Source organism: Eptesicus fuscus, chromosome 15 (assembly GCF_027574615.1).
Source record: "Eptesicus fuscus isolate TK198812 chromosome 15, DD_ASM_mEF_20220401, whole genome shotgun sequence".
NCBI lineage: Eukaryota > Metazoa > Chordata > Mammalia > Chiroptera > Vespertilionidae > Eptesicus > Eptesicus fuscus.
In genome coordinates this window covers 16580741-16714280 of record NC_072487.1, presented here as the reverse complement: position 1 = coordinate 16714280, position 133540 = coordinate 16580741, and the positions used below count along the sequence as shown (strand labels likewise).

The window sequence follows — 133540 nt, the reverse complement described above, 5'->3', positions numbered from 1 at the left end:
CAGACCTAGGCAGTCCGCACCGGGCGCCCCACGAAGCCCGGGGGGAGGGAGCCCTGGCTGCTGCCACCTGCCCCGCCCGGAGTCCGCCCTGCCCCCCACCCCGCGCTCTGGGAACCGTAAGGGCGCTCGCGGATGGAGCGAGTTTCCTTCTTCTGATGGACAACCTCGTTTGTATAGAATGCTCGGTTCCTTTCGAGGACACTGCCCGAGGCGAACCAGGGTGTTCACTGTCGTTTGATCTCGAGAAGCCCACAGGTTGAGGGGAGGAGGGAGAGTTTGTTCTAAGAGGGTCGCCTCGGGTTGTGCAGATGGTGCAGATGATCCTCGCCCGGCTCCGCTCGGGCAAAGAGGAAGGAGCCTTTTCTCATTAAAAGAGAAAGCAGCAAAACGTTCATTTTGGAGTCCGCCTGCTGCATGCCAGCCTGTCCCCCTTCCCCAAGTACACACGTGTAAAACGGGTGTGTGTGTGTGTGTGTGTGTGTGTGCGCGCGCGCGCGTGTGTGTGCGCGCGCGCGTGTGTGTGGGTGTCCCCGCATTTGTGCTTGTCCCAATGAGTTCTATTTAACAGGGATGCTGGAGATTTCAGTCTAGCCGGCAGATGGGAAAGTGGGGAGGGAGTTATTGGGCTGATCAACTCCATTTTAAGTAAATTCCTCCCAGACGAGAAAATGTCCTCAGGGCTCTATGGGAAGAGCTGCACAGTGACTCAGAGAGCAAGTTCACACGTTGTGCTTGTCTGGCTCCTCTCCACCCCCCTACACTTCTCCTTAAAGTTTTCCTAGCCAGAACACGGAGGGCTAAGAGTGGTCCCTGCTTCATAGGGCTGTTGTGAGTTTTAAGTGAATTAATGTACATATAGAACAGTACCACACATCCTAAGCTAATAGCTCTTAGCCTCCTCCTCCTCCTTTCTCTCTCTCTCTCTCTCTCTCTCTCTCTCTCTTCTCTCTCTCTTCTCTCTCTCTCTCTCTCTCTCTCTCTCTCTCTCTCTCTCTCTCTCTCTCTCTCTCTCTCTCTCTCTCTTCCCTAACCCCCCTCGCATCAGCAATGGGGCAGACTTTTATTTAAAAGGCTAGTGGTTCAAATACTATTGCTCAAATAGCTCGGGTAGATAGAAATGCAGTAATATCTCAGGGTTGTATACATAAGCACAGGAGCTGAAGGCCAGCTCACATAGGGATATTTAATCCTCTGCTGCTGGAGTAACCTCATGGGCATGTCTGACCATACAAACAGAAGACCTGGATAGAAAACTGTCTTTTCACACAATTTCACAAAATTGTGGCGTGATTAGTTATTCTCTCTAGAACTTTACCCCAGCTAAGAAAAAAAAAAAATCTCCCTCAAAAAATTCAAGAACCTGGGCTACTAAAAATAAAAAGGAAATTTTAAAATAGTAAACAAGTTTAGTAAACACCATGTGTATTTTTTTGGTTAATGAAGACATGGTACATTCAGAAAAGTATGCATTTTTAAAATACAAAACAACAACAACAACCCAATAAAATTTCTAGAAAGAGGCTTGACAAGAACAAAACACATCAGCCCAAGTTCTATCCCTCTCAATTCACAACTGGCTCTTAGCACAAATCAGCAACACTCCTCCAACACACAAACACACTGCTTATTTGCCTGGCAACAGAACATGAAACATATGCTTAAGTTACTGAACTGGAGCAAAATCACTGCAGAGCACATCTGGATGGGCTTCTTCACTATCTACCTGGCCCAGTTTAAAAGATCTGTTTGTAGATCCAGTTTGTACACATTTCACAGGTATTTTGAACAATAAACCATCTATTGTCCCATTATATTTTAAATGGCAAACAAGGCATTAAGATTATAAAGACCTCTCTTGAAAGATATCCTCAGATGAAGATACATTAAGGAGTAATCCTGAAAGTTAAGCAAACCTAGTTCTTTTTTACTAAAACATTGGGATCAAGTAGAATGTCTATTGTGAAGAATAGTTTCATTTGTTTCCCCATGAGAAAAGGCCAACTTTTTCTGGACTCATATAATTTTAAAACTAAGATGATAAAAAGTAAAATATACACCTTAAGATACTATAAAACTTGAAATAATGTCAAGTTAAACTCCCCCCCCACACACACATACTTATGGAATGGAATAGTTCTCATCCCCCCCCCAAAGGACACTGTAACAGGGTCTAAGGGAAAAATAAACCAGAACTCTGAATATTCATAGCACCACACAGACTTGTTAGCACAGAATAGCACACAAGAGTGAGTCACACATCAGAAATATCGTGAGAGCAACTAGCTGGGGACTTATACTTCCAGCAACTGAGCTCCTAGGTAAAAAAATATGTTAAAAGCTTGTAATATCAACAAGGACCCCCTTACCTCAAATAAGAGTAAAGACTGCATGCATGGGTCTATTACAGACATGATATTCAGCAGCACAAAAATAATACCCTCCACAGAGTCCCTCAATTGGGGCGAAACCTATTTTTCACTGCTAAACCTGAGAAAGATTAAGAGAGTGAAACAAACTCACCTGTAACTATGGCATCTCCTACATTTGAATGACAAGTATGCCCAATCTGATGCTATATGTTAAAACATTGAGAATATATATGAGTAAAGGAAAATGGAAACAAAAGGCAAAATTATGATCCTTAAAACATGAAAAAAAAAACAACCAACACATGATTTAAAGGCAAGATTGAGCACACACAATCACAAGTAGGTGTGATTCTGATTATTATTATTATATATGGCATAATCCACAGAGAGAAAGGCCAAGAAAAGCATCTTCATTTTGTTCGGTGCCAAGGCTTGATGTTGTTCTAAGTAAAAGCGATAATTCAATGAAGGTGTCACACATGCAACTAAAAGAGCTGGGTTGTTTAGTAGGCCCTTATGGTTTCAAATGATGAACTTAAACAACAATCGTCCTCGACTAATTTTTGTCCTGTGTCAAACAAACCTATGTACAGGACCAGTTTAAATCCCTCCTCCCTTTCAAACACTGGATATGAACATGCAGGAACTTGTACAATGCAGAGTGCCTTAAGAAAGGGAAGGATTCTGTAGTGCCACTGACATAACTGATCTGAGGAGGCTGGGATGCAATTAACGCTGATGGGAGCCAGGCAATGGTGGTTTGTTTCTCCTCAAGTGTTTCCTCCGTCAACCGCATGATCAATCCATGGAGGGGTTTGCAGAAAATCAAACACGTGGTGGCAGGAGATGGCACTATCAGAGTGCACAAAGCCCCCATCTGTATCCAGGAGCTGCACATTGGCAGACTTTGGCAGGGAAACCTTGAGGAGTTGGTTAACCTGGGCATTTTTATTATTTATTTATTTATTTATTTATTTATTTATTTATGCCTCAAAACAGTTGGGCTTCTCACCTGGAAGTAACAAACCCAATATAATGATTTTGGCCTGTAGCTGCCTTGTGTTGGTAAGTTGTATGATTCCAATTGCTACTTCTGCCATATTTTCATGGTTCCTACCCAGACAACAAAGACCAGGTTTAATATTCTCCAGTTCTCCATTCTTTAGCCTTCACAAAACATGTCTCGTTGTATCTCCTCCAATACCAAAATTCAGTGCCTGGAGTGGGGGAAGAAGCTCTCGCCTTAGGTCATATCGCTGCATTAACTGCACCATGGAGTCCTCCACAACCAGCACATCAGGCTCTTTGTCTCTACAGTCCAGGACAAATCTGTTGTGCTGAGTCATCCATCTCTCATCTCCTGCTTAATTATCTTCTGCTGCATGTGGAATGGCTGCTGGGTTTGAGTCTCCTTGGCTCATTCTACACTCAGGCAGAGGGTCCGTGCAGGCACAGCTGGGGGTGGTGCATCTGTTACGCTCCCCCAGTCCAGGGAGCCCCACTCTGGGGCCCAGCGCCATACCTTTTAACTCTTAACATCCATTTTGAGGATTCTCTTGCAATCTCATGAAGCACAGAGAAGAAAATGCTTTGAATAGAACTATCAATATTATATGAGAGGGCAGGTCAAGTAGATCTTAATTACTGGAAAGATGGTGGACACCCTCCACCTCCACCCTCATGTTTAATGAAAAATTAAACAGAAGTAAGAGTATAACAAGCAAAAGAAAATCCAACAAAGTCTAGTTTTTCCTGTGGTTATAACTTTTACGCTCTAGATATATATGTATTTTTTAAAAAATGGATTGCCTACTAGATAACCCAGCTCTATTTATTATGTTTCAATCTCCTGTTGACTTCTCTTGCAGACCCAGAATATCTGACTATACTTTCAATCAACTGCTGTTAACTCAGGCAAAACAGGAAGTTTTAAAATTATGCCAACAGACGGTGGTGGCTGGGGAGGGTTTATGATGACAGATGATGTCTTGGATAATTTCTTTACAAGTGCAGAAAGCCTTTCAAAAGTGAAGACGTGACACAAACTATGGTTCAGAGAAGGCAGTTCTACAGATGATTTACACAAAAATGATTCAAGTAATCAGCTTTCTGAAGATGCATTGTGATTTGAGAAGAAAACTTAGTGGTAGTTCTCAAAGCTCAGACCACAGATCGTGCAGAATCACCAAGGAGTGCTGGTTAAACCCACACATTCTCCAGGTCTACAGAGTAAGGATCTCTGGGGGATGCACCTGGAAGCTGCAGCTTTAAAAGTTTCCCAGGAAAATTTTAAACACATTGGAGCCCTAGAGCAGTGGTTTTTAGACCAATTTTTTTTAAGGTCACAGGCTCTTAATCTTGGGGCAGGGGCACATTGCCTTTAAGAAACTGTTGAAAGTTGTAGACCCTCTCCTCAAAAAACAAAGCATGCAGTAATTTAAAATTTTTATTTTTTTATTGAATTTACTGGGGGTAACATTGGTTAATAAAACTATATAGGTTTCAGGGGTACAATTCTATAATACATCATCTAAGTATGCAATCATTTTTTTATGCAATCATTTTTTAAAGTGTGTCTTTGTGCACATATATTTCTGAACATAAATTTTAGGGAATTCAGAAATTCCTCTAACACTTAGGTGTGGATTCCTACATCAAGAACTCTTTAAGCTGTTGTGCAATATATTGGACTGTAGCTCAAGGAAATGAGATGCAACCATATAAAAACATCCCTTAGCTGCATTACATACAAACATGGAGGATCCCACTGATGGTTATGCCAGCCTCAGACTCCTCACGTGTAAAATGGAATCATAATTTATGTCATGGATTGATAAAATAAGATTATGTATGTCAAAGAGCTTCTTAAATTCCAAAGTGTGTTGGTTATTACTATCCCTGAGCCTTATTTAGGTTTGCGCTGCCTTGACAGTTTTGAAAAAGTATACTATGAAATTTAAACCTATCTCTGTTCTGATCAGTCTTTTAAGAAAAAAGACTAACACTTGTTCATTCATTCAAAAAGCTCGGAGGCTAAGTGTAGAGCATGGGGGGAGGGATACGTTTGGGGAAGATGTTAAATGCATGGGCTATGGAGTTGGACTACCTAGGTTCAAAACAGAACTTTTTAAAAAGTAGGTATATTGGGGTGACCTTGATTAATAAAATTATATAGGTTTCAAGTGAACAATTCTATGATACTTTATCTGTATATTGCATTGTGTGTTTACCAACCAAAGCCAAACCTTCCATCACCATATATTTGACCCACTTTACCCTTAACTACCTCCTACCCCCTTTTCCCTGTGATAACCCAATACTGTTGTCTGTGTCTATGACTTTTTCAAACATAGACTTTTTAGTTAGTCGCTTTATAACTTGGAACAAAGTTACTTAATGTATCTGGGCTTCAGTTTTCTCATCTGTCTTTCAGTATTATTGGTTATAATAATAGTACTTGCCTCAAATGTCAATGTAGGGATTAAATGAAGCATTACATGCATAGAAGAGCCAAGGGAAACAGATTGACAGGAGAAAATGAAAACTCATTCTGGTGGCTTAGGTACAGGCTAGGTGGATGCCTAAAGCTGGCCCCACTCTTGAAGAAAGGTGTAGGAGTATAAAGATGTAAAAGAAGATGTTCCAGGCAGAGGTGAGAGCATGAGCAAAGGTATGGGAGTCTGGGGATGCTGAAAGGAATTCAGTAGGATGGATGTTTGGTGAGAAGCTGGAAAAATAAACTTCTGGAAGGAGTCTGCAAAGGAGCCTCAAAGGACTGCTCAGATGGTCAGAAGGAAAACCAAGAGTGAGTTAGATGGCAAGGACATTGTGCAGACAACTCTTTCAGAGCTTAACTGTGATAGTTCAAGGTGATGTGTGGTGAAGGGGGGCATAGGGAAGGTGGAAGAGACCTGAGCACACACAATACCCTGAAGGGAAAATGCCAGGTGAAGAAGAGAACAGCTAGAAGAGGAGAAAAGAAATTCAGGTCACAGGCAAGATAGGGTATTTCCGAGGACCTGAGGTCCCTACAATTTCAGGAAGAAATTGAATACAAGGCACAGGGAATGGTCATAAATTTGGCTTGAGGAGACAAAGCTAGATTTGAGAAGGGACAGGTCGGGCAGGGAGGAAGTTGAAGTCCATGAACAAAGAGGCTGGCTTGCTTGCAGTGAGGATAAGATGGTGGGTTAGGAAGTGAGAGTGAGAGGTGATGGTTTAGAGGAGACAAAGCTAGATTTGAGAAGGGAGAGAAGGTCAGAGTGAGAGGTGACGGTTTAGAGGAGACAAAGCTAGATTTGAGAAGGGAGAGAAGGTCGGGCAGGGAGGAAGTTGAAGCACTTCCTTCCATGAACGAAGAGGCTGGCTGGCTTGCAGTGAGGATAAGATGGTGGGTTAGGAAGTGAGAGTGAGTGATGACGGTTGAGAACATCTGTTATAATGAAAGAGGGACTGGTGAGCAGGACTTAGGGTAGCTCTTCCATCAGCCTGCAGAATCCAGCTGAGCGTGGAAATCATGATGCTACTGGAGCACCTGAACATTTTATTTAAATGAAAGAAAACCTTGCAATGGCGCTACTCCAGAAAGCCTACAAATCAAAGAATAGAAATTCTAGGTGTGAATATCAATTCAAAACATCATCAGAAAGATATTTGAGAAGGTAGTATTCTGAAATTAGATTCTGGTTCTGACAAAGCATGGCGAAATTGGCAAGGAATGATATGCAGGGTATGCAAACATATTATATGATAAGCAACATTTTATTGGGGAAATAAAAGGTGTTGGAGAAATAGCTCTGTACTGGGACCAAATGACAGCCCTGATGTACCTAATTAACTGCTTTTAGACTGTGAAGTCTCTTGAGCCTATTTTAAGCTTCTCTTTAAAATGAGATCTCTGTCTTGCTCTATCCTTTATGCCTGAAGAAGTTAGTATAAGTGAGACACACACAAAAACTATTTTTAAATCATACCTCTTTTTACCCTCTTCAATATTAGTATTGTTATTAAACAATGTATAGTTAAACAGAATAAAGTTGAAATAAAATATAAATAGAACATCTCTGGAAAGATACAGAAAAGTCTATAAATGTGGGGGGAGGAAATGAGGAATTGGGATGGGCCTGAGACTTTCTTTGCATTTCTGCTACTGGTATTGTTTAAATTTTGTATTATGTACATTTATTAACTATTCTAATTAAGTAAACATCATCAATGTATTAGACAAGTCAGAGTTGCTTTTCTGAAAACCATCCTTCATATCTTTATTTGACAAACAGTAACTGAGCACATACTCTATGTCAGGCACTTGGCTTTAAGTTGTGGATTAAAAAAAAAAAAAGAATGGTCCTTAATCAAGAGGGTGTATTGCTAACAACTGTCAACATATTTGCTTCTCAGGAGTAGGAAGGTGGCCTTGAATTGGGAAGAGCTCTTGAGGGGAGTCTGCATTAATAGTCTAGGAGAAGGAAGATGCACTTCAGAACTGTGTTACCAGAAAAAAAACCAACACAAGTTGTATTTCAGGGTTTGGAGAGGATCCTATAATTAAGGAAAGCTCCTTAGGAAATAGCTTATCAGAGCCCTGTAATGGATTTTCTAGACGTAGCAAGGCTAAGCCTGAATAGATGGACTCTGGGATAGAATGCTGGGCACAGGAGAGGATTATTTGAAGACTAAGGCAAAGAAAGAATAATTTCATGCCCCCTTTTAATTTAGGAAGAGTTAATAAAGGAAAAGATGACCCCAAGCCAAGCTCCACCACCTACTTTAGCTCCTTGACCAAAAGATGCTTTATTCTGGCTTCAATATCCCCATCTACAAAGTGGGCATAGTAATAATTGTGCCTCAGAGATTGTTGTTCAGCCAAGAGAAGTACATCTTGAAGTGTTCTGGGTAAGAATTCTAAGGGTCCTCAGGGTCCAATATGAGTATTTTTAAAGGGAAAGAAAGCCAGGTATCCCTTTAATTATTTTTCCACCAGGAGAAAAGGTAGCTTTAGCATGAAAGGGAGACCTCTGAGAAAACAGAACAGACCTCCCCACAGGTTTGTAAGAAAAGGGAATGTGTCCCTAGGATGAGATCTATGAACAATTCAAGGTGGGGGATGCTTCCTTCTCCCTTTTACTATTCTCTAGTTAAATTAAACATAGCACAATTAATGAGTGTCTGCTATGAATAAGGCACTCTTTTTGGGACTCTCTGACATCTCTGTTCACTCAGAATTATTGGAAAATTTCTCTTCCTGCTCCAACAGGACTTTGGTAAGGAGCAAAAAAAACCTCAAAATGCCTTCACTTATTTATAAACCTGAATCATAATTATAGGTAAGTCCAAATTTTTCAATCTTTGTCTCCAAAGTATTAACTGGGTATAGACTCTGCAGTACCTATCATCATCTTCCAAGATCAATTTAAGGATGACAGAAGTAATTTCTAAGTTGTGTGCAAAGCATGCATAATTTTGAATCTATGTAAGGAGTTTACTATTAAAAGTATCTCTAGAGTGGACTCTTATGAAACGAGTAATCTGTGCAGCTCACAAAAACAATCACTTCCTAACCATTATTTTGTAGCTATCTGCTTTTGTAATTGAGAAATTTCTTATGGTGAAGTTACTTATATCTATTTGTAGCTATTTGGCCAGTAGAGAAAACTAAAAATTTGCACAGTATGTGTGCATGTATTCATATAACTCTATATACATCTATGTCTATGGTATGTATTTGTATATATAATTTGTTCACATGCACAGATATTGAGGATCAGCCTCATCCTGAGGAACACAATAAGCAATAGGGTATATAATTAGAGGAGAGACAGACAAACAGAAATAGAGACCATAGGAAATGTATTCTAAGTTGCCAAGAAAATTGTAATGGCTACCATTTACTGAAACCCAACTTCGTGAGAAGCATGAAGCAGTTTTATATATCATTTCTCATCCCCCAACTGTCCTGTGGGATAGAGATATCATCCTTCCTTCCTATATCAGAAATAAGAAGCCCAGAGTACATAAGAGACAATGCACAAGGAGGCGGAATTTAAAAGCAGGGTTCCTAGCTCTTCCCACTGTTTTCCTGTGGATTGATTTGTCCAGTACATGATGGCAACTCAACAATCCTTACCTTTCTTTGAACATTGTGCCTTCAAGCAGGTTGCAAATCCTAGACCAAGGTGAACATTTTCTTCACTTTTGGGAATGTAATAGAAAGTTGGATCTTGAACTCCCCTCAAAGTCACTTAACCCAGTCCCATAACTTTAAAATGATTTTTTCCTGATTTTGTATTCATATGTAAAAAATGTAAGAAATTAGCTGCATAGGAAACTAAAAATTGCACTACACAGAAGCAATAACTATTAAGATTTTGAAATATTTCCTGTTTATTTCTTGTTCAGTTCTTGTGGATATAATACAATTTTGAAAGCTTTTCCTTTCATTTATCATTAGAACATTTCCCCAACTTCTCCATACACTACTTTTAACAGCTACAACACATTCCACTAAAAATATGTTATAGTTTACTTAAATATGTCCCTGTTGTCCAATATTTAAGATGTTTCTAATTGCTACAATAAACAGTATTGCAATTTTTCAAAGAGTATAAGGCTCTTGACACATATTTGCAAAACTGATTTTCAAAAACCTCCCCGCCTTGAGTTACAGATAAGAACATGAAGGGGTGGTACACTGTCATAGTTACCCAGTAAATAAATGTTTGGGGCATATCTTGAACTCAGTCCTCTCCCCATATTTTTCCTCAGGTCACAGCTGCTTACTCTAGCTGGAAAGGATGTGGTTGATGAGAGATGTTACCTATCCTTAATAATAATCTTGGAGGAGACACCATGCAGCATGGACAATGCGACAATCCCAGGCTTTATGCTCAGATAGATCTGATCCCCATTTACCATCTCTGCAGCCTTGAATAAATAATGACAACTTTCTGAGCCTTGAGAATAGATAGGATGTTTACTACCATGTTATTCAATTAGGCCATCAAAGTCAATTTCCTCTTGAATATTTTTTTGTTCAGTTCTGTACATTCTGGCAGGTATCTGTGGTTTGAACAAGCCAACTCCCTTCCAAAAGATGTGGTTAATTCTGTCTTCTGAATTCTAACCCCCTGAAAACAGAGCTTCTTTGTAATAAAGTTGGCTGTTATAATGAAAGTACATCCACCAAAACCTTCATTAAATCATGGTTCATGACAATGGAGTGGTTCCGTGTTCCCCCTGCATTTCCTGCCACCCACCACCACTCCTTGGTGTGCAGTTCAAGTAGGAGGCACAATAGGGGAAACCATAGCCAAACTGAGGAATTGTAAACTTTCCCTTCTCTAAACCCTATTCCCATATTCCTCTTTTCCTCCTTAATGGGATTGATTTTCTCCTTTCAAACACGTGTTGCCCTCTTAACTGCCAATCATGAGCACATGGAGTATTCCATTTTGCTTATGCTGCTGATACGTGTGTGCTATTAGAATGCAAATATACTGTTGGAACATACAAATAATATTGTACTCACTTTTCACTCTTGGTGGTAGGAGTTCAGTGTTCATGGTTGACTGGGTTTAACAATGGCTGAGGGCACTCTAATTCAGGCGAATCTATATTGAAGCTTTGCTCTTCAAATGGAGACCTTATCAGCTCCTCCCCACAACTACCCTTTAACATAGCTTGCCTTCTTGGGGCTCTATCGTCTTACTGTTATGTTCCTTTTTTTCTTTCTTTCTTTTTGCCTTTCCTGGACTTCTGAGAGTTCTGAAGACCAGCTCTCCTCTGATATTGTAAAAGATCATACAAAATGTCCTTGTGTTGGAACACTCTCCTTCAAGTCAAATTCTTCACCTAATATGGGATTAAACTCCTCTGGAAGAAATCAACTTCTTGATGATATATATCAACCCTGAATGAATTTTAAAAATGCTTCCTATTCATGTTTTAGCATCTTCCATTTACAGATTTAACATTTCCACTCAATACTTTCCTTTGAGTCTCTGGGTTGAGGGTATAGTTTTATATTTTTCTTTCTTATAGTTAAGCTTATAACTTACAGCCTTCATTTTTTAAAAGGCAATATTAGCAGAATATACTTTGTGTTTACTCTCTAAGTCAATTTTGCCTCAAGGAAGCATATTTAATATTTTGTCTCCTTGGTATCCCACTAAATGTGAATATTAATAGCTGAAGGTCACCTTAAATTTTTTAATTTAATATCTCTTTATTGTAAAAGTGCTTAAAACAAATGTATCATGAATTATTGTAAGATCTAACCACCCCCCAGTTAAAGAAAATACCATTATGGAAATGGTGCTTTTGCTTTTCTTATAGTTTTAACACCTCTGTCCAATTCTAAACACTACTTTTAAAATTTTCCTGCCTCTTTTTCTCCTTTGTCTTTTCATTCTATTAATCTACAGATTCTTCCTCAATCTCCCTTTTTCCTTGCCACTAATTTGTTGAAGAAACCAGCTTTTGACCTTTTGAATTCCTAAGTCTGGATTTTGCTGATTGAATCCTTGTGGTGAGGCTCACATGCTCATTTGTCCTATTTCTCCTCAATTGGTACTTGGCTCCTTGATGCCCACTATGGCACCTGCTGGCCACCTGTATCTATTGAGCACTGTACTATGCCTCATCCAAATTGAGTTTTGCTCTAAGTGTAAAATGCCCACTTATTTTAAAGACTTATTGCAGAGAATAATATGAAATATTTCATTAATGGTTTTTATATGGTTGTGTATTGGAATGATAATATCTTTGATATATTGGGTTAAATTAAATCTATTTTAAAATAATTTCCACCTACTTCTTTTTAGTTTTTGTAATGTAGATACTAGGAAACTTAAATACATCTGTGGTTTGCATTTGAAGGTCACCTTTTAGGATAGACATTTTTATTAAAAATTATTTAATTAAAATAAGTTTACATGTTGACACTTATGCCATAACTAGGATGATCTGTCAAAATTTTAATTGTGCTAAGGATCAAGCAGATATAATAGCAAAAGTTCCCTCAAAACACTGGGTCCTAGGTTCCAGGGTAAGACCTCTCAAAATTAAAATTCCATTAAGACAGACATTTTGAAGGTTTTGAGGATCACCTTAATGTTTCTTCCCCTCTTTCCTTCACACACACACACACACACACACACACACACACACACACTTTATACTAAATTCTTTTTAGAAAATTCTACACTAAGACTATTTATTCAGATACTCATACTGCAGCAACCATTATGAAGGAATTAAGAGTCTATTACCTCAGTGTTCCCTCCAGAAATGATTATTAACAGTATGAATGCTAGAAGAGTTTAGAGTCACCTTGTAAAGGCCATCCTATGGGGCTTCTGTACAGGTAGGGGTTAAATAGTAAGCAAATTTACACTGACACATTAGAATGTTTCAGGGATTGAATAAATAAATATATTTTTATTATGATATGTATATATTTTTAAAATATATTTTATTGATTTTTTTACAGAGAGGAAGGGAGAGAGATAGAGAGTTAGAAATATCAATCAGCTGCCTCCTGCACACCACCTACTGGGGACCCTTCAGTCCGCAGGCCTACGCTCTATCCACTGAGCCAAACCGGCTAGGGCATATATGTATATTCTTTAAAATGGAATTCAGGAATTTCTAGTTACTCTGAATAATTAAACCTACTTAAGTAGGCATTTACTGTAAAAGTAAACTAATGTATTTTTAAGGGCATAGTTTATTTAGGTACTTTGATAATAACTGACAAATGTATGCCAATTGAACATTTACAATGTATTTTTATATGTAGTATTTGACCTAGTTCTTATTAGGTGAGTAGTATAGAGTACATCTCAGGCTTATAGATGAGAAAATGAAAGAGTACTTAGTCCAAATACCACACATCTAGTAAGTAAAGGAAATGGACTCTAATTATATGTCATATATTCTAAGAAAGTAACTTTCTACTTCATCCTTCAAGTGATTCCTGTGCCGGTGCATAGATTTTCCATTAATTGCTCTTAAATCAAAGTGATTTATATTGTAAGTATTTTATATTACATTTACAAGAAAGTTTTGAATTAGTTTCATTCTGGGCAAGAAATAAATTTCTGAAAAAATTAATCCCCTTGTTTTATTATGAGTTTCAGTGACTTTTAGAATTCACAAGGGCTTCAGTTATTATTTATTATATTGCCTTATTTTTCAGAACTTTTTCATTTCACTCAATCAATATATGTTTACTGGGACATATGTGGCTAATGCTGAGAAAAACCGAAATCCAAAAGAGTTAAGCAACATACAAAGAGATGTGGTCTCTGGAGAGGTAGTTGAGAGGCAGTTGTGAAGTAGGAAGTGGAGGCATTTGGGGTAAGAAGCACAGAGACCGTGCAACAAGTTATTTGAGCCTCAGTCTCCAGTCTATGACATGATGAACAAAATCCCTAAAACATAATGCTAATGTGACCATAAAATGAGATAATGTAAGTTGATGTGCTCTATTACTGTTAAGCTCCTTTTAATAATCATTTTGAAGGATAAAGAGAAAGGAAACTTGACCATATACTTTTGAAAGTTTCAATAAGCTTCTTTTAAAAACCATATATTACATAAAATATATTAAACTCCAACTATTCAGCATGTAAATTGACTGGAGTAAAATTCAAAGGGTTCCATTGTGTATACACATTTAACAATTATTTTAAAATTTAAAATATACTACTTTTTCTATGGGGTGGAAAAGATTTGCAATCCGGGGAGTCCTTGTTCTTTCGATAGCTACTGTTTCTTTAAATTGGGTGAAAGAATCGCACGTTGCTGAGTCAGATGCTCTGGCAGCCTGAGTCAAGTAGAAGGAAAAAAATGGCACTCAACAAAAGAAACCAAAACATAGGCTTTTAACCTCAGTACATCAGCAAAGCAATCGGTGCAACATTAAACAAACTGTATTTAAAAGCAGAATAATTATGATTATAATTTTGAAGGCATAATATTTTAGTTTTTGCAAATTACTTTTTAGCTTACATTAGTCATATATATATATTTCCCCTCTCGTCAATGTGTTTTTACAGAGGTCTCTGGTCATACCTGGCACTTCTGAGTCCGCGAGGACCCATCATTTTGTCCATAAATACTTTATTCTGTTATAACTATGTTGTACTGCAATTTTGCCTTGACCTTAACTATAATTTAAACCTGTGAAATACTTCTATGTTTTGTTTTTCCTCACTTACATAATTTTAGGTAGCCATGTTTAACCAGCATGATTTCAGGTTTGGATAATAAAATGAAATAAAAGAAACCACTATTACTCTACCTTTCTACCTAGAACGCACTAAACAGGGGTAAATGTATATATAGTGTTTCAAAAAGATTAGATATCATGAATGTCTTATGTGGAAATTTTCTGTCTGATGCTGCAAGCTTTACCACACAAGTATATCCTGTTACACCCTTCCCCCCAAATATGTTCTGATTGTAAAACCCTGTGCCCTTCCACTCCACGTGGCAACTGGAGTGTTGAGAGGCCTCATCCTTTTTGTTTCTCTGTCTGGGTTGCAAGATGGTGTAGAGAATGGTCCTTAGTATTAAAAAAGATAGTCTTTTGCAATTCAGATGAAAGATCCCATAATAATAAAGGCTCTCCTTCATTTGGTAAAAGAGCTCCTCCCGCTGACTCAGATTCAGTGTCCTGGGGATTCAAAGTGCGATCGACTGATTCTGAAATTTTAAATCTTACTTAAAAACCTGGATCTTGATTTTAAAATAAGTAAGCAAACATAAAGTTAAAAGTACATTGGCTATGTTTGTCAATGGTGTCCCAGTAAGCCACCTGTAACAGAATCTCCCTCAAGTGCACCTAAAGCAAATCTGCTGAGTCCAATTTCCGGGGAGCAAACCCAGAAATATGGATCTTAAACAGCAGCCCAGGTAATGCTGCTGCTGATACTCTTTGCTGCCTTCTTTGATTTCTCACTCCTCTCATGCTTAAACTAACAAAGTAAAGGCATATTTATCCTACACAATTTTATTAGCTTCAGTTTGCTTGAGAGGTTATATATCTTTGCTCACATACTCTGAACCTTTACAAAACTTTTCTTCTCTTAAAAAATTCCTATTGGCTTTGCAACCATTTAAATTAATTCTGAGATTTTTTTTTAAGATAAAGGGGAAAACTGAAAGCTAGTACTGAAGGATTAAAAGGTCATTTGTGATAAAATGTTTATATTTTTATGAACAAAGCCATTATGTTATTTTCAATATAAAAAATAAAAATCAACTTACTCTTTTTCAAAGGACATCTGAGGTACTGGAATTTTAAATTTTGTGCTGATGGTTTTAATTTCCCCCCTCCCCCAATTTATTAGTTCTTCCTGATTATGTAGTTCCGCCCAAATGCAACAATCATTCTAGGGCTCACGGGACAAACAACTTCAATACCCCCTTCTTAAAAAAAAAAATGCTATTGCCGAAACCGGTTTGGCTCAGTGGATAGAGCGTCGGCCTGCAGACTGAAAGGTCCCGGGTTCCATTCCGGTCAAAGGCATGTACCTTGGTTGCGGGCACATCCCCAGTAGGGGGTGTGCAGGAGGCCGCTGATTGATGTTTCTCTCTCATCGGTGTTTCTAACTCTCTATCCCTCTCCCTTCCTCTCTGTAAAAAATCAATAAAATATTTTTAAAAAATGCTATTAACAGCAAATTCAACAATTTTCAATACACGTGGGATTGGTGAATAACACAGAAACACCATGAATTAGGATATGGGGAATGGGTGGAGGTCCCAGATTGGTAGGCATTTTCTAAAATGGAGCAGAGCCTTAAAAGGACCTTCATTTCCCTACTGAACAGTCTTTACTCCCACGATTTTCTTATAGAAGTTGATCTTGTTATTAGACTTACGGACTTTTTTTCATTCTAATAAATGATTTCATTTAAAATGATTAAACTGAGGGGGGGGATTTCTAACACGAGGAAAGCTTCACTATAAGAAGAAAACAGCTGAGAGGCATCTCTGGAAAAATACTAGGGGCCACACTCGGAAAACCATCTTGTAACCCGACAGAGCAACAGAGGGTGTGGCCATTCAACACGCCAGTCGCCCACGAAGTGGGAGGGCCCGAAATGGCCATAAGTCTTGGAACTGCACTTCCCCCAGGATTTCTGGGTCTCTAGAATGTACCTACCCCCACTTCAACCCCTCCCCTCCGGGAAGAAAATAAAGAGGCGTCTCTGGTCATACCTGGCACTTCTGAGTCCACAAGGCCCGTTCAGACTCTGCCCTGCCCCCACACCCTTCTCCACCCAGTGACCGCCTTCCCCCCCGCCCCCACCCCCAGTCTGGCTTTACATATAACCCTTGGTCTGCAGTTAGTTATTCTGATCAAATTTTATCTGTGGAAATAGTTGGGGTGAGGGGCGAGGCCCAGGGGAGACTGAAAGTAGAAGGAATGCATTTGTGGAGTGGGGCCCTAACTAGGCCAGCGGCTAACCTGCTGGAGGGCCTTACCCCAGCTGCCAATTTAAACTTCGAGGACGCGCGTCTTCTCCAGGAATTGAGTCCAGGAGGTGCCCTGAGGTGTGGGAGATGGGGAGGTGAGGGGGAGACGAAGTCCCAGGGGAGCAGCTCACTTCCTATTGTGTGCTCTCTTTGGGGTCCAGGGATCCTACGTTAGGACCCTGATTTAGCTCTGAGAAGCGGGGGAGTCCCAACCTGAAGTCAATGGAGAAGAGGGCAAGTGCGGAGACCAGAGGCCTAACCCCCAGGCCCCTTGTAAATAGGTATAGCAACACATTTGTCCTATATTTACCGTTACTTAAAAAACGAACTACGTAGTGAATAGGTGCAGCCAGCGTTAGAGGGGCTGAGATTGTTACACTTCTCAAAAAGGACTAAAGCTTTTAAAGGAGTAAAATCACTGGGCCAGATGTTCAGCCTTCTGTTAAGAAAAAAAAGAAAAAAAAAAAGAAAGTATTTTTGAGATGATGTGGATCAATTTACTAACAAAAGTTATTCACATGTTGGGAAAATTGTTTAGCTTAATTTTATCATGATAGTAGTGATGAACTAACATGTAATTAGCAGACCTGTAAAATATTCTGGACATAGGTAGCAATAGGCTACATCATTGTTATCTGAAAAGACAATGGAATTTTTAAAATTCAAGGATCCTCAAAGAAGTAAATTAATATTAAGTCTTGATTCCTGAAAGGATTATTGTTCTTAGAACTAATGCAAGGGGGTGGGGGAGGATCATGTACACATTGGAAATGATGTTTTATGCTAACTATACAGTGATTACCTTGAGAAAACACTAAAACTCTTAAGAGTTCCCAAGTGGTAGTCAACAAATAGATATTTAGTCTCATAAAAATATTATTTTGTAAACACACCAACGCAGAAGTAACAAATCAATTAATGTAATTCACCAGGCATGTGTGATAACAAACTAGTAATGTGGGATTTTATTTTATACATTTCCAGTCATAAAAATAAAAAGTCATAGTAAACAGATTTGCAGAAACTAAAAATATGTTAAAATAACACCTTACATATTTGCATTAATATTAAATAATTCATACAAGTTATTTTTTGGCAATGTGGCTCTCAAAGATTGTATAAATTCCAACATAATTATCCAATATATAATTACTTATAATTTATAATTAATAATTCCGGGTGTTTATTTATGTGTATAATTTCACATATGAAGTTGGAGAATTGCACACATTTTCAAGACATTCTATTCTACCAAAGTCATGTGTTCTGTTTTCAGATATTTGCTGAAAATTGGGCTTTTCATGTGGTCAATGCATTTTAAAATAACCTTGCACATCATTCCTGAAAATTGAATTATACCTAAATAAAAATAAATAAACTGCTTCTTTGAATGAATGTGTCATTTTTGTTTTTAACATTTTATAAAACATACTACAAAATATTTTCTATAACTTAGTCATCACAATATTATATTGTGTATTCCTAAACTAGAAAACACATAATTACAATATTTACATAGATTAAAATTTTCTACTTTGTTACTATATATTTCTTGTACAAAATAATTTAAGTAAAATAGCTTTATATAGAGAGTAATATAAAGTAATTAACAACTCTGATACTAAAAAACATATAGTGGCTAAACATTTGCTGCTAAGAATAAAGCACCATTAAAAAACCGAACAGGATCGCCCTATGAAATTCTTTATAAACTCCTGCTACGATTCTTTAAAAATTGAATTTTCATAATAATGTGAAAAAGAAAATGTGATTTACCTTATAAATTGTTTGTAAACTTTTGCCAGTAGAAATGGAAACATCTAATTAAACATCGATAGTTTTAACAATTTATATTTGCATGTCAAAAAGCCAATTAACGTTACAATAAAAACTAATTACCCCTCTGCAGGCCTTTGCATTTTTCAAAACACACATTCCAAAGGAAATGATGCAACAAAGATGGTCACAAAAATGAAACTTCATTAAATTGTCTGTTGATGTATTACCCACGTATTAATAGGTTTCTGCCTATTGTAACTACATATATATTTTCCATTATTCTGGCCATAGGAAATTACACCGACGGTATCAGGATTTATCTGATATGAAGATAAACTACCTAGGAGTGAGTCTGTGTTTTTTTCAAGAAGTAGGCCTCAATTTTTAAAAAAAAGTGTTCACTGTGGCTTGAGAAGGTTAAAATAAGATTGGTTTTGACTCCCTGGATTTACCACTGTCTTCTACACACGCGGCCATTGTCCCGAGACGTTGGAATGCGTTCCACGGAATAAACCGGCCACTTACTAGAAAGCCCATGTCGACTGCAAAAATCTCCACTTAGCAGTGGCTGATCCTCAGATCACTGTCACTGCTTCAGGAAGTCAGAGTGCTGGCGGGTGCTGCCAGGAGGGGAGGTTGACCCAGCAGGAAGGTCTGGGGAGAAAAAGGCGGCCTCCCCCAAACTGAGACCGTTACTAACACCTCACTCCAGGAGCGCACAGAGTCACCGAGTGCCCTGGAAACACACCTGGTGCAATCCCCCGTGGGGTGTGTGTGTGTGTGTGTGTGCGTGCGCGCGCGTGTGCACCGACTGTGCCACCCAGGGAACCCAGCGCTACTTCTGAGGTGGGCTTAGAACCCCCTCCCGCCGCCACCCCACCCCCCCGAGTTTCACGGGACTCAGGAGGAGTTCGAAAGGGTTCCGGGCTCCATAGCTCCAAATACTGAAAGAACCTCACCTCTCAGTGAGTGTAACACGTGTGCAGAGAGAGATCGCACTGAGCCTCCACCCCCGGGAGGCGAGGGCTACCTGCCTTCAAGCCCACGCGGCGGGGGACTCCCCCGGCCGGTGGTGCGGGGACTTGGAGAGGCCTTTCCTACCTGGTCTTCTAGGATGCGGCTGCCGGGCTCGGCGCTGGTTCCGCACCAGCGTCAGCACGAGGGCCACGGCGGCCCGCCACTCCGGCGCTGCCCACTCGCCCGCGGGCCGCAGGATTTCTATCACGAACACTCTCTCGCGCGGGGCGCCGCACGCGCGCCGAAACCGCACCGTGACCAGATAGGTGCGCACCATCTTCTGGTCGCTGCCGAGCTGCGCCGGCGCTGCGCCGCGCCGCGCCGCCTTTTGGGATCGGAGCGAAGCCGCTCGGCGCCCGTCCCCCTACTTAAAACGGAGACCCACGCGCCGCCGAGGGGCCCATCACCGCCCCTTAGGCGCGCGCCCGCGTCCCCGGCCGCGCGTCGGCTCGGCCCGGATCTCTCCCCGCGAGCTCGGGACCGCTCGCCCCCAGCGGGCGCGGGGAAGGCGGGCCGAGAGCGGTGCGCGCCCACGACAAGAGCCCGACGTCCCTCTCCCTTCCCCCACTGCCTCTTTCCCGCCCATCTGCGCCCCCTCCCACCCCCCTGCCCCCCCTCCGGCCTCGGCGCCCCATAGGTGACAGCTCCAGGTCCTGAAGATTGACGCTGCTCCGGGCAGCCCCCCCCCCCCCCCTCCACGTCCGTCACCTGACAGGCCACCAGGAACCGACTGGCGCTTCCGCGGCCGCTCGTGCCGGCTCCCGGGTTTCTCTGGCTGTGTTCCTTGCGCCCCTCGCCGAGGGTCTTCCATTTCTCCAAACCGGATTATTTAAAAAGAGAGAAAAAGAAAGAGAGGAAAACAAAGCAAGATCACGTCATTGCCCGCCCCACCATTCAGGAGGCCAGATGTCAGTTTTGAAAGAAATGGCGCTATAACCTATTTCGAGATTCGGGAAAGGAAACCGCTGCTTGCAGCCATCGCGACACCGCAACACTGCGTGGTGCTGGCGGTGCCGGAGCGGCAGGCCGGGCTCCGGACCAGGTAGGCAGAGCGGGGTCCCTGCTGGGGGGAGGGAGGGGGGGCGCCCTTTCCCTCCGCTCCCCGCTTTGGCGGTCATTTCAACCCGGCAGTTTTTTTTATTTTTTTTATTTTCGGTTTTAACCTTTAAGCATCTTCCTCTTTCCGCGGCCTCGGCGCTCCCCTCCCCCGCCCGCTGCTCCCGCGCCTCTCCCGCCTCTCCCGCGGCCCCCACCTTCTACCACGTTCCGGGTCTCGGGCCCCCAGCCCCGCGCAGCCTCCTCCCGCCCGGCGCTCTGCACCGCCCGCCGCCCGGCCCCGCCGCACGCTCCCGCCGCCTCCGCTCCCCTCCCTCGTCTTTCCTCTCTCCAACACCAACGCACCGGCCCCGCGGACACCCGCTCCCCGGCCCCGGCCGGGGCCCACGGCTCCTGCAGGAAAAGTGGGGGCAGGAAAGGAAGAAGCAGCGTCAAGGAGGGTGAGTCCAGGACCCGGAGGAGGCCCGAGGACTTGAATGAGCCCGGCTCCAGATCGCCGATCCCGGCTCTCGGGGTGAATGCAGCTCGATGGCGAGCTCGCCGGCTCCGGGGGACGGGAAGTCCAGCCCCGGGGACTCGCTTTCAGGATGGCGATGCTGACCTCCGGGTCTCAAGTTGGTCTTCCTCCGCCCAGAACCTCGCGGGCCGGAGGCGAGGCCTGGTCGGTCGCCCGGGAAAGTGAGAGGATGTGGGACTCCCCGCTCCCGCCCGCGCCTCTCAGTGGCTTCTTCTGCTGGTGCGGGAGGTGGCCTACCTGCAGGAGTGGATCCAGGGCTTCCGAGCGGGCGGATGTGGCAGCAGGCTTCCTCCGCTCTATCCCTCACCTCATCTCCAGACCTAATTGCATGAAGTCAGTTAGGGACCAGTCTTAAATAGCCACTCTAAATGTCTTTCTAGACTCTTACAAATGCACCCCTCTGCTGCGCTCCCCTCTAGGACTCACTTAGGGTCCCAGAACGCCGTGCTTGGTGCGGAGGCGACTGGCCGCTCCCACGTACAGAATGCTTTTCCTCTTCCAGATGCCATCCCATCACCGTGTTTTGTTTGCTTGTTTCTTTTTTTTTGTATTGTTCTTAGCACACAGAAATTATCTTTTTTAAAAAAATTTTTTTATTGATTATGGTATCACATAATTGTCCTCAATCCCCCAGAAATTATCTTATGTACTTGTTTGTCTCGCACAGTAGTATGCAAACCCCATGGGAGCCGGAACCTGTTTTGTCTTGCACCACATCGTTGCACTGCCCGCCCCCGCCCCACCCCCCAAGAAAACCTCATACGAGAGATGGACTATTAAAGAGAGTTATAAGGAGGGTATTTCGTTTTTGTGGCCAACAGATGAGGGGCAATTTAGGGAGTACGTAGTTCAGAAAAAGCGTCCAGTTGCAGTTTTGAATCAGCCTGGCGACAGAATTCCTCTTCCTTGGAGATCCTCTTTTCATTTAAGGCCTTCACCTGATTGGATGAGGCCCATGCACATTATGGAGGACAGTTTGCTTTATTCAGAGCCTATGGATTTAAATGTTAATTATATCTTTAAAAAACAACAACAACCCATAAAACAACTTCACTGAAACTTCTAGATCCGTGTTTAACCAAACAATTGGATACCATAGCCTACCCAAGTTGACAGATAAAATTAGATCATCACATTACCCCATTATGCCTGAGGGGTCTGTTGAGCCTCAGTTTCCCAGTTAAGTTTAAATTCAGGGATGTCTATGTTGATTGGGCTTGTATAGCTTAATCTATAGCCATTTCCTCTTTACCTAAATTTGTTTTGGGGATAAGGTGAGTTGCCCACTTGAGAGGAATGCCATTTGAGTGAGAGGATTGAGTGAGATTGTTATACAGTAAGCTCTGTGTTCAATGAATATAGATTTTAAAATTTAAACTTAAATTCCATCTTGGTTTTCCCCTGCTGCCCAACACCTGTGTTTTGTTAGTTGTGGTATGCAGGGGAATTCTATCTAATTTTAATATTAGACTCAGCAAAATACAATTATGAAGATGAATCTGAGCAAAACAATGAATTTGTGGCATTCCAAAGATTTTTGGCTATGTGCTATGCAAAAATTGTATGATCAAGGACTGAGCAGTATTATGCATATGCACTTTCACATGTATTTTATCCTCACAGTGGTCTTTTGAATTTGGAAGTACTACCCCTATTTTACAGGTGAGAAAACCGAAGCCCAGAGGGGGCTCAAATCTTGACCACTTTATGGCCAGCAAGTGCCAGGACTGGAATCATCCGTCTTTTAACTATACAAGACTTGTGGTCTTTCTGTTGTACTGAAGGCCAGAGGGAGTGAGCTATCCATGGGTCATTTTTCCAGACAGAGAATCACTGATGTTGGGGCTTTTCTTTGCTCTCTTCCTTTGGCCTAAAATAAACCTGAGTGTAGATTTCTCTGAGTTTTTGAATTGAGAAAAATTATTATCTATTTTGGATCAGCAAATGCATCTCATAGGCAAAGACAAGAGGGCATTTTACTTATCATAGTTTGCCTTGTTTCCTCACCTACCCCTGAACACGAGTTTTCCCTTAGGTATCTCTCTCTTTTCCTTTTTTTGGTTTTACATATACACTGAGTGGCCAGATTATTATGATCTCTGAACGCATAATAATCTGACCACTCAGTATGTATCCTATATAATCCTATATAATAAAAGGCTAATATGCAAATTGTCTCCTCAACCAGGAGTTTGACCAGAAGGCAGGCTGGCCAACCGCCCATGTCCCCTCCCCTTGGCCAGGCTGGCCGGCCCCCACCCATGCACGAATTCATGCACCAGACCTCTAATATATATATACACACTGAGTGGCCAGATTATTATGCATTCAGAGATCATAATAATCTGGCCACTCAGTGTATTATTCTTTCCTTTGCTTGCTTTTTTCTTTCTTAATTTTTAATTTATTACTTTTTAATTTAAAAAATTTTAAACTTTATTGTTGAAAGTATATATGTCCCACTTTTCCCTCCATTAACTCCTTCTAGCCCACCCCACCCTCCATCCTAGGCCTTCACCATCCTATTGTTTGTGTCCATGGGTTATGCATATATGCATACAAGTTCTTTGGTTGATCTCTTCTTTCCCTCCCCACCTCCCCTCCCCTTTGCCCCCTTCTACCCACCCTGGCCTCCCCCATTTTTGACCTTCATCAAACTATTATCCGTGCCCATAGGGTATGCATATGTTATATAGCTAATCCCTTCACATTCTTTATTCAGTCACTCCCCTCTGGCACCAGCCAGTCTGTTCCATGTATTCGTGTTTCTGGTTTCACTGTTTGTCAGTTTATTTTATCCATTAGAATCCACATATAACTGAGATCACGTGGTATTTGTCTTTCTCTGGCTGGCTTATTTTGCTTAGCGTAATACTCTCCAGGTCCTGTTGAAAAGGGTAAAAGTTCCTTCTTTTATGCAGCCTAGTAATATTCCATTGTGTAAATGTACCATAGCTTTTTAATCCACTCATCTGCAGATGGGCACTTGGGCTGTTTACAGATCTTATCTGTATATATAGAAGCCTAAGTGACCGTTATGACCAAATGACCAGAACAACTGGTTGACCAGTCGCTATGACACCACTGACCACCAGGGGGCAGATGCTTAATGCAGGAGCTGCCCCCTGATGGTCAGTGCACTCCCACAGCAACTTCCCACGGCCGTCCAACCTCCCCTGGTCCCTCCCCGCAGCAGGCCAACCTCCCTCCCCTGAGCAGCCAACCTCCCACGGCCCCTCCCCAGTGGCCAGCCTGTCAACCTACTGCATTTCCTCCCCCTGGCTGGCCAACCTACCACGGTTCCTCCCTCCATTCTTTCCCCCGGCCGGCAGGCCCTGATTGGTCTGGCCCTGATCAGCCCAGCTCCAATCAGGACTGGGCGAGATGGCCCTGATGGCCCTGATCACCAGCCAGGCCTAGGGACCTCACCTGTGCACGAATTTCGTGCACTGGGCCTCTAGTTTATCCTATCTAATAAAAGAGTAATATGCAAATTGACTGTCATTCCAACACACAAGATGGCTGCCCCATGTGGTCAAGATGGCTGCCCCATGTGGACACAAAATGGCCACCACAAGATGGCCAGCAGAGGAGGGTAGTTTGGAGGGACCAGGCCTGCAAGGGAGGGCAGTTGTGGGCGATCAAACCTGCAGGGAAGAGCAGTTAGGGGTGACCAGGCCGGCAGATGAGGGAAATTGGGGGCGACCGGGCCTGCAGGGAAGGGCAGTTGTGGGGACCCAGGCCTGCAGGGGAGGACAGTTGAGGGGGACCAGGCCTGCAGGGGAGGGCAGTTGGGGGGGACCCAGGCCTGCAGGGGAGGACAGTTGAGGGGGACCAGGCCTGCAGGGGAGGGCAGTTGGGGGGGGGGACCAGGCCTACAGGGGAGGGCAGTTAGGGGCAAACAGGCTGGTAGGGGAGCAGTTAGGCATCAATCAGGTTGGCAGGGGAGTGGTTAGGGGGTGATCAGGCTGGCATGCAGAAATGGTTAGGGGCAATCAGGAAGGCAGGCAGGCGAACAGTTGGGAGCCAGCAGTCCTGAATTGTGAGAGGGGTTCCAGATTGGAGAGGGTGCAGGCTGGGCTGAGGGACACCCCCCACCCCCCGTGCACAAATTTTGTGCACCGGGCCTCTAGTTATAAATAATGCAGCTATAAACATAGGGATGCATATATTCTTTCTGATTGGTGTTTCAGAATTCTTAGGATATATTCCCAAAGTGGGATTGCTGGGTCAAAAGGCAGTTCCCATTTTAATTTTTTGAGGAAACTCCATACTGTTGTCCACAGTGGCTGCACTAGTCTGCACTCCCACTTAGGTATCTCTTGATTATCAAAATTACGTGAAAAACTTCCCTAATATTACACATGCTCAAACTAAAAACCCCAAAGGTATAAGGTAAAAGACACCATAAGATTTAAGAACTATTTTTGAATATATGACAAAATATTAACTTCTAGAATATATAAGTAAATACATAAATAAGAAAAAAGATAACCCAGTAAAAAATGAGCAAACAATATAATGGGAAGTTTATAGTAGAGGATATAGAAATAGTCAAGTGCTCAAAATATAAGAAAATATATTTAATTTTATTTATTAGTAAAGCAATTTATTAGAAACAATGACATACCTATAGGTGTGACAAAAATATAAAAGAGTGGTAATATTAGCAAAGTTGTCAGGAAACAGTTACTCCTATACATTATTGTAACTTGTTGCAATTATTTGGAAGGCAACTTTACGGTATTTATTAAAATTGTATGTGCATTTACTGGTATGTACCCATTGTTTCAGCAATTCTACTCCTATAACTCATAAGTATGCAAAGATATATATATATATATGTTATGGAAATATATATGTAGTGTACATATTAGTATATGGGAAAATTTTATATGTATATATATATATGTGTGTGTGTGAATATATACATATATAAAGATATATATACCCTTTGACCAGCAATTCCACTCCTGTAACTCATAAAATTATGAAAAGTATATATCCTATATAATAAAATCCTAATATGCAAATTGTCCCCTCTACTGAGAGTCCTGCTGGGAGTTTGACCACTTGCTATGATGTGTGCTGACCACCAGGGGGCAGCATGAAACATGGCAGGCGTTGGCTACGTGGTGCTGGCAGCAGGTGGCAGTAGAGGCACTGCAGGCCCCAATGGGCCCCAACAAGAGTGGGACTGGGGTGGGACGGTGGAGCAGGTGAGTGGGTGGCGCCAGGCTAAGGTAGGTGTGAGCCACTGGTCACCTGGTGGGGGCTGATCGCCCCACTGATCCAATCGCCCCACTGTCACCAGGCTCCCAGGCGCTGAGGGAGCCGGGCAGGGGCCCAATGCCCTGCTGATCCGATTGCAGGGCGACCAGCAGTGGCGGTGGGGTGCGGGGCTGCTGCCCTGTTCTCTCAGTGCCTGGGAGCTGGACAGTGGTGGGGTGATTGGCAGGGTTATTGGGCCCCCACAGGCGGTAGTCAGTGGCAGCGGCAGGGGACAGGTGGCCAGGGGAAGGGAGGGAGTACCCGGCTGATAGCCGGCAGCCGCTAAGGACCCTACCAGTGCACTAATTTCGTGCACTGGGCCTCTAGTCAGTATATAAGTATACAGGGATGGACAAAAGTAGGTTTACAGTTGTGAGTACTCAAAACATGGAGTTTAATATATTATTATAATTGTAACCCATTTTTCCATGAACAATTGTAAAACTACTTTTGCCCTCCCCTGTATATATACACATTTGTAAGCAAATATTGAAGATATAGATACATTTACATATAGTATATACAGATTCATATGTATGGAAGGCATTTACACACAGACACACATAGTAGAGACTTACTCTGTGTGTGTGTGTGTGTGTGTGTGTGTGTGTGTGTGAGTGAGAGAGAGAGAGAGAGAGAGAGAGAGAGAGAGAGAGGTACTGCTAGCCTCAGCAATTTCACTCCTACAAATCGCTACATGCAGCTCATATAAGGATGCAAAAAGATTCTTTAGAGCATCATATCTTGAAGCAAAAAGAAAATGAAAAAAAGAAAGGGAAACAATTTATATGTTTGTAGAAAGGAGACTGGTTTTTAAAAATTTGGGTTCATTCATAAAATACAAAACTATGCAGCCATAAACAAGTGAAAATGTGGCTCTGGCTGGTGTAGCTCAGTTGATTAGAGTGTCATCCGATAAAATGAAAGGTGATGGGTTTGATTCCAGTCAGGGCACATACTCAGGTTGCGGAGTTTGATCCCTGCCTCTATGGGAGGCAACCGATAGATATTCTCTCTCTCTCTCTCTCTTTTCCCCTTCCTCTCTCTAAAATCAATTTATAATTTTTTTTAAAAAAATGAAGTGTATTTATATGTCCTAATAATGGAAGTTGTCAAACATCTATTACTAATCAAAAAAGCAAGTTGCAGAATAGTGTGATCCTACTTACATTTTCTAAATGTTGGGAGAGGAGTGTTTACAATTATATGTACCTATATTTCTGGAAGGTTAATTAAAACTTTGGAAAATTGTGGTTACCCCTGGGAAGTGAGACTGGGGAGTAGGGAGGTTTCAGGAGGTTGATTTTTTACTTAATTCTGTTTATTTTCTCTACTACTTGGAAGTTTTCCATGAACAAGAATGTTAAAGTTACAATCACAGAAATTTGGGGCCCCAAACATAGATATTCCAATTCTGAAGACCTGAAGTTGGTCAGCAAATATGTATTTAGAATATCTCCAGGGGTGATTCTGATATGGAGTCAGGGTTGAGAACCATTCCCCTGTATATTGGCCTGAAATGACTGGTGGGGATAGCACCATCATTGCACAAATATACATACCTGGGGACGAATGTACGATTAAATGTTAATTTTTTTTCCTAGAAAGGGGATACCATTAAATTATTTGTTCATGGTAGTATTTAAAGGCTCCTGAAATCCCGGAATAGATCCATATGCAATTATTCTAAATATTAAAGGCAGTTTAGAGATTGGAGAGTAGCAGAGGATGTAAAAATATTTTAGGCAAGGTTATAGTTTGTAACTCTAGGTGGCATGTTGGGAGGAGATACAGGATACTGTAAAGGGTACTGCTGTGCCCTTGAAAAGGTGGTAGAGCTCAGCCTTCAGAAGACAACTCCATGTGTTGTCATTATTTGTTGAGCTATCTGTGGGTTTGTGAACAGAATACCGTATTTTTCCAGGTATAAGATGCCCCATGTATAAGACGCCCCCCTCTTTTCCAACCCAAAATTAAGAAATCAATATTTTAAACATTTTGCTGGTTTTCCTTTTAAGGCCTTCTTTTTTGGCATCTTAAGGAGTTGTTCTTCCTGTATTCTCCACTGTCTGATCATGCACTCAGTGGGAGGAGGTCCACATTGTCTCTCTGCAGCTCTATTTCCATGCTCTTTTGCATAGCTGATTACATTCAGTTTGAATTTTGCAGAGTAAGACAATCGCTTACCGGTATTTATCCTTTTATTTTTTGACATCTTTATGGGCTCAGAACGCTTCGGTCCCTGTTGCATCTACGCATGCTCCACCTCCACCTCCAATTACAGCATCAGCTGACGTCAGTAACAATAAGGCTCATGATTAGAAGAAGCCTGTTCAACAAGGTATGGGCAGCTAAGCATCCACACCCACGTGGCTCCATCCTCGGCTGACTTCCGAGTATAAGACACCCCTCGATTTTCAGTCTAACGATTTTAGAAAAAAAAAATAGTGTCTTATACATGGAAAAATATGGTACATTGCTTACTGTTTTATGTATAGATTAGAGGCTCGGTGCATGAATTTGTGCACCAGTGGGGTCCCTCGGCCTGGCCTGCGGGATCGGGCCAAAACAGGCTCTCTGACACCCCTCGAGGGGTCCTGGATTGTGAGAGGGCACAGGCCAGGCCGAGGGACCCCACCAGTGCATGATCGGGGCCAGGGAGAGATGTGGGAGGTTGGCCAGCTGGGGAGGATCGTGGGAGGGCTCCAGGGCATGTCTTACTCAGTCCCGATCGGCTGGACCCCAGCAGCAAGCTCACCTACTGGTCGGAGTGTCTTCCCCCTGGTGGTCCATGCACATCATAGCAACTGGTCGACCAGTCAACTGTCTGCTCCCTGGTGGTCAGTGCACGTCATAGCAAGCGGTTGAGCAGCCTTAGCATATCATTAGTATATTACGCTTTGATTGGTTGAATGGCAGACTGGTCGACTGGACACTTAGCATATTACGCTTTTATTATATAGGATGTTATGTCTTATAGACATTATAAAATATGTAATAACATACTGAAATTATAGCTTAATCTTATAAATAAAATGCAAATATTTCACTAAGAGATTAGTGAAACCTGAAGAATAATGGCTAACCCTTACATATTTGGTTTGGGACTATTGAAAGCCATCCAAACAGCGTACACTCATTAATAGTCCTGAGTCCCACTCTGTTGTTCACAGTCCAGCACCTAGTATCTGGTGCAGAAAAAAGTGGAATTCTCAGGAAGACCCATTTTTAGCTAAGGCAAGGAGATGGAGGAATTTGTGAAGGGATAAGAAGATAGAGGGAAGTTTGTTTAAAATTAAAAGGAAATCCAGAGGTCAAATATGAAAGGATTCAAAGGAAGTAGTACCAACCCTATCATAATGTAGAGTATTCAAATAAGAGGACAGTGAAATAGAACATTATGCATTTTGGGAGGAGGCCAAATATGAAAGGGAAATGAAGCATAGCTTAATTACTGTAATTGGTCTTAAAGTTTTGTTTAACTCTGTTGTAAAATATTTTCTGTGCCAGCACTGACTGTATCTACTGGGGGTCTAAGCCAGGGGAATGGATTAATAAGTGTTTGAGGTTCCTTTGTAAACTTTCAGCATAATATAGATGGCTGTGAGATAGCATATCATCTTCATACATCTCTCATAGTTATTTTTTTGTACCAGCAAAATCTATGGTTTATATTTATTTAAAACTTCAAATTACTAAATCAGAGTTGGGTGCTCAATTTTGATGTACATGTTGATTTATATTCCTGTGCTTAATATGTAATCCATGCCAATGATATCTTCATTAGCACTGGCTTCAAAGCAAATTTTCCTTAGTACATATTAATAAAGGGATGATGTATAAAAATTACCATTTCTATAAAGTAGTTTTTCCTTATGCAAGGAATAATATTAAAGTCTTCTGAGTGGGGGATTCAAGAGGCAAGAAAGGAGTCACCCCATTTCTAATAGCTGAATTCGAGAAAAGTTTTATAGAAAATCAAGAGAGTAGGGAATGAGATTTCCATTATTTTAGGTCTGGAAATATTTCACAGATTTCATCAGCATGTGGACCATATATAGTTTGTTTGGTTTGGTTTGACTCATTCTATTGAACTATTGACCCATTTTTCACAAAACACTACTATGCTCTTCTTCCTTCTATTCCTTTTGTTGCTGTCTGTTCACCTCATTTTCTCCTTCCTGAAATGGCTGACATGGACAAATTTAGGTGACACAGAGCTCTTCCCCAATCAGCCGGTTCCTATTATCACCCAGGCAAAATTTAAGGACCTAAAGTTTCAAGGAACCCAATGGAAACAGACCAGAAACTACAGTACACTTTTAAATAGGTGACAAGAGAGTTACTCATCTTCTAATGACTTCATCTACATATTTTAGCACTTTCTTGCCTTTGTACTTTCTCTTCTTTCTAGTATCCCCAACTTTTTTTTTTTTTGTTAACTCCCACACAAACCCAACTTAGATCAGAATCCCTTGTTATAGTACACTCACTTAAAGACCCACTTTTTTAGAGCATTTATATTAGCTTGTAAATACCTATCTCAGCTTTATTTTATAAGTCTATTGGGTCTTCTTGCTTATCTCACTTTAAGAAACTAATTCTTCCTTGGCCAGTGTGGCTTAGTGGTTGAGCATCAACCCATGAACCAGGAGGTCATGGTTTGATTCCCAGTCAGGGCACATGCCCAGGTTGCAGGCCTGGATCCCTGGTGGGGGTAGGGAGGGGTACTGGAGGCAGCCAATCCATGATTATCTTTCATCATCAATGTTTCTATCTCTCTCCCCCTCTCCCTTCCTCTCTGAAATCAATAAAAACATATTTAAAAAATAACCTAATTCTTCTAGTGGCTGTGAGTGGCATGAGAGAAATATAAAAAGCATCAAGAAAAATCAGAGGTAAGAGGAGAGGAGAAAGACCTTAAAATTAAATTAAGTACTTACTTTGCAAAGTATCTTTTCTGTCTCACTTTCCATAAACTTGTCTGTTATTTTCCGATTAACTGGTGGAGGTGGTGCTTATAAAGATTTTTAAAGTATGTCTTTCCTTTCCATTCTTCTATATATTTTTCCTTGCTTCTCATACCATGGCAGAATCATTACTCATAAATATCAGTCCTTACAGTCACATGTGCAACAAACTCATAAGTGATAAAATTTTAGTGATGGTAGGGAACTTAGAAGTAATATAGTCCAACTCCTACCTTTTATAGATGAGAAAAATTGAGGTTAATCAAAGTTACATCATTTAGTAAGTCATGTATTTAATTAAAGAACCAGTAGTGGGACCCAAGTCTTCTATCTTCCAATCAAGTCTTAATTTCTCTTTCCTCCATCTGCTCTTTTTTGCCTGGGGTTTATATATATTCATAAAACAAAAAACAACAGAATATGTTACTGTGATCCACAACCACATTTTCTTATTTTAGTTACCCTTAATATCAAGTTATCAGATTCCACAATTTCCTTAAATTAGGAGTGTAATCACATTTCTCATTAATATCAAGGGATTATTTTTTATTACTCAGCCTCATGCAACTAGCCAATTTGAATGTCTTGGAACTTAAGAAATAGAGGACAAAATAAGGATTTCATAAATCAAATGGATAATTTTTAAATTATCAATTGACTTTTTTCATAAAGAATGCTTCTTAGTAATTGTACAACAATATAAACTTGAAAAATACTATTCTTGTAGTGAGTTATGACTGGGTGCTTACGTGATAATTACAATTGTATTTTCTGTCCTTATGGCTTAATTTGAAAATGGCGATTTCATTATTTTTGTTCCCAAAGTGATTTTTAGGTCACTCTTTTGGGGGCTATTCACGTTGTTGACATTTTAAGATAGATTTAAAAACAATCTGTTCAGATTTATTAGATACTATAGGAAGAAAAAGTATCCTAGGAACTTATAAGGGAGATCCCATACAAGGCAGAAAAACTTTCTGTTTCAAAAAAATTTTAGTTGACTTTATATTTATCATTAATCATTTTGGAGAACAGGACGGTGCAGTGGGAAAACCCCACAAATCAAACCATAGCTTTAGAGCCAGATAGACTTACTTTGCACAACCGTGGAATGAATATCTTGGATCTTTGATAAGCTGCTTGATATTCTCTCATTTCCCTCGTATGGGAAATAATACCTATCTCCCAAGTTTATTTTAAGTGTTAAATGAACAAATGTATGTAAAGCATGCCTGGCACAAGTTATATGTCAATAAATGTTTACATATTTTTCCCCAAAAAAGATATACTCTGATTCTCAATTAAGCTTCCCCAGTAATATATTTATTTGGGGAATAAAGACTTGAGGGAGAGGTAAAATTTTTAAAATTTAGCTCAAAAGCACCTCTTGTTATAAATCTGAAATTAATTTTTCTGTTCCCTCTTCTCACACCCACACTCTACATGTATAAATCTTTCAATGTATGTGGAACCAGTTTGTGTAAATTTTTGTTGGTATCACTTAGCAATTACTACAAACAGTGAGAGATGTGAACCCCTTTGAGTCTTCACCATTTCTCAGGAGTTAGTGGTAGGTAAATCCAGGAACATACATTTTAAAGCCAATTTACCCACATCTTGGAGTCCAATCTCTGTTGTTTTTTCTTTATTAAAGCAGTGAAGTATCGGTTGTTTCAATACTGTAATGAATCAAGCAACACTGGAAATTAAGTCCCAAAGCAGTGCATCTTTAGCAGATATTAAGACATCCCACGAGTCATAATCATATGTTTTCAACAATTTTATATTCAATCTACTTCTTCAGCAACCACTTGGGAACTATCTGGAGATAATTTACTGGCTAAGTGCATGGATCTTGTAAAAGACAATTGGAGCATTTCACAGTTTGGCCCCCTGAGACAGTCTAGTCAAGGACAGAGAAAATGTAACAAATAAATAGGTTAAGCTTGAAAGTAATCTAGGCGTTGGCACTAAGAGCTGTAGTTCTTCCTTATCTCTTTACCGAGCGCCCCCGAATTACTCTGTTGTTTAAAGTCTGCTCATTAAGATTGTTACTGAAGAACAACTCAAAGTACAAACTATGAGAACTTTCCAAGTGGCGACTTACAGGGGTGTGTCTGTATCCTATCCCTATCGTATACACCAGTAGATGAAGCAAACCATTAGTTCACCCTACAGTTTTGTCTCCTAAAATGCCCCTCCCAACCCCCTCCCGCCCCCTCCCCGCCCTCGCCCCTGCCCCCGCCCCCGCAGCATCTTGTTCGCTGATGGTTGATGTCTGGAACGCGCAGGAAGCTCTCCTTGGACTGAATAACAAACAGCAAGTGCCGGCCCCTTCCTGAGCGCCGTCTTGCACCCACTGGACCCCGGGACTTTAGGATGTAAAGGCACATTCAAGGTGGTTCCCATCTTCTCCTCCAGTCGCTATCCGGCGGCGCTGGCTCCAGGACGTCCAGTGAGTACGTGTTTGCAGGTGACTAGCTGTGTCTCGCACCAGAAGTAAAGCGCAGAGAGCCTACTGACACCCACAGCAGCCGCCACCATCCTCCTCCGGCCCTCGGCCCTCGGGTTTTCCCCGTGAGCCTGCAGTGCCTAAAGCCCCAAGTGAGGGCTGACGAGGGGCTCCGTCAAGGTCAGTGCGGCTACCCCCTCACCTGCCTCCCAGCGGAGGCCAATCCCGCTGCCTCCTCCTCTGCCCCGCATCTCCAGGGGCCTTCAAGGACGTCATGGTCGCACACCACTCTTCCTCCAGGAAACGACAGCTGGGAACGAAAACCTTCCGCTCCAAAATCTCGCCGAAAACCTCTGGCCCCACCTCTCTGCCTTTGGCTACAGTTGAGGGTCAAGGGTGGGATCCAGAAAAGAAAAAGAAAAAAAAAGGGAGAATTTATTTCCGGCCTGCCCCGCTGTTCCCTGGAGGAATCCGGTGCCCAGGAAGGCTTTCCGCTGCTCTACGTGGCAGCCTTCGTCGAACTAAGTTGGGGATTGGGGAGTTGGGGAGAAGAGAAAAGTCGTTGTGGGCAGCGGGGTGCGCCCGCCATCAGTCCCCCGCGGTGGCGCACAGGTACCCGACGAGGTCCCGGTGGCCGCGCTCCTCAGCCAGGTCCGCGGGCAGGCGGCCCCAGGCATCGCGCACGTCCAGCCGCGCCCCGGCTCGGTGCAGCGCCACCAGCGTGTCCAGGAAGCCCTCCCGGGCGGCGTCGTGCACGGGCCGCGTGAGGGTGGCGGGGTCCGCGCAGTTGGGGTCCGCGCCGTGGGTCAGCAGCAGCTCGGCCACGCGGGTGCAGCCCATCATCATGACCTGCGGGGGAGAGCGGAGTGGTCAGGGCGAGGGAAAAGCGAGATGCAGGCCTGGGCAGGGACAGGTAGAGCCATTTCAAACACAGGAAGAATCTGCTTAATGCAGAGGTGCTCACCGGCCCCAGGAATCTGGTTAAGCTTCATTTGCGGACGCAATCTTTCCCCCTTCCCCGTCCCCCCACACCCGCTCCAGGTATACTCTTTACTGAGGCTCAGTTTATTTTCCAAATATGCAAGAAAGGGCTGATGATAATGTGCTTGTCTCCACTGTGAGAAAGAAGAAAAAGCTGACTTCCATTTGAATATGGGGATATATTTTGTTAAATGACTTATAGGTGGAGTTAAGTTTAAAGGCTTTTAAAATCTTAAATTATTTCTCTTGCTCTGCCCTCTCTCCCCAGACATAATCCGTGTCTAAAAATCGTTATTAGGCAGTCAGCTGATGCTATATCTTGGAAGTTAGAGTAATGCTTTAGGGGAGAAAATGAGCAACAACTAAATTTAAAATAAAGCTTACTTTATTTAGTTCTCACAGTAAATCCCCGGTGGAAGGCCTTTGCTTTTCAGTCACATACGTCTGTGCTTATAAATGTAATATATAGTCCTACAATCTGAGCCAAAATTGGAGGCATAGGGGAAAAAGTAAAGAGAGACACACATTGTTTATAAAATAATGAAAACCAATTATTGGTTGTTAATAAATGGTTCACCATTTTAAATATTTAACTTAATGTTATAGAGAAGGCCCAAAGTTTAGAGGGTGGTAGATTTAATGTAACATGTAATATTAATACTATATTTACATTGTATAGGATTTTATAATATGCTAGGATTTTATAATATTAAATAGTAAATGTTTTGCTATGTGAAAAGAACTTGGATGTCAGTAGTTGAATCAGAACAATGCATCACTTAGAAAAAGGATGTTTGGAGCAGTAACCCTACAGCACCCATTTGTATGAATATACATTATGCAAACATTTACTTCTTTAACAATAAAACAATTTTTGACAACTAAATATCCAAAGTGGAATTATTTGTTCTTGTGACTTTGTGTTTTAAAATGTACTATGTAACTGAAAGATAGTATACTAATTTTTTTGTTTTGTTTCATGAATATTAGAAGCATCCAATTCCTTGCTTAAAAACCAAGATAGGTTATCGTTCTTACTAGTGATATAAAGGCTGTTTCACATATAGAGAGGAGGGGGGTGGAAAGTGGTTCTTAATATCCCAGAAAATGGTGAATTAAAACTATAAAACCTATTTATACAATTATTAGTATAATTTGAAGTCTTTAACAACTACTGTGCCATATTTTTTGCTGCTTTAAATCATCCCTCATTTCTTGTAACACTTTTCTATGAATTCTAAAGGAATGAACATATATTTTCTTCAAAATCTACACTATTAGCAAGATTCATTAATAAAATGATTGGTTCTGGAAGGTACTAATTAAAGCGGGAATAATAAAATGTTGAATAAATGTATTTCAACAATGAAGAGGCTAATTATTTATGAAGACTTTTTATTTAAAAAGTACCTAACAGTTGCTGCGGGGAATGCTTTTGTAATCCAAGCATTCAGTATGGTAATTAAGCAGTAAAAAATCCATAGAATCATTTTTTCTTACGTAATGCTCAAGAGATAATGCTAACATAAAAAAAGGAGTACGTATTGTGATTTAGGAACCCTGTCTTGTTCCTTTGTTTAGAAAAAGAATGCAAAGAATTTCATATTGAAGCTTGAAACTTCACAGGTTTTTTTCATGTACTATGATTTTGTGTGATTCTTTAAATCCAGCACAGAATGTGTAAGTTGTAATTTATCTCTGATCCCGAGACGGGAGAGGATATACTGCTGTTTTCCCCCTCATTAAAAAGAACAAAGTGATGCAGTGGGGTTTTTATTCCTTTTTTTTTTTTTTAAGGATTTTTGGTGGGTGAACACCTGCTTTACATCTGGGCTCCACACCTCGAGCACGAGAGAAACAGTGGAGACCCAGGTCCCAGAGGCGCCCCAGGGAGGCCGCGCCCCCGCGTTCGCGCGCCCCCTGCCGACGAGGCCCCTGGGCCCCAGGTACCTGGATCGGGCGCCTCCCGAAGCCGTTGACTCCGTTGGGATCGGCGCCGGCCTGCAGGAGCTGCCGCACAGTCTCCACTTGCCCCCGCGCCGCGGCGCTGGCCAGACCCGCATCGCTGCCGCTACCTCCGAGCTTGACCTTCTCTTCTTCCCACATTCCGCAGACGCCAGACAAAATCGGGATGCTCCGCCGCTGGCCCTGAGCTTCACGGCACTCCTCGCTCCGTCCCCGCGTCGCCCGGGAGCGCTCTCTCCTCCTCGGGAGAGCCCCGCCGGCTCGTCCCCTTTCGCCGCCCTTTTGTGACTTGGCGGCTCGTGCAAAGGCCAAACCTCCTGTCGTTGAGTCGGGCTTTTCTGGGCGAACGCGAAGGAGCGGACGCGCCCAGCTCGCTCCCAGGAAAGGCGCCCGGTGCAAGGGCTCCGGCTGCAAGGGCAGGAGGGAGCGTCGCAGATCCCAGGCGCCCAGCGGAGTTTCTCGCCGAGTGCTTTGCCGGCTGGGAGTGGAGCGGTTTGGTCCAGCGGGGCGGTGCGTCGGCTCTCCCCACCCCCTTCGGCTCCGCCCCTAGCCCGCCGGCCGGATCGGCTACTGCGGCTCCCGGGCCGCGAGGCGGGGCCAGCAGAGCTGCCGGGGACGAGGTAGGGGCGGGGATGGGGGCGTGGAGCTAGCCCAGATGGTGCTAGGACGCATGCGCCAGACGCCGGGCGCTCGGAGGCCCAGGCCTGGCTCGCCCAGAGTCTTGGCCAAAGTTTTGGCCATCGAATCACTGTACTCAGCCCCTCCCTCCACCAGGCGGAGCAGAGTATTTCTATTCCTTCGGCCCTAGGCCCGCTGGTTTCACGCTGGAGACGTTAGTTGCTCCCTGTAGAATCAATGACAGAAAGACATTTGAAATAACTCTGTATTAAGATGTCTGAAAGTGACAGCTCTGCACCGGTCTTGCAGGTTATATTCACCCCCAGGCAGTACTTGAACTTCACTAGCTTCACATCTTGCATCAACCCTAGCAACTTTCTTTTGGGTGTGTCTTCCTATTTGAATCAGTATCAGAGAAAACCCCCGAGAATCCTGTTTTGAATGTACTATTTATTATTTTCATCTTTGAATTATGGTTACACTCCTTTTTTTAAAAAAAAAAGTATTTTATTGATTTTTTACAGAGAGGAAGGGAGAGGGATAGAGAGTTAGAAACATCGATGAGAGAGAAATATGGATCAGCTGCCTCTTGCACACCCCCTACTGGGGATGTGCCCGCAACCAAGGTACATGCCCTTGACCAGAATCCAACCTGGGACCCTTGAGTCTGCAGGCCGACTCTCTATCCACTGAGCCAAACCGGTTTGGGCTGGTTACACTCCTTTAAAAGCAAAACAAAGCACGACTTTTAGATTGAGAGTGACAACATGTCAGGCACCTAAAAATATAAATATATATTTTAAGAATCTGAGATCCCACTTTCATGATATTTGAACAGTTTATTTTTGTTTGCACTCTTACCTATTAAAACCCACCTCAGCAAGTATTTAATTTTTACTTTTCATGAGTAATAAAGGAAATTTATGCAGTAATAATGAAACACAATAAAACAGGGGTGTGGTGCTGGCCTGTCCTTAAACAGGTTGAACCTGTCATTAAATCCTCTTCTGAAGATTTAAAGGCCAAGTGCTTTTCTTCTTAATCTTCCTAGGTGAGTTTGCATTAATGCATTGCTTTAAAGATTTAAAAAGTTATAGCTGATGCTTGATTGATATAGGAAGAGAACCACAAGTTGTGTGTCTGTTGCCTAAAAACATTGGCGAGGAACTACAGGAAAGTGGGTCTCTCCTAACACTGAATCGTTTTTATTTACATCATTTTTGGTTCAGAGTGCCAAGGAGGAAGACTCTTAAAGGGAGGGCAATTGTTTGCTTACTTACAAATGAGACTCCATATGTTTCTTCTGGCAGGCCTTAGCTTGGACTCCCCTCCCCTCAAGCCACTGTAGAATGAGGAAGAGCTCTTTAAAGAAAGGAAGGCCTATGGAAGTGATAGTTAGGGCTGAAGATATACTGACTTTCAAGAGAGTGGAAATTCACCTGGATGGGGAAGAGAAAGAGGCAGTATTAATAACAATTATTTCCCTCTCACCCTACCCACATTTTTTAGGTTTCAGTTTCTTAGTTCCTCTACTTTTTCATCTTATTTGAGCCTCTACTCTTATCTGGAAAAAGAAATTGTCCCTTTTGTTTGTTGTTTAGATGGCTCTATTCCTTCATCTGGCCAGAGCAATACCTTTGGGTGAAACAACCTAGTGAGTTGTTTTTGTTTAGTCTTTGGGGCCAGTATCTATGCAGTGTATTGGGAATTACAGGTATGTAAGTGGAATTGGAGGAAGAGGAGGAAAGATGGACGGCGAGAAGCCAGAGTCTTTGAAAGGAATGACATTAGTTCTTTGCTAGTCACTCTCAGGGGCTGAGTCACTAGACCAGTGGTCGGCAAACTCATTAGTCAACAGAGCCAAATATCAACAGTACAACGATTGAAATTTCTTTTGAGAGCCAAAATTTTTAAACTTAAACTTCTTCTAATGCCACTTCTTCAAAATAGACTCGCCCAGGCTCATGTGGCCCGTGAGCCGCAGTTTGCCGACCATGGCACTAGACTGATATAGGTGGATGTGATGGCAAATGAATTCAGTCCAGAATATCTTTATCAGAACAGCCTAGTTACTCTAAAATTTAGTGCACAGCCAAATGTCGCAAGGCAGGCGGTCTTTTATTTATTTATTTTATTTTTAAAATATATTTTTTATTGATTTCAGGGAGGAAGGGAGAGAGACAGACACATCAATGATGAGAATCATTGATCGGCTGCCTCCTGCACGCCCCCTACTGGGAATCGAGCCCGCAACCCCAGCATTTGCCCTGACTGGGAATTGAACCTGTGATCTCCTGGTTCATAGGTCAATGATCAGCCACTGAGCCACACCAGCCAGGTGGCAGGTTGCCTTTTAAAGGCGTGTTGTTAGGGGAGGCAGAGGAGGGTGGAAGTGGGCAAAGCAGTGGCAGGGCAATGGGGACTCCTGCAATAATGTCAACATTAAAACATTTTAAATGAAATAAAAATAAAGACGTGTTGTTGGGAACTTCCCTCTAATGGATCCAGTAATTAAATTTAGTTCAACAAAACTTAGTTCAGCATGTCCAGGAATTCACAGTTGAGTAAGATTTAGGTCCTAGCTTTTAATTAACTTCCCCAATGGCACGAAGAACTAATAAATAGAGAGTTTCAATTTAATATGATAACTTTACTGAGACTTGTGTTTACAGGGTATTTGGGGAATAAGGAAGAAGGGAACTTAACTCAAGATGGAGGTGCAGCTGAAGAGAGTCTTTAAAGAATGCGTTGGAAATTAACTGTTTCCTGTCTTCTCACCTTGGATTTCTTTGAAACTTAACAAAAAGGTTAGGAAAAGATAGCCTGAGCCATTTTTTCTTGTTTTTTAATCCTCACCCGATGATATTTTTTCTATTGTTTTTTTTTTCCCCCTCATCGTTTTATTTTTTAATACATATTTTTATTGTTGGTAGTATTACAGATATCTTCCATCTCCTCTCTTTTCCCCCCACTCCTCCCAGCACCTTCCCCTCCCCCTTCCCCCTATAGCCTGAGTCTATGGGCTATGCATATAAGTATATAAGTTCTTTGGTTTATCTCTTCTTGTCCCCCCAACCCCACATTGAGGTATGGAACCAACTGGCATACCTCAATTGATTTTTAGAGAGAGTGGAAGTTAGGGAGGAAGTGGGGGGGGGGAGAGAGAGAAACATTGATGTGAAAGAGACACACCGATTGGTTGCCTCCTGCACGGGCCCTGACCTGAGCTGGGGATTGAACCTGCAACCCAGGTACACGCCCTTGACCAGGAATTGAGTCTGTGACACTTCAGTGCATGGGCTGATGCTCTAACCACTTAAAAACACCAGCCAGGGCACTTGAGCCAATTTTTGAGCCACCAAGTGGTAGGCATTGTCAGTGTCTGAAAAATAAAAACTATTTTGGGGTGATAAGGAGATGAAAGATACTTTATTTTTTTTTGTTTGGTTGGTTGAAGGGGACATAGATAAAAACTGGCAAGACAGGTGAAAAGCCAGTGGGTAGAATGACTGAGACTACCATGAGACAGATATGTGATCTTCGCTAAGCAAGTTCACTGGCAAAGAACTTTGGGCAGGCGAGGTTTTGCCAGGGGTATGCGCGATTACCAGCACCACGGACAGCGCTTTCCTACGAAGATTGTCTGGGTGGTCCTAATACACTCCAGCCTGAGGATTCCTGAGGAAACTTAAAACTTGATTTTCCAAAGCCCTTTCTCCCCTGAAATTAAAAGAGAATCACATGGAAGCCAAAGTGCTCACTCAACATGGTGTCCAAATATTATTGGATTACCCAATATTCTATATGGCAAGAATATTAAATATCCTCTATATTTAAAAGAAGAGAGGAGACATTATACTAATTGTCTACTCTGTTCCAAGTGCTTTACAAATATTATTTCATTTAATCCTCATAAAACCCTTATGCGACATACAGTAGTATCTCAATTTTACAGACAAGACAAAAGTATCAGAGAAGCTAAGTAACTTGCATACTAGCTAATAATAGTTGGAGGTAGCATTTAATCTGTGTGGCTTCAGAGCATCTACCCTTTTCATTATATTGTTTTAGCAGCTGTCATGGTAGGCTTAACTGGAAAAAAAGTGCAATAAACTGACTTGTAATTATTTCCCATTCTATACTGTATTTTCCAGATGGCTTACCTCACAGCATACCCTTCATCTACTTCAAAGATGACATTTTACATGCAATACAATAGCACATTTGTCTTGGGCAATAGAGTAAGATAATGAAGCATTTTACCTCTTCCTGAAACCCAGCTGTCTCTAGGATGAAATACAACCTGTTAACACTTTGAACATATTTAAGGGATGGAATGGATGGGAACACAGTGGGCAGTTGAAACTTAGAATTGTCACAACTATGCCTTTTCATAGGGTGGATAATTTATAAGTGAGAAGAGATAGAAAGTAAATTAGTATCAAATTTTGGATGTAAATGGAAGGGAATGAGTAGAGTTAGTTACAGTATTATAAGTAATGCAGTTACCTAGTGATAATGTTTATATTCTAGTTGGTGAAACTACATATGAACTCACTGTAAAAGTGTGAATAGAATCAGTTGAGTGACCAAGAGAAGTAGTGACATAACTTGAACATGCTTGGATCCCACTCAGAAAGGAGTGCATATTCCTCAGATTAATTTATACTAACATGTAAAAATGAAATTTTCTGGCACAAATTTTAACATAGAACATTATTTTTCAGAAAAAATAGTATAGACTGTAGTGTTTAATCCTAGGAATTAATGCCAAAACTTTTCCAGCAAAAAACTTTTGATAATATGTGTTGATACTACCTCTTTAGTCTCTTTAGTCATTCTGAAAACATTGTTGCATATTTTTTACATTGTTAATGCTTTTTTAAAAAAATTATAGGCTCAACATTGTATTTGATTACTTATATATAAGGAACAGTTCCTAAGACATAAATACAATTCACATTCAAACTTAGACTAATTAGATGAAAAAAAAATCCAGCAAGGACTTCCTGGTCAAGATGGCAGTGTAGATACATGTGGTACTCAAATCCTCCCACAACCACAAACAAATTACAACTAACCTACAGAACAACATCATTCAGAACCAGCTGACATCTAGTTGAATGGAAGTCCTACAACTAGGAATTTAAAGAAGATGCCACATCAAGACTGGTAGGAGGGGCAGAGACTCAGAAGGGGCTGGTCCTATAACAAGACCTTTTAAAATCTGGAGGGATATCTTGGTTGCAGATGTTTCCCATGAGGAGCAAGGGGTCCCAGTCCCACACCAGGCCCCTCAGCTCAGGGTTCCAGTGTCAGGAAGAGAAGTCCCCATAACTTCTGGCTGTAAAAACCAGTGGGGGTGGAGGCTAAGGGAGATGGAGGCTTCTGGAGTCCCAGGCAGTTCCTTGTAAAGGGCCTTCCATGGTATTCCCTGGACTCCCTCCCTCTGAGCTCCAGTGCTGGGGCAGCAGCTTGAAAGGAATCGGGGATATACGGGGAGGAATTGAATTGTTTGGCATCAGGGCAAGAGCTGGGTGGCAGTTTTCTGCCAGACAAAAGTGCTGGCAGAGATCAATATTTTTTTTTTCCTGAGGTCCCCCCCCCCCCACACCCACAGATATGACAGGCAGGTGCCATATCTGAGTCTCCACCAACTGGGCTCATACTGTTTGCCCCACCCTGGTGATTCCCTGTGACCTGTCCCCACCCAACTTGTGGCCTCAGTTATGCCATTTTCAGTGTTTTCCCATACAACTGGCCTCTCTTTCCTCAAGCAAGCAGCATGTGGCCTATGAATAGCCTGCACCTCTTGCTAAGCGACCCCAGGCCTGGCACTAGTGGCAGCCACCTTGATTTGCAGCTTGGCCTCTCCTGGGCACCTCTAAGCCCAGCGTGAGGATCAGCCACCTGCAGATTGCTCTGTAGCTCATGCCAGGTGGCCCCAGGCAGGATGCACGTGGTGGCTGACCTTGTACCTCTTGGGAGGCCCCAGAGCTAGAGCAACTAGTGGAGAGCTTCAGTCTATGCCAAATTACAACCCTACAACCTCCATACTCAAGGGGCGGACTTAGTGAGCACTGAAGCAAGTCCTGCTCCATAGGATTGACTCCTGCACAGCAGATCCTCCCCTATAGTTGCAGCCAGTCCTCACAGCCAATTGGCTATTGACCCAAACAGCAATCAAAGCTCAACTACAACAGGCCAGTGCACCTGGAGTGCCCAGCTTGGTTGACTGGGGAGACTGTGCCACTGAACCCTATATGACACGTACTACACAAGCTTACTCTACCAAGTCTGGGAGATTTAGTAGCTCTACCTAATATATAGAAACAACCATAGAAAAGCAGCCAAAATGCAGAGACAAAGAAACAGGTTCCAAAGGAAAGAATAGGAGAAATATCTATAAAAAGAACTATATGAAATTGAGGCAAGCAAACTACCAGATACAGAGTTCAAAACAATGGTTATAAGAATGCTCAAGGAACTTAGTGAGAATTTCAACAGCCTGAAAAATGACATAAAAACCATAAAAAAGAAACAATCTGAAATGAAGAATAATTTACAGGGATTCAAATAAGTGATCTGGAATGTAAGGAAGCAAAAAACACCTAAACTGAATAGCAAAAAGAAAAAAGAATCTAAAAAAAAAATAAAAATTAAGATACTATAAGGAGCCTCTGGGAAAACTTCAAGTGTATCAACATTCACATCTTCAACAAAGATTTATTGAGTGCTTATTATGTTCCAGGCACACTCTTTTAGGCCTTTAAAATAATCAATGACAAAATAGTAAAAGATCCCTGTCCTCATGACTTTTATATTTTATTAGAGGCAGCAATTTCTGTTATAAATTAAAAGAGGTTATTTCTTATTAAATACTAGAAGCCCAATGCATGAAGATTTGTGCTAGAATGGGCTTTTCTTTCCCTGGCTGCCAGCACCACCTTTCCACTCTGACCCAGCCCCTTTCCAGTCAGGCCCTGGAGCCACCTCTTTCCGCTCTGGGAGATGCCTCTTTCTGCTTCGGCCCCGCATTCCCATGCTGCCCAGAGGCCCTGAGAGACCTGGGGTGGGGCAGAACGTCTGCATCATTGCCATGGCGACGATGCAAGTGTACCATCCCTGTCACTGGCGCCTGTGTATGCAAATTAACCGCCATCTTTGTTGGGTTAATTTGCATATCACTCCTGATTGGTTGGTGGCATAGCGGAGGTATGGTCAATTTACATGTTTGTCTATTATTAGGTAAGATGCTTTATGTTTTATGTTACATCATCAAACATATAAGGCTTGCCTTATAAAAATCATATAAAACTTTACAAATAATTTTTGTTATATAAATCAATAATACAACTTTTCTCAATAATCATAAATTGAATGGAAAGTGATTGTTCATCTCAGAAAAACTGTGGTAAAGTTAAAATTGAAGTTTTAAGCTTTTTTCTGTTGCGAGTTGCCAAGAGTTGGTTCATGAGTCTCTGAGACCCGAGAATTGAGAGCTTCTTCGCTCCCGGGGGACTGCATCTGGCTGCCCGGCGGCCATCACCATGCCATAGAACGAGTACCTGGTAGCTGAGAGGAATTAGGAAAGGACCATTCCAAGTGAGCCTATCTGTATAAAACCTTGAAAATAATCTGAAACTAGCCCTTGATAAATGGGGGCCATTGGGGTATGTGAAGGGATAGAGTCAGTGACATGGGATGTCTATATATGGACAAATATGAATCACAGATTTCTCACGATAAGCAAGAAAAATGTAATAACATCACTCCTAAACACACATACACAAACACACATGTAAATCAGTCACACTATAAACACTTGTATTATTTTTTTAAATTTTTAAAAAAATATATTTTATTGATTTTTCACAGAGAGGAAGGGAGAGGGATAGAGAGCTAGAAACATCGATGAGAGAGAAACATCAACCAGCTGCCTCCTGCACACCCCCTACTGGGGATGTGCCCACAACCAATGTACATGTCCTTGACTGGAATCAAACCCGGGACCCCCCAGTCAGCAGACCGACGCTCTATCCACTGAGCCAAACCGGCTTCGGCTATAAACACTTTTAACAAGTACTAGCAAGTCAGATGGCAGACTCTTCCTGAAACCTGTCTCTCCAATAAAAACCTTGTAATTAACAAGACTGTCCATAAATCATAACATATACAGTAATAACAATTATATGCAACTGGTACAAGACTTAATTAGAAAGCTAAAAGTGAGTTTTCTCAGATGAAATGTATTTTCCTCTACCGTATGCAGACAGCAGGTTATCATCTGTACTTGAACCATGAAATGACACTTAGTCCAACCATTAACATCTCCTGACTTTTGTCTAAGAGGGGACTGAGGTGATGCAGCTCACTTGTCTTGTAAGAACAGTGCTAGTGTTTGCCATCTTTTGAGAAAGTTCCTACTATGTGCTGGATGCTTTGTTAGGCACTGACTATTGCTATCTCAGTTCACCTTTTTGACATTTAGGTAACAATTAACTATATTTTACATATTTAAAAAGACTTAAAGTGGATTACTGACTTTCCTAAGTTTTCACAAGTACTAAGTGACTAAAGAAGGATTTGAACCCAAGTCTGCTTGATTTCCCCAAAGGCTCTCTTCCCATCAAAGGTGTAGTCTTGATAAGGGACATGAAATTGATGAATATAGGGAAGCTGGTGAGTAAGATAAACTGTGGCCTTAAACCAGATCTTGTTGAATGTGTGGTAGATTGGATAAAAGAAGCCTTTTCTCTGTTGCTACCTCTTTAACTTTAAGCAAGTCACTCAGTTTTGCTGGGCTCCTTTTTTTAAAAAAAATAAAAATTAAATAAAATGAATAATCTCAATTGGTTATTATCTAATGTTATTAGATCTCAATTGGTTATTATCTAATGTTATCTAATCTCAATTGGTTATTATCTAATGTTATTATCTAATTTTCCATATGAAAATTCTTTTATTCTAGTCTATAATGTCCTCCACTCAGGCTTGCATTGCTCTCACAAACCTAAACAGTAGGCCCTGAGATTTGGCATGTCCTTCTTTGAGAGTCTGCTGTGGCAGGTGGCAGGGCCTGAAAATGGAAGTTCCACAAAGCTATAGCACCATGTTTTCATTGTGTTCCTCCCTCCCTTTCTCTCGTGGGTGCCTAACTTGGTGACATGTCCTGTGAGAACTGGAGGTGAGGAGAAGCTGGAGGTAGAACTTGGAAGGAGATGAAAGAAGTAGTCAATGAAATTCAGATTCTTGTTTTCTGATACACACATATTCTTCCCCAACTGAATTTTTAAGGAGTTGGAGAAAGCTCTTGCATAGACAGAATGTCTTAGGGTAGCTGTTAACAACAACAACATGATTGCAGCGAACACCCCCATTTATCAGAATTTTCTGAAAGTATTTATTTCACTCAAACTTTAAAAAATTCTTAATGGCATACTGCAGAGCAGAGGTTGGCAAACTTTTCCTCTAAAGGGCCAAGATTGTAAATTGTTTCATTTTTGTGGGCCATATGGTTTCTGTCACAACTGCTCGACTCTGCTACTGTGGCACCAGAGCAGCCACAGATACATGAATGATCTGTGCCCCAGTGCAACTTTACAAAAACAGGCAGCTCTCTTTACAAACAGGGGCAGATTGGACAAAATGGTTGTAGTTTTCTGACTTCTGGTGTAGTGGAGAGAGTTTATTTGGAACTTGACGGTGGCTCTTTAACTCTAGCTGGGTATTTTGGGCAAAGGTATTTAATTTATATTTGATGTAGTTTCTTTATGTGTAAAATGGGGACAATCAAACCTACCTCACAAGACTGTGATGGAGATTAGGCTATATAGCTTCATATAGCAAATTGGCAGCTAATAGGTGCTTGATAAATGGTAACCATAATGATCTTCATCACAGTATTATTATTTTAATTCCTCTTAGTTCATTTCTTTGGTTGTCAGCAATCTAACTAAGGTATTTACAGTAAACCAATAAGTTCTGTTGAGGGTGACTGGTTTCATGGTTCATCATTGAAGATTCTTCTACAGGAATTAGGAAGTTGCTTTGGTTTCATGGTTCATCATTGAAGATTCTTCTACAGGAATTAGGAAGTTGCTTCAGAGAGTGTTGGAGCTTATCTCATACTTATTGAGCTAATACCACTCTTTCTTGGTTCTAGTTTCTCTTACTTCAAGTCCTTTCAAAAGATTGGTATAGATATAGGTACATGTGTTTACTTTACTTTTTTCTTTTCCCTGTTGGGTAATCAAGCATATGTTGATTGGCATTGAACATAACTTTCACCAAACCCATGGCAACAAACTTTCTATTGACTTGAATTCAGACCAGCTCTGGTGGAACAGCCTGCGTGTGTTTAGCTTTGGCTGTGGCATCAGGAGGGGGTGGATGCACGTGTTCTACTTGTGTAATGACTGTTCTCTGTGTATTTGCCTTTGTCTTCTTCACGGAAAGCTGTGTTGAGCCCCACTTCCTGTGCAAGCTACATGGGCTTCCTTTCTGTTGCATGCTGCCTCATTTCTAGAGGTGAGTTAGCTTATAAAAACGTGAGACTGGCTTCTTATGTTTATGAATTTCCAAGAAGGAGAGAAGGTTATGATCACATTTGAGGTTCCTTTTCTTGAACCTCTTTCCCTCTTCTCTTTTTCTTTCTCCTTTCTTATAAAGATTAAAGATAACTGATAACAGATCTGTTTTGGACTGATATGGAGGCAGGGTATCCACTTAGTAATAGAAGTTGAGTCAGCGTTCACTTTTCCCTTTGTGAATTGAAATTATAGTGTGCATGGGTTAACTAGATTGAAAGCTTTACACGTGAAGCTAAAGCTTATGAAAGTGGCTACAGAGAAAGGGTCTAGTAATATATGGAGACAATATCAAAAATCTTTGCACACTGTACTTCAAGACAATACCTGAAGACAAAATATCTTTTGGTAGGTAATATAATTAATTCAAATATCAAAAGCATTTAATAAAAATTTTACTTTAAATCATTGTAATTCTGGAGGTGTTAACATAATAGTGATAAGTAAAGAGTGCATCATATTTCATACTTTATTTGCATATTTGTATCATTTCCAGCTTCTGCTTAACCTTTAGAAAAAATATTTAAGTTGCATCAAGTAATAGGCCTAGTTTATAGCCTGAATTGTTTCCTCCTGGCTGTTTCCTTTCACTTCTGTACATATGGAAATGTTTCTATACCAGAGCTACCTCATTCTTTAAAATTATTGTAGGAAATATTCTATAATTTATTTGCCCTTCCACATTAATGACTATTTAGCTTACTTAGAAAGGTTTATAGTTGCTCATGACAAAATTAGGAATCATAAGTTAATTTAATAGATGGTGTTTTCTTCCATAACCTCTCTGGCTTCTTGCATATATTTGAGAATGGTCTTTTAAAACAAGCCCCACATGCCTTTGGAAAGGTATTATAGGAGTTTATATCTACCTCAGGCCTCCTTCTATGATTTAGCTGCATCAGAGAACCAGTAGTATAGGTTTAATTTAAAAATCTAGCAAAAACTAACATCATAGTTGGATTCTGGTCAAACGAGTAGCTAATAACCGGGCTATGGGATAGGATTTAAAGGTGACTCTTTCACACATTACTGCCAACAAAACAATTTGGCCTGAGCTTCTTTCTTTCTCCCCTTTTTTGATTACTCTCATATGGTTATTTGCGTGCGTGTCTGACTTCCTCGATCTTCTGAGGGTAGGGACTATGCCTTATTCATCTTTGTATTATTCAAAGATTCTACCACAGTGGTCATGCCCACAGTGGTTATTCAAGAAATATGTGTTAGAGAAATAATTATATGTGAGCTAGAAATTCTCATTCTGATTCCTTTATTTAAACAACTGGCTTTCAGCATGTTGGGTGGCATAAGAAAGAAATATGGGGTTTTGGTACTACAATAAGTTCATGTAGAATTTAAGAGTTGCCATACTCAGTTCATAATCCTCTGTGGTTTTCCATATGAACCTCACTTCTATCCCTAGCCATGTTGCAATGTGAGGGAGGTGACTCTCATCCTGGCATGTTCTGGCAGGAAAGAACTCGTCACCTGGCTTGCCTAATCTACATTGGCTTCTAGTTTCAACAAGAATTGTTTACACGCATTTAATGTTAGCTCTTGGGCTGTAACATGTCATTGTTCTTTTGGCTCATCCCCTCCCCTTGCTCTTGGAAACAGGACAGGCATCTTGCATTCTTGCTGGTCCTGTTCCTTGTGTTTTTAGATGGAATTTAGCTTTGCCCCTCAGCTTTCATGGCATTCCAAGATGGTTTCCAGTCATATTTCCTGTAGAAGGGAAGTGGAGATTGAGGAGCACTGTTTAAGTTACTTAAGGAATTAATGTTCTGGTTTGAAAGAAAGTTAAAAGTAAGGCATTGGATTGATTTATTGTATTTGATTGTTCTTCTATATTCAATTTACAGGATAATGCATTCAGCTCTCATTCAATTTTACCTGTTGCTGTCACAGTGAATCTGTAGGAAAAAGTAGATTTGAGCCTTAGTTAAAAAAATTCATGGTTAGTAGAATTCTTTTTATTTCTTTCCATATGTAGGGGGAAATGTATACTCTAGAAAAATGATAATGAACTTTGGCAAAACATGTTTTCCTAAGAGTAGGCCATGAAAATGGAAAGTACTCAAAGCAGTATTGCACAAGGGCTTTGTAAAGCCTCTTGCACAATTCTGTTTCTTTATAGTACTTACACAATTGTGTTTCTTAATGATTTTCTAGAAACTTGTTTTGATAAAAAGCTTAAAGATATAAAAATAAAGAGATAACTTTGGGAGAAAATACATTTCTGGTTGCTTCTATACTGTGACAGGCATAAAATTATGAAAATTTTAAGGACAATTTTCATGTCAGTTGTAGAGGAGATAGAAAACGCAATACACTAGGAGGTATCGGTTCGCCACCTAGAGGAGATGTGAAATTTAGTATTTCTCTAAACTTCTATAGAATTCAGTTATTATTTATTCATTAAAAATAATTAAGTACCTGCTACTTTTAATCATAGTGCCAGTACAGAGCTCAAAGAAACCACAATATCTTACTTTCTAACAAATTTTAAATCCTCACCCAAGGGTATGCTTGTTGATTTCAGAGAAAGGGGAAAGGAGAGAGAGAGATAGAGAGAGAGAGAGAGAGAGAGAGAGAGAGAGAGAGAGAGAGAGAGAGAGATTGAACCTGCAACCCAGGTATGTGCTCTGACCAGGAATTGAACCCACAACCTTTTGATATATGGGACCATGCTCCAACCAATTGAGCCATACTGGCCAGGGCAAGTGTATCTTATTTTAATTGCACAGTTACTTCTCTTTAAAATCCTTTATTTTTAAGAGACTATAAATTAAATATCTGGACAATTCTAAATATCCACATTTAGGTTGCATATTACTTTTACCTCTTGGGCTATATATAATAAAGCTTCATCCCTTTACAGTGTAGATATTAGGCCTTCTTTATATAAATGAGAAAATGGAACTTCAGAGAAATTAAATAACAAGTTCAAGGTGTCCAGCTAGCCTATCTATTAAAAGAGAAATATGCATATTGACCATCACTCCAAGACACAAGATGGCCTCCCCCATATGGACACAAGATGGTTGCCACAAGATGGCCTGCAGGGGAGGGCAGTTGTGGGCAATTAGGTGTGACCAGGCCAGCAGAGGAGGGCAGTTGGGGGGACCAGGCCAGCAGAGGAGGGCAATTAGGGGAGATCAGGCCAGCAAGGGAGGGCAGTTGGAGGGAACCCAGGCCTGCAGGGGAGGGCAGATGTGGGGGACCAGGCCTGCAGGAGTGGGCAGTTGGGGGGGACCAGGCCAGCAGGGGAGGGCAGTTGTGGGGAATCAGGCAAGCAGGGAGGGCAGTTAGGGGTGACAGGGCCAGCAGAGGAGGGCAGTTGGGGGGTGGTACCAGGCCAGCAGGGGAGGGTAGTTGGGGGGGACCAGGCCTGCAAGGGAGGGCAGTTGGGGGGACCAGGCCTGCAGGGGAGGGAAGTTAGGGGTGACTGAGCTGGCAGAGGAGAGCAGTTGGGGGGGGACCCAGGCCTGCAGGGGAGGACAGTTTGGGGGGGGGGGACCCAGGCCTGCAGGGGAGGGAAGTTGGGGGGGACCAGGCTTGCAGGGGAGGGCAGTTGTGGGGACCAGGCCTGTAGGGAGGGCAGTTAGGAGTGACTGAGCCAGCAGAAGAGGGCAGTTAGGGGTTACCAGGCCAGCAGAGGAGGGCAGTTAGGGGTGACCAGGACAGCAGGGGAGGGCAGTTGGGGGCAACCAGGCCTGCTTGGGAGGACAGTTAGGGGCAACCAGACTGGCAGGGGAAGGCAGTTAGGGGTGACCAAGACGGCAGGGGAGGGCAATTAGGGACAATCGGGCTGGCCGGGGAGCAGTTAGGCGTTGAGCAGGCTGGCAGGGGAGTGGTTAGGGGGTAATCAGGCTGGCAGGCAGAAGCGGTTAGGGGCAATCAGGCAGAGGCAGGCAAGCGTTTGGGAGCCAGCAGTCCTGGATTGTGAGAGGGATGTCCGACCGCCTGTTTAGACCCGATCCTACTAGGATCGGGTCTAAACGGGAGGTTGAACATCCCTCAAGGGGTCCTTCAAGGGGTCCTAGATTGGCTGAGGACCCCCCACGCACACGAATTTTGTGCACCAGGCCTCTAGTTCCATTATAATGTGTGTTTAAACAAAAGCCAGTCTGACTCCAGAGTGATATCACCCCACTCAATTCTAGTTTAATCCAGATGCTGGTAGATTGCAGCTGGGGATGTGGGTGCTGTTTGCCAGTTGAAAAGATCATGGCTAGCATTGGACTGTCAATAAAGCAGGCTGGGAGAAGCTTTAATGCAGGGGTCCTCAAACCTTTTAAACAGGGGGCCAGTTCACTGTCCCTCAGACCGTTGGAGGGCCGGACTATAGTTTAAAAAAAAGACTATGAACAAATTCCTATGCACACTGCACATATCTTATTTTGAAGTAAAAAAACAAAACAGCAAAAACACCCGCATGTGGCCCACGGGCCATAGTTTGAGGACGCCTGCTTTAATGAAACAAAAAACTAGATAGAATACAAAGATGGTAGGATTGTTCATATGTATGGATTTCTTGTACCTTGAGGAATGAACTCCTAAATATCCCTGAGAGGCAAGAGTGGATAGAAGGCTGGGGACAGTGGTGTGCACAGGTATCTCCTTTGCAGCTGGTGACCGACATTATAGACAACCACATCTCACATGATACAGAGATACACACTTTACAAATTAATGCGACAAAAAACTCTCCTGCAGCCTGATTAGATTTTGTCATTTCTGTATTAGCATGCTAATTATGTAGATGAGGAAACTGACACACTCAAGATATTCCTTGAATTTTAAGGCCACATGGTAAAGCTTGGTGCCAGAACCAATCCCCCAGGTTTTTAAATTTCAATCTGGTATTCTTTCTATAATGTCTCACTGCCAATAGAATCAGCTTTGCTTTCTCTAATTTTGCTTAGTCACTCCTGTGGCTCCACTAAATAACTCTCTGCCAAGGCAGAAATTCCCATGAAACAAATGTGCCAGAGAGGTTGATGAAATGAGATAAAAATAGAGAAAAGGAGAAGGCATGTTGCAAAGTGGTGTCCATCAATGCAAGAGGAAAGGGACATACTGGGAGGAAAGAAAAAGAGAAATTAAATCCAATGAGTCAGTTCTGAGATGGTGAGCAGAACAAATGTCGCATGTGTACCTGAATCTCTCCTATAGGTGTGATTCCCGAGGAGATGTATATAAGGTGAACAAAAGTGTAATGCATTGTGGAAACTGTCTAGCTCAGTGGTCAGCAAACTGCAGCTCGCGAGCCACATGCGGCTCTTTGGCCCCTTGAGTTTTTAGCAAAGGCCAGCTTAGGAGTACCCTAATTAAGTTAATAACAACGTACCTACCTATATAGTTTAAGTTTAAAAAATTTGGCTCTCAAAAGAAATTTCAATCGTTGTACTGTTGTTATTTGGCTCTGTTGACTAATGAGTTTGCCGACCACTGGTCTAGCTGTTGGAATCCTACTGTGAACCATTTCTCAAAGTGAAGAAAACTCTGATCAATCTCTACTTTGTTTATGGAGAGGACTTTGCCCAGCTGTACCCAGAAAGCTTGAGAATACCACCCACACAAGTATAACCCTGAGACAATTTTTGTTTACCAAAAATTTGGAAAATTTGCTTACAAGGAACCTTAAAAGCTGTTTAGTTTCGCTACATGAACATGTGACAATGTGCATGGTTACCTTCTATTGTAAATTTGAAAAAAAAAACACACTTTACTGCATCTATTTCTGAGGGATGAAGAATATTTTCTTTGGCTTTGAACTACTTTAGTTGAAATCTGATGGTAAAAGGCAGCATTTTATTTATTTTGTACTTTTTTCCTGTACCTAACATAAATTTTTTTGATGATTAATAACAGGTGCAGTATTCTATTTAGATATCAGAGTTCATTATTAAGTAATTTTAAATTATTTCAGTAAAGACAAGTGCAGACAATTTACATTAAAAAATTGAATCAATTTGACTTATATTTCCCTCTAATTGAAAAGAAAACTCATAGACTCCAAAGCAACTGTTTTCTTTTGGAAAAAAAAAAATTCAAAAATCACCCAGAGACAATAGGGAGTGTCCCAGATGCTTGTGATTTTATTTATATGTGATTAAAGTTCAAATTGCTCAACATACTGTAATCTCAGTGTAACTGGCTAAATTCCATGGTGGATAATTAGATCTAGTTTACCAGGGCAGATTTGGCTGGAGAGGGCAATCACAATGTACTTGTGGGAATCTATTAGGCAAGTTTGTTGTGTTTGACATGAGTGGTCGGCCTCACCTTACTTGCTGACTGCACTAGCCCAGCAGGTTCTACTGGGGTGAGATCACTGCGTGGCTCTCATTTCCACACACAGTAGATAGAAGAAGCCACCAAATAAATGGCCTGCCTTTGGGCCTCAGAAGTTCTCTTTCTCAGAAGTTCCATTTGCTTTCCCAAAACGCTTCTTCCAAGAACTCTATGTTATACATTTATAATCCCCTCATTTATTCATTCAATAAATATTGGCTAAATACCTATAATGTGTCAGGCACTGACCCAGGATCTAGAAATGTAATAGTGAACCGGACATTTCCTGCCTTCAAAGTCCTAGAAGTGCAAAACTAAAATAGTCAGTGAAAAAGGCTACCATTCTCAGGGCTCAGTAATTCAAGTCTTTATTATTTCTGTCCTTAACATGCAGAAAGTGTACAACTGTTCTTTGGAAAGGTACGGCATAGAAACATGCTTAGGAGTTTCAACATATGAAATTAACGAATGCGTGAAGACTGTTTTTCCTGTTTTGCTGTGGGTGGAGCGGAAGCCCCGCCCGCCCTGGCTCCACCTTGCCCAACAGCCACCAGCCCCGGGCTGCTGGGAGCACCACTCTCCAGGGTCTCAAGCCACTGACTTTGAGTGTCTTAAGGATGTTGTCTCACAAGTACTCAGACCCAGTAGTAAACAAAAAAAAAAAATATTTTTTGAACCTAATATTAGCCTTGGCTTTCTCATGTAAAATAAAGTAAACCTAACATTGAACTTCCCAAAAAAGCCATGTTCAACAATTGTCTCTGGGTCAAACAATCATATAAGAATGACTATGCTTAAAAGCTCCTAAATTAAATCCGTAATATATAATTAGTAATATATTGCCTCGCATATGAAATGTACACATGCTTTGAATGTCTATTTGCAATAGAGTTTTATGACATTCCTATTAATAGGCTGTCAATGTAATAATTTTATAAAACTATTGATACAGGCATTGTAATTCCACCTGTTTCTTTTAATTTTTAGCTTCTCCCACCACCCTCCCTAAATTGTAAGGGGCTAAACGGGTCTAAATATGATCATGAAGCTTTAGATTATTTGTGGGTATAATATCAACATTGATTATTCAACCAAAAATTAGTGACTACTGCATGTGCTTGGACTTTTCCAATGTTGTGAAGGGTGATTGGCTAGTAATTTGAGAGGTTTCTTAATTCATGCATTAAACTCTAGTAAAAATGGTCTAAAACTTATAGGTATTTCATTATAGTAATAAATTATTGGCATTGAACAAAATAAGGTATGAAATAGTTTAAAGCTCTTCCATGTTCACAGCCTTTATAAGATCCCCCCTCCCTATCAAGTACTTTCTGAATAAGGGAAGTGTTCTGATTGGAGACCTTTACACATAGACCCACAGACACTCATACACACACACACACACACACACACACACACACACACACACACACACACAATGGTTCTATACTCTTCAAATCTATGCAGCATTCAGTTGTTGAGCACATCTTAATATGCTGACCTAGATGAAGACTAAGTTTTTCCTGCAGGAATTTATAATCTAGTAGGTGAGAGACTTGCCCCTTTCAGAATGTGACACTACTTCCCCACCCCTTAGATTGTGAAAGCAGTACTTTATGCTTTATTTGTTTCCCACCTTCAATGTCCATGGACCATCTTCATGACTTTTGACATATTTACATACTATTGTGCTTCTGTAAATACACTACTATTTTTTTTAAACTTAATTAAATTTTTTTAATAAAAGTATCTGGTAAGTCACTTTAATATAAATATTATGATTACTAAATTAAATATTTTTTCTTCTGTATGCATTCCCAGATCTTCTCAAGTGCTCTCAGAACTACACAGAGCATTATACTTGGGGAAGCTTTACATGTAAGAGCCACCTTTGAGAGTGGGGAATGGCAGAAAAAAAAATAAAATGTATAAGTAATGGTAGTTTTCATAGCAATGGTAAGAAGAGCTATTATTTATTGAAGGCTTTACATGTGTCATTTATTTTATTTAATTTTCACAACGTTCACAGCCATGAATATCACACAAATGTGAGGCAAAAAGACAGGGAAGAGGGAACAGCTTAGGGCAACTGTAACTAACACATGTTATTATGTTTTTAGTATTTATTCTTTTCTTTAATTGAGATTTCACACCTGATTATTTTATGAAAAATTGAGTGTGATGGTGACAGATTAAAAAGAAAAGCTTTTAATCAAATATATTTGCTGTTGGTCAAAGAATGCTAGTGTCAATCACACCCATGCTAGGAATGCTGGATTGAGCAAGAGAAATCAGATTAAAACTTTTTTTGTTTTAGCTAATGGTCTCTGCTTCCTCAGTTGCTAATCAGTGAGAATATCCTTGTCACTGAGCATTTGATCAAAAGCTTATGTATTCTCTGGCATAAGTACCTAACTTATTAAAGGCGAAAATCTTCTAGCTCTCTGCTAAGAAAATATTGAAATAAATTGGGGTGGAGGAAGGCTAGAAGGGGCCAATGGGGGGAAAAGGGACATATGTAATACTTTCAACAATAAAGATTTAAAAAATTTTTAAATAAAATATTATCACAAAATGTTAGATTTTGAAGAGAGCTAAGGGACCTAAGACAACTTGCACACTTTACAGAGAAAAGAAGTTAAACCAGCAATAATTAGTATGGTATGTCCAACATGAAATTTATGACACATAATTGTTTTAAATTATGTACCTGAAGTTTGCTTTCAATATATGGTGAATTCCAAGTAAAAACCATGCCTTATTTGTTTCTCATTCTATGTTTTTAGCACACTGCTTGTACTTAGTTGGTGCTGAATAATCTTTTTTTTGCTAATTAAGTGGTATGATGCACCCCATAAACCTTCCTTTTAATTTTCCTTTGATATGGACTTTCTAGATACTTAATTCTCACTCTATTATTTATCTTCCTAGACAAGTGTTAAAGGCAGTGTATTTCAGAGATACTTTGGTGATAGCTGGAGCAGTGGGCTGCCCATTGTGGTGTTTATGTATTCTGGGAATTGTCAAAACAAGAAAGATGAAAAATCTAAGGATGTATGAACTATGTTGATTAAATATTTTCATTGAATAATTACAAAAATGGCGGAAACCATAAGAAATAATGAATCTATCTTTAGCACTATTATTATGGAACAAATTATCTAAAGATTATAAGATGCTTAGAAAAAAAGTTAAAATAAGCTAGTTATTTTATATAATTATCAAACAACTACTCTTATTATTTTTCCTTAGCTCTGTTGAAATATAAGTGATATATAAAAAAACTGCACATAATTAATGTACACAATTTGATGAGTTTGGGCATATGTATTCATTTGTGTATCCATACTCTGATTATTTCTGACAGTAGTCTAATTAAAGTACAATGTTGGGTCTGTTGGTATATTTTGACATGAATGTTTTACTTGGGTTGACATGATTTTTTTTTGTCATCCTATAGGTAATTAACTTATATAGTACAGTAATTTAGTAAAAATCTGTTTTGGTTCTTAACACTCTTTGGTGTAAAGTGTACTTTAAGATGTGTCCAAGGCCTTGCTTTTACCTGTGAAGGTCAATGCATTCTTCTTTTCCCCCCTCAGGATTATTTCATTTTTTATAACTTGATGGAATAGGATATGCTCTCCTACCTCTGCCTTTTCTTCACCAGTTTTTTTAAATTTTAATTCCTCTTGGCATCTGGATTTCTTTTTCTGCCAAATGAGTCAGTCAGAGTGGAAAGGTTTAACCTGAAGTTTTCATCTTGGCTGGGAAAAAAGGTGCCTGAATAGGTTTCATGAGGGTCCTCACACAGCCTCCTGACCCTCTCCTGAAAACACTTCTCTGTATTGAAGTAAGAACGTGCCAAATGATCCTCCACTGCACACTCATTGCACAAGATCAGTACTCATTTTAGAAAATTTTTCTTTGAAGAAAGACATGAAAAAATATTTTTTATTCATTGTATTTTCTCTTAATATCAAATCTCCCTCTACAAAGAATTTGAGGAGATTGTACAAACACAAATAATACAGTAGGATTAAGAATGAAAAGGAAAAATTTGTAGATTTTTAAAAAAGGCATGAAGGGAAATATAAGTAGAATAACAAGATGAAAATGAATTGTTTGTATTCCAGCATAGAATAGCTACTATATGGTGAGTATTTATTATACATTGAACACTTAACATGATCTAATCAAAATATCTATTCTAATTTAATGAAATAGTCACTATCTTGAATTTGTTTTGATTTTGTAGATGCAGAAATTGAGACTTAGAGAAGTTAATTCATTTGACTCCACACTGCTTATTAGTGGTGGAAGTGGGATTCGAACCCTCTGGCAGTCTCATCAGAGTCACCACTATACCCTCTATGACTTGCTTTTTGGCATAGGTATCCTATATAATAAAAGACTAATATGCTAAGTGTCTGGTCATCCGGTCGGCCATTCAACCAATCAAAGCGTAATATGCTAATGATATGCTAAGGCTGCTCAACCACTCGCTATAATGTGCACTTACCACCAGGGGGCAGATGCTCCAACTGGTAGGTTAGCTTGCTGCTGGGGTCTAGCAGATCGGGACTGAGCTAGACAGGCTGGACATGCCCTGAGCCCTCCTGCATCCTTCCCTGGCCCTGATTGTGCACCGGTGGAGTCCCTTGGCCTGGCCTGTGCCCTCTCACAATCCGGGCTGAGGGACTCCCCTCCCCTGAGTGCACGAATTTTGTGCACCGGGCCTCTAGTTTACTATAAATGGCAAGTCACAGTACTATCTCAGCAAATGTGCAAATAACTTAGCTTCATTAAATTAGTCATTCTCCCCCACCCATTAATTTTTAAGAAGTGGACTAGGTCATGGAAATAGTAATAGGTTGAGTGTGTGAGGTGGTTGTGGTTTTGATGGAGAAAGTAGGAAAATACACAGGCTATTCCTGTTCTTTGCTACAAGATGGTCAAAAAGTAGATCATTTGAAGTCTAGAGTTATCCTTGGAGGTTTTTTTAAAAAAAAATATATTTTATCGATTTTTTACAGAGAGGAAGGGAGAGGGAGAGAGAGTTAGAAACATCAATGAGAGAGAACATCAATCAGCTGCCTCCTTCACACCTCCTACTGGGGATGTGCCCGCAACCAAGGTACATGCCCTTGACCAGAATCGAACCTGGGACCCTTGAGTCCACAGGCCTATGCTCTATCCACTGAGCCAAACTGGTTAGGGCTCCTTGGAGGTTTTTTATTTTTCACCAGATCTTACTGTTAATGAAGACTTAGCAATAAGCTATAAAAGTGAAAATGCAACACTATGAAATTCTACCATGATGTAAATTTCTCAAAATTGTGGTCCAAGCTCTTTCAAATCCCCATAAACCACCATGCACATCCATTAACCAATATTATATGTACTAGTATATATACAATAATACAATACCACACTGCAGTGTCACAAAGTGGACTTAAAATGAGTTCATTGGCTATCTTAAATACTAAATATTTAAGAAGCTGAAACTATTTGCACTAGACCTAGAATACAGGAAAAAATTTTGGGACCTGAATAGTTCAGGTCTCTTGAGAAAACTCTCAGCTTTTTTGATCGGCTTCTTTTCCTCCAGATCTCTTTCCCTGTAGCAAATGGAAGCCATCAGAACAATCCCCTAGACCTTAAATCTACCTCAAAGTACTGTGACAGTGTATTGAGCTAGACCTGAGCAATAATTCAAGAAACATATTCTGCTTCTCATTATGTCTTAGGCACCATGCTAGGAACTTTATGCATATTATTTTCTTTTATTTTAGTAACAACTCCATGAGATATTTTTATCCCCCTTTTTAGAGACTGAGAAACCACACAAAGATCAGAGAAGTAAAATAATTTGCTCTTCCAAGGCCACATCAAGGATGAAGGTTGAATTTGAATCCAGATAAGTTACAAAGCCCATGTCCTTAACCACTGGACTGTCTGCCTGCCCTCTCAAGGAACTGCTAAGGTTGCCACAGAGACTTGACTCTGTATAGACTGTTGCTTCATGAGAGGAAAAAGGCCGGAGGATCAGGTGCATAGGTTTAAACTTGGCATCTGTGCTAACATTAAAAGGTGGAGCAACTAGATTCTATTTATTGAGTAGAGGTATGCCACATTCAATGCATTTCTCCACCACAAACAGTTCAAGGTGATAAAGGGATCTATGAATGGGGATTAGGAAATATCTATATTAATAAAAGGGTAATATGCAGGCTGCGTGGGGTGACCAGGCCAGCAGGGGGGTTAGTGAGGGACGACCAAACAACTGAACAGCAGGTTGCGTGGTGCGACCAGGCCAGCAAAGGGGGCAGTGAGGGGTGACCAGGTCAGCAGGGGGGGCAGTTGGCAGCAACCAGGCCAGCAGTGGGGGCAGTGAGGGGTGACCAGGCTGGCAGAGGGGGGCAGTTAGGGGTGATCAGGCAGGCAGGTGAGCAGTTAGGAGCCAGTGGTCCTGGATTGTGAGAGGGATGTCCGACTGCTGGTTTAGGCCTAAACTGGCAGTCAGACCTCCCCTGACGGGTCCCGAATTGGAGAGGTGCAGGCTGGACTGAGGGGACCTCTCACTCCCATGCACGAATTTTGTGCACTGGGCCTCTAGTATTCTATATTTGGGTCATGGCCAAATCATAGGATTAACATCTGCCTTTCATTTGGTCTCTCTTTTGATGAGAATAAACCTCACTCTGTCTCAATGGTAGAGATCAGTGAAAATATTTCTGTCTTCTTGCCACCAGATATATGTGATTCAAACTTGGAGAACTGAAAGCACAAATCAAAGAAGAGTTCGTTCTCTTGGCAAGATAGGTAATGAGATAGAGTGGAAGAGAATGGCTATTTTTAAAAAGTCACGGAGACCTAGGTTCAAATCTGGGGTTGCCTCTTTTTAGTAGCATATTCTCTTTCACTTCTTTAAGTCCCACTTTCATTTTCTGAAAAATTAGGATTATCCAAATTACCTCCAGAGTTATAATAAGTATATAATGCATGGAATGCAGACAAACTCTTGATGCGAATAGAGAAAAGTCTTTTCATCTCCTGTCTGCCTAGGCGCTCCTCTCCCCTTTTCCTCATATCTTTCCTTCTTTCCCCTGCCCCCCTTTTTTTCTGTACCCAACAGTTCTTCACAAGCCCCAGAGTTATGTATTTGTATGTTGCTGAAGCAACTATGTATAAAGGAGACACTGACTATGCATCCACTGATGTGCTGACAGAAGTATTTTATCTTCACAAGTTGCAGAGGGACAGTCTGGGTGCTGGTGAACTGGTGAGAAAGCAGTTATTTCTGAGATTTAACTTAGATGAGGGCACTGAAGAGACCCTGCCCACCACTGCAGCAGCTGCTTGCTTCTAGAAACTGTGGAGCTGAAGAACTTACCGCTTGTGATAGATTAATCAAGCAAAGAGGAGCCCTAGCTGGTTTGGCTCAGTGATCAGAGCATAGACCCTAGGACCAAAGGGTCTTAGGTTTGATTCCTGGTCAAGGGCACATATATATCTCAGTTACAGGTTTGATCCCTGGCCTTGGTAGTTCAGGGCTGGTGCAGGAAGCAACCAATCGATGTTTCTCTCTTTCTCTCTATCCCCCACAACTCCTTCCCTTCCACTCTTGTCTGAAAATTAATGGAAAAAATATCCTTGGATAAGGATTTAAAACACACACACACACAAAAACCAGCAAAGAGTACAAAATGAACAGAGCCATTTATAATACTACTAGTGGCCAGGTGCACGAAATTCATGCACATTAAAAGGGGCACCCAGAGTCAAGTCCCCGCTCGCCCACATGCGCCTCAAAATCACATGAGACCCAGACCTGGCCGCCCCCGCCATTGGGCTAGATCTAGACCTGGCCAGTCCCACCCTTGTCAAGCCCCGCCGGGCAGGGGGCGTAGCCTCAGGTCCCCTGGCCCAGCGCCATGACAGGGGGTGTGGCCTGAGGTTCCCCAGATGGGGCGGGGGGCATGCCTTGAGGTCCCTCGTCAAGCCCGCCAGGTGGGGGACATGACCTGAGATCCCCTGTCAAGCCCCGCCAGGTGGGGGGGCACAGCCTCAGGTCCCCCGGCCCAGCACTGGGAGGGGGGCACAGCCTCAGGTCCCCCGTCAAGCCCCGCTGGGCGGGGGGGCGCGGCCTGAGTTCCCCTGACCCAGCACTGGGGGTGCACCTTGAGGTCCCCCATCAAGCCCCACTGGGTGGGGAGCATGGCCTGAGGTCCCCTGTCAAGCCCCGCCAGGCAGGGGGGCGCAACCTCAGGTCCACTGGCCCGGTGCTGGGGCGGGGGGCGTGGCCTGAAGTCCCCTGTCAAGCCCCACATGGTGGGGGGCGCAGTCTGAGGTCCCCTGGCCTGGCGCTGGGGCGGGGGGAGCAGCCTGAGGTCCCCTATCAAGCCCCGCTGGCCTGGTGCCAAGGCAGGAGGCGCGGCCTGAGGTCCCCCAGCCTGACGCCAGGGCGAGGGGCACGGCCTGAGGTCCCCTGTCAAGCCCTGCCAGGTGGGGGGCATGGCCTGAGGTCCCCTGTCAAGCCCTGCCAGGTGGGGGGCGTGGCCTGATGTCCCCTGCCAAGCCCCACAGGGGCAGGGGAGGGCGTAGCCTCAGGTCCCTGCTGATTGCTCATTAAGGTTCCTTAAGGGAACTTGGCCTCAGCTGTGAGTGCAGCCATCTTTGTGAGGGAGTGATGGTCAATTAGCATATTCCCTCTTTATTAGATAGGATATGTCATTATAAATTGTAAAATGTATTATGATAATCATTTATTATTCTTATTGCTCAACTTTATATTGTACACAATTCCTTACACTATCATTTTATGATTCACACATTATTAAAGAATACATATTGCAAAACATGGCTAATTAGTAACAAAAAATAGGAACAAGGGCCTACTACTCCCTCCTAAACATTTTCCCTTTTAGGAGATTTTAAAATCTTGCTTTTCTGTGGTTAGATACTGGATGAGAAAACATTAAGTTGGAAACCCTTAGGATGATGTGAGTAATTGGGTATATTTTCGAGCTGGATTTTGTCAACAGCTACCTTGTCACTGTCATCCTGTAAATATTTCATTGTTCCAGGAAGTCCTGTGCCTCTAAGGTTGGTGCTGATATGAAATCTCTCAGCTGGGCAGGCTCTGGGAGGGAGAGAGCCGGCCAGAGGCGCATACCAAGCAAAAACTTCTCATCCCGTGTTTCTCAACAGAAGTTCTCTCTCCTCTTTTGCATAACCCTAGTGGAATAATTGCCATTGAATTGCATGAAAGAGTGTTTATGGGGTTAGTCTGGCAGTTAGAGTTGTCTCTTGGATTATTAGGTTTCATAATTAATTTCATAATTTGAATTTACCCTTTTTTTGGAGCCATAGTTCATTCTCATGTCCTTTTAAGTTAATTGTCTTTAATGGCCTCTTTTAAAGTTTTACTGTTGTTTTTCTTCTGGATAATTTCATGGGATATACTGGGTCAACAGTTCATGTTAGGGGAGGAGTAGAACAAATGAATGGATCTTTTAACCACCATGGATGATGGAATACGATATGTGAGAGAACACTGGGAAAGTGGGGAGGTGGGCTATGTGAAAATGTCCCGTTACTCTTGCCTCAACTCTGCCTTCCTTTGTCATTTTGGTGGCCATTTTGACAGTGAGAAATACTGATGACAAACCTAGTCTTCTTATTTAAAAATGGGAATCACAGAGCTTACCTTATAGGGATTTGGCAAGATTCAAATGAAATAATTTGTGTAAGAAGTGTAGCACACTATGCTTTCCATTCTGTAAGGACTCAACAAATATCAGCCATTTAGCTCTTATTATAACTTTTGCTTCTAAAATGCTGTGTTAAACCTTTCCAAATTGGTGTTTCTAAATAACTTCTAATAAGTAGGCGAATATGCTCTGTGGTTCTTCTAGGCTTCAAGCATTGTGGTGAAGCATATTAGAAACATTTCCTGAGTCAGTACTGCTTTCTAGGACAAAACCGGGATAGCTATTTGGGATAATTTTAACTCCAAAAAAACCATCTGAGGAAACAACCTTTAAGATATTAATCCTAATGGAATCAAATTCCTGAACAGCTCACTGCACCTCTGAAGGATAGGTTTTGTCTAAATGGATTAGCTAGAGAATATAGGAAATCTCCTTCCTGTTCTATCTAGACACAAGCCTCAGTGGCATTTACCCCAGCAAGGCAGCCCTTCAGAACCGAGTGTAAGTCTAAGAGGTGCTCTATCAGGAAGCCTCATCACTTTCTCTTCTCTCACCCCACGCCCTCTGCCATCCTCCAGTAACACAGGGTCCACAGGGACGGGCCCTCAGACCAGCCAGAGCACAGGGGCCAACTTTAAAAAAAAAAAAAAAAAATATAAATATATATATATATATATATATATATATTATTGATTTTTTACAGAGAGGAAGGGAGAGGGATAGAGAGTCAGAAACATCTATGATGAGAGAGAAACATTGATCAGCTGCCTCCTGCACACCTCCCACTAGGGATGTGCCTGCAACCAAGGTACATGCCCCTGACCGGAACCGAACCTGGGACCCTTCAGTCCTCAGGCCGACGCTCTATCCACCAAGCCAAACCGGCTAGGGCTGGGGGCCAACTTTTAACAGCAAAGCAAAATGCCAAAGCCTCAAAGAGAGGCAACAGAAAAGCAGTTTCCTTCACAGAGTTTGAATGGCTCTGATTAAGTTCAGGGGCCCTGAAGTCAGACAGACACAAGTTTGAATATCAGTTCAAACAATATGTTCACAAACGTAGGCCTAATGTATAATGTTATTAAATAATACACACTTCACAGGATTGTAATGAACAGTAAGTGAAATAATAGCTGTAGAGTGCTTCATAGATTGACCAGCATATAGTAAACATTTACTAATCAGTAGCTAATATTTTTTCCTCAAAATATTTGTCTGTGGCCTCCCAGCACTCATGAAAGGCAGTCTGTGTAGTTGCCATCACAAAAAAAAAACGGTCTTTTCCCCTAAAACTATGGGAGGAATTTTTGTTCTAAAATGCCCACAGCTTACCCATATCACTTAATTTACTAGGTGCTTGTCAAATCTATACCTCACTTTTATGCAACTGAAAAACATTTTAAAAAGTTATACGTTTACATAAACACACACACATATGCACTCTTAAGTATGTACATATGACACTTTGCTCATCTCTTCTCTCCTGTGACTGTAACCCTGTGAGGTACGTTTTCTATGATCCTATTTCATGATTAAAGGAAAAGGGAACACAGAAAAGCAATTGGGCCCAAGGCCTTGCAGCTATAGGGATGGGGGTAGGGTATCCTGACCCTCCCAGTTTTCCTTGCTTTGTGCTGCTCCGATGACCACGGACGTGAAGTGCAGCAGAACTTGGCTGCCAAGGAGTCCCAGCTGAGAGGTAAGCAAAGGAAACAGCATGGCTGAAATCCAGTTAAAAAGCTAAAACCCCACTGGGTAATTCCTCCTTAATTGACATCAGGGATGTGGTCGCTGCCCCGGCTAGCCACTCCGCAGACAGCAGGGACGTTAGCTGAGCGCGCAGGGTGAACCTGAACGCGCCCTCGGGGAGCCTGACTGTTTTGGCTGGATTCTGCTGTGGCAGCTTTCTGGCAATGGAGAGACGGTAGCCAGACAGTCGGGGGCGGTAACCATCTTCTAATAACCACCCCGGGCTTTTGGCACCTAATTCTCTGGCACTGTCTAGGGAAGCTCTTTTTGCTGCTTCATGCATGTGTCAAGCCAGGCTGCTCGTCTCCTTTTGCTGGGAGATCTAACGCTGCCCATCGCCGCCCACCTCAGCAGGATTCGGTGTGTGCCGAGAAATGCTGGGAGAGGTTTCTGATCATCTCTGACGAGCAAACAGCAGAGACAGGTTTCTAAAAACGGTCCCAGTTTGCACAGCTTTTTTCATCCGTGGTTCCAAGACGCATGAAATCAGGTTGTGGTCCCGAGTGAATGACTCAGGAAACATTCGGATGTTTGTATTGCCCCATCGGTGTTCTTGAACCTCTCACATGGACTGGCTCCATCCTGTCCCGGAGTCCATAGCACTGCCTGCGTCTTGCCCTCCACTTCCTGCGCAGGCCTTCCTCTGGTTTGCGGGCTGAGCGCTCCATCTCGTTCCTTCCAGGCACAGAGAGCTGCTGGTCACACAGAGCTTATGTGGGTGACTTGTGCTTCCTGTTTCTCATCCCAGGCTCAGGTTTTCTTCCTCTGTTTTCTAAACCTGCAGTAGCTCCTTTTTCCCTCTTCCCGAATTTGTTTAGACTTTTCCTCTTTCAACTCTCCCTCCACTTTTCGTAGTGCTTAAGCGGGAGCTATGCTTCCTTCCCAAACCTGGACTCCCTAATGCCTTTATTCAATCCTCAAGAGTTAACGTTTACAAGACTAACTTAAATATGCTCAACTGGGTATCAACTTGATGACTTGGTAAACTCCAGCTTCCTTGCCGGTTATTTGTGAAAGAGCTTGCTTAAAATCTCTGCTAATCTACCCGAATTTCCGTCTAAAGGCAGTTACAGGTGATGCCTCTTAACACTAATTCTCGATATTTGCAGTTTGGCAGCCTCCTGCTGGGCTTCTGCAGGGTAAATAAGTCAGGGAGATTAGGTCTTCATCTGGGAAGTCTGAAAGCTCTAAGGTAGGCAAATACTAGGAAAGCAGACTCTAAATTCCAGGGAAGGCCGGGGATCTTTGTGGAGACCCATAAAGCGCTGGCTGTATGTCAGTTTTCACAGGGAGCTTTCTCCCTCTGGTTCAATTTATATTCACATCGAATCACCCAGAGACTTTGTTTTTTGCCTGCACACTTCACACACATTTCTGATCTGGGTAGATAAACCAGCCTTCTAAGTGTAAAGAAGATTGTAAAGGCTCTTTTCCCAGCAGGGGAGTGTTCCTTGAGTGAGTCAAGAACTATGAAACGTAGTCCTTGCATTTCACAAGCGGTAGTCTGTAATATAATCTACATTAGCCTCGCGTTAAGTGATGACTATGGTCCTCTCACACCATTGTGGGGCACCTTGGTGGCCAGATAAAGAGAGACCCCTTACTCTTGTCTTATACTTACTAGAGGGGCTTATGGCCTTTTCCACTAAAAAAAAAAAAATTGCAAATTTTAATACTCTCCTTTAGTCAAAAATAAAATTACAAGATTGCATTACTTGTCCAGTATCATTGACATTGTCAAGGCTGGCCCGGGGGCTTCTGAGGGCAGAGTCTGTGTCTGACTCAGTCACTGTTTTATCCACAGAACCCAACATGGGGCCTGGGAGCATATAGAAGACACTCAACGAATAAAATGAATGAATAAATAGAAAGATAGAGCCAAAGTCACATTGTAATGGCCTAATTATATCTTTTCAGGGCAATGCAGTATTTAAAAAGGGACAGTGATAACACATTTTTAAAAATTATATTCATTGTTGAAAGTATTACATATGTCCCCCCTTTTTTTCCAATTGATCCCCTCTACCCAGGCCCCGCCCCCACCTAGCCCCTCACCACACTATTATCTGTGTTCATGGGTTATGCATATATGCATACAAGTTCTTTGGTTAAACTCTCCCCACTCACTCACCCACCCTAGCCTTCCCTCTGAGATTTGTCAGTCTGTTCCATGCTTCTATGTCTTTGGATCTATTTTGTTCATCAGTTTATTTTGTTCATTAGATTCCATTAGATCACGTGATACTGTTTTTCTCTGACTGCTTATTTCACTTAGCATGATATTCTCCAGGTCTCTCCATGCTGTCTCAAAGAGTAAGAGATCCTTCTTTTTTACTGCAGCATAGTATTCCATGGTGTAAATGTACTGCAGTTTTTTAATCCACTCATTTACTGATGGGCACTTGGGCTGTTTCCAGATCTTAGCTATTGTAAATTGTGCTGCTATGAACATAGGGGTGCATATATTCTTTCTAATTGGTGTTTCAGGTTTCTTAGAATATATTCCTAGCAGTGGGATCACTGGGTCAAATGGCAGGTCCATATTTAATTTTTTGAGGAAACTCCATACTGTTTTCCATAGTGCCTGCACCAGTCTGCATTCCCACAAGCAGTGTACTAGGATTCTCTTTTCTCCACATCCTCTCTAGCACTTGTCATTTGTTGATTTGCTAATGGTAGCCATTCTGACAGGTGTGAGGTAATGCTCATTTTCATTTTAATTTGCATCTCTCTGATGATTAGTGACTTTGAACATTTTTTCATATGTCTCTTACACATCTGTATGTCCACTTTGGAGAAGTGTCTATTTAAGCTACAATGGCATATTTCACAGATCTAGAACAAATAACTCCAAATAATTTATATGGAACCCAAAAAGACCCCCAATAGCCACAGCAATCTTGAGAAGAACAAAGTTGGAGGAATTGCAATACCAGATATCAAGTTATACTACAAAGTTATACTGTCATTAAAACAGCCTGGTACTGGCACAAGAACAGGCATATAGATCAATGGAACAGAACAATGGAGAGACCCCAGAAATTGACCCAAGCCATTACTCTCAATTAATATTTGACAAAGGATGCAAGAGCATGAAATGGAGTGAAGACAATCTCTTCAATAAAAGATGTTGTGATATTGGACAGCTACATGCAAAAAAACGAAACCACCAACTTACACCATACATAAGAATACACTCAAAATTGATAAAAGGCTTAAATGTCAGTCGTGATACAATAAAAATCCTAGAAGAAACCATAGGCAGCAACATCTCAGACATCTCTTGTAGCAATATATTTGAGGATACATCTCCTAGGGCAAGGTAAACAAAGGAGAAAATAAACAATGGGACTACATCAAAATAAAAAGCTTCTGTACAGCAAAAGAAACCATCAACAAAATTAAAAGGGAGCCCACTGCATGGGAGAACATATTTGCCAATGATACATCTGATAACATGTTTAAAAGGAGATGAATGGCATATTTAACACTTCCTAAGAAGAAGGGATTCAGCTTCTATCACTTAATCTAGGCTTTTAATTACAGAAGCATTGAGAATTCCCTGTGGCTGAATATGGATGAATCTTTAAGGCAAGTTGAAGTGTCAGGCTGACCTTGTGGACACTGATACTCCCATGGAGCATTTTTTATGAAGAAAAGTGTGGGCTTACTGCCTTTTCATCAAAACTCCTGGAATTTGGCTGACTGCCTGGTTTATCCCAGGACATTAGTCAGCCCACAAATACCACATTTGTTTATTCAGTCCAGAGCAAGTGAACACTGCCATTCTCCCATCTCCTTTGTTGGCAAATGCTTTGTTAACCTGAATTGAGTTCTGCAACACAAAATGAAGTGACTAATCTTTGGGGGGGGTTCCTCCTTCCAGGTTCTCGTATGAGTAACTAAATCTATAGACCACAAAGCCTCACACTGTCGTTTTTCCTCACGCTGCTCTTTCATGCGGATGGTTCCACATTGTACTTAAGGAAACCAATACCTTCCAGAGTGTGGTTGAACTGGCGCCACCATTAAGAAAAGGAGGTTACTAGGCTTTTGAGTATTGTGAGAAAATGTTGGCGACAAAGGGAGGTTAGGTTGATTATTTATACTTCTGTAGTGAATTGTTGGGCATTTGCAATAGTCATCACCTTGCACTCTCAAAAAGTTACCTAGTTCTGATTACATGGGTCTGAAAGTGCAGGAAGTAGGAATCAATACCAAAACACACACAAAAAAACACCAAAAACACTTCGGATGATCATACAGTGAATATATGGCAGGTCTGGAATATGAAACTAAAAAGAATGTATATCCTCAATCACTAGGCTATTTATCTATTTACAAATATCTGTAAAGGCCTAAACTTCTTAGCAAAAATTCGAGGATCTAATTTTCTGAACTCCCATTGACTATGAAAGAGTGATTTGTTTCAGTAGACAACTGTGATACAACACAGTGCAAAACAGAGGAGGGGATAAAGCAATTCATAAAGACGAACATTCTTACCATAAGCCCCAGCTGTTTTTATAGCATGTTGCACAGAGCAGCTTGACAAATAATTCTCGTTAATCATTAGGCCTGTAGAAATTCTATTTGGTTCAATCATGTTTTGACTCTGACTCTAACCTGTTTTTCTCTCTTCTTTCTACAATTTTTAGCCACAATTACCTGCCAAATAACTTCTTTCTACCACACTCCTCCTCCCCAGTGTAAGAGAATGCAGGCACATGGTAACATTGGGAGCAAGAACATTGAAGAACTATTGCCTGACTTCTAACCGAGGCTTGGACTGGTGCAGTCCTTTTAGCTTTCCAGCGTGAAGTTCAGGGATCACAAAGGTTGTTTCATCTATGGGACTTTTGCAACTTGTTATTTTCATACCTGACATCTGGGGAAAGATGACTCTAAAAGGTTTTTATAAAATAGCCATTAGCCCAGGATATATTCAGGAAAATGTAGGAATAATTCCTGGGCTTCGGTACAGATGATGCACATGCTGGCAAACAGAAACCTCAAGTGATGAAAGAGATTGTCTCTTGTAGATACTTTTCTAGACTTGAGTTCTATATCTTTGCATTTGACTCAGTGAAATCTTTATTGAGCACCTAGTGCATGCCAAAAACTCTGCTACATTAGGAGGGGTTGGGGGCCCAACTGGCAAATATGAAGGATGAAGAGAGAATACATGTAATTAAAGCACAAAGTAGAATAGAATATAGTATACAATGGGTTATAGGGCATTATGGAGGAAGAGAGCATGTCTTATGAGTGGGGTCAGGAAATGCATTACGAAGGTGATGGCATTCTTGTGGGGTCATGAAGGATAGATAGGATTTTGGCAGGTGAGGAGGCACTGCAAGAGAATAATAAGAGCGAAAGCACAGTAGTCCGTGAAGGGTAGAGGCAGGGAAATAAAGAATGGCCGTGTTTATCTTGTGAACACTGAGCTACAAGTACAGTTGACCGCGTCCTCTTCCTTGAACCACTGTTTACCCCAGAGTCACCACACCCTCCTGGCTCTTTGCCAGTCTTACCGGCCACTGCTTCTCAGTCACTTTTCCTGCTTACTCTTCCTCAGTCTCACTTCTATATGTTGAAAGGCTTCATCACCGGTCTTTTAGCGCCTCCCAAGTTGCTATCATTTAAATAAAATATAAAATATTTAACATCTACATGCCAGTGACTTCCCCCATGACCCGTGCCCTGACCTCTAGGCTGCATATCAAATTGTCTACCCAACATCTTTACATGTGCTGTCCACTAGGCCCAAATCAGAACTCTTGCTTTTTTGCTCCCCCTGTGCTGGAAATCCTGCTCTTCCACTAGCCTTGTCTATCTTAGCTAATGGGCCTGCCATCCACAGAGGTGCTTAGCCCTCTCCCCCAAACTAGGAGTTATTCTAGATATGGCCTTTCCCTCACCCTTACCATAAGCAACAAATGTTTTGAGTTCACCTCTACACCACCCCAAACAGGTGACTATTGTTTTTTGTTATAAGTCTTATGGCAGTAAGATTTGCCTCCAAATGTACATAAATTGCTTTGATAACAATAAGTACTAAATTTAAAAAATATTAATTTTATAGAGATCATCTCTTGATTCCTTTCCAGAAATTAACTCATAAGTCACCCAGAAGAGTTATGCATTCTTCAATTTGCATGTAAGTTGGAACTGATTTTTCCCATCTTCCAAAAGAGCCTTCACATTCTCTTGCCTTGCAGACCCAGCTGCTATGGATCAGATACACAAAAACTTGTCCCTCATTATCTGTTAGATAGTGAAAACAACAATAATGATGAAAATGATGGTATTGCTACTACAAATACTAGCGAGCAGCTATTAAGCCCTGCCATCCATTGCAATAAGCACCATACACTTACTGAAGGTTCAAACCTCATGGACACTAAGAGATGAATATGATTATTGTCCTCATTTTGGGTCACACAGTTGGAAAGTGACAGAAACCAGGACATAACCCTATTTCTGTTAGACCCCAAAGCCCACACTTTTAACCAAGAGTAATTTAAAATTCGGAGTCACAGAATAGAGGTAGATGCAGCTTCTAATGCAAGGAACATATTGGTTGGCTACAGTGAGGAAGACATAAAGATGCATCTCTATAAAGATGATATAGTTTTAAAAATGGATCCTATTTATAAACCCCTTTTCTTAGGCCTCATTGTCTATTCTTATGTAATTTTCAAGGTAATTTCATTATGGGGGATGCTGAAAACTTGCCATTCATTTATTCATTCCCCCCTCTCCAACATTCACGTCTTCTCATTCCCTCCAGTGGGCACCCTCCCTGACATCAGAAGTGTAAAAGAGAAACTAGGGAGGAACGTGAACCTAACAAGAGGACAAATGAAATTTCTAGAAACAATTTCCAGGGGAAGAACACTGTTTTGCAGCTATTTCAATCTTTATTTCTTTCTGAATCTGATGGTAAGAGACCTACATAAACCTTAATAAAAACAGAGAGATTACATCAGCCAGGATAAACCAGGTTTTGCTATGGTAACAAACAGCCTCAAAATCTCAGTGGCTTAAACAGCAAAGAATTATTCTTACTCAGAACACATGCCCCTCAGTAGTCACATTCCATGATGTATTCTCCCTCTATTCACCATCTGTTTGCACCCCATCTTTTCATTCCGGGCATTAGGGCCATTTTCTGATTTCATGTGGAAACTACCTTAGGAGCACTCCCTAGACACAGTAGTTCTTGGAACTACCACTGATTTTGTATGGTTCTCTGGAAGGCTGATTATCCCCAGGGCCCTCTTTCCTTGGGTTATGGGCCATCCTGCAGTTGAAATATCTTATTAGCGTTTCCTGGAGATATCTTTGGCTCTGAGAGCTCCTCCAAGTGAGGCAGTATCCTCTAAGTTCAAGCACGGGCTGTGGAAGCAGATGTGAGTCTGCGTCGGCTCTGCCACCTACTAATTGTGTGACATTGTGCAGTGTCTCAAGCTCTCTCAGCTTTAGCTTCCTTATTTGAACAGGGTTTTTGTTCATTATTTAAACAGGGAAAATATATTGGATTTGAGAGAAGTTGGGAGATAGTATTAGTAGAAATTGTTGATGAATTGGGTGAGGCAGAGGGAGGAGGCAAGGATGAATACCAGGTTTCTATCTCAAGCAAGTGGGTGGTGGCACCTTTTAATGAGGAGGAGATAAGAGAATCAGTGTGTGTGTGTGTGTGTGTGTGTGAGTGTGTGTGTGTGTGTGTGAGAGAGAGAGAGAGAGAGAGAGAGAGAGAGAGATATCAATTTTGGACATGAGAATTTGAGGTGCTTTCTAGATATATAAGTGGAAATGTTGAGAATATTAAGTTGAAGTTTTAATGGTGCATAGAGAGTAGTCTGAACGGATAATAGAGATTTCAAAGTTATTTACATAAAGAAGGTAATTGAAGCCCTAACCGGTTTGCCTCAGTGGATAGAGCGCCGTCCTGCGGACTGAAGGGTCCCGGGTTCGATTCCAGTCAAGGGCATGTAGCCTGGTTGTGGGCACATCCCCAGTGGGGGCTGTGCAGGAGCCAGCTGGTCAATGTTTCTCTCTCATCGATGTTTCTGGCTCTCTTTTCTCTCCCTTCCTCTCTGTAAAAAATCAATTATATATATATATATATATATTTATATATATATATAATAACTGAAGCTATAGAAGTAAATGAGATATACTGAAAATGAGAGGAGAAGAGGACCCTGAGAACTTTTCTGTGTAATGGTCTCATAGAAAGGGTAGAGGATTCTTCCAAAAAAGGTCTGCTTTTATGACACCACCCTCTGTTCTTTTCTTCTTACCTTTCTTGACACTATTTTCTTTGTTTCCGCGAGGAAAAAGATTATGTGGTCCACTTAGAGTGAGGGGGGTGGGAAGGCTTTGGTAGGGTTCCTCAATAGAGATGTATAAGTTTAAAATAATTACTAAGGCGAGTAGGAAGGAATGCTGATCCAGTGAGAGGACTGAGGAGATGTATTGAAGTCCTAAGATCAGAGACCATATGGTTTATTATGACAATAATCTGGATGGTTATAATATTTTACTTAGGAGTGCTCAGCTTTCTAAATTGATCCTGTGTTGGGAAATTGCCAGGTGAGTGCAATATAGGAAGATACATGTATGGATTTGAACGTGCTGCTGGTGAGTAGTTCAAATAGCCAACGACTCATAATCTTTTTAGGGGAAGGCTGATAGACTGTGAGGAAATGAAGAGCTCAGGAACTGGAGGACTCCATGAGTTTGGAGAGCAGGTGTGTGTAGGTGAGGGTCCTGAGAGCACTGGAGGAGAAGCAGCCAGTTCCTAATATTAGATATTTGCAGTTAAAATTGTGGGTGTGGACCCACTATAGTGATGACAAGGTTCAGGATATATTTCTGGCAGGGGAGTCTATGTTGAATGGAGGTGAGATTTGTGTATTTGAGGTCAAGAACAGTAGTTCTAAGGTGCTGGGTGGATATCCCACAGAGACACTGAATTTTTCTGGAATGATGTCATAAGTTGGGACTGAGGAGAAGAGTATTATGTCTTGAAGAATGTGGCCAGGAGGTCAGTAGCTGACAGGAACATGGAAGTGTACACGGTGGTCCAGTCAGGTGGCATGGCTACCAGGGTAGAAGGGTGGTAATTCTAAAGTGGCATTAAGGGGGCCAATAAATTATCACCCCTCCCCCTTCATTCTATGGTAGATGAAATACACAGCATAATGTGTGGAGATGTTGCGCTTATAGGTTTTTTCTTTTACATAAAGGAAGAAGATTCCAAAGGGCATAGTGGTTTGAGGAGAGAATTCAGAGAGAGGAAGTGTCAGGCATTATGGGGTTAAGAACAGGGGATGTAAACTGACTTTCTTTTGGCATATGAAGTTTTTAGGAATGGAGGCCTTTGTTGGAATTCATTGACCACAAAGTGAGTCATATGGTGACAAAGTTGTCTGGGGCTCTGAGATAGGATCTGGCCAAATCATGTGTGGGCTGGGTCACTGTGTGGAGACCGGGGTCATGAAGGATCTGAACATGGGCTGCCTCCTGTGTGAAGGGTGAAGGGATCAGGCCTCCTCTCCCTGGGGTGGTCTCAAGATGTGCTGAGTGGCCACATGCATGATAGTTTTCATTTAACATCTCTTTTCTAGCCTCCCATCAAGTGTAAGAGGTGGGTCCACAAATAATATTAATAAAACATCTTCTGGCCCTAGCCGGGTTGGCTCAGTAGATAGTCGGCCTGTGGACTGAAGGGTCCCGGGTTCAATTCCGGCCAAGGGTGCATGCCCAGGTTGCAGGTTTGATCCCCAGAGTGGTGTGTTTGTGTGTGTATGTCGGGGGGGGGGGGGTGCAAGAGGCGGCTGATCAATAATTCTCTCTCATCATTGATGTTTCTATCTCTCTCTCCCTCTCCCTTCCTCTCCCTTCCTCTCTGAAATCAATAAAGAAATATATTTAAAAACAACAACAACAACAAAAAACATCTGTCTGTCTTCCATCCCTGGAGTTGTGAAGATTCATTTATGGGAAAAGCAATCATTTATGGGAAAGCACTTGAGCAATTCTAATCACTATATGTGTGCTGAATGTTATTGTTACCCACACCTTTGATGTATTTCACTTTGTGCTCATCCGTGTATCTGTAACACACTCCCTGGGAGAATAAGGGTTTCCCTCTGACAAGCCAAGATTCTTTGTTTATAGTGTTAGGCTGGCACCTGGCTGGCTCGCTGCAGTGATTCTGTAGTCTTGATGTGGACTGGCATCTTTCCCTGGAGTTTGAGTATCTCCCTCGGCAGCTTCTCATGGCCAGAAGCTCCATCTCTGTGTCTTTCTATTACAAAGCCCAGCCTCCAGTCTAGGCCACCCACCAAGTTCCTCGCTCCAGTCTTAAGAATGCCTCCAGCTCCTGGCACCTTTGCAGAACTGAGCTGACTGACATGTGCCAAGCACAGGTTGCCAATCTCGTCTAGTTTTCCAGGTACACCTTGGCGATTCGACAGGAAGGTATCCAGAACAAAGCGGTAGTAGTCTCTGAGAATTGCACTTTCCCAATGTCTAAAGTCTTTCAGACTTTCAGGGACAGAGATACAACTCCAACCAAGAAAAAGGCATTCCTTTATTAATACCCCTACATCCCTTTGAAAGTTAACTGAGATTGTGCTTGAGGTTTTGGATGTTAGATGTTTTTACAAGGGGAAAGGAAGCCCCTTGATGGAATATATTTTTTTTTTTAGGGTAATTCTCAAGCAGGTTCATTAGTTTTCATTCTATCATCACATTTCTACTGACAGTGATTTTTTTTTTCTCCCTTTCCTGTCTTGGGACATGGAGATTGTTCTGGAGAAGCCACATGCCTTAGGGTAATTATTGGGTGAAGCACAACATACTGCATCAGCTAGTAAGAAGTGCAGACATCATTTTTAGTAAAATGGGATGCAGTCTTGGGAGAAAAAAACCTATGCTGCATGTTCCCTTTACTCACTTAGTTTACTGCCACATTCTGTGATGTATTCTCCTTTTATTTAGCATCTCTTTGTATCCTTATCTCTTCACTCTGGGCATGAGGGTCATTTCTTTGGCTTCATGTAGAAACTGCCTCAGGAACACACCCTGGACACAGAAGTTCTTGGAACTACCATTGTTTTCATTTGAGCCTTTAACTGCTTCCCTGGAAGGCTGAATACCCCCGGTGCCTTTTTCCTCTGGTAGCTCATATGGAATTCTCTCCAACTGTCTGATTTTATCCATTTGAATCACTCCAACTTTCTTTACATCTCCAGAATAAGCACCATCTGGGTGATGAGGAGTTGACATCTAGTAGATAAATGATAGCTTGTTTAAAAGTCTTGTGCAATTTAATTTTCTGCCTTGGAAATGCTACTTTATTGGCTTCTTGAGAATTTCCAAAACCCTATGCTTATTCTTTGTCACTCCAAACTCCATGGGGTGTCCCCATCAAAGCATAGGACTGTGGGCAGCGAAGGTATTTGTTACAGCCCCTCCCCGCCCCCTCCAAAACCAGCTTCTGGAAAAAACAACAACATACAAACCCAATTGTCAAGGATAAACACATTTTTTCTTTAATTTAAATTTTTTAAAGTTTTATTTTATTGTTTAAAGTATTTCATATGTCTTCTTTTCTCCCCATTGACCTCCCCCCAACCCCCTCCCCCTGGCACATGTCCTCACCTGCTAGTGTCTGTGTCCATTGGTTATGCTTATATGCATGCATATAAGTCTTTTGGTTGATCTCTTACCCTCACCCCCCCTCACCTGACTTCCCACTGAAGTGTGACAGTCTGTTCGATGCTTCTTTGTCTCCGTATCTATTTTTGTTCGTCAGTTTATAATGTTCATTATATTCAACAAATGAGTGAGATCATGTGATATTTATCTTTCATAAGCCAGTCAGAGAAAGATAAACAAGTTTTTTGATCCTCCTTTTCTTTTCCTAGGCCAGTGAACATTTAGTACATGAGTGTACTTTGTAGAATTGCACAGGCATCTTTAGATAGAGACTAGCATGATTCTTCTTACTGTAAGAAAACAGGTCTATAAGGTCTCTTTTATTTAGGAGACTGGACTTAATCATTGTCATCTTCAGTACTCAGTGGTGCTGCCAAGGCAGTGTGGTCAGAATGAGGGAGGGGTGGCAAATAAATGAAGCTTTTGGGAACATGAGCTGGGTTGAGTCATGTAAGGAACTGTTTCAACTTCTGTACCTAACACAGCACCAAAATGTGTTATTATGATCCCAGAGTGCTGATTTAAAAGGAAAATGAAAAAGATATACACAAACAGCTGTCTAGAAAGGATGTGGAAAGCAGAGATGCGAAGGCAGGCAGAATAAGGCATCTCCTTTAAGGTACACATCCCACAGTGGTTAGCACTGTGCTGGCCACATGGTAGGGGTCAATAATGTTTGTTGATGGAACTGTTTTTTTGAAAGAATATTATGATGTACAAAGCAAAGAGCTCAAAATATCTTTATAAATCTTAAGAAGCAGGCCTTTACGTTCCATATTCAGCTAAAACACACAAAGTCCATAAGCAGACTGAGGTGTAAATGAAAAAGATAAAAAGAGGCAAGTGTTCAAAGTCTGTCTTTTCTCTCCGGATTGTCTTTCTCTCACTTCCCTCTTCCTATTTCAGGAGTCTGAATATCCTTCTGTTTTATCACTCTCTGATTTTCTGACTCAAACAAGGTAACAACTATAATTTGTTGAGCAGGAACCATGACTTGTTGATCTTTGCAGCCCCCAAGCATATTATAGTCCAGTGCCTGATACATAAGGGAGATTTACTATATATTTGAATGTTAGTTTTATCTTTACTTCATCTTTTTTTCCCAGATATCCCCCCTTTTCACTATTTGTATAAGCATAAGCAAAACTTTCTCTTCATTGTCCCTCAATTTAATCAGACTGCTCAACACTGCTATGTTCCTATTCAGAGCTGTGAACAAGATCAAAAGGTCCTGGTCATAAGTATCATATGATGTCACTCATATGTGGATTGAATGAACAAACTGAAATATCAAAATAGAGACATACTTATAGATAGAGAGAAGGCAAGACAGCTCTGTTGGGGATGTATGTGTTGGGAGGTTTGGAGGGATTGAGCAAAAGAGAAAAAAAAAGAGAACTCATGGACATGGACATCAGTGTGGTGATTGTGCGGGTGGTGGTGGAGATGGTGGAAGAGGGCATAGAGGGGATAGATGGTGATAGAAAAAAATAATATAAAATTAAAAAATAAAGGTCTTGGTTGTTATGGACTATATAATCAACCAGGGGAGGAAGACATTGAACAAATAACTTTGGTTTGATAAATGTTAGGGAAGGGAAAGTTCAGGATGCAAGAATGTATAATCAAATCTAGGAGATCACAGGAGGTATTCTTGGGAACTGTGAGCTAAAGGAAAATAATATTTATTAGATGGCCTGACCAGGGTAGCTCAGTGGTTGAGCATTGACCAATGAACTGAGAGGACGCTAGTTTGATTCCTAGTCTGGGCACATGCCTGGGTTGTGGGCTCGATCCCCAGTGGGGGGAGGTGCAGGAGGCAGCCGATTAATGTTTCTCTCTCATTGATGTTTCTATATCTCTATCCCTCTCTAAAATCAATAAGAACATAAAGAAAGAGATTTGACTAGATGAAATTGGGGATCAGGCAGGCACTGGGGAAAGAGTATTCCAGGCAGATGGACAGCATGGTTCATTCAAAGAAGCTGAAAGGTGGAGTTTCCTAGGAAGAGTGTGAGGGTGTAACTCTTAAGAGGCCTGTATTGGACTCCTTTCCAGTGGTGTGTGTGGTCTTTGAGTGGCTCTGCAATGAGAATAACGTCAGTATTACAATACTGAGTGAGCTCTTTTGGTAAACATAGACACATGCTTTCTGAATTTATTTATTTTCCAAGACATGGACAATGAGTCAAGCAAATGAAACACCATCAAGCTTAGATAGTATCTCCCACTAAGTTCCTTGGTGTAAATTCTTTGATTCCTTAAGTTCTGCACTGACAGTAAACTGGTGGTCAACCAATTAATTGAGTTCTAACAAGTAGTAGCTACACCCAAGTGATTAATACAGCCTATTAGGCTGAGCTTTTCCTGAGCTACAGTGAATCATGGAAATTATCCCAGGGAACCATGCTTTGATCTTCCTTTCTGTGAGCTGTAGATGTCATCAGAAGGTAATTTACTGTAACCTCTTATAACCAAGACAAACGCAATGGCCTGCCCCTCCTCATTGCCTGCTACCTTCATTTTCTAGGCCCTTTCAGATGCTTCTTTTAAATTTGATTCTCCCTGTATAAAAAAGAATGAAGTGGGATTAAGGTGGGATACACAGAGTGATGACCTACACCCAAGCCCTTGCCTTGCAGCTCTCTAAGCAAGGTCTTGCACCCTGCACTCCTTTGGCATAATAACTTCTGGCTAGCTCATGGGTAATGGAGAACAAGCAGGAATATTAATCATTGACAGATTCCCCAAATACACAGACTTTTTTTTTCTCAAATTAGCCACTATAGCTGAGGAATATGGATGGGCAACACAAATTATATGCTCAGCAAACTTCATTAAAAGTTTTTCAGTATTCTCATCAAAGAGAGTGGAACGTTGAGAAATACATGGTTGTATAAGTATTGAGGAGCACCTTCCTTAATGCCCTCACACATTTAGTGGTGTTGGAATCCCGTTAATTTTTGAAAACCAAATGTCTGTCCTGACTAAGGTTATAAAGCAGGATCAACTGTGCTTTATAAACATAAGACTGTGAAATCATGTGTTATTGTCAGGGGTTGAAGTGGGGTGTGGGACAAACATGCAAGGTTTTTAATTGTGTTTTAGGTAATAGAATTGGAGTCAGTAATGTTCTAGTTTGGAGGAGTTAGAGTTCTTTGAGTCATTGATAGATTCATCAAAATTCATTGAATGATTTCAATTTTTTAGGCACTGTATTTGGCCCTAGGGACATAAAGATGAATAAGCATGATCTAATGGTCCTTGGAGAAGACATGTAAACAAATGAATGCCATACAAAATGAGTATTTCAGTCGAGGTAGGCAGGAAGGTCTAAGTCAATTGAGTGGTCAATTTCACTTTCGAGGAGGGGTATAATCAGGGAAGATTTCCCAGGGAAAATGGTGTTTGCTTCAATGAGTCAGCATTTTCTAGAGAGACAAGGAAGAATAGGGCATCTCAGCCAGAGGGAAGAGTGTATACAAAGTGACATGTGACAATACAGTACATGGAAGAAACTACAATCAGGCAGAACTGAAATGTGGGGCACATAGTGAGGTGCTACTCATGAGTCAGGGCTGTGGTAGTGGAAGTGTAGCAAATGTCTGCCTCTGGGGCACAGAGAGGTACTAACTTTTTGCAAAAACAGTTTACAGTATATGCTTATAACCTAAGATAGTCATTAACAGGAGCTCACAGAATCCGAAATCAATGCATATATATAAGTGACCTAGCAAGGCATTTTGTACAGCGTAGTTGTTGATTTTGCCTGACCCAAAGGACTTGAATTTGGGAGGATACAGGCAGCCATCTTGGCCGTGTGTTGCCTAAAGCAGAGCCCATGTAGAGGGAGGTAGCAGAGAATGGAAGAGGATTAGATCTTGGTGACATGAGTCAGCACCGGGATTAAGCCACACCTAAAACATGGCCATTTCAGGGCTCTTAAGATTAAAGAGATAAGTCAGGTTGAACTTTTTGCTTAAGTCAGTTTGATTCTCTTTTTTTTTTTTTCTGCGTGTATGTGTCAATTGCAACCTAACAGATACATCTGTCATCTTCATTTTATAGTTCAGGACACTAACATCCAGTATGACAAAGTGACTCACTACCAAGTGGCTAAAGATTGATACCAGACCCAGCTCTCTTGACTCAGAGGCCAGGTTTAGGAAGATTCAGAATTTTAAAAACCTCCAGCATGTGAGGCCTAGATATTACATGTACCTAGAAATCTGTTTACAGTGCCACATATTTGAAAGTGTGATTACGTTCAGTTTTAAAATGGCATTTCTAAGTAGCAATGTTGTAGAAAGAGCATTCAATCAAGAGCTTGGCATTATTGGTTCTCTCATGAATTACTTTGCCACTAATTATCTTTGTGGCCTTGGGCATACCTCTCTGGGCCTCAGTTTTTCACGGCCTGTGGTTATTTCTAAGTCCCTTTCCATTTCTGCGATTCTAAGCATAAGTTCACTCAATTTTCAATTATCCATTATGGATCTTACATATTTCTACATATCCTGGGGAAATACTTATTTTTAAAAAATTCATCTTTACTATTGAAAGTATTACAGATGCCCTCCTTTTTTCCCCATTAACTCCCTCCACTGCACCCCCCCCCCCCAACCCCAGGCCTTCACCACACTATTATCTGTGTCCATGGACTATGAATATATGCATATAAGTTATTTGATTTATCTCTTCTTGCCCTCTCTCCTGCCTTCATTCTGAGATCTGTCAGTCTGTTCCATGCTTCCATGTCTCTGGACCTATTTATTTTGTTCATTGGATTCCATATATAAGTGAGATCACGTGATGTTAGCCTTTCTCTGACTGACTTATTTCGCTTAGCTTAATAATCACTAGGTCGACATTTTGGCTGAAAGGGTAAGATATCCTTCTTTTTTTATAGCTGCATAATATTCCATTATGTAAATGTCCCACAGCTTTTTTATCCACTCATCTACTGATGGGCACTTGGGCTATTTCCTGTCTTAGCTATTGTAAATTGTGCTGCTATGAACATTGGGGTACATATATCTTTTCTGATTGGTGGTTTGAGGTTCTTAGGATATATTTCCAGAAGTGGGATCATTGGGTCAAATGGCAATTCCACTTCCAATTTTTTGAATAACTTCATACTGTTTTCCACAGTGGCTGCACCAGTCTGCATTCCCACCAACAGTGTACTAGACTTCCCTTTTCCTCACCAGTGTTAGTTGCATGTCAAAATATTGCTATCTTATTTCATAAAAACTGGAAAGTGATAATAAATATGAAAGTCATTATGAGAGTAGAAACTTGAATGTGAAATTTCATGTTAATATAGTCCAGTTAACAATAAATGTTAATATTGTTACAGACCATTCCTTTTTTTGAACAGTACAAATTGTTTTACATCCATAATTAAAAATATTATTTCTCTGCTTATTAATTTCTGTGAGACTAACTAATATTGCCTTTTTATTGATAAAGGGAAAGCAATATTTGTCAGATGTTTCAGAAAAAAGAGTAAGAACAGCTATACTGTTGAAAATAAATAGCTATTGTCATTATTTTTTTCTACCAAGAACATAATTTCTTCTCTCCTAAGAACTATTAATTTTAGAGCAATATTTTCATTATTTAAAAAAATTACCTGGAACATGTATCAAACTATCACTACTTCTGCAAAATATTTTAAAGAGCATCTATCTGTGCCTTACACTGGGAAAGTATGCAAAAATCCCCTAACATTTTTCACATCAAACCACGTGTGTTTAATGTGCACCACCTCAAAGAGCAACATTACCACTCTAGCACTACCAAGTGAGGAGAGAACGGAGAGATTTCTAAGAATATATGGGTGTAATTTTCTGTTAACTGAGAGTGATTGACAGTTCGTGGAAGTCTATCTACAAAATAACCTGTTTACAACACCCTTCATTTTATTTGATATAAGGAAACTGCCTGACCCATTTAGCTACCAGAAACTCTTTTTCTTTTATCATCCTAATTGCCTAAATCCTTATGGATATAATATGTAAAAATCTATGTTTATTTAATTTAGTTTTAATAAAACCAGTGTTCTTTTGACTGTCCTCACTATTTCTATTTGAGAGTTGGTTGAAGTCAGATCATGTATGTAAAACTACAGTGTGTTCTAGATCTAAAGTCATTATACACACTTAGATTTGGGGTCCTAAAGTTTTAACATCAATATTACCAAGAGAAGAGTTTTGTTTTATTACGTACGCATGGACAAAGAACAACCATATCACACTAGTGAAAATGGTAGTTTCCAAATAAGAGAGGACTTAGAAGAAAAAGCCAAACTGAATTTATTTTATTTATAGAACTTGTCTAAAGGGAAATTATGAAACTATCACTAAATAGTTTTTGATGAAATCTCTCAAAACCTAAGACTTTCCTTTTGCCTCCCAGTGAAAATCTTTGTCCAGGCCTACACTCTCAGTGTGCTGCTCTCAGATGTCACTGCTGGGAGCTTGGAGCTGGGAGTGGAATGGGTTTGGAATGAGTTTCTAGGGACCATTTTTGCTTTTCTTGGACGTTACTGAGTTCCTGTACTTGTACATTCTCCACACTGTAGAGAGGGGTCTGCATGTCTATGGACCAGGGTTTAGAGAATGTCTTGTTCTAAAGAAGCCCCATCTGGTTTTCTAAGCCAGATAGATCAGTTCGCCATAAAATTTTCATAGGGTCAATGTCACACTTCAGACTTCCATCTGGTCTACCACCGATATTCTAGACCATTGTTCCTCCATGTCATGGGTATACCACTGGTAGTAAAAGGGAGGATTTTAGGTGGTACATAGATAAATGTTTTATTGTTATTTTTATGTATTTGAAGGCATATAAAATATATTAGTTTCTTATTTAAATACATTTACTTAAAAACTGTCATTTGTTTTAGAGACACATAGTAATGAGAGTTCTGGAGGAACTCATGTATGGCAAAAACATGAATGTAGCATGTGAATAGCTGAAGTTTGGGAAGTATTGTTAAAGACTAGACTAGCTCCTTGCTTATCCCCAGGCACTCAAAGTAGTTAGACTCTATAAGAATTGGGACGCCCTTTGCATGTTGGCCTTTGCCTTAAGAGTGTCAGGCAATGATGAGGAAATACACCTCAGAAGATTCTAGAAGATCTCTAACAAGAAAGTGGTGTTGAATATGAAAGAAGAGGGCACAGGGTATGACTGAAGTAGAGAAAAGGACTTTGAGACTCAGCAGTTGGGAATTGTGAAGGTTTCCTGAAAGAAAGAAGACTTAATTGGGATGAGCAGGAACTAGCCAGGTGGAGAAGAGAAAAAAAATGGCATAGTCCAAGCTCATTTCTTACACCACAACCCCAGATTGTGAGCTTTGCAGTCAGAATTTGGGGCAGGTGGGAGGGACCAGGCTATCTGAAACTTCATTCCTGACACAGACATTCAAGTGTATGTAGCTTGGTATTTACTGCTTCCCTTTCAAAGAACAGGTGGAACAGGGTGATGGTCTTCTCTATGATCAGTCCCAACCACATGCAAACAGGGCAAGAGCAAAGAGGTGGGCCACCTAAGGAACCACCACTCACCTGGAATAAAGGCGCAGGAATGAGAAGGGGTTTCTTCAGGGCCATATTTAATTCATTCCAGAACTGTCCCACTTCATTGTCTCGGAGTGTCTTAGAGCAGGGAAACTGTGTCTAAGAAGGGGGCTCTGCTCAAACTCAATACTGGGAGGGGCGAGGGCAGGGAGCAGTGCTGGAGCTCTTGCTCACCTCAGCAGAGTTTGAGTCTTTCCTTAAGTCAGACATGTTTGATAGAAAAGTCAAAAGGCAGCCTCAGCTTGGAGAGGTTTGAGTTCCTTTTTTGAACATAAAGAAATAAAAATAATATGCTCTTTTAGAATAACATAGAGCAGGGATGTCTAATAAAAATATAATGTGAGTCATATATCATTAAAAGATTTAATAGACACATTACATAAGTAAAAATAACCAGGTGGAATTAATTTTAATAATATCTTTTATTTAACTCAATATACCTAAAATATCATTTTAACATGTAACAAATATTCAAAATGCCAAAATATTTTGCATCCCTTTTTCGTGTAAATATTTGATATCTGTTGCATATTTTCCATTTATAGCACATGTCAATTGGGACATTAAATTATTAGAAACAACATTTATATTTTATTTATTTATTTTAAAATACATTTTTATTGATTTTAGAGAGAGAGGAAGGGAGAGGGAGAGAGAGAAACATCAATGTGAGAGATAAACATCCATTGGCTGCCTCCTGCACACCCCCTGAGCATGTTCCCTGACCATAATCGAACTGGAGACCCTTTCATACATGAGAGGATGCTCAACCAACTTAGCCACATAGGCTAGGGCATATTTAAATCTTACAATTCTTGAAGTAGAAAAAGTAGATTCCTATATCCAAATTGCTTCAAACATACTTAAAGTTTTCCAGTAACTGAATTGAAGATCATAAATAATTACTTATTATTTCAATTAAGTTAAATGAAGATAAAATTCCAGTCTTCAGCTCTGTTAGCTATATTTTAGGTGCACAATGTCACATGAGTCTTGTGGCAATTGCATTGGGTCATAGAATAGAAGAAAAAAAAAAAGATTTTTCTTGGTCACTTTTCTTTTGTAATGATTACCAAGGTAGGAATTTCATAGAAAGCTGGGTGATGAAAACACATTGAATAAAGGTACAGAAAGCCTAAACTAGGCTCCATCACTGATCATGGTTTTCTTAGAGGAGAATGATAACTGCTTCTCAACCTTGTTGGTTTTGCACAGATGCTTTAAGGATCCAATGAAATCTATAATTAAAGAATTTCTTGGGTTTGAATGGTTTTCAAGTATCTTAACCAATGATTCTCAAATGCTTGTCCCTAGACCAAGTGTCCACGCCCCCCACATGATAATCCTCCATATTTTTAAGCTTATTCTACCACATCTTTTCTTAAATGGGTTTAACAACTCCAATTCCTCCACAGTTACTTTCCCCTAAGCCATGAATTCAATTTCACTATCCTGGTCCCTATCTATTAAACACTGTTCTTGTTTGTCTCTATCCTTCCTAATTGTGCTATCTTGAACTGAATGTACTTAGATAAGACTTGACCAGTGTAAGGTAGACTCTCTGCGTGTGGGATCTTCCTAATCTAGATACCACACATCTATTAATGCAGTCTCTCGCTCTGTCTTTGCTTGCTTTTTAATGTTTTTCTTTTTTTTGGTAGCCGCAGTCACTTGACTCATGTCAAGCTTATCAGTAACTGAAACCCCCATTTTCTTTCTTCCTGTACTTGTTTGATTACTTTGGTTGCACTTTCTGAACTGCCTCTTTTCTTTAATTAAAAAAGTCAATGTACTATTTGAGGCTGTTATATTTTTCTTTCCCCACCCAACATTTTCAGCCATATTGCATTCAGTTTGAACACTGGGTGGAAAAGGTCTATGAGAAGCCTTAGGGAAGTGCCTCCTGAACTTTAACACACACACAGCTTTGTTAAAATGCAAATTCATTTTCTCTCTCCTTTTAATTGAGTTTATTGGGGTGACATTGGTTCACAAAACCACACTGGTTTCATGTGCACAATTGAATAAAATATCTGTACACTCCATCGTGCGCCCATCACCCCAAGCAAAGTATCTTTTTGTCTCCATTTCCCCCCACTAGCCGCCGACCCCTTTCCCTCTGGCTGTCACACACTGTTGTCTGTGCCTATGTATTATGTATAGATTTTTTTGTTGTTGTTGTTAATCCGTTCACCTTCTGATTCAGTAGGTTTGGGTTAGGGTCCAATATTTTATATTTTTAATAAGGTCCCATGAACTACATTTTGAGTAACAAATTTTTAAGATACCTGAATGTGTGTGTTTTTATTTTTAATTTTTACAACCAATTCTCTTTCCACATTTTTTTATTATCATATAAATGTGCATTTTCTATGTAGGCCCTCTCTGAGATCCTTTAAAACCTTAGCTGGGACTTATAGTATATGCAGTTTTGAGCTTCTTGGCTCTTTAAGGGAAAAGTATACTCTTTTTTGGATTTCCACATAATCTGGTAAAAGGAAGAGTGTTATTAAATGGTGCTGATTTTTATTGAGTTTGTTTGGGTCCACCACAAGAGCAGGAAAAGGCCAGAATCATGGAACTAACATCAAAGCAGTTGCCAATCTCTGGAAAATACTTTTCCAATTGGCCTTGTATAAGATTTTATTTTTATTTCCTTCAGTTCTAATTCATTTTGTCAAAATGAAAAAGAAATCAATACAAAACATAAATATCAAGGATTATTTAATTTTACTGGAGAGTAGAAGGGAGAGGAAGGCTAAGAGAGGATGTGGTGGTCCTGTCCTAGGTGGGAAAACCATGAATTTAATGTTGTTGTAAAGTTTGGAGTTCCTCAACACCATTTACACCCTCAGATGCAGACCCACCCAAAGTGAGGCAAAAACTATTGTTGTTGTTTTCTTTTCAGAATGGGAATTAGCCACAGGCTTTTCTGTTGTCTTTTTTATTCTCTCTTCTCTTGATTTCTTTATTATCTCTAGATCTTCATTTCCCCTAGATGCCCCTTCTCTCCACTGTTTTAGCTTTTATTCTTTCTTCCTTATCTTCTTAGATTCTTCTAGCTTTATATTTATACTAGAGGCCTGGTGCACAAATTCGTGTATGGGTGGGGTCTGGCACGTCTGCCCCAATCAGCCCTATCGGGGTGGGCTGGCGGGGGTGGGGGGAAGGGGCCGAGGGCAGTTGGCCGGCTGGCCCTGCCCCCTGGTCGAACTCCCAGTCAAGGGGACAATTTGCATATTAGCCTTTTATTATATAGGATTTGTCACACTTCTTTGACACAGTGTCTTTCTAGTAATCCAGATAATCATCACCTGATACTTTTAATGTGTTTTGTGCAGAGTCATATAGAACAGCATTACTTTATGAAAATAAATTGACAGAATCTGCCCACTCATGAAACGGGGCTGACAAGAGGTGGAAGAAGCCAGGTGTGCCTCCCACTTACAGGTCTGAAAGGGGCTCTATGCAGGGTTTTGTGCTCTCTGCTAAATCTCTGAGGCGGTGCTGAGTGAATAACCTCAGAAAGCATGGGATGCTAAGGAGTTCCAGTATGACTGGCTCTGTGCAATCAAATGCAGCCAGCCTGTTTGTGTGCAAAAGGACCGGGTTTTCCCCAAGCTGCTGGTAATGACGAAAGAACAGACTTTCCCCTTTCTGGCTCCTGGAGTAAAATTGCTGCCAAGATATTTTGGAACAGAAACTGGAAAATGTACTGACCACTGGAAGACAGTAACAAGGGTCCTTTGATTTTTTTTTTCTGTGTTCATCCATTTCTTCTTAGGTGAGAATTCTGAGATACCTGGTTGATGCAATCTTGTGACCCAGCTACTTCTGTTCAGGATACACTGTGTGGGGCAGGGAAAGCCCTATTTGGGTCGGGAGTCTGTAAGGAACAGATAAGTTCTAGTGGAACCCATCAGGGAAAAGAAAGAAACCAAACACAACGGGAAATGCTTAACAATGAAACCCAGCCTTTGCTTGTGTGGTCCTGTGTTTCACCACAACACTCTATGGAAATGGACTGCTGGGGAGAAGATTGCATGTCAGATAGTTTATGAAGCCAGAAACCTGTTGAAGGCTCTTTATAAGTTAGTAATGAAAAGGCAAAGCCCTTGAAACTTCAGGGAAGTCAGTTAATAGCTCTGATTACTATAGGCCACCAGGTTGTTGGGTCACAGGATCATGGCTACATTATGAAGAAAATAGGAGGGCCGTCTGAGTCAGAATCCAAAACAATTCCAAGTTACATCACGACTTTCCAGGAGGTTAATTCTTTTTATTTAAAAAAAATAAACTTTTTGTTTTCATTGAGAATTAACCTATTCTCATTAAAAACATAAAATGTTGACATGGACAAGTGTGTGGTGATGGTATGTGTGTGGGAGAATGGGATGGGTGGAGATGGAAGAGGAGGGCATAGAGAGGATAAATTGTGATGTAAAAATAAAATAAAAATATTACAAAATGTCATAAGCAGAAAAATAAACATTATAAATTCTGCTCCTACCACCTAGAGTGAACCCACATTCTCTGTGGTGCATTCTTTTTGTCGTTTTGTTTTCTGTGCTTTGAACAAAAACATAATTATGTCCATATGGTAGATGTAATTTTGACTATTTTTTAGACTTGAGCTTATATCATAAGTCTATTTCATGTTGTCTCAAAGTTGGATTGCACATTTTGTCATGCAAGTTTTGTAAGTTTATGCCAAAAATTTCTTATTTGTTTTCATGTTGCCAGTTTTTTTTTTGTTTTTTTTTTGTATTATAACTAATGAGGCTATATGTCTTGAGTATTTTGGAATAATTCTCCTGAATTGAGTCTCAAGAAGGTTATTTACTTTTATGCGATAGGCAGAGTCTAGTCGATTTATGAGTGAATTTTTGTGTGATTTAAGAGGCTAGTGTTGTCTAGGCCGGTATGTGAAACTCCATTGCCAACCTTCAGTTGGCACTAGAGTCACCTAAGTCACTCTCTGTTCTAACCTCACGGGCAATTAGTCCTGAACCAAGGAAATGGGGTCCTAGGTATTAAATAAGCAGGAACTAATTGCTCTTCTGAGCACAGTGTGCAAATTGATTCAAGAGAGCTCCTGGGACATGCCCATGTTTAGTGAGCTGAAATTTTTCCTTCAAGTGCTCTTCTGATTGAGCCTCAGTGGGGGTGGTAGTGGGGTGGTGGTGGGAAGGTGTGTGGGGCAGGCTTGTTTACTAGTTATGTTCTCTTGGGCAAGTCTCTTAATTCCCCTGAGACTCAGTTTTTCTAGCTGGCACTCAACCTCTTGTAGGGTTGTTGTGACAATAAGAGAATATGTTTGTAAAACAATTAACATAGAACCCAATCCATAATGGATACTTAATAAAAGTTAGCCATCATCATCATCATCATCTCATCATCATCATCATCATCATCATCATCATCATCATCATCATCATCATCATTGTTGTGTGTTCCTACTAATCTCTTTTCCCAAGGGCTTCACTCTATCTCCCCATGCCCTTCAAATACCCCCCATCAGAGACTGGGGTAGTACTTCACCCACAATGTACTTTTCTGGGATCAAGATGTTTCCCCTCCTTATAAAGAATATTGACATTCTTGGTGATCTGACCACAGACTCACCCATCCTCAGTAAAAGACATTTCTCCAGCCTGATATTACCTGAGCTTCTTCCTTCTTTCCTTCTATCTTTCCTTCGACCTGAGGTTAAACTTTAGGTATTAGCTAAGGCAAGAATCACTCAGAACTTTATTTAGGGAGGAGCATATAACTATGTATACCATATACTAGTATTTGTGGTAAATTGGGCACTTATACAAAGCATACAGATGATTGTGCTTATTAACTTCAGTAGAGTCAGGACACCTAACTCTAGTTAGTTGGTAGTTGGATAAGTCAGACCTGGATAGAGAATGAGCCAAATGAACACAGACTTGATATTTCCATTTGGCTGAGCCACAGCATCTGGGCAGGCCTGAGGTGTGAGCCATGAGAAGAAATCTGGAAGGACATGCAATATCAGAAGATGCTTCATGACTGGTGATAATTAGAGTTATATGCTGGAGAAAAGTAATCGGAATTAAGAAGGCCTAACAGTGGGATTTGCTCATTGACAAGGAGGAGGGGAGCAGGAGGATTTGAAACAGGAATTACATGATTCGATTTATGTCATGATAACAAAGACAATAATGATGATTCCAATAGCTGGCTATAAGCCAGTCCCTGTACTAAGAGCTTTACATATAAGAGGTACTAGTATTATCCTTATGCTCATGATGAGAACATCAAATCTTAGAGAGATAAAATAACTTGCTCAAGGTATAGAACTAGTAATTAGCAAAGCAGGGATTTGGATTTAGATCTGTTTTTCTCTAAAGCCTAGGTTCAGATAAATAAATCTGGCAGCACTAGGAGGATAGATAAATGGGGTGGGGCCAGAGGGACTGGATACAGAATGCCCACTTATGGAGTGATTTCAGTATTCAAGAGAGGTATGAGGGTCTGAAGCAAGTAAGGTACAGTAGGAATGGAGAAGAAGGTACACATATGAGGTCTGGTAAGAAGGTACATGACAACAGTGGCTCTCAAATCTCGATGAATAACAGATTCTCTGCAAAAGTTTGTTTATTTATTTCTGAATGTGGATTCCTTCAGCATACTCCCAGCCTTCTGGGTCAAAATCTCTGGGGGTAGGGTTTGGCACTTTTACAAAGCATCTAGTTCTGAAGCTCTGCCAGGCTCAAGAACCACAGCTCTATCATCCTTGATTTAGGTGTTTGGGGTAGAACATGAGAGAGAGGATTTTAGGATGACATCCAGGTTTGAGACTTTTGTGACTGAGTGAATCATGGGTATCCTCCCTAAATTAGGAAACAACAATAATTTTAAAGGGTAAGATGCTGAGTTTAGTTTTGGACATTTTGAGATGAGTCCTGTGGGGAGCTGGATATCAAAGTCTAAAGCTTGGAGTAGCAATCAAGGCTACAGATTTAGACAGGGAGGTCATTGGTATTTGGAAGGTGGTTGCTGTATATTTTACATGAATTTTCAAAAATACCCAACATTCTATTTTATTTCAATAATCAAATAATCATTTTACATAAATACAATGTACTTAAGTATATTCCCTTTCTGAACCTTGATTGAGTCTATTGCTTTTTAAAAATATATTTTTTTTATTGATTTCAGAGAGAAAGGGAAAGGGAGAGAATCATTGATTGGTTATCTCCTGCTGGTCCAACACTGGGGATTGAGCCCACAACCTGGGCATTGACTGGGAATTCAAACCGTGACCTTCTGGTTCATATGTCAACACTCAACCTCTGAACCATGCTAGCTGGGTGAGTCTATTGCTTTTTAAATCTGTTACCATCTATATATATAAAAGCCTAAGCGACCAAACGACCAGTTAACCAGTCGCTATGATGTGCACTGACCACCAGGGGACAGATGCTCAACCCACATATTGGGCTCCCTCCTGTCTGGATCAGGCCTGTGAGGATCGGGTCAAAACCAGCTATCTGACACCCCCTGAGAGGTCCTGAATTATGAGAGGGTGCAGACCAGGCTGAGGGACCCCACCAGTGCACAAATTCATGCACTGGGCCTCTAGTTTCTTTATAATTCCTTAAAAGTACTTATTTGTACCACTGTATCACTTATTTGTACCACTCATTGGATTCAAACCAACAACTTGTTAAAGTAAAATTTATTATCCTTATGTTTTAGATAAGGAGATTTAGGGAATTTATGAAACATTCCCAAGGTAATGCAGAATCAAATTGTTGAGTCTGAATTTGAACTTAAGACTGTTTCTGACCCATGCCTCGGAGCTTTTGGGCTATTTCACAAAAGAGCTACTCCTAGATCATGCAGACAATCTTCATTTTACCTTTGTAAAAGAAGCAGTATAATCTATCACTAGTAAATTTTGCAGGCTAATTCCAAAGCATATTTAAATACAGAAAAATTTATTTAGAAAAATTAGTTCAATGCTTTTTGAGAAATGGGTCCTTAGTGATTATATTTAGTAAAATGAGTTTATGTTCACTCCCTGGAAACCAGTAGGGTTGGACTGATCAAAGTACCTTTTGACCTCTGTCCAACAGCATGTGGAGTAGTCTACATTTTCTGTCCTCTCAGAGGAAGGGGGTGGGGAAAGGCATGGCATTGGGTTTCTGTTTCTGGAAATTCTTTTGCAATGGTTTGGTCTCCTGAGATTTTCCCAAGTTGTTTGTGGAGTATAGCCAACTTTGGGTTGAAACTAAAATGGGCTCTTGGTAAGTCCAGGTTGAATATATGTCTCTGCACTAACATTATTTTTCTTTAGGCTTGGATAAATACAGACATCTGCCATGTTTTCTGGCAGCACTGGTAAGTATGAGAAGGGCTGGTGTAAAATATGCAGGCTGTTATGAAGATAGGCAGGTTAAAATGGATACACTTGAGTAAACGGCATTCTTTTCCACTAGATGAGTCAGATAGCTGAAACGATGCGGAATTATTTGGAACAACTGTAAGACTGATATTTAATCTCCATAAGTGACAGGTAACTAAGATAACAGTGACACCCAGATGACAACTTAGGCAACAATAGCTCAGCTTTTTGTTATTGTTTTTTTTTTAATTTATTTATTGTCTTAAGTTTTACAATAGCCCAGCTTTTTGTATGAGAATAGGAGAAATGCTACTTGAGCAATCATTTTTCCAGAGAGATCTCAAGTATGGTAATGCTATCATAGCTTTACTAATTCTCAATAAACTCTGTTTACTAAGATTCATGATAAAAGATAACCTACTCATGTGTAAATATGTGGAAATATTTTGACTATGCTCAAGAAGAAAAAGTGTCAGTTAATTAAGAGTCAGGTAGCTAGAGTTTGCACCCAGATCTGTATAAGTACAAGGTAAGCGAAATTCCACCTACATGTGAAAAGACAACCTTACCATAAAGCAAGTTTTCCCCAACCCCTCCCTGCCAAGTGAATTCCTTATTCCACAGGTGTGCCAATTTATCTCCAAGTCTAAGCCACACCTATTCCCTGTTCTGGCTCTACACCAAAGAACATTTAAAAAGCCTCTCCCCTTAGATTTCAAATTATCTTTGAGCCAGTATTGATTCTTGACCTCCCTTCCTCCCCTACCATGTCTAGACAGGTATCCCAGTCTCTTCTCTATTCCACGTGTGGCACTTAGGTGGTACTAACTATTTGTTGCCTAGATTTGGTTTTGACTTTTTTTTCTATTCCTTCACATCTCTTACCCTGTTCCTTAGATCCCATTTCATAATCTCTTCATATTGTTCTTTGGTATTTGGCTACACAGACCCTCAAGAAGACAGGATAACTCAATGGAAAGAACATGGGATTTGGGGTCAGAAAGACCAGTTCAAATCTTTGTTCCACTGTTTACTAGCTTCGTATACTCTAAGGAACAACTTCCTTTCTTTAGCCCTCAATTTTGCTTCTTTAAAATCAGAATGAAAATGCCTGTATGATAGAGTTATTGTTGCGATGAAAATCAGAATAAATACAAGGAACTTGGCTCCCCTTAGGTGCTCAATCAATATTTTAGTATTTGTTGAGTGGCCTTTCCTGTCTCCTCATGTCTCAGTCCAGATCATGACTCAGTCAGTTATTTGTTTCCATTCATTCTGGAGTGGAGAATAAAGCCAAGAATTATGCTTAGAAAGCAGTTACAACACAAGTAACTTGAGAAAGGTGAATTGAAGGTTTATTTCCCATCTCATTTACTGGCGCTAAAGTTACCTCTCAGGGCCAGATTAAAACATTATGAGCCCTCCTTAGCCAGCGTGGCTTAGCTGGTTGGAGCATTGTCCAGCACACTGAAAGGTCATGGGTTCAATTCCTGGTCAGGGCACATACCTGGAGTGTAGGTTCTGTCTCCAGTTGGGGTGCATAGCAGAGGCAACCGATCAATGTTCCTCTCTCACAGCAATGTTTCTCTCTCTTTCCCTTCCTCTCTCTTAAAAAAATGCAAATAAACCCCCATCCATTATAAGCCCGATGTACAGGTAAGATAAAGATGCCCTTGAACTAGTCCACATGTAAGTCAAAATTAACAAAAAAGAAAAGTCTAACAAAGTTTAATAATGTTCTTCCCCCTATGATGTCTACTCTACATCTTTTAAAAAGTATCAAATTCTTAAAAACCGCCACTACTACCACCACCATCACTACCACCACCACTTTTTTTATTGCCCTGGGATTGTCCTTATCTATTTTTTCCCCACAAGATCTGAGGGAGGTGGGATAGGGGAGAATTACTGGCTAATCAATGCTTTTTAAACCCCTGAGATAATTCTTTTGAGAGTTAATTTTTTTTTAGACTCATAAAAACACTTAGTTTTTAAGCTACCATCTTCTGTACATATCTTGTCAATATGGCCCAGGTTTTTATTACTTATTGTTGACACTGAAATAAATTTTTTCTCCAACATTATCCTTAGCCTTTCTGCAGCTCTCAGACTTGCTAAAATCTTGTGTTAATGAAAGCTCATGGTAAACAGTGTGGTTTCTACTCAATGGTCATTCTTTTCTTACTTCTTTGCCAAAAGAACCTCAATTATTGTCCAGTTATTTAGGCCCATGGTCTTCATTGGTCCCTCCCTAGCCTCCATGGGGGAATCGGAATTAAGCTACAGCAATTCCCTTTTTTTTTTTTGTCAATGTCTGATTTAATGTAGGCATGAAGTGCAACCTTGATTATGATATGTGAAGGCAAATATGGAAAATTTGGGGGTAAGTTTCCTTTGCTCTTAAAAGGGACAAAATATAGTGGTTCATACTTAATCTAGTCATTGTTGGCAGAGGAGTTGGTGTCATGGAAGTTATCTTGAGATCAGCAGGATACAAATTGGAAGACAAAATTGACATGCTCAGAATAGCAGAGGAAAATATGGCAAGAATCTGGGCTCTTGATGATGTGATTGAGCCACTGACTGAATCTACTGGCACCATCAGGAGAGAATCTTTATTGTTTAAGATACTTTTAGTTGTATTTTCTATTACAGCATCTGAAAGCATCCTAAGTAACAAATAATGTTAAAGCCATTCTCACAAATTGCACTTATTTTTTTCAGAAATGCTTGGTAGAAATTTTTATTACTGGTTATAAGATTTGTCCTAAATAAATTATATTTTCCAAAAGACTGTCAATCTTTTAAAAAATAAAAGCATGACTTGACTAGCAATTGTTTAGTCTGGTGCTTCCCAATTTTCTATAATTTACATACCACTTTTATGATTTTGTCATATCCTTGTATTATCTGTACCAATACAAATATTTTTCTTTAAGTTGTCTCTCTTTTTAAAAATGAAATACATTTATTAAAATAATTTTTTTAATTAGTTATAAATTGAAAATGAATATAATTTGCCTTAAATAGAAGCTAATCATAAAAAGAAATACCATGAAAAAAGTAATGTTATAAAATTCTTGCCATATAGAGTTGCCTATGAAGACTGAGCTTGAGCTTTGCTCTCTCTTGAAAGGGGAGACTAAGAAGTGTTACAGAAATGGTAAAATAAACCCAACACCAGTGGGGACTATTGGCTTGTCATATTAAGAACTAGAAGAGAATCTCAAGGGGGATATCATAGCTGTGCCATCTAAAATCATCTGGTGTTCTACCAGTACTCTGACTGCTCCTAGAACTGACCTAGTCAGAGAGCCTTTTCAAGGGCCTGGACTCCTGAGCAAAACCTCCTGGTGTGAGGCTCAGGTAACCTTGAGAAGAAAGGCTTAAGAATCAGCCTTTGATTGATGTGATAATGAAAGGTCATTGAAGCCACTCTTTGAAGCAATATTTTAATATCCGTGATATTAGGGCAGCCAAATATTCATTTATTATTCTCTCCATGTGAGTTGTTTTTAACTTTTTGGAATCATATGCCCCATTGAGAATTTCTGGAAAACTATGATTCTTCCATCAGGAAAATGAACAATTGTGCACACATACACAATTTTCACACACGATTAGAAAGGCCATGGACCCTCAGCATTCCCTATATTTTACATGCAACTTCCTACAGTTCACTGTGTGATTCAGTTCAGTGCGAACTGCGGTTGAGTGCAAAACTTGGTTTTTTGAATATGTCTACCAATGAGTAAGAGTAGTGTTTCAATTTTAATGCACTAAACTAGAGAATTACTTTCCCCTCAACATCTACTTTGAATAGTCATAAGTTACACTTACATTGCCTTCCAGAGGGTTTCAAGAGATGAGGTCAAACTCTATAAAAAGAAAATCAGCCAACCCTATAAAGTTATCCTGTGGACTTTGAAATACCACTAAATGTACCTAGTAAAATTCTCCTTGGGCAAGCAGACTTCCAGGCCTGGGTGGAGTTCCCAAGGGTACCTTAGCTAAAATAAACAAAATGACTAGGAACTTTGGATTGCCTTTGAACTCAGGTGTCTGGATGTATCAGCAACAGGGGCATACCACACGTCTGCATGTCAAACAAACAAACAACAACAACAAAAAACCCCACAGAAACCCAATAGGCACCTGTTTCTTAGATTGCCACTTGAGCAAAGATATCGCATGATTTTAATTTATGACAGCTCACAAACATCCCCACACTTTTCTTTCAGCCAAGTAACTCTTCCTTTAAAAGGGATAGGATGAGTAGTAGCAAAATGAAATAGACCATTTAAATCTCTAATTTCAAAAGATATTATTTAAAACATTCAACTGTAGGACTCAGACATGAAATATGTAATAAGATCCAGAATAATTTTTGGAACAAATTTTAATGAGCTATGAAATTAGGAAACTCATAAACAACTAAGCTTCTGAAATTTATTTTCTTTAAATCTGGCATCAGTCTGAGCCAATGGTTGATTTCAAATGTTCATAAACGGTTAAATTAAAATATATTACTGCTAAACATTGGAAAGAATGTTTTATTTTATTATTATTTTTTAATATATATTTGATTGATTTTTTACAGAGAGGAAGGGAGAGGGATAGAGAGTCAGAAACATCAATGAGAGAGAAACATCGACAGCTGCCTCCTGTACACCCCCCACTGGGGATGTGCCCGCAACCAAGGCACATGCCCTTGACCAGAATCGAACCTGGGACCCCCCAGTCCGCAAGCCGATGCTCTATCCACTGAGCCAAACCGGTTTCAGCAAGAATGTTTGATTAAAAAAAAACTTGATAAAAATAATGCTGAAGAGGAGACCTGGAACTGGTGATATTCATCTGATCCAATTCTTTATGTAACAAATGTTAGAAAAACACTAGAAGCACCTTATAAAAGGTGAGATGCTTATTATCTCCACGTGTAGTTACTTGGCTTATATTAAGAACCACCTGCAATTTTCCTTTAGTTTCAAGTTGTCTAAAGGTTTGGTGAGAGATGTCTAAAAATTATCAAATATCTCAAAAAATTTTTAAGATCAGAAAAGGTGCATTTAAGTGCTTACTGGGTGTTGAGCTTAAATTTGTCTTTGGAAGGATTTTAGATTTACTTCTTAATAATATGGTGGAAACCATAATAATGACCACAAGTGGAATATTATGAAAATTTCACTTTTTATCTTTGAAAATTAGTTTTCTCCAAGGCGAACTGCAGTGGACCAAATTTAGTTGATAGCAGATCATTGTATAGTAATTTGGGCACAGAATCAGTTTGATGACCGTTAAATAATAATGTTGCCTTTCTTTGTTGTCAGTGGAAATATAAACTCTTCCCCTTTACCTTCTTAACCTGTAAAGTGGCACTCTCCATGCATATATTTTCTTTACTATATTGGAATGTCCATTGGGTGAACTTTAAGATGTGCATTAAAACATTCTTGATGAGTGTATTAGGTATATAGTGCAAGTAAAACGAGGTTAGCCCTTAGAGAAAAAACATATTCATTATCCTTCATGTAAAAATAGGTAAATATTGATGATACATCTATAGTCTAGCAGGAATGGAAATTTAAGACAAGGCTGTATGAGATAATAAAAATAGACTGCAAATTCTTGTAAGGATACTTTAGACTGCTGAGATCAACACTCACATGTGTATATATATACGTATCTATGTTTACATATATGTACACAAATGTATTTGTCAAAGGAGTGTCTATCTCGTTTTTTATTGTATTCTTAAGAATTAAACTGTGTGATATTTGAACAAATGCTTTGAGTTGGCATACAGTGATAAATATTATTTCAATAAATAATCTTCTTAAAGCAATATTCGATCTTAAATCTTACTAAAACTCTCATTTAGATTCTTAGGAATAATCTTGGTTCAAGGCAATAAATGCAGGGTGGAGCAAAAGTAGGTTTACAGTTGTTCATATGGAAAATAATACAATAATTAATAAATAATAATATAAAACTAAACTGTTTTGTGTACTCACAACTGTAAACCTACCTTTGGCCACACCCTGTATGCTGATTTAATCACAGGGCGGTGCTTTTTAGTATGATTCTGGGCTACCAACTCTGGGTCTCTGAGTGGTTCCCTGCTATCTGAAATTTTCATAAATGTTCCAGATAGTTTTATGCACTAGAAGGTTGAGACTGTAGTGCTTGAAGACAGTCTCTGGGGATTCAAATAGTTTCCCTGCTACTGTGTTAGATTCAGTGCCTTTGCTTGCTCATTCCATAGCTCCCTGCACTTATTTTTCTTTGCCCGCTGGGTTTGCAGTATCTGTGGCTTGTACAGTATAGAGAGCTGATGCATGCTTTCATGTCTCTGGGCTTACATGGTCAGACACAATCCTGTGCTTCTATCATCATGGAAGACCATTAGGAATTTCTGTTCTCTTTCCCAGCCCACTCTACCTGCTAACTTTTCTGCAGTGAGCTTTTCTATTTCATATATCCAAGGAGGGCAGATGGCAGGTTTTTTTTTTTTTTTTTTTTTTTTTTGTAAGGAGAGAGAATTAAGCTGAAAACATCATCACTGTAATCCTTCATAATCCCCTCCTCTTTCTTATCACCACCATCATTATAGCTGCTGTCATTTATTGAGCATTTACCATATGCCAGGCACTGGGTTAATTGCCTTTCAAACATGATCTCATTTAAACTTATGATGGGTTTTATGATTGCCAGCTTACACTGGAAATGGGGGCTTCAATTCACACAGCTGGTGCAGGACAGGGTTGGGAGGTAAACCGACTGGTTTCTAATGGTAGCTCAAAAATGATGGTTATAATCTGAAAATAGAGAACTAATTGGGGGGAGGGGAGAGAGAAATATTCATTAAGCACTTTCAGTCAGCTAGGTACTTTACATGCATGGTTATATTTACTACTGTTAACAAACCTCCTGGGGGTATTTCTACGTATTTTCACATTACAGATGTCAAAACTGAGGCTCAGCAAGTTAAATACCCAAATTCGCTGCTGATAATGGAAAGACTCAGAAAAAACTCTCTGTCTCTTCTCCTTCCCTCCTTGTCCACCAAACCCCAGCTCTAGGCTGCACAGGTTAAAATATCTACTCTGTCACATTTTAGTCTTGGAAATTACTCAATTTCTCTGTGCCTCAGTTTCTTCATTTGTAAAATAGGAGTAATAACAGTATAGATTGCATAGGAATTTTGTGAGGATTAAATGACCAAATGTATATAATATAAATAACTTAAAAGAGTTCCTGACTTAAATATAGTACTCTACTAGTATTAATTGCAATAATAATAATAGTTATTTTTTAAACCTTGAAAGTAGATTAATTTTCTACTTTCCAAATTAGCAAGATGGAAAATGATTACTTTATGGAAAACTGAAAGAGAACCAGTTGTTTCTAGTTTTTTTTTTCTTTCATATTCTAATTGAAAGGAGTGAGCTATACACCATATCTTGTTGAATAGGACACTGGTAATCAGGGTTGGAAGAACCACTTGCAAGTAGGTGGCCAGGATCTCAATCAGAGACAAAGACATTGGGGAGGGAGTGTGGGGGGCAGCAGGGGAGGGACACTGCACTGGGCTTTTGAGTTATTGTAGGTGAAAAGGAGACTCAGAGGTCATTGCAAAGATTCTGATTCAATCTATCGCTTTTTCTTCGAAAGCCAACAAAATTACAACCACTTCTGGAAACATTCTGAAAATGAAATACAAATACATTTGTACAATGATAGGAGGCTTGTATTTGTGCCTAGAATACTGTGTGCCTAGAATTCTGGCCTCTGTAAGCACGCTGCAGGATAATTTGAATAAAGATAGGATCTGAGGGGGAAAATGATGATGAAGGGGCTACCTCTTCAGAATTAGGACTCTTCAGTCCGCAGGAAAGCTGAGAGGCTAGGGAAGAAATCACAAAGGCAATGGATGCTATGGACACAGAATTATTCACCAACTCTGGGGCACATGTTGAAGGTAGCCTTAGATGTCTTTAGGACACAAAATGCAGGGCCACACATTGGAGACTAAACCATGACACTGATCAACTCCAGAAGTTATAACACATAAATAGTTTCAAAAAAATAGACAAGTAACATCTAAAAACACATTATCTGAGTGTCCTTTATGATCAAGGCCTAGGCCTAGGATGGGTGTTCAGGAAGCACCCTATAAGCTCAAAATCTAGAGCTATACATAATAAACTATAATACAAAATATTATGCATGTAACTAAAACTATGTAAATGAGAGCCAAGAAGTTAGTGGGCCAAGAGGAATCAGCATGGTGGTGGGAGGTATTGACATTAGTTGACGCAAGTGGGAAATGTTATAATACCAAAATCTGAACTGAGAGTTGAGATAATTGGAATTCACATGATAGAAGGGAGATAAATATAGGGAATTCCAATCAGAGGGAACAGCATATGAAAGGCAACCAATGAAGGGAATTTGGATAAACTACACAGATTTATTGTTATAGGACCATGTTTCTTGGAGAATGCTGGGAGTTAAGTGTGGAGAGTGAGGCAGAAGTCTGCATTCATTAATTTATTCAACAGACCCTTATCAATTACTTACGTTGTACTGAGTACTACATAAGCATTAGAGGCAAAAAGATGAATAAGATTGAATATCCACCATCCATCTATTCATTCATTAATACTAAATATGTGCTATGCATACATTAGATATAATGAGAAAGCAGCCATGCTGTCCTCAGTAAGGTTACAGTTTAGTGTGGAGACAGATGGATGCCTATTATAGTACTAGAGGCCCGGTGCACGAAATTCATGCAGGGGGGGGGGGGCGTGTCCCTCAGCCCAGCCTGCACCCTCTCCAATCTGGGACCCCTTGGGGGATGTCCGACTGCCGGTTTAGATGCGGCAGTTGGACATCCCTCTCACAATCCAGGATTGCTGGCTCCCAACTGCTCACCTGCCTGACTGCCTGATTGCCCCTAATCACTTCTGCCTGCCAGCTGGATCACCCCCTAACCACTCCCCAGCCAGCCTGATCGACGCCTAATTGCTCCCCTGCCGGCCCAGTCATCCCTAACTGCCCTCCCCTGCTGACCTGGTCCCCCCCCAACTACCCTCCCTTGCCAGCCCGGTCACCCCTAACTGCCCTCCCCTGTAGGCCCGGTCGCCCCTAACTGCCCTCCCCTGCTAGCCTGGTTGCCCCTAACTGCCCTCCCCTGCTGGCCTGGCGACCCCCCCCCCCCAAATACCCTCCCTTGCCAGCCCGGTCACCCCTAACTGCCCTCTCCTGCCGGCCATCTTGTGGCAGCCATCTTGTGACCACATGGGGGTGGCCATCTTGTGCAAGGGCATGATGGTCAATTTGCATATCACCTCTTCATTATATAGGATAGTATGGTAGGTGCTATGGAAACAGCACTCAAATCCATGATCTACATACTATGTGTGACCTCCTACAACTTAAATCTGATCCTGTTATTCCCTGTTCAAAATCCTGCAGTGGCTCCCACTAGGGCCTTTCACTTAAAATCTAAAATCCATAGCATGACCTCACAAAGTCCTTCATCATTTGGCTCTGGCCATTTCTCCAGCCTCACCTCGTCTCTCACCATGACACTGGCCCTGTCTCCATATCCACTCACATAGAACTCTCTGGGGTTATAAAATTGCCCTGTTACTTCATGATGTAGAGATTTAGCGCTTTTGCATGTCTTAATCCCATTGCTCTTCTCTACCTTGTCATCTCCAGCTCATTCATCAGACTATACTATTATTCTGGCTCAGATACCAAATAGTAAATAGATTGTGTCAATATCTTTATAGTGAGTTGAGAAATAAGCTCTTAATGGGTTTCACTTGATTGCCTTCTTAATGGTCCTTGTTCCCCCTACTGTGTTGGATTCAGTGCCTTTGCTTACTTGTTCCCATAGCTCCCTGCACTTATTTTTCTTTGTTGCTGGGTTTGCAGTGTTTGTGGCTGGTACAGTATAGAAAGCTGATGCAGGCCTTCATGCCTCTGGGCTTCTGTGGTTAGAAACACACCATGAAGACATGAGGAATTTCTGTTCTCTTCCCCAGCCCATTCAATCTTCCTGCTAAGTTTTGTGCAGTGAGTACACATGACAAATGGAGACAGAGCGGCAGTAATTTCCTGAGCATAAGATGGTGAATCTGCTATCTGTGCCAACTGAGTCATTAGACTTCTCCTAATTAGTCTGTTTTCCTGTCCATGTGGGAATCTTCAGTCAAGACAATGGGCAGTCAGGGATTTGGGAGTGGGGAGCATAGTGAATTAACTGGGGCCATTCATATGAGAGAGTTTTAAGAACTTCAGACCACCAACTCAAGTAATGGATGCCTGAGGAAAAAATCAGAGAAGTGGGGAGAGGACATGGGCAACCTGGGTCATGATTAAACTTGCCAATAAAACAAAGGTCTATTATTTGAATATCCACATTTTACCAAACTTAAAAAAATTTTTTTTATTGGTTTCAGAGAGAGGAAGGGAGAGGAAGAGAGAGATAGAAACAACAATGATGAGAAAGAATCGTTGATGGGCTGCCTCCTGCATGCCCCACTACTGGGGATCGAGCCCACAACTGGGGCATGTGCCCTGATCAGGAATTGAACTTGTGACCTCCTGTTTCATAGGTCTATGCTAAACCACTGAGTTTTAACAAACTTTTAATAGCCTTGTATTTGTTACGTTATCATTTATGTGATCACCATAACAGAAAGAATAATAGCTATCTATAAAGCCCAACCCACCTCCTTATACTACCAACTCTTGATTTCTAAACACATAAGGAAATGTTCATGTCTAAAGACAAGCCTTAAAAAAAAGCAGGTCTTCGGGACTGACTGGGTGTGAGCCCGTGGCATGCACAGAGGGGCCAGGATGAGTGCAGCTTTGGACTGGCAGTTTCGGCCTGATCCCCCGAGGCCACGCCGAGGGACCTCTAGTTTTTCATAATTTTATATGCACTAGAAGGTGTGTACTCTTTAACAAATACTGGTTTCCTTCATGCTACATAGTTATTTTGAGATTCAACACAAATGCTTATGTGAATAATTGTTTTATTGCTGAGTAGTATTGTGTACTGTGAATTACTACTTTATCTATCTATGATTTTGGTTATTTCCAGGTTTGGGGTATTATAAATAAATCTGCTGGGCATATTGCATTCAGTTCATTATCTAGATGTATGTTTTACTAATCAAACTGTTGTTGTTTAGGTGAATGATTTACTTGTAAGATATGTGGAACTGTGATCTAAAATGGTCATTTCCTTTGCCTTCCCACCCACCCAAAGTAATGAAAATTCCAGTTTTTCTGCAACTCTGCCAGCACATACGATGGTTAATCTTTTTAAATACTAGTCCAATAAATGAGTATAGTATTTAAAAAAAAAAAAGCAGATCTTGTTCTATACCTGAGCAGCCCCTAAATAGAACCTGTGTGCAATTTTGGAAATAATCTTTTCTTTTAAAGGGGAAGGCTCACTAGGGAGCGTCTCATGCATATGGTGAAAGCATGCAGGAGACAGTGGTGCTGAAGACTCCCGAGTCTGTGTGCTGAAGCTGTTTGCAGCATTCTTCTGACGTCATGCTGCTGAGATCTGCACAACCCTCGGCCGGTGGCAGATTTCTTCCCCTGTGGCCGGCTGTGACTTTCAGGTCTTTCATTGTTTTAGTCATGCTGCTTCTTTGTGGTTCCCTGAAGAAGGAGCTGAGGCTATGAGACAAAGCTTTTACCTTTGCTTAGAGCTCAGAGTTGTGATGAGAAGCAGTAAATAAAATCTCTTTCCACATACTTGTCTACTTGATTGGAATTCTTATAGGCAAACTCAGAAGGTCACAAAGTCCCTGAATAAAGTGATATTCAGAAATATGAATATTGATATACCATGAAAAAATATTGTACATGTTGGGTAAAAGGGGGAATGAAATATGTATTTATGTACTTGTATTTGTGTTAAAAATATAACATGGGCAGGGTCTAAAAGAAACCATTAAAGGTGATTGATTGCCTACAACATTTGGGGATAATGGTATGAGCAAGAATTGAGTATATATGTGTGTGTGTTTTTTTTCATCACCTTGATTTCTCAAACTTAATATATATCACCTTTTAAAAAATAAGATGAAAACAGGAAACCAAAGTCCAGGTGGTATTACAGCATGTGTCAGTGGTGTGTGTATTCCCAGGGTACATGAAACCTGCTCACCAGCATAGGATGTTCCAGCCACTTTGATAGAAGCTGCCTTGTTTAGAGTACCATCTCCATGCCGGTTACTTCGGATGCTCCTCTCGTTGAATCCCTGCAGCCCTGTAGGCAGGCAGGTACCACTGCACATGTTTTCAGGTGAGGGAACCGAGTCTTGGAAACATTAACTGACCAAACTGAGACCAGAGAGGCAGAGGTGTCAGAGCCCATAGCTGGCATCCTCTGACTTCAGACCTAGTGTCCTTTCCCCTCCACTGGGCTGGCCACACCTCCATGACTGCAGATGTGTAGATTACATCCAGGGCCAAAGTACACATTTCTTCAATAAACACTCACTGAATGCTTACCATAAACTAGGCACCCTGGCAAACCCTTGTGATGCAAATAAAGTAAGAGTAGGGAAGACAGGCAAGGAAACGTGAAGCCTAATATGAGACAAGAAGTGCTTTTGATGGAATTAAGCACAGTGAGCGTGGCAGTGCAGAGAGGATATTTCATTGAACTTGGGAAGTTCGTGGCAGTTTTCCCAGAGATGAGTCTTGGAGAACAAATGGTATTTAGCTAGGAAGAAAGAGGTCAAGTGTATTCCAGGCAGAGGGAACAACATGTCCAAAAGCACAAAGTTTTGAAAGAGCACTACATTTTTGAGGAATAGTCAATAGCTGGGCATGTCTAGAGCATAGGTTAGTGGAGAGAAAGGAGGCCAGAAAAGGGCAGGCTCTCTGTGACCACACTAAGTTATTTGGACTTCATCCTGTAGCAATGGCGAGACCATGAAGGATTTAAAGTAGAGGAGTGAAAAGATTAAACCTAGAGCTTAGACAAATGACTGGCAGGAGACGGAATTAAAAGGAATCGAGCTTTGAGGTTGGAGAACTGGCTGGGACAATGTCCTAATTTATTGTTTATATGTTTGTGCACATACATGCACTTTTTAGCATTAGTGTTTTTTTTCTCCCTGAAATTGGGCGACATCTTACAATGGCATGTTATAATAACTTAATAGGCAACAGTTTTATCTCTTAAAGGCCCCCAAAGACCAGTGGATCTTACAACAGATGGCACCTCAAATTACATAAAACGGTCCAGGCAAGAGGCACTGAGGGTCCAATGAGTTCTCTGGCAGTGGGACAGTAAAGATAAAAAGATTCGAGCACTATTTAGATTCTGATATGATATAGGTTATTAAGTAAAAAAAGATTGCAGAACACTGTGTATAATATGTTACAAGTTAAAGAGAAAAAGGTGTGTGTGGTTGGGGGGATATAATACACACACACACACACACACACACACACACACACACACACACACGTACCTTTCTGGAGATGCATAAAATGTCTCTAGAACGATACACAAGAAACTGATAACATTGTTTTCAGGGAAGGGCACTGGGTGCCTGAGGGAGAGCAGTGAGAGGAAAATTTTTCATTGTGTTTTATTTTGTACATGTTATGTTTGTATTAGGTATTATACACTTGAAATATGTAAAAAGATTAAAAAATGGTATTTTATATGAACACTTGACAGATTTGTTGACTGTTGTGGGATAAGAGAGAGAGAGTGTGTTATGGGTCTAGTTTTATTCTTTTAATGATTATCTAACTTTAATTTTTAAAACAACTTTGAGGTATAATTTACATACCATAAACTCACCCATTTTAAGTGCACGACCCACTGATTTCTAATGAATTTACTGAGTTGTGTTACCATTATCACAATAGTTTTAGGACATTTTGCTCAATAAGATCCATCGTTCCCTATTTAGTCAATTCCCATTCCTATCCTAGTTATTGTCAGAGTGCTGTCATGAGGTCATGTATGAAAGCTGATTACAACTTTCTTTTGTCACTGCAGACTCAACCAAAAGTTACAGATCTCATAAGTATCCTCCTAATTGCCTTCACAGACGGGCTGAAAGGTTCAATCTAGCTAAACTAAGTCTTACTTCATGGTGCTCCACAGGACACCCTGTCTGAGGCTGGGAAGCAGGTGGCTCTGGAGATGAGGTAAAAGATCACAGAAGTAGCAACCTTTAACAAACTAAATACGGAGGCTATGTCAATATCAAATCATGTCTCAGTTTTATATCTTAAATCTTATCTGACCTAAATACCAATCCTTTTGGTAGAATGTATTTTAGTGTTCTGCGATAACATAAACACAGAAAAATGGCCTTTGGTTTTTAACTCTCCCTAGTGAATATTTTGTTTTCTTTCATCTTTCCTTCTAAAGTAATCACACATTGCATTGCAAAGTCTCCACCATTAATCCTCTTCAACACACACACACACACACACACACACACACACACCCCTTCTAGATACTAAATGGTCAGGGTCTAAATTAAGCTGCCATAGAGAAACTAAGAGGAGAGACTGAAAAGGAAGAGGCAGACACACTATCTCAGGTTATAACAAACGGTTCCTCGCTGCATACACCAGGGAGGGAGAGATTTTGAATGAAAGTGTCCTGGGCTGGCAGAGCAGGTTAAGTAGGTGGAAAACAAGGAAACTAGGTTCTGTTCTTGGTTGTTCCATGAACTCTCTGTGGCACATACCTTAAATACTGTCAGAAGGGTCAGTTGGCTTCAGACACTGCAACTGGCCACTTGTGGTTACAATTCAGCTCTCAAACACGTTTGATTGGGCCCACAGAGTGCAGCTTGCCTGATAGTTCTCTGCGCCGACACTTAAAATGCAGGAGATTTTAAGTAAAGAGCCAATAAAAATGGGAAGATGTGGCCACACTGGGCTTGTTTTCACATGGTAACAATTTTGGTCTAGTTGATAGATACTTCTTTGGTTAGGACATTTGTTCTCTCATTTGCCTCAGACCACCTTCACTTTCTGTTGTTTCCCAGCCATTGAAATGACCGGTTTTAGTAATGAAAAGCAATCTGAGATTCGGAATCCAGAATGTCCCTATCTAGATTGTTTGCCCAGTTCATTACCTGTATGATTCCTATAAGGCATTTGAGCTTGTAACTGTATTCGTTTTCAATGGCTACCGTACTAAATTACTACACTGGTTCCTTTAAAACAGAAATGTATTCATAGTTCTGAGCAGGAAGTCTAACAGGAAAATGTTGGCAGGGGCTGTGCTGCCAGCAGAGGATGCAGAGGAGAGCCCATTCCTCACCCTTCCCAGCTTCTGCTGGCTCCAGGGCTTTCTTGGCTTGTGGTGACATCACTCCACTTCTATCTTCATCTCTATATGGCCTTGTCCTCTCCCCTCTGCGTCTCTCCTCTGTGTGTTTCTTATAAGGAAACTTACTGGACTTAGGGCTCACCTGGATCATCCACGATGATCTCATTTCCAGATTCTTAATTTTTTTTCCAAATAAGGCCACATTCCCAGGTTCTGGGGATGAAGACATGGGCATATCTTTTAAAGGCCACAATTTAGCCTACTATAAACTGGACTAACCAAACTGGAGAATCCTGAAGGAGATTCAAAAGGTAAGGAGGTGAGGCTGGTACCAATTACCAGGATAAAGAAATAGAATGAGGGCAAGATCAGAAAGAGCAATTGTGCCTTAAGTCTTAGTGTACCAAGAGAATCAAACAGCCTTGAACCCTGGCATCTTCACACTTTAGGAAGTTGAATTAGGGCAGACTTAGTTTCTGTGATTCATCAATTTCACCCTGGCTTAACTATATTGGTTTAATTGCTTGCTTGACCTTGACCATGATTACCTTAACTGGGTATACACTCTACCATCTGCTTACTGCTTGCAGTTGCCTAAAGCCAAATGAATCATCTAAAAGGTGAAAACTGAGACTGAACTAAGACTAAAATTTAAAACTAAACTAGAACTGTTAAAAGAACAGATGCTGAAGAGACTAGAAGAGAGGGGAAACTAAGTAATATATAAAAATAGGTCCTCATAGAGCTAGGACTAGCTACTCTGGGGCAGGCATCTCTGCCATGCCTGATGAGCATCAGGAGGCCATTCCTCTCAGAAAGCTCCCAGTTGTCTAAATTCATGTGATCATAGACTGTTACAGTAGAAAGGGCCCCAAGGATAGTCTTAGCTCCCATCTGAGACTTCAGTGGGAACAGTCAGATATGTGGGGGAAACTGCGGCAGATCCAATACCAGGAGAACAAATAGCATACAATCCATTTAGAACGTAGAAATTTTGCTAGTGCTTATTTAAGTATTTCTTAATGCATTCTGGTGTTTTCCTTCTGGAGAAGATGAGTGTGTGTGTGTGTGTGTGTGTGAGAGAGAGAGAGAGAGAGAGAGAGAGAGAGAGAGAGAGAGAGAGAGAGAGAGAGAGAGAGAGAGATGTGTATGTTGCAGAGGGGCACCCAGAAAACCATACACCGTCCCTCAAATATCCAAACCTTAATTGGTCAATTATATTGGGTATCCCCAGAGACACATAGTTGGAAGACCTTAGTGTTCCTGCTGAGATCTGGTGGGGAATTTTTCCTGGAGCTGGTAACCAGGACAGCAAGAAGCCCAGCCAGGAGGCTGGTTAGAGGCTAACCCAAACAGCTTTGCCTAATTCTGGGCTACTGCTGGGGTTGGGGATGGGGGCGGGATGGGGTGGGGAGGGCGGTGCAGCAGCTGGCAGAGAGAAGTGTCTGACATTCTTGCAGGCTGACATCAAGCTGCAAAGCTGCTGCCCTCTGGTGAGTCAACTGCAAAAGGCCCACATCGTTCGAGAGCTGCTGCCCAATCAGAGAAGGTGGTGCCACACCTCAGAAATCTTTCTAACCCTCAGCATTCTCTGACCTTCAAGCAGAGAAAGAATGCAGAAATGATTACACTTATGAGAAGCATAGAATCTACAAGAGTAACAGCAATAATTAGATTAATTTCATATTTTCTTGTGAAACAATTTATGACTATGTACAGCCAACACTCTGGATTTTACTCATTTAAAAATATTTAAACTTTTCCTTTTGTGCTGAGGCAAGAGGGCATAAAAGGGCACTGAAGGAACCCCTGGTGCATTGTTTTATTTTAACGCTGAAATTAATATGTACTAGAAGGACATTGATATCTTGGTATAACATTGTGTTGCAAATGGCAATTATTGGCACTTAGCAATCATATCCATAGGTTGTTAGCTGTTATAATGAGATTTTTATGTATAAATGTGCAATATACCATTACATAGAATTTTATGTAAATTCTATGATGAAAATAAAAATTAGGTGTAGAATATCTATTCTCACCTTATTAAGCAAGGCTGTATTGCTGCTTAATAATTTCTCTCTTATTGAGCAGAAATCAGTGGGGAAATATCATGCATGAGGCAAGAAGGGTAAATTATTTGCTTAGTGCAGCATAAAGTTGCTTGTCAGTAAGAGCAGAGTCCCTTCTACAGCATTGCCACCATATGACATTGCCGTATCTTAGAGTCCATAAAGAAGGCTGACATTGTAAAAGATTAACTGGGTTTTACTTGGCAAGGTCAGGCATCTAGATAGCATGCTATAAAGTGGTTAGAAGAGAAAAAGGAATCTGTAGTGGAGGCCATCTGATTTTGGCACTAGCTCTCCTTACAGTCCTACCACATGGTTTGGATTGTCAGGAGCAAAAGGTCTTACTCAGCCAAGTGAGGATGCTCTCTGTGTGGCTTTGAGAATGAGGGAATCTCAGAAATAATGGCTGTGGTATTATAGAACTACGAGGAAAAGAGAGAACTGGACCTGTCATGAAGAAAAGTATGCAGCCAGCGCCAGAACTGCTTCCATTAAGATTGGAGATCTCTATTATCCTATCTCTCCTACATGTTTGATATAGGAGTTGAAGAGAAGGTAGATTATACCTGCCCATTCATTCATTCATTCATTCACCCACCCATTTGTTTGTTTGTTCTTTATTTATTCATTTAACAAAAATGTTTTTGCATGTCCTAGGTCCCAGGCATTGAGGATACACTGTTCTTGTTCAGAAAAGGAAACTGATAATTGTGATGCAATGTAATTAGCACTCTAATAACAGCAACATGCATTGAACTCATTAGATACCAGGAACTTTGCTAGGAGTTATAAATGAACTAGTAGCCCATTTGCAGGAAAATCCTGCAATCGGCTGTTTCGGCCTTTTTGGCCACTGCCGCCCACCCCGCTCCACCACGTTCCACCCCGCCCTGTCCCACCCCGCCCAGGCTTTCCCTCTGGCAGCCACCTTGCTTTCCGCTTTTCCTCCCTCTTCCTTCAAAGTTGTCTTCAGTCTTCACTCCTCCCTCTCTCAGCGTATGCAAATTAACTGCCATCTTTGTTGGGTAATTTGCATACTTGCCCTGATTGGCTGGTGGGTGTGGCTTTGGCTGGTGGGCGTGGCTTGGGTGTAGCGAAGGTGCGGTCAATTTGCATATTACTATTTTATTAGGTAGGATATCTACAATACTAAGATAGGGGTTTGGCTATTACTCTGTCTGTGGAGGAACAGAAGTCTGGAGAGATAAAGTCCTAAACAGCCTGGAAGCAGTGAACAACAACAACAAAAACCTTAAGCCCAAACATTTTGACTTGAAGTTTGGGTCCTTAGCCACCCATTTCCAAATTAGGGGAAAGATGACTAAAACTACAACAATGAATAACAATGACTAAAAGCACAACAAAAACGACCTGCAATGACTGTTGAAAGCAAAGTAATTCTTTAAATGAGGGCATGTTTGTGCTGGTGGCGATTTTTAAGCAGAACAGCTGCATATGTGAAGGCCATGGAAGGTGTGTTGTCAAGGGGAAATGAAAGTGAATAAATAGATTTGGCGGTTTATGTGGGTGTTCTGGTTTCCCATTAGTGAATAACAAAACACTCCAAAACTTAGTGGCTGAAATTACCATAATCACTTATTTAGCTCACAAATCTGCAATGTGGGCAAGGTTGGGTGGGGTCAGCTCCTTTCTACTCCATGCAGTGAGTGGGGGCCTTTGTGAAGGATGGCTGGGCATCCGGGGCTCCTCATGCATTTCTATCTTTCAGTGATCTTTTCACATGGCCTCTCAAGCGTGGTAGCTTCAGGTAGCTGAACTTCTCATATGGAAGCTTAGGTCTCCTAAGGTGCATGCTCCAAACGAGATTGCCAGACAGAAGGTATATTGCCTCTCCTGACCCAGCCTAGGAAATGACATAGCCTAACTTGTGCCAGACTTAATTAACTGAGGTGGTCAAAAGGTCGTGTCCAAGTTCAAGGGGATGGGACATAGATTCTCTCTCTGAATAGGAAAATGGCAAGGCTCTGTAAAAGTATGTGGGACCAGAAATACTATTATGACATGTTGTGTGTTTTTTTGGAAATAAAGTGGAATAAAGGTAGCGCAGTGTAGTCATCAAAAACAGACCTAGAGTATGATGAGCTTTGATTTCAACTATGGGCTTGACTGATTACTAGACACAATACTAAGCTCTTTAAAAGAAGTTATCTCATTGAAGTTCAACAACAAACCTATGAAGAAGAACTATTCTTATCCCATTTTATAGACGGGGAATTGAAGATCAAATTGAAGATCAAAGATAGGATATGAACCAAGGTAACTGTCCTATCAGACTCTGTACCAGAATAGTTTGAATTTTAACCAAGAGACTGTTGGAAGCCACTAAAGAACTTTAAACTGGCTGGTCCTATCGCCAGTCTTGCTCTGTAGAAAGCAATATAGAGTCTGAATTAGGAGCTGGCAGCAGGGAGAGCAGTTAGAATATAGTTGCTCTAATCCAGGTGAGAAATACTGAGGTATCTGAAATACTGAAGGCAAAAGTAGTGTGGAAGATGTGGAGGAGGCCCAAAGAAAGTAGTAGCAGTCATCCTGGATTACTGATTGGATGTACAGAGAAAGAGAGGGAATTTCTGTAGACGTTAAATCAGCTTTGAGTGCAGACACTGGCATGTGCATTATTACATAGGGCTCTAAGTAGAGAGAGAAAACAACTCCAGGGTGTCTTCTAACCTAAAGCATATTTCCTAAGTCCTTGCACGCTCAGTCTAGACTGAAAACAAACAAACCAGACTCCTCTTGAAGCTCTCAGATCTCTTACCTTGCAAATTCCATGCCGAGCTTCCTTTCCCACAGCCCACACCCCTGTCCCAGGGATTACAATGGTTGTTTGTATGTTCTAGGTGGTTCCTTCCACATCAGGGCCTTGGGAGAATGATCTAAGGCTGCTTTCTCCTGTCACTATGCACACAATTCGCTGGTTCTTAAAAAGGATGACTTACTGGTGCTGTGATGTGGTCTTCAGGCGGCCAGGGGGCTCTTCCTATGAGGTACTTACTGACTGTGTCATTTAGTTTCATGGTGAATTTCCTTTGGAGGGACAATATGTGCTTCGAAGGACAGAGAAAGAACATGTGTCACTAGATAAGGCATTCCATATCTCTGATTAAGGACTTTAATCTATCACTGGGTCAAGGTCTGAGAAGCTAAACTGGCTCTTAAGAAAGTGAACTAAAACAAGCAAAGAAACCAACAGACAACCCCCAACCTTTTTTTGTTGTTGTTGGTTTCCTGATTATGAAAACAATTGCCTTTTCAAATTATTTTCTTTAAACTAGAATAATTTCTGCAATTAAAAAAAGTTGCTGTGACTTTGTCTGATAGATTATTTACTTGCTTGTGCCTTCTATCTCTTTTTCCTTTTAATAGGATTAATTTCTGAAAAGTAACTTTATTCTTAAACTACATTTTGAATAGATTATTGCCTCTCCTAATGGGCCAGGGAGGTTGGCATTAACTCAGTGTTTCAGACAATAAATCACTTGAGAAGAGCGTATTACCTTAATTGTTTGAACTCTTGTCTATGCATATTGCTTGGTCATTCAATTAACTCTACCTTTGGCTGTCAGTGTCTAAAATTATAAGCTAGTTAAGCTCTACCAGTCCATAAGGTCCCTCGATGCTCACATAATTTGGTCACAGTCTTGCTTTAGGATCTCAAACCTAGCTTTCCTTAATAAGCAAGGGGAGGCTTAAACTTGGCTTTGTACACCGAATTATTCCTTTAGAGAAATCATTCACTGCTCCTCCATTACAATTCAACTTTTTTTATGTATAAAGACCCCTCCCCCTTTCCCCCAACAAATGAGCTACTCTATGGTTTAGAAATTTCCCCCATAATGGGACTTTCCAATGAAACCCATCAAATGAAACCCAAAATGGGAGTGAGTAAATAACTGATGAGATCATACTCTTGTTATGGACTACTACAACATAATGGGGTGGGAAAAAATTAGAATATAAAAGAGTCTGGTTTCTGTCTAAAGGTATTTTTGCTTGTTAAAAAAGCTCCCAAACCACAAAACATTGGATCAGAAAAAAAAAAAAAAAGGCATCATCTAAGCAACTTTTCCATTAATTAAACTTTGCATATAGGGGATTTTTTTTCCCCCCTGAAGGAAACCTCTTTCTTGGGACAGTTTCAGCAATTTAACTGCAGTTTCCAAGCATATAGAGAAAATACCTGGCAATCATTTATCAGTCATAAAGATAAGCCAAGGATTGGGAGTACTTTTGTAGGTCACGTCACCTGACAGAAACTTTGGACTGATCCTTTCCTGGTTCAAGAGTTCAGCCATAAGACTTACTTTCCCTATCAGCTGGCTCACGTTGATAAGGTTCTGAAGCAAGCAAAGGTTCCTTATGAGCTTTTATTTGTCTTTATGACATAAGGGTTGGAGGGATTAGGTGATACAGAGTTACTTCTGGTTGGTTTAGTTTTCTTTTGAATAACTCACTCTCTTCTCTGATTGGACAAGGAAAATGGAGTTTGATTAAACACTTTTCATCCAATTCCTAATGCCTAGTATAGAGCCTTTATCCCTAACAGGTTTCTTGTGAGTGTTTTTTGAAGGAATAATATACTTATAAACTTATCCTTAGATTAGTGATTGGCCAATGGTAAACATGATTCCAGAGCAGAGTAATTAAGTAAGAGCAAGTATTGTATTGTGTGCCCATCAAATGGATTAGACACAGGTGATGAATATAAGGGTGAAATTGAGGGTGTCTGAATTCTCTGAAATTGCATATGAGATATTATCTTATTAGAATCAGCCTCGTCTGTCTTCTTTGCAGAAATTTGGCCCCAAAAGAGTTCATTCAGAGGTGTTACCCCAATAGTGGTATTAGACTTCAGAGGGTTCCAGCTCCTCAGCTCCTCTGAAAAGAACTAAGTGCTAGATCTCCCATACTCGATCTCACTCACTTTCCCTGCTACTTTGAGCCACTTCCCATTTTCCCTTCTACTTGGTCTGGTGACCACCAATAGTAGGACATTTCCTGTAGCTTCCATCCGAGCTTGTGTTCCAGACATGACTCTGTCACAAACTTACTGTTGATCTTGTAGAAGTCAATTAACTTCCCTGAGCTTTACCTTCTTCCCTGAACTTTATTTATTAATAAATACATAAAGAAATTTATTTTACTAATCCTATGATTTTATTATTCTCCAGAATAGACACTAGAATAGTTTGAAGCCAACACATGACCTACTGTTTATTGTTTTCGCTACTAAGATGCAGATATGAATCATTTTTTTCTTTAAAGATTGGGCTTAATTCTCTGATAACAGGTAACTAAATACCTCTTATTCATCCGTATGAATATCCACTGGGTGCCTGATAGGTAACCAAGTAAAATTCATGCCTGTGACTGAGGATCTAAGACTCTCTTCTGGTACTAACACTTGGATGCATGAAGGTTGAAAACCATAAAGTTTTGTTCTCTAATAGGACTGTAATTCTAACGTAGATTTTCAGACATCGTGGAATACAAGAGATGAAGATATACTTTTTACTAATAGCTTACTATATGCTAGATACTGTTGCTAAACATCTACAACCTTATTTAATTTTCTCACAGTGTGGTAGTTCATTAATGTAATTATATTTGTTTTTGAAATTATCATGTATAAGTGCATAAAATAAATATGTACAGTTCATAGAATTAGAAAGTAAACACCATATACACACATCTAAAATTTAAGAAATACAATTTTATTAATAGATGTTCCTGTGTGCCCTCTCTAGTCACATCCCTTTACCTCTAGAAGTAGCCACTCTTCTAAATTTTGTGTAAATAATTATCTTATATTTTTTAGTTTTGCCATCTATCTCTAAATAATAACATGATTTAGTTGTACTTCTTTTTGAACTTGATGTAAATGGAATCTTTTCAAACTAACTAGTTCTAAAAGTATAAATTCTTACTAGTTTCTCAATATTTTATTTTTATATTTACCATTTGTGATGTGTGTAGCTATAGTTTATTCTATAATTGTTATTGCTGAGTAATATTCTACTGTATCATTTTGCTACAATTTATTGTACTGTTGGTGGATATATTAGTTGTTTTAATTTATATTTTTGCTGTAGTGAACAATGTGACCTTAAATATTCATATACATGCCTGGTGTGTGTAAGTACATACATATGTATGTATGCACATATATGTATGTGTAGGTATCTTTCTGTCTGTTTGTTTATCTATCTTAAGATGCACTAGAAAGCCAAGGCCAGGAATTATGAAACAGCTTATTTAAGGTCTAATGTCAGAGCATTGAGGCCAAAGTTTGAAGCCAGAAGTTTATTTGTCAGAGTTTACATCTTCAATCACAATATGCTATGGATCCCCATGATAGAAAAGAGGACTTGGAGAATTTATAGTAACTTTCCCAAAGAGCAAGGATTCAACATAGGTCAGTCTAATGTTTTTCACTATTTATAAATCAAAGCATATATTAGGATTTCACCTGTGAAATATTAAACAATCACAAGAGAATGAGTTTATGCTTGGTAGTATTATCTCTCAGTGTAATAAGTATGGCCTTCATGTTATCCATATATACTTGACTTAAAATTGTTATATCATTTAAAAAATCCTAATATATAAAAACCCTGGGTCCATCACATCCACAACGACCAGAGGCTGGACCTAACGCTCAGGCTGCCCGTGAAGCAGGCTCTGGTGGGTGGGGACTTGTGGCAGTGGAGATGGGAACAGGGGAGGCGGCGCTGGCACTCACACTCACTCACAACCGCACACATGCACAGACACACACAGTGCCCACCAGCTCACAACCTTTTCTCTCTTTCCCTCCCTCCCAGCTTGCTCTCCGAGCTTCTCTCAGAATGAGGAAACAAAACAGACTGGGCCTGAAGAGGCCTGGATGGAAGGGAGGGCGGGCAGAGGGTGGAGCGGTTCCCACTGACCCCGCCCCCTCCCAGCCAGGAAAGAGGAAGAGGGAGACAGGGAGGCAGGGAGGCCTGGAGGACTGCTGAGAAAAACAAAGAGAGACAGAGACTGGGCGAGATCAGGCCAGCAGGGGAGGGCAGTTGGGAGCGAGATCAGGCTGGTGGGGAAGGGCAGTTAGGGGTGATCAGGCAGGCAGGCAGAGGCAGTTAGGGGTGATAAAGCAGGCAGGCAGAGAGGTTAGGGGTGATCAGGCAGGCAGGCAGAGGGGTTAGGGGCAATCAGGCAGGCAGGCAGAGGCAGTCAGGGGCAATCAGGCAGGCAGGCAGGTGAGTCGTTAAGAGCCAGTGGTCCCAGATTGTGAGAGGGATGTCCGATTGGAGAGGGTGCAGGCTGGGCTGAGGGAACCCCCACCCCTGTGCATGAATTTCATGCACTGGGCCACTAGAGTGTGTGTGTGTGTGTGTGTGTGTGTGTGTGTGTGTGTGTGTGTGTGTGTGTTTCAGACAGAAAGGGAGAGGGAGAGAAGAAACATCAATGATGAGAAAGAATCACTGATCAGCTGCCTCCCACAGGCCCCAAACTGGGAATTGAGCCTGCAACATGGGCATATGTCCTGACTGGGAATTGAACCGTGACCTCCTTGTTCACAGGTCCATGCTCAACCACTGAGTCACTCTGCCTGGGTTGTTATATCATTTTTTTCTCTTTAAGAATATGCGTAGAAATGAAAAGAAAAACAGTGTAATCTCTCTCTCTCTCTCTCTCTCTCTCAAATCATTTCAGCAATAGGTAACACTTGTAAGTTCATTTAATTTCAGTATTAATTAAAAATATTCAAAAGTAAATATACTAAACATGTGCCCAATAAGTGTTTATGATATAACACTGACAAATCATAGGCTGCTATATCAAGATAGCTTTAATAACAAAAGGAAGGAGTAATTACTGTAGTGAGCAAAAACCAAGTGAGCGTGGCAGTTGATATTAAAGCTGCAGTTCTGACATTAAAGAAATCATAATGGAAGCTTTGATGAATCACCATCATCCTGGAGACACTTGAGTTTCTTTGCTAGAAGTTTTTCACACTCAATGATGATAAATATTTTCAAAGAAAATGAAATTAATTTCTCTGTCGTATGTGTCACGTTTCTGTTGGTTGCAAGTGACTGAACTCATCTTGAACTAGTTTAGTTGAAAGAAGAAATATGCTGTTTTGTGGAATACCAGGGAGAATGGAACAATCAAACCATGGAAAGTACAGGGATGCGGGTGGACTACCAGAACAACTACAACCAGGGGTCAAAAACTATCTCTCCACAGTTCTTGCTTCTGTTTCTCTTTCTGGGTTGACTACCTTAGACTGGCTTCGTCTACATGGCAAGAAACATTGCTGTCCACACTTCCTGAGTTCTACATTCTACAATTTCTATCACTGGTAATGGGTAAATTTATGCTTTCTGTGTGAAAAGTTAAAATTACCAGAGGAGGGCTTGATTGCCTCATCGTGGAGATGTTGTCCATCATTAGACCAATTTCCTATGTCCTGGGAGGGGGGAGAGGAATGGGGTTAAATGCGAACATGGACATTTCCTCAGAGCCACTTGGTTTGACTGGGAGAAGAGCATTCCCAAAAGACTGCGAGTCAAGTTTACTAAAGGAGTTACAATGGATAGATAAAACAACAGTTTTTCACTATATGTGTTCAAATAATCCCCATGATATTTTCAGTATTTTGTAAGAGTTTTAAAGCTTTGCCAAACTATGACAAAAGTTTTAATCTTATAATATTTTCTTCTTATTTATATGTTACCTGAATTATTTTCAAATTAGGATGAGGAAATAAAGAGTCTGTCTTGAAAATGAGTTCAAGTCCACAGGCTCAGGACGAAAGGAAATGAGGTCAGGCCTAAAATAAATCTTAGAAAGCTAGAATTCTAATCAAAATTAAATGAGCAAAGTTATAAGGTTAGTACTGTGCCCTTCCAGTTCACTGTTGATTATTTTTATTGGCAGTAGTTAAGAGTAAGGGTGGTATGGTGAAACAGTGATGGAACTAGAAAACCCATGTATTAGTTTGTGGGTTCTTTTTTTGTGTCACTGTTTAAAATCAATACAAACATAGTGGCTTAAAATAATGCCCATTTATTATCCCACTGTTCCTGGGCACAGTGTAGGTCAGCTCGGCTCTCTGCTTAGAATCTCATAAGGTCAAAATCTAGGTAACAGCTGGGGCTGTTAGAAAGGGACCCAGAGCTTGGTCCCTTTCTAAGCTCGTTGGTTGTTGGCTTAATTCATTTCCTTTTCACGCCTTCCACATGGCCCCCTCCATCTTCAAGCCAGCATTAGTACCTCGAATCCTCATGCTTTGACTCTCTGACTTCCCCTTCCGCCATCTCTCTCTCTGAGTTCTCTTTTTCTCTTTGATCACTGGCAGAAGGGGCTTTTTTTTTAAAAAAAATATATTTTTATTGATTACAGAGAGGAAGGGAAAGGGAGAGAGAGATAGAAACATCAATGATCAGAGAGAATCATTGATCGGCTGCCTCCTGCACACCCCCTACTGGGGATTGAGCCCGCAACCTGGGCATGTGCCCTTGACTGGAATCGAACCCAGGACCCTTCAGTCCACAGGTTGACGCTCAATCCACTGAGCCAAACCGGCCAGGGCCAGAAGGGGTTTTTAAGGGCTCCATGTAATTGGATTAGATTCACCTGGATAATCTTTTTATAAGGTCAACTCCACCATATAACATAGCAGAATCATGGGAATAAATGACATTTCATCACATTCACACATCGCTGGGATTAGGTTATGAATTCTTAGGAGTCATTCCTAGAAATTCTGCCTACTGCAATCTTGCTTCTGGGTTGGATTTGACCATGTGTTAGCTATTTAGCTCCCCTGAGCCTCAGTTTCACTTTGGTAAAAGTGAGCTTTAAAGCTACCTGCCCTCCTTACCTCACAGGATCCATGTTAGGTTTCAGTGAAATAGCACATGCCAAACAATTTTCAATTCAGTTTTACAAACATTGCTGTAGTTCATTGGGGATACAGAGCTTCACACACTTGGAGACTTTGAAAGATATAAAAATGTAAGTTTTTTCTTACATTACTATAGGTTGAAAAAGGCTGATAACTGATACAAATAATTAACTTTATTATTTACTTCTAATTATGCAAAACCTTAAAATCACAAACCTAAAAACTGCAAGCAAAACACCTCAAAGCCAATAAAAATTTTTATAGAGTTCTCTTAAAAGGACTGTATAGAGTCTGAGTAAAAATATATAGTCCTCTTAATAGGGCTCCACCCACATATATCAACTAAACTATGCATGTTGCCAAAAACAATGAAATCTCTTCAGATTCTCCAATTGAGCTTTAGAGTTAATGTCGCATCAAATATGCAAATAATTAACTTCAAACTCTGATTACTGTCACCTCCATCCCCACCATCACAACCTCTTCTGTTACCTGCTATTACCTGTTATTTATTCTCAGAAAGCTCCCTCTTAAATCTGGTCTTTTTATAATCACCCATTAATCTTATTCTTAGTCTTATTCTAAATTACCCTAACTGCAGTAAATGGCCTAATTCCTCCTGTCCGTCCCTCAAATAGCTCCTTACTTGTGTTAGTTCAGGCCCTCTGAGAAGCAGATGCCAAGATGAAGTTAGATGTGCATGAGATTTGCTGAGGAAAACTTGGTGGGAGAAAATGGAGAGAGAGCTGGAGGAGGCTGGGAGGGCCATCAGATCACTCTGCAAAACTGTTCCCTGTGAAGGAGGGAAAGAAGGAAAGTAAGGAAGAAAGTTTTAGCAAGGCAAATTGGGAATCCTTAAGCTAAAGTTGCCCATCAGAGGAATCCTGCATCTTCCAGGAGAGGGCCTGTCTTAGCAGCCCTGCCGTGCTTAGTGATGGCTGGGGCAGCTACAGAAAGCATGGCTTCAGAACAAATGTGATGATGAATTTCAGAGGGCCGCAGCCGGGACCATCAGTCTAGTATGCTTCCCACAGGAGCCACCATAATTACTATCTCAGTAATCGGCTTTTTTGGTACATTCATGGGATAATGGCCTTCTCTTTCATGCCTTCAAATGTTAGGTCACGAAATGGCTGATTATTCAAATTCATGTGGCATCTCTGGCTGAATATTTTCCATTCATCACATTTTATTTTAAAAGACTTTTTACTAATTAACCCAATTCACCATTACCATCTTGTTTGCTTCTTCTGTCTTCTCTCTATAAGTATTATTATTATAATAATTTATGCATGATGGCCTGGATCTTGAACCTCCAATCCTCAATGAGCTCACCAATAGTGATTAGAGACGTTTAATTGAAGAAATATATCAAAGGAAACTTCATTACTATGAACCAAGGTTTGGACTCCAAATGCACCTCTTACCTCACCAAGCACATGGAAAGAAAGAGCAGAGAAATGATTTAGAAGAGATAGATGTCTGAAAAGAGAATGATACAGAACGATAGAACTTTTAACCTTTTTTCCTTCTCAAAACTCTACATTCCTTGGGGCTCCTGGTCACTTAGGTGTCTTTGTTCCAGAGCTCTTCCTCCCTGGGATGAAGATGAGGGCAAGTGAACGAGGCAGCAAGGGGTGGGTGGGGATTGTGCTCCCTTCAAGGCTCCTCCAGAATCATTTCTAGATGTTTATCAGCTTGGAGCACATGTACTTGGGGGATTTTTGGTGGTTTTCTAGAGTAAACAGGACACAAATTCTTGGAGGGTACATCACCCCCCCCCCAACAATTTGAGTTGAAATTTCTTTTATATTAAACAAACAAATATATATATATATATATATATATATATATATATATATATATATAGAGAGAGAGAGAGAGAGAGAGAGAGTTATAATATAAAATTCATCTGGATTTTAAAAATAAATTATGAGACTTCAAACATATATTGTTCTTGGGGGCCACTTTATACTTATGTTCAGATCTCCCTGTATTATTATTCACTATTTTAAGCTGTTTGTTATATCTTGTTGAACTATCCAATGAATTAGAGTGCGTCCTAACATTCTCTTAGCTCTTTTGTCTCTTTCCAAAGTTGGATCGAATGACATTGGATATTGCCAGCGTCTTAATGTTTTGACAGTGATCTTAGGGTATTATGTAATTGATTATTATTTTAAAATATATTTTATTGATTTTAGAGAGAGGAAGGAAGAGTGATAGAGAGATGGAAACACTGATGAGAGAGAAACATCAATCACATCGATGGGCTGTCTCCTGCATGCCCACCACTGGGGATCGAGTTCACAACTGGGACATGTGCCTTGACCGGGAATCGAACCATGACCTCCTGGTTCATGGTCTGATGCTCAACCTCTGAGCCATACAGGCTGGGCTGTAATTGATTATTTAGATTAGATTTCCCAATGTGTACTAAGACTGAAAGCAGAACTCTCCATTATAGACAGAGCTTAGCTTTCAGTAGGTGTGAAGATGAGCCAGGATTCATTTCTTCAAGAGTATATATTGAGTGCCTTCTATGTGCTGGGAGCTATTCCTCAAAATGTGATATTACTGTGAGCAAGACAGAATATCAATACAAACGAATAAATAAGAATACAAATTAAAGCATTCCAATAGTGCTTTAATTTCTGGGATAGGAATAAAGCAAGAAAGGGGTTACAGTTACTTGGTGTAGGAGACAGTGATGGCTTCTCTGTGGACTTGACATTTGGCCTTAGACCAAAATAAGGAGAAAGAGGCAGTCAGATGAAAACGAGGAAGAATCTTTCAGGAAGTAGCAATGGTAAATGCAAAGGACCTGAGACAACTTGGCTCTTTAGAGGAACACAGAGAAAGCTAGTGTGTGGACCACAGTGGAAGAAGGTTGAGTAGTTGCAGAAAAGGCAGGGGCTAGACCATATAGGGCTCTGTAGGTAATAGAGAGGAGTTTGGCTAATCTGATAACTACAGTGAGAAATTACTAGAGGTCCTTAAGATGGGGAATTTTATCACTAGTCAGATTAAGCCAAATAGTAAACCACCTCCTTCTGAATAACTTGACTAAAGAGGATATTGTGGCTTTGGATATGCATGAAGATTAAGCAGAACATGGAAGAAGGACCTCAACTAAAATTGACCTCACTTAAACAAGAGAGGAGGACAAAACAAAGGAGTGTTAAAAGGATGTAAGGATAATGACTTTTAATAATCAACGAAATGTTATATTTTATTATGAAGAAACATGTAATATATGTTATATATTCCAGAAGAGACTCCCACTTAAAGTTATTGAAGAAAAAGAAGTCTTTTATGTTTACAACAATAAATCTTTTAAGACACTGGATATTTATATAACTAGAGCTTGATTTCTAAAGAGCTCAGACTTTATTGTGGATAACATACTATGAAATTTTGTTTATAATATACTCAACCTACTTAGTAAAAAACACAAGGAAGTTTAAGGAATATAATAACACTTAAAATAGCCAGTGTTTCCTTGATATGATAACCCCTCCTCCCCAGGGCATTTAAATGAGGTGGGGGAAACCTCCACCTGGAATGGAAAACGCTGCGCTCATGTTCCCAAGAAAAGAGAAGTGGAATTGGAAAACAAAAACAAAAACCATCAACTCATCTGGAAGCTCAGGAAAGAGTTTTTGCATTTTGAGCCCATTTGCCTCAGCATGTGAATCATTTAACAGGAAAAAACACGGGCTGACTCAGCTTGAGAGAGCTCTTTCAGTCCCTGCTGAGGTCCTTGCTTGGTGTGGCCCCTCCACTCCCCTTGCACCTTGCTTCCGTCCTCCTTTCTCACTGCAGAGAAACAGGAAGGGATTTTATTAATGACTAGGGTCACACTTAAAACAACATCAGATTTTGATCTCTTCTGGGCGTGGAAAACGGTTCAAGGATCAAGGAGCAGCTCCTGGTCAGATTGAGAAGCAGATGAGAGGCAAGACCTCTGAAAAATGAACTCACAACCAGCATTTGACTCGGGCCTCTATAGTGACCTAGAGCATGGCTGCCTTAAAAGATCACATCAGTTCCTCCCAACCCTCTGTGAGGCTTCAATCCCTATAACAGTGAGACAGCTGGGGCCTCAGCAGGAAAAGGGGCTTGCCCAAGACTGTGGGTGAGTAGTACTTGGATCTGGACCTTCTGACTCGCAGGGCTATGCCATCCTCCATTCATCATGCCCTGCAGCAGGGGTTTAGAACACAAGGGAGTGCTGCCCAGGGTGGGATCTCCTAGCTCCCCATCACTAGTTGTTTACCCTCCTTTGCCTTTCAGTTGTATTTCTGGGCCACCTCTAATTAGCTTCTGTGTAATGGGGTCATTCCTTTTGTGACATAGGTTGAGCTTCATTAAACTTGAAAATGAAGAGAGAGAGAGAGAGAGAGAGAGAGAGAGAGAGAGAGAGAGAGAGAGAGAGATTGAAAGAGGGTTAGAGAGACATATATTATGGTGTGTTCCCCATCCAACTCCAGATGCACAGAAAGTTATTAAAGAACATTATTGCTATCTATGAGGGGCATAATGAGCTGAATGGGTGTTACCCAGTCTGAAAAATCTTAGTGATGTCAACAAGCCACTTGAGACAACAAGTCTCCTGCTGTTTGGTCCTCATTCCTTATCAGTCCTTGGCTTTGGGAAGAGAAACTTTCTGGAAGGATAAGGACCTTTGTGGAGTAACAAGGGGGGAAGGTTTGTGTACTGTAGACTCTGAAACAAACCAGTGATAAGTAGTTCTATAGGCTGACAATTTCCCCCTTAGCCTTCCTTTCTACCAGCTATGCAGGTCACTGTCAGATACGTAGAGGAAAAATAATAGTAAGAAAAAAAATTCAACCCTTCACGTATATTCACCACAAGTTAGTTCCAGTCATACCCAAAACTCGCAGTGTCGTTCTAACTCAAGTGTGGTCTGTGATCTAATAGGTAAGTGAAGTGACTCTACTGAGAAAGTTCATGCAAACACATTGGCTTTGACTTCTTAGTGTATACAGAACTTTCTGTTCATTTTTATCTCACCAACTGCTTAATGCAAGATTGTACAAATGGATTTGGAAAACTCATGAAAACTATTAAACTAAACAAGTTCATCTTTTAGGTAACACACCTGAATATATGATCATTTTCCAGAGGCAATCACAAATTTGCTTTGAGAAAGGGTGGGCATTTGTGAGAATGTCAGGCCACTGGGATATGCACCCTCATGTTACCATTGTGTTACTCTATAACAATGGGGAAATTATATTCCCTTGCTGTGCCTCAGTTTCCTTGTTAAATATGGGTATAATAACTGTGCCTATTGCATAGTATTATTGTGAGGCCTGACTGCAATAATATATAGTGAACCTTGCCTGGTGTCTAGTAACTGTTTATGAAAATATCAACGAAGATGTTGTAGATGTATGTTAACATGTAATTGTGATTTGTTTATTTAACCCATGTATTCTAATTTAAGTCTCCAAGATTTCAAGACCAAGGTTTCATTGCTCTCTCATGTTCATGCTGCTTCCTTTGAACTTCCTTGTAGTTCCAGGTGACTGACTCAAGACTGTGCAGCCGTGTATATTATGCTGACTTCACCCTCATGTGCCCTGAAGGCTATCACCCGTCAAATCAGGGAGCTGACAAGTGTGTTGGTGGGAAATAAATGAGGAAGAACAAGGGAAAAAAAGTGTCATGAACTTATTTATTGACAATACTTGTTATATGAAATGATGATCATTTTTTCCCCCAGATATTTGTTCTCTGTTGTACTGTGAACATGGAAGGAATATACAGTAATTACTCAGTAGCCATCTCAATTGCTTATCAGGTAGACTTGCAAAGATGGCTGTTTCAAAGTGCCTTCAAAATACAGTGACATTTTGCATTAAAGCCTTTGTTAGGACTGCCAGACTGAGTCAGTCATTATTGAAAGATATCGGCATCTATAGGCTAGTTGTTCATAATAAAATAAATTCCCTTCATTATGTTCTTGGTACCATTCATCAAACAGAGCTCTTCGGGGCTCGAAATTTAGCAGAGGAGTTAAAGAGCTAACCTACATCTAATCTTAGTAGATTGAAAATCTCAGTGAGATAGCATGGAACTTTAGCATCAGCTCAAGCTTTGGGCTCAGTCAGACTTTCATCCTGGTTTAAAGTTATTATCTTTGTGACCTAGTATTGAACCTCTATGTGGAAATTATCTAAGAAATATGGCAATAAAACCTTCCACGGAAATTGTTATGAAGACTCAGTGTGATTGACGTTATAATAATCTATACTGTAAATGCTCAATAAATATGAATACCTTTGTTTTACTATTTCCTTGTCTCTTTCTTCCTAGTCTTCCAGTGCATTTGGGGGAGTCCAACTTTTACAGTTCTAAAGTATGTCGCTCATAGCAAGTCAGTCACTGGAGGAGACATCATCTATGTGAGGCCTTTGATGCTTTCTGTTATAATGGAGGCCAGGGGCCAGAGTCAGTATTTATACCTTGCAGCACATTGACCAGCTGTTCCAGCAAATCAGGTTAGCTAAGAGCATGGGAATACTGATGTGTGTTTCCCAATGAAGTACTGCGTACGGAAGTGGTTTGTAAATTGTCAAGGGATCTAGGATTGTATGGTATTACTCTCACTAGTATCAACACTATCCCTTCCTTCTCACTTTACAGGTTTGGAAACTGATACCCAGAGAGACAAAACGTGATTTTCCCAAACACATTACCATCATCTCCACTATCACCACAGGAGCAATTATAGTGCTCTCCTAGTGCCAGCTACTGATCTAGGCACTTTCCATGTGTTAGGGGAAACTCATGTAATCTTTCGAACAACCCTGAGGTGGTTCTTGTCACCCCACCTTACAGATGAAGCAGAAGCACAGAGAGGTCACCCGGTGGTAAGTGGCTGGGATTGGAACCTTACAGCCTGACTCCAGCAGCATCATTGTGACAATGATGCCATACATACACACTTTGAGAAATAAAACTGGGCTCAGAAGATGAATATAGTTCTCTTTTATGTTTGACCCTTTCTGTTTTCACTTCATAATACATTTTGACTTATTTATTAGTTAGCTTATGAGAATGTTTTTAAAAAAATGTATCTTTATTGTTGAAAGTATTACAAATGTCCCCCTTACTTCCCCCATTGACCCCCCTCCTCCTCACCCCCTCCCCCTCCCCAGGCCTTCAGCGAACTATTGCCTGGGACCATGGGGTATGTCTCTATGCATATAAGTTCTTTGGTTAATTCCTTCCTGCCTATGCCCCATCCCCCTTCCCTCTGAGATTCATCAGTCTGTTCCATGCGTCCATGTCTCTGGATCTATTTTGTTCATCAGTTTATTTTGTTATGAGAATGTTTTAAAGATTGAAACAATGCACATAAAATGTATTGGTTACATGAAAAGAGGCAATAACTGTTAAAGTCAACCAAACTAATTTAAAGTTGCTTTGAGACACTCTCCTACAGGGTGATAATGGCAGAGGTGAAGAGTGGAGAGGTGGTTGATACGAGACATATCTTTTGCAGTCTAGCTGAGGAGAGAAATGAAAACGGAGTCAAGTCCAGCAGGAGCTGGGGAAGAGAGATGAGGTTGCACTGAGGGTTTCAGGTAAGATATGGAACTCAGAGCAGTGTCTAGGGGTGGGAGAAGCTATAGAGCTGACAGGTGCCATTCTTAGAATGACCAAGGACCCAGATATAATGTTGGATAAGAAATGGAAAAAACAAAGATCAAAACCCCAAGCATCTTAGTTTGGAGAAGAGAAGAGTCAGAGAGCTATGAAGGCTAACTTTTAATATTTTAGGGCTGCCATGTGGCAAAGGGATTGGATTTGCCTGTATTGTTCTAGGGGGCAAAGGTAGGGCAAATGGTGCAAGTGGGGAGAGAAAGGGTTAAAATCGAAATGAAGACCCTTCCAGTATCAGTGACAGTGACCGTGTAACAGCAACAATAACAGAAAGGACCACTCTCACTATCATGCAGCTCTTGACACTGTAGATAGATGTGGAGGCAGAGGCTGGATTACTGGTAATGTTGTAAAGCAGCTTTCAGGCCAATAAGTTTTATATTATATTCTCATTTCCTCAAACTTATGTATGTATCATGTGCATACAAAATTACACCAAATTGATAAACACTTTTTAATGTAATAATTTCTTTTTTTTAATGAACATATATACTTCAGAACAATGTATATTTTTTAACTTGGAAAGGCTCAGGATCTTTTCTGAGGTCACAACTAAAAGCCAAGATTTGAATCCATCCCTGTCTGACTTAAAGTGTAGTCTGCCCCCCCTCCTCCCCCCGCCCCCAGAAACCCACAATCCTGAAATTCAGGGAATTGAGAAGGGAATGGGAAGACAAAACATGGAGGCAGTAGGTAGAGAATATAAATGGTAAGAGATTAGGAGCTTGTAAAATAGGAGCTGGCTTGGGGGCTGTGACTGGAAAGTGACAACGAGGACAGTGACGTCAGCGGGAACTGAACTGTGACAAAGCAAGGCTGTGGACAAGGCAGAGCCGCTGGGGCGTGGTCGTCCTGGCAAGTGGCAGATGTGGAATTAGGACAGAGTTGTTACCTTTCTTTCTTTTTAAATTTAAAGCCCTTTATAGCGAGTGAAAATGTCCCCAAACCAATAGTATGCTTATTTCTATCTTTTAAGCTATTTTTATTTTTAGGACCTTCTCATCCTTTAACAATATTTATTCTTTTGAAACAAAATTTCCTCTTCTACTTGTAAGCTAGAGGTCATCTCTGTGATGTGGGAATAGAAGTGGTCCTTGCTACGTGGGTAGAGAGTGGAGTCCAGCCACTGTTAGGGCCGGAGTGGTCTTAGCCCAGTTAGAACCCGACACCGTTATTGACACAAGTGTGGTCTGCCTCCGAGACAGAGGGAGGTGTTTTATGACCCCAGGCTTTCTGAGTGGTAGCTATAAAATAATCAGTCTCTTAAAACAAACATACCACGATGTCTGCATTCAAATGCAAATTGTCCTTAAGAGCTGTGACCTTGGGAAAATTTTCACACGTACTGGTGAGAACCATATTTGAACTACTCACTGGAAACATCCTTCTGGTCCAGTTTATCTCTCACACATATACACACACATTATTTTAAGGTACACTATTTTATTGAGGTAAAACTGGTATATGACATGTGGTCCAGGTATACAATATTATAATTTGTCATACACTATAAAGTGATCACCACCAAAATTCTAGTTACCATCCATCACCAAGGTACCCTTTATTTTTAACCAAAAATGTTTTGTCTTGCTTGATAATCAGTTTTATTTCCCAGAGGACTGGTCGTGAATGCTCTATCAGAAAAATAAAACCCATTATGAAGAGACAGTTGTTACCATCGAAGAGGTAAAAAATAAGGAGGTGCTGATTCTGAAGACCATACCCAAAGCAGAACTACAAAGATAGCCGGAATATTGGCTATGAGAGAATAGCCTTTCAAGATGTTATTTTGAAGGATAGAAGCAAATGTCTAATTCTTAAAACATTTGTAAAATAATAATAACCAAATCCACTTCATATCCCAACTTGTTTAGGATACTTTTCATGTTACCACTTCATTTCTAATTATGGTCACACACTACTGTCACTCCTCACACTGAACACTCATGAAAATTAGCTCAAACTCAGCCATAACCAGAGGTAAGGGAGATCTACAGCAAGTATTATGTGAAGGTATGCAAAAGAAATAATATTTATATACTATTGGAAGAAATAAAAATGCACTTACTATTTTATTACAATTTGAGCTCTTTGATCTATAGGTATGTTCATAAATATACAGAAACTCATATGAAAATTAGTTCATTACAGTGTTGTTTGTAATAAGCAAATACTAAAAAAATCACCAAATATCCATCAATAAGCAAATTGATCAATAAATTATGGTATATCTAAAGGAAAGAATAATATACAGTTGACAAATATACATATATAGAATGTTTTATATAGGCAGTTTTGCAAAACATATTGTTAAATAAAAAGCCAAATAAAAACTATTTATATCTCTCAATTTAAGAAATATGATAAATATCTGGAAGGGTACATAAAAAATGTGATGGCAGTTACATTAGGAGAATAAAGTAAGAGGTCTATTATAGGTGAGAAAATATTGAATATTCTCTTGTGTGTTTTATCATGAGCAAGTATTCTTTTCAAAATAATAAAAACAGTTTTAAAAGATAAAATATACAATAGAGAAAGATATTGACCAAGGTGTGGTTGAGGACAATATTTGTTCTTCTTTCAAAGGTGGTGAACTAAACTTTTGATTCTTGCTTTTTGGGTATACTTGGGTGGGGATGGAAGGAATGAGTGCTGGGGATTAGCGTAAACAGAAGTCAGAATGTCATAGCTTTTTATTTGAAGGTGAAATATTGAGCCTAATAGAACGACATTCTGCACCAAACTTTTTACATTATCTGACCTCTTCTACTTAAAAACAAAAGAAATTAAGAAACCTTTATTTTTGGGCACTTGATCAATTACTATCCTTTGGGAGCTGAGGGTTTCCTTTCTTAAAAAAATTTTTTTTATTGAAGAGAGAGAGAGAGAGAGAGAGAGAGAGAGAGAGAGAGAGAGAGAGAGAGAAACATTGACGTGAGCTAGAAATACCGATCTGTTGCCTCCTGTATGCGTCCTACTCGCAACCTGGGTATGTGCCCTGGCCAGCAATCGAACCTGCCACCTTCTGCTGTACTGGATGGTGCTGCAGCTAACTGAGCTACACCAGCCAGGGCACTAAGTGTTCTCTTTAAAAGTAAAGTAAGCATGCTTGGTATATTGTCACATAATAATTCTTAAGGATGAGGGAGTTTCATTAAATTGCTTCCCTTTCTCACAGCTGGTGGAATAGTGAGATACTGAGTCTCCGAGAGCTCTAAGGAGGGAAGAAGAGAAATTTTTTAGAGGGAACTTTGAAGGAATTTAGTGTTCTCTATAGGTCCACTGAGGATCTTGGGTAGGGGAAAGGGAGGGCAAGGAAGAGAGTGAAGAAGGGGGTAGGAGGCCCCTAAAAACCAACTTTGACCCCATAATGATTTTAACAACAGTGGTTTCTGGAGTGGAAGGTTCTTACAAATTTTATGGGCTCATATTTTGCAATAGATGAACAACTTTTTGTTTATGGAGTTAATACTTGCTTCATAATGTGAAATGGTATACATTTAATTTATTATTGCCATGATTATTTTTGTTATTATTACCCTTTATGGAATACTTAAATGTTTTAAATCCTTACTCTGGGTGTATTATATGAAGTATTTCTAAACATAACAATTATTTGGGATGGCTAGCTCTAACCCATTTTATAGATGAGAAAACAAGCTCAGAGAGGTTAAGTAAGGAGTAAGCAGGAAGGTCAAGACTTGACTTTCTTTTCCAACCAAGTAACTGGAAGCATAAGCAATGGCCCAGGTCCCAGGGGCATTTAGCTTGACTTAGAGGCTGTGGAACATGAAACCAGTAGCCCCCTGGATTCCAGACATGAACTGTGTTTGAGGACTGGGAAGACTAAAATGTCTGCTCATCATGAAACAAGAGCTGCAGAGAGGCAGATATGGCTGCTTGACTGCATCCAGCCTGAGAAATTTCTGGAAGTTCTTGGAGTCATAGCAGCTTCACCTATAAGGAGACAGGCTGGGACTGCTTCTGTGTGTGCCGCTTCAGAGTGTGAAGTATGGCTGGTACTTTCACTGTTATTTTTCCTTATTCTTCATTATTCTTTTTGTTATTATTTTACCTATGTTAGATGTTGAACATTTCTTCTTGCTTAGTAAGGCTACCTATAAACCCTAAGATTTCATTTGTAGATATAATTTCTAGAGAATTTTGATAAGATTTCTAACAGTGTTCCATTATTTTTCCACCATGTTTTCTGCCCTCATTAAACATTATTTTACAATGTGATTTGAAATTACTGCCCATCTTGGAGTTTCAAGAGAGAAGATTGAGCTCAGGGTACATGGAAAAGAACACTCTTTAGGTAGCCAATGGTTTCCCTGTCTAGTTTCTAATTCAGAGAAGCAAAAATATCCACTTTTCATATGTATCATATTTGGAGTTGACTTTAAGAACAGATGATTTTTCTCTCTCATCTCTAATAAAAAACGGTGCTTAGAGCAATGTGTGTTTACTGGTAACAAATTCCACCAATGGGTGTGGTGGAAAGTTGAGTGTTTGTGGACTGTGCCGCTTCTGCTATTGTCTAATGCATTTCCTCTCTTGTCTCAAAGGTTCATGCTTTCTCAGGCAAGAGCCATTTCAGGTCCAAATATGCGTCTGGGTTTTCTTACTCCAAGGATGAGGAGGTGGGGGTAGAGGAGGCTGTGGAGCTTTCTGGCAGTGATTCCTTTGTGGGGAAAGTCTGTCTTTGAAAAGAAAGTAAATTGGGGCAACTGTCTCATCAGTTAAATAAATGATTTCCTCATTGATGGAGGTGACAAAAAGATGAATAACTTTTGGAGAAAGAAACTGTGAGGATAGAAGGGAAGGAGAAAAATAAGGAGTTAAATATTGTGAAAGACTTACGAGTAAAGACAGATAATTTGCCTTTTCAATGTGCCCCGGAACCAGTAAGATAATCTTTTCGTATTAAATCAATAAAGCCCTAGTGTCTGTTCTGC

At 40.7% G+C, this 133540-nt stretch overlaps 1 protein-coding gene, 1 long non-coding RNA gene and 1 pseudogene across 4 annotated transcripts; 1 reads left to right on the top strand and 2 right to left on the bottom strand.

The window, feature by feature from the left end:
- Positions 1-2952: 2952 nt before the first annotated feature.
- LOC103297402 (platelet-activating factor acetylhydrolase IB subunit alpha2-like) lies at positions 2953-3790 on the bottom strand (annotated as a pseudogene).
- Positions 3791-20380: 16590 nt separating this feature from the next.
- LOC114227272 (uncharacterized) lies at positions 20381-105326 on the top strand. 3 transcript variants are annotated; one of them, XR_008558239.1, is made up of 3 exons: positions 20381-20694; positions 92344-92495; positions 105008-105326. It is a non-coding gene; the product is annotated as an uncharacterized LOC114227272 (long non-coding RNA). The 3 variants fall into 3 exon arrangements; XR_008558238.1 differs by lacking the exon at positions 20381-20694 and adding an exon at positions 28778-28837; XR_008558240.1 differs by lacking the exon at positions 20381-20694 and adding an exon at positions 38503-38533.
- On the bottom strand, positions 34336-37421 carry CDKN2B (cyclin dependent kinase inhibitor 2B). The gene is made up of 2 exons (XM_008154084.3): positions 36850-37421; positions 34336-34767 (listed from the first exon to the last, which is right to left on the bottom strand). Exons 1-2 carry the CDS (start codon positions 37003-37005, stop codon positions 34507-34509), a joined length of 417 nt encoding a protein of 138 aa, XP_008152306.2. The 5' UTR covers positions 37006-37421; the 3' UTR covers positions 34336-34506.
- Positions 105327-133540: the final 28214 nt, after the last annotated feature.

Bases quoted from the DNA above. Each gene is read 5' to 3' on its own strand.
- CDKN2B (XM_008154084.3), bottom strand. From the start codon at position 37,005: ATGTGGGAAGAAGAGAAGGTCAAGCTCGGAGGTAGCGGCAGCGATGCG. The intron at 34,768-36,849 runs GTACCTGGGGCC...TCTCCCCCGCAG, and splicing joins TCGGGAGGCGCCCGATCCAG to GTCATGATGATGGGCTGCAC.